This window comes from Peromyscus eremicus, chromosome 19 (assembly GCF_949786415.1).
Source record: "Peromyscus eremicus chromosome 19, PerEre_H2_v1, whole genome shotgun sequence".
NCBI classification, from domain to species: domain Eukaryota; kingdom Metazoa; phylum Chordata; class Mammalia; order Rodentia; family Cricetidae; genus Peromyscus; species Peromyscus eremicus.
Window position 1 is genome coordinate 23,258,106 of NC_081435.1, and position 141,993 is coordinate 23,400,098.

Genomic DNA, 141,993 nt, shown 5'->3' on the forward strand with positions numbered 1-141,993 from the left:
GCACCACATGTGTGCCTGGTGCTCAAGGAGTCCAGAAAAGGGTATTGGGTAGCCTAAAACTAGAGTTACAGATGGTTGTGAGCCATAGGTGGGTGCTGGGAATCAAAATCAGGTCCCCTGGAAGAGTAGCGGGTGATCTTAACTACTGATCCATCTCTCCAGCCCCAGGACCCGTGCATTTTAAAGTAATCCTTCATTGCCTGCCCCAGCATTAAGCTCATTGACGTCTGTCCTTCCTTGCAATACTAGATTGTGTAAGAATGTGTGTGCATGTGCATATGTGCACGTGTGTTAGGGGTAGACAATGGATACGGAAGAAAAGAGTTCCCTGAAAAGAGGTAGAGAATGTTCTTCAGCTTCTCTTGATACCTTTTATCCTCCCTCTAGAGAGAAAGGACCTGAAGACCTCATCCTCCTGACTTCACAGGCCCTCAGCTCCCACTTCTCTGCCATAGATAACCCTGCCGACACCATGCTATTGTGCTATTGTATCGGCAGACCAGCCTCCCCATAGTGAGTCCCGTGTCTTCATCGCACTTCCCCACTGGCTCAATGGGAAGGCCTTGGATCAAAGAAGGAGGCTTCTGGGTGGCAGCAATGTGAACTTTAACTAGCGGGAGGGGAGGGAGGGAATAGGATTGAGAAGGAAAGGCTCAGCCCCAGCGCTTCGCTCAGACAACAAGCCAATGTTTACACAGCTTCTTTTCCATCATTACAACTGTGTCCTTCCTGCTTTGATGCCACGGCGTTCACTCTCTGACTCACTCCTGCCTCCGACTTTGTACACTGTCCCTCTGCTGCCCTTTGTCATAAGGGAGAGGGAAAATCAGTCTATTATTTGAGAGGTTTGGCCTGGGTTACATATCAGAATGCTGTTTAGGGGGAGAGATTTGAGACAGGGTTTCTCTGTTGTAGCCCTGGCTGTCCTGGAACACGCTCTGTAGACCAGGCTGGCCTCGAACTCACAGAGATCCTCCTGTGCTGGGACTAAAGGTGTGTGCCACCACCACCCAACTCAAATGCTCTTATGAGGTGGCATTGTCAGTCTGCTTCTCTCCTCATTGCTGTCTGTGAGCTCCCTGAAGTAAGTACCGTTCTTCTAGCATGCGCTCTACAGACCAGCATTAGCACACCATACATGCCTGATTGTAGTAGAATAGTTTAAGGCGTGTTACTTTTGTTTATGTTGCATTTGTTTAGCTCTGTGAAGCTGTGTTACTGTGCCTCTCTAAAACACCTGATGGTCTAATAAAGAACCGAACAGCCAATAGCATGGCAGGAGAAAGGATAGGTGGGGCTGGCAGGCAGAAAGAATGTATAGGAGAAAAAAGAAAGAGGAGATCTAGGAGTCAGAGAAGGAGGAGGACTCCAGGGGCGAGCCACCCAGCTACACAGCAAGCCACAGAGTAAGAGTAAGATTTACAGAAGTAAGAGAATGAGAAAAGCCCAGAGGCAAAAAGGTAGACAGGCTAAGTTAAGAAAAGCTGGCTCAAAACTAAGCCAAGCTAAGGCTGGACATTCATAGTTAAGAATAAGCTTCCATGTGTGATTTATTTGGGAGCTGGGTGGTGGGCCCCCAAAAGAGTAAAAACCCCCAACACCACCTGATAAATGCTTCTGCCCCTTCAAGGTCATGTTAAGATGATGAATGGATGGATAAGGAGACCTAGCCTCTGAAGACGCTGCATCATCATTGAGCTATTATTGCTGGGAGAAGCTGAAAAGTGCTGCAGTCTCCACACCAGATGCCCAGAAAGGGAAATGCCCCCCAAGGTACCGAGTGTACCGAGTGTACGAGTGTGCCTCCCAGACCTACAAACACTACAGATGCTGAAGCAGTGAACTCACTCTCACCTAAGCAATGCTTCTGTTCACACCACACACAAAATCTAAGACTTCAAAGAGAGTAGATGGGCATAATGGGTTTAGAATTCACAATCTACGGCTCAAGTGGAAATAGTTTATTTCTCTATCAAGGAATTCAACTTATCTCTAAAGTCCCCATTTTCACTGATAGGAGGAAACTCAGTCTTATCACTCAAGATAACTCTGCATTTTCAAAATTTTTTATTTGCACTTTCAAAGTCAGTCTCTTGGAGTAAATATTCAGTTCAGCTAACAACTAACTTCGTCTACTTGGAGCTAAGTTCAATGTAAGCGTTGTTCAACAGCCTTAAAGAGTCTCTTCTCTCCCCCTCAGGCTATACTGGATGGAAGAGAAGAACAGAAGGGTCACATCTGCTTGTGCCCCAAATGCCTCTGTTCAGCCTAACATTTCATAACTGAATGATATGTAGCTTGTCATCTGACTTTGATAAAGGCCCACCCCACCACCCAGAGGTCAAGCGAAGCTTGGAGAGTCAATCTCATGTCCATCCTTTGGGCTGCTCACCCTAGAACCTGAGTCCTAGTCACTGTGTCCCAACACAAGACAAGCACTATAATGTCCACTGTCCCACTCTGGAAATCCGAGTCCCTCTCCCTGTGATCATCAGGCTGTGATCACCTCTAGTCTCCACACTTCTCTGTATTTAACTTTCCTTTCTACTTGGTGATTGTGACTACCACCGGGATGGGTGGCTTCTCAGGACTCCAGAGAGAAGAAACAAAAGTCCTCCTTGGACTAGCACGTCTGTGGTGTGCTCCAGAGAAGAAAGGGAGGTATCTGGAGCTACACTGGGAGATAGACCAGGGAGCAACACAAACACTCTCAGCTAAACTCCTTTGCACTTTTCCTCTTCTTGTCACCTTGCAGGTCTTCTTTGTTGTTTTGTTTTTGAGATAAGGTCTCACTATGGAGCCCTGGTTGGGCCGGCCTAGAATTCTATATATAGACGAGGCCAGCCTCAAACTCATAGAGATCTATCTATGTGCCTGTATCTGCTACCTAAGTGCTGGGATTAAGGGTGTGCACCTGACAGGTCTTTTTCCCTGCAGGGAACAGAATCCACATGAGCATCTAACCTCAACCCTGAGCATAGCACCTAGGGTTTCCTTTGGAGGGGGAACACTCACGAGGATGGGGGGAGGAGACTCATTTGTAATTCTCAGCTCCATTCACAGCTCCCCCTCTGACTCAGGGCCCGCCTCCCCTACTGTGTGGCCTGACTCCCTCATTCCTGTCTACCATGAGATGACCTTTGCTCCACCACGTCTCCCTCCATGATGTCCTACCTCACCTTGGGTCCAGAAGCCTCAGGCTGAAACTTCTAAAATCATGAGCCAAAATTGATCTTTCTTCTTTTCCATTTTGTGAATATTTTGTCACAAGACAACAGGCTAACACAGTCATGCCTGGCTACCGGGGGTGGAGACTGCTGACTTCCTTAATTCCCCTATTAGCACAGTCATCCGCTAGTCCCTGACCCAGGGGCAAGCCAGACGAGCTCCCACGTTGGGCAAGGGCTGGCTCTCCTCCTCACAGACAGCTGCCAGCAGACGGTGACCGAAGGAGGCAGGACTCAAAGCTGAACAGAATTTGATCTTCCTTTTCCTTCCTTCCTTCTGCTCTTCTTCCGCCCTCTTCGGAGACCTGTGCCCTCCACATTTTCTCTCATCTGCTGATGCTCTGCTACAAAGGGTCAGTGGCGGGAGCGTCGTCCACGACAAGCTGCATGAGCAGAAGACAGGTGCGGGAACTTCACTCCTCTGTCAATGACGTTAAGAGTGTGGATGGATCTGACAATGGTATTTGAACGCTGGAAGAGTATGTCCTCTTCCTTTGTGCCATTCATAATATAAACAAGTACAGGCAGGACAAATTTGAAGTTTAATTGACAATACTAATGTATTCGCCATCACCAGACAATTTACAAAGCAACAAATAAGCCCAGATTTGGAACGTTGTTGATACCCATAGCGCAAATGCCCCAGTTCCAAAGTACCAATGTGGCATCACTGAGCATAGTTATGGGAAGATGTGCCCTGGCACATCGGGCAGCCCTCCACCACACAGATACAGTCGCTGGAAGAGCAGCAGGAGTGTGAGAATAGAAAACGCAGTAGACTGACCTAAAAGTGACAGGCTCTAGTAATCACTAGCTTTGTTTTCAATATAATTATTGAATTATAATTTTATATCATTTAATCTTTAATAATGGCTGTCTTTAACAGCCAGCTCATAAAACCTCTAAAATTTCACAACCAGCTCTCCACTTCAGGCTAGCTCCAGCCTCCTGAAGATTCTGATGTAACTATAAGGATCCCTTCCTCATCCCAAAGTCTAGGGCAGCAGTAGCAGGGTGAAGGGAGAGAGGGTGTGTGGTTGTTTCCCCTGGACCTCAAGAATCCCAGGCTGCGGCTGGGGCTGCTTTAGTCTTAGGGCTATCCCCCGAAAGACTCAGACTGCTGTTAGAGTTGAAGTATCAATGTCATTAGTCAGACCATGAGCTATGTAGGGACATGGTTATGGGTTCCAGCGAAATCAATAGTTTCATTTTCTTTGTTAAATTTCATTCATTAAAATAGTCTAGATTCAGCCAGGCAGCGGTGGTGCACGCCTTTAATCCCAGCGCTCGGAAGACAGAGCCAGGCAGATCTCTGTGAGTTCGAGGCCAGCCTGGTCTACAGAGCGAGATCCAGGACAGGCACCAAAACTGCGTGGAGAAACCCTGTCTCAAAAAAAACAAAACAAAAAACAACAACAACAACAAAAATTCTAGATTGTCCTGGCAAGGCAGATCTAAAATGTACATTAAAAAAGTGAGCACTTAAAACAAACTTAGACACCCGCAGGGCAAAAAAAGAACTCTGTTTTGGGAGTTTGTTGTTCTTATGTTGTTTTTGATTTTTGAGACAGAGTTTTCTGTAGCTAATCCGCCTTGGAACTCGCTAAGGTTCTAAGGAACTAGCCAAGGATGACCTTGATTTCTTTTCTTAAATGAATTTTTGTATTTTTAAACATTTATTTATTTATTTTCTGTGTGTGAGGGATACGTGAGTGCATGTGTGCTGGCGTTCTCATGGAAGTCCAAGGACAGCTTGTAGCAGCTGGTTCTCTTTTTGCACCTCATGGGTCCCGAGGCTCCAACTCAGGACTTCGGACTTGGTGGCCAGTGCTTTCCCTGCTGAGCCATCTGGCCAGCCCTCCAGCTCTTCTGTTGTTGTTTTTAAACAGATTTATTGCTGATGAAGGAATCTGTTGCGGGGAGGGTGTGGCACACGCCTTTGATCCCAGCTCAGGAGGCAAAGGCAGGCAGATCTCTGTGAGTTCGAGGCCAGCCTGGTCTATAGATCGAGTTCCAGGGCAGCCAGCGCCACACAGAGAAACCCTGTCTCAAAAAAGAAAAAAAGGAAACTGTTATTCTGAGCCGTCACTTAAGTTAGAAGTAAATCTGGAAAATATTCATCAAAATGTTAACAATCATCATAGATGATGAGGCTTTTTTTTTTCCTGGTGATTTTTCTGAGCTTCTGATTTTTGTTTTCAATAAATACATTACACTGCTAATATAAAATGAGACACATTTTTAGAAACTTAATAATCAAACTGCATTGGTGTTGTCTCTTTAAATGATAGAAGGATTAAATAGCATTTTCAGTAAAAAGCCAAGGGAAATAAACATTACTGTGCTCGGTTTCATTTAAAAGCCAGATATCCAGGAATTGGATATGGCTAATTATCAATTTCTATCCAGATGGAGTGTTCTCCTTTTTTCTATCATTAGATGGAAGAGCACAGCATCTCTCGCTGCTTTATTACATTCAGCTGATGCAGTTGGAAAACATTCAGAAGTGGGTGGAGTTCTGAAGAAGGGTGGCGTATCGGATAATGAGAAATTGTTATGGACATGGTGGGCACAGCTTAGATCCATCCCTGGCAGGTTCATGTGTGAATGTGTACACACACACACACACACACACACACACACACACACACACACACACACACACACGAGGAAAAAAAGGATGATAATGAAAACATGAATGGTTTCATGATGAAAACCTGCAGGTCTGTTCTATGACAGCCCCAGCTGGAAATGGAATTCAGATCTTCCTGTACTAATGTATTGCTGTGTAACATTTTGCCAAGACATAACCGCTTACAAGAGATGTGCATTATTTTCTAGTTTCTCTAGAATGTGAGCCTGGTTTTGCTGGATGGGTCTGCCTCAAGATCTGTCATGAAGCTGCCAGCGGGAGCTGTGTAGGCATCCAAAAGGTTAACAAGGGGAAAAATACACATCCAAGCCCCTTTTGTTTAATAATAACTTTTAGAACTCAGAGCAAACTCATTAGAGAGTGTCTTAATAAAATGATGCCCCGGTTTCCTTCTCTGTTGCTGCGATAAAACACTGAACCAAAGCAACTTGGGGAAACGGGATTTATTTGGCTTGCAAGTTCTAGCACATCACTGAGTGCCAGGGCAAGGACTTGGGGGCAGGAACTGAAGCAGAGACCACTGAGGAGCACAGCTTACTGGCTCGATCCTCATGGCTTTCTCAGCTTGCTCTCTAACACAAATCAGGACCTCCTGCCCAGGGGTGGCTGGGACCTCCCACATCAATTATCGGTTTAAGAAGAAAAAAAACCCACAGACGTGCCCAACGACCAATCCAATGGAGGCAATCACTGAGTTGCGGGGGGGTGGGGGGTGGGGGGGGGTGGGGGTGTCCCCTTTCCAGGTGACTCCAGTACATGTGAACTGACAAAAACCTAAGGAGCACAGAGGGCCTGGGGGCACTGATTCATGTTAAAGATTGCTCAGGTGGGCGTGCCGGGTAATGAATCGTGTGGTAAGAAGGTGAGAAATGCTTCCCCTGGCTGAAGTGGTGGAGCAGCTATTGCAAAAATGGAGATGAGCCCAGAGGCTCAGGATGTCTGAGGCTGCTTTTCCAGACCCATCAGTCTTAGAGGAAGATCCAGGTCCTGTTCCAGAATAAAGTACTCCGACTTGGTTCCTCTATCCCTTTCTGTCTTCATTTGTCAAATTCTCTTATTAACTGATGGAACATACTCTCATTCTCAGTACTTATGGATTTATGTCCCTTTATGTACACCTAACATCCAGGAAGGAGATCCAGATTTTGTTATGAATGAATGTTGTATCTTATCAAATTTATTTTCTGCATCAATTGATGATGATGCCATGTGAATTGTCTTCTATAGCCCGTTGATATGAAATATTGATTTGTGTATAGCTAGGATAGAGAGTAGCTATTATTATTATTGTGTATTTTTTAAATGCATTTTTACTTGACATGTTAGAACTTTGTTGAGAATTTCTGCATCTAAGTTTAGGGGAAATGTTGGTTTCTAGTGTTCTTTTCTGTATTCTCTGTGGTTTTGGTATCAGAGTAACACTGGCCTCCTAAAGTGAGCAGAGAGTATTTCTTCCTTTTTAGTTTCCTGGATAAAATTGCAAAGTTAATAATAATTCTGTAAATGTTTGCTGGAGTTCTCCAGTTCAAACCAGCTGTGTCTTCTTCCAGATTATTTCAATGACAAGTTCAGTTCTTTAATGGATGTAAGATTATCCTGTTTTGTCTCCTTCGAGTCTCATTAGTTTAAGGTTTTTATAAGTTGGCTGGTTTTCTCGTAAAGTTGTGGGATTTCTAAGTATGACTATGTCCACAGTGTCCTCTGATTCTCTGTGACTATGTCCACAGTGTCCTCTGATTCTCTGTGACTTTGTGTGCAGTGTCCTCTGATTCTCTGTGACTGTGTGCAGTGTCCTCTGATTCTCTGTGACTGTGTGTGCAGTGTCCTTTGATTCTCTGTGACTGTGTGTGCAGTGTCTTCTGATTCTCTGTGACTATGTGTGCAGTGTCCTCTGATTCTCTGTGACTGTGTCCACAGTGTCCTCTGATTCTCTGTGACTGTGTGTGCAGTGTCCTCTGATTCTCTGTGACTTTGTGTGCAGTGTCCTCTGATTCTCTGTGACTGTGTGCAGTGTCCTCTGATTCTCTGTGACTGTGTGTGCAGTGTCCTTTGATTCTCTGTGACTGTGTGTGCAGTGTCCTCTGATTCTCTGTGACTATGTGTGCAGGGTCCTCTGATTCTCTGTGACTGTGTGTGCAGTGTCCTCTGATTCTCTGTGCCTGTGTCCACAGTGTCCTCTGATTCTCTGTGACTATTTGTACAGTGTCCTCTGATTCTCTGTGACTGTGTGCAGTGTCCTCTGATTCTCTGTGACTATGTGTGCAGTGTCCTCTGATCTCTGTGACTATGTGTGCAGTGTCCTCTGATTCTCTCTGACTGTATCCACAGTGTCCTCTGATTCTCTGTGACTATGTGTGCAGTGTCCTCTGATTCTCTGTGACTATGTGTGCAGTGTCATCTGATTCTCTGTGACTGTGTCCACAGTGTCCTCTGATTCTCTGTGACTGTGTGCAGTGTCCTCTGATTCTCTGTGACTGTGTCCACAGTGTCCTCTGATTCTCTGTGACTGTGTGTGCAGTGTCCTCTGATCTCTGTGACTGTGTCCACAGTGTCCTCTGATTCTCTGTGACTGTGTGTGCAGTGTCCTCTGATTCTCTGTGACTGTGTGCAGTGTCCTCTGATCTCTGTGACTATGTCCACAGTGTCCTCTGATTCTCTGTGACTGTGTCCTCAGTGTCCTCTGATTCTCTGTGACTATGTGCGCAGGGTCCTCTGATTCTCTGTGACTATGTGCGCAGGGTCCTCTCATTCCTTCAATGGCTGCAGGCACTGCAGTGGGACCCCGTGTTGTGGCTGACGTTGGTTGTTTCTGTCTTTTCTAGTTCATTAGTTTATTTTGTCAGGCCTACTTGTGGGTCCTAGCCAGGCTTTTGTGTCACTAATTTTCCCGGTAGTTTTTCCTTTCAAGTTCATTGATTGCACTTCTTTATGCTTGCTCTGGAGTTCTTTTGTTCTTTTTTGCTGTTTTGTTTTGTTTCTTCCTCTATACCCGGAAGACAGATGAGTATATATGTTTATCTTGAGACTCTAACATAATCTTTCCTGCTTCTTTTCTTTCTAAGCGTTTATATATTCACTCATTTGTGTGTAAGTGCATGCATGCCGCACAGTGGAGGGCAGAGGACAGCTTGCAGGAGTCAGTGCTCTCCTTCCTCCGTGTGGGTTCTGGGGTTCAAACTCAGACCTTCAGGCTTGGCAGCAGACCCCTTACCGGCTGAACCAGGGTGCTGGCCCTGTTTTCCTCTTTTCTGGTGTAGTCATTAGTGCTATACATTCCCCTCTAAGAGCAACCGCTTACCTTTGTTGCACACATTTTGATGCGTTCTGTTTACATTTCACTCCGTTTCTGGTTGTTGTTGTTGTTTTTAATTTCCTTTGAGACCTCCTCTTCGACAACACTTTGTTTAAAAGTGTGTTGCTTAGCTTCCACATGCTGGGGATTCTTTTATTGTTGCATTTTTCCCACCAATGACTTACTTATTCAGTTACCTCAGGTCAGAGGACATATCCTGTATCCTGTATTTAGGAGGCTTCTAGCTCCTAAAATAGTCTATCACGGTGCTTGAGAAGATAAAATGCATTCTATTTCTCATCCTATCTGGAATGCTGGGGATACAAGGTATGTGGTTTTTTTTTAAAGAGTGAGTCTGCACAGACCAGGGTCTGCCTCTTTTCATATGTTCATATTACAATGATCTCAGGCTCAGTGTCTTTGTGTTATAATGTAAGAGAGGTAGACTGTTGGAGTCTCCCTGGAAGCAGGTCCTCTGCTACAATGGTTAGCAGTAAGATACTACACATAGCAGTGATTGTGAATAAACACTTGTATCCCAAGCTCAACCTCCCCATGATGGACCTCAAATCACTGCAGCCCCTCTGAGGATACCCAACACAAAAGAAACTGTGACAGACAGTAAGTCATACTAAAAAGAGATAATGCTCTTAACAAATTGTGATTCAGATATGTTACATTTATAGACTTTTATGTGTTTCCCAAAAATTTATGAACATATAACTAAGATACCTTCCATCAACTTAGGACCTATGCAAGTGATGTTCTATGACACTTATCGTTCATTAGTTTCATCATCTGAACAGAGAGAAGGGAGGTACACATTTGTAAACGTTTGTACTTAGTTCATCATTTTGAAAAGCAGCTTCTGGGATGTCTTTAAACCTTATTGTTCAAATTCCTAGTGTATACAAAAGTAGTAAGAGCAATATGAATTGTTATCATGCTCTTCATTTTATTGCTTTTGGTTGGATGCTTTCAGTTCAATACACACACACACACACACACACACAGAGAGACAGACAGACAGACAGACAGACAGACGAGAGGGACCAAATCTTATTTATGCCCTTATGTATATGTCTAATAAAAAAGGCATAAACCTAGCAAACAACAATATTATTTTAACCAAAGGAGAATTGTAGGCTATGAAAAAAAAGATGTGGCCTTTAGACATGGATGGCCATCAATAGATTCACAGAAGAAATGAGCTACTTAAAAAAATAAACACATATTCTAACTTGTCAAAGGCTGTGACAGAATAGAGACACCTAAACTATACATTTTCTGGAGTTTTATCCTAGAGTTCCTCTTGGCTTTGGTGAAATCTTCCAGCCTCTTTTCTATTTATTGGTTCTTCTAACCATATGCTCAGATTTCTTCACATTTAGGTAACATTTTTGAATGTTTATTAAATATGATAGTTAATTTTACATAGCAACTTAACTAGGCTACAGAATGCCCACAGAGTTAGTAAACCTTTTTTTTTTTTTCTTTTTCCCGGTTTTATCTACAGTGTCTCCTGAAGAGATCCACATTTGAATTGGCAGACTGACTGAAGTTCTGCTCACTAGTGTAGATGTGGTCCTGCTCCAGTCCTTGCATATAGCTACTCCTGTTTTGAGTTTTCAGATTCAAACCAGGGCTTATACTCATGAGATATGCAACTCACAGGCCTTTGGACTCACTGAATTATATCACTGGCTTTCCTTCTGGCTTGCAGAACACAAATTATAAGATTTCCTGCGCCTCCATAGACCAACCCTATTACACACACACACACACACACACACACACACACACACACACACATACACACACCATTGCTTCTGTTTCTCTAGAGACCTTTGAATAATATACCAGGTACTAGACACTTTCACATATACTATGTCATGAAATCTTTGGACCAAGCCTGAGGTGGATGTCATCACCCCTATTTCTGAGGCTGAAAAGAGAGGTTCAGGGGGGTAACTTGGCTAGGGCTGAAGAGAGAAGGCACAGCTAGAGCTAAGGACTTCTGGCTCTAGTTCAAATATTCTCCACATCATGTACACTTGCACAGCTCTTCTAAATTTCAAAGTACTTTTCCACTTTACAAAATAGGTAAAATTAACGGTAAAAGTCCTTAATCTACAATCTACTATAGTTTTATCTTCCATCTGCAAAACTCTATCTTAATTCTCTTTCTCTGTTTAGGAAACTGTTCTCCTGAGGCAGAACCCAACTCTTGCTACTGGAACTGAAAGTCCATATCCTGGACTTATGTTCCTGGTGGACCAGCCTAGAACTGTGTTACTAAATATGGTAGCTACTCACCACACATGACCATTAAGCACTAGAATCAGGACTAGTGGCCATGCTGAAATGATATTTGGACGTATTGAGTTAAATAAAATATGTTGTTAGGTGGCTAGAGAAATATTTAGGTGGTTAAGAGCTCATCATGTTCTTGCAGAGTTCACGGCACCCACACTTGACAGCAGCCAGCCACCTGTACCTCTTCCGGCCCCACGGGATCCAGTGACCTATTCCAACCTCCAGAAGCACCTCACCTACCTGCACAGCCCCTTCCCATACACACATGATTAAAATCTTGAAATTATGTAGTTAGGATTTCATGTTATTTTTAAATATGTTTTTATTGATTCTCTGAGAATTTCATCCATGCATCCAATGTATTTTGATCATCTTCACCCCCAACTCCTCCCCCTAACTCTTCAGATCCATCCCCGATCCACTTTCAACCCCCTCCAAACTTGGTGTCTTTTTGATTTTTTTTAAAAAGAACACATCAAGTCCAATTTCTGCTGCCTTTATACTCATGGACATGGGGCCATCCGCCAGAGCCTACTTGACCCACTAGGGACCACACCCTAAGGGAAAACTGACACCCTTCTGAAGAAGCCATCAAGTGTCAAAAGACCCCACCTAGGGGGTCAGGGCTCATGAGCTCCTCCCTGCCGCAAGCTGGAATATTGACTGGATTGATCTCGTGCAGATAAACACGGCCACTGTGCACTCATGAGTCAGCAGGCCTGTTATGTCCAGGACACACTCTACCCCTCCCCAGCCTCTGGCTTTTATGATCTTACTGCCTCCTCCTCCACAGTGTTCCCTAAGCCTTCCCTTGAGGGTTCACTTGTAATTAAAAGAAAAAAACTTTCTTAATGTGGCTCTTAAAAAAAAACCTTAAACTAAATGTGTAGCTTACATTATATTTCTGTTGGACAGCATAGAACTACAGGGCTAACAGATGGCTGAATTGTGTCAATCATTTGTCCCCATTGAGGTTGAAAGCTACTGCTATGAGGCAATGTGACTTTCTATTCCATCCCCTGGGAGCAGTGACAGTGATTATTGCTGTATCATGTTTCAGGGGTATCAGAAACAACATTTAATGTTTCAGTCACGCGGTGTGACAGTCTCAGTTTAGGTTTCCACATCTAGCAGTAGCTAGAGTAGAGGTTTCATGGACCCTTCTAAGAAACTCTTTTCCTGTGAAGGCTCTTCATGAAGGTCCCTTCTCTGTCTTAGTTCACAAGATCTTTCCTCCTTTCAGCAACAACGGTAAGATGCGAACCACACGCTTGTCATCCGCTAGTGACAGTCTCACAGTGAAGTGTCACGTCTTCTCAGCCACACTGTAGAATTCCTGTGGCAGGAACCCTGGGTTTCACATAAGTGTTCTTAGTGTCTGTCGGACTCTCTTGGTGACATCACTGAACAACATACTTGTTCTCACTACAGATCTCTGAAGGAGGCAGGGAAGTAACCGCCATCCTTGTTTGTAGATAAAGAAACTTTTTTTTTTTTTTTTTTTTTTTTTTTTTTTTTTGGTTTTTCGAGACAGGGTTTCTCTGTGTAGCTTTGCGCCTTTCCTGGAACTCACTTGGTAGCCCAGACTGGCCTCGAACTCACAGAGATCCGCCTGGCTCTGCCTCCCGAGTGCTGGGATTAAAGGCGTGCGCCACCACCGCCCGGCTAAGAAACTACTGCTTAGTGACTAGCAGGAAGTTTGGGAGCCGCTGGCTTGCTGTCATGTGGGAACAGAAGCCACACTGCCCACACTGTTCTTTATTCCAGGCTCTGTCACATATATAAGATGGTGTCGTAGGATTTCTATTGCTGTGAAGAGACACCATGACCACGGCAACTCTTGTAAAGAAAACATTTCAGTGAGGTGGCTCGCTTACAGTTTCAGAGGGTCAGTCCATTGTCATCACGATGGGAGGCATGGTGGGGTGCAGACAGATGTGAGCTGAGAGTCCTACATCTTGCAGGCAACAGGAAGTCAACTGACAGTCCCACTGACCGAAGCTTGAGCAAAAGAGACCTCAAAGCCTGCCCCCACAGGGACACACTTCCTTCAACAAGGCCACACCTCCTAATAGTGCCACTCCCTTTGGGGGCCATTTTCTTTCAAACCACCACAGATGGTGTGTTCATTTCCTAGGGCTGCCATAATAAATACCACAGGTTGGCAGCATAAAACAGTGTGTGCACTCATGGTTCTGAAGGATGGACATCAAAACCTGAGGTGTCCACAGAGCATGCCGCCTCTGAAACCGAGAGGCAAGCAAAGCCTGGCTCACCTCATCTGGGGTGATGGTTTGCTGATGGCATCAGGCTTTTCTTGCCTTGTCCTCACTCGAATCTCTCCCTCTGCCTCTGTCTTCACATGAGCGTCTGCTCATACAGACAACACTCCTTATGCCACTTTTCCCACTGCGCTGCGACCCAGTTTAAACTTAGTTGTATTCCAAATGACCCTGCCTTCAATTACGATCATGCTCTGGTGGTTAGGAGCTGAACCTGTTTGGGGTGAGCACAATTCCACTCATAACAGAGGGTAAACATAAGGAAACACTGTTATGGTTCCATGATTTGCTCCCAGGATTATACTGTAGTGAGAAAGAACCTAGAGAGGGGTGAGTCCTTATTTATCTATTTATTTATTTATTTTACATCCTGGCTGCAGTTTCCCCTCCCTCCTCTCCTCCCAATCCTTCCCACCAGTGCCCTCTGTTCCCACCCCCAGTGCACTCCTCTAGAGGTGAGTCTTAAATAGTTCTATCTACTACTTGGTTTCTACATGGACTGACAGAGTTCAGCATATGTCATCATGAATTTAGGGTGTCTCTTACCTCACATAAGGACTGAATGGTCCCCACGAATAAGATTACAGCCTACCCCAACTAGCAGATCTCTCCAGTCATCTGAAACAATGATATAGAATTGTGAGAAATTATTAGAAAATGAGGTTATTGCAGTGATCCTGTAACTCCTGCTTTGGGATCTAAAAAAACTGGGAGACTAGATGGAAGAGCCAGTTGAACACACTAAAGAAGCCAAAGAAGTGTAACTCACACTTAGGATGTGTTCCAGTTTTCAGGCATTTCTTCTTTCCCTATACTGAAAATATACGTAAGTTTTTAATGAAAATACAAACATTGAAAAACGAAACTGGTAAAATGAGCCCTGCTCTAATCTAAGAGAAAAGAATGCCTGCAGTTTTCAATCAGGACCTCAGTGGGAACCCAGGCAGGAATAGCCTAGGATGGGCAGCCACTCAGCTATCTCTAATGCTAGCTCAGGACAGAGTCAAGTACCAGAGAAGTTGTCTCTAGGTCTGTCTCACCTAAAGGGGAAGAGCACACCTGGGCTTTGGGTCAGGACTGTCTCTAAAAGTTTTCTTGGTCAAGTGACTTAATCTCTTTGTATTGCGCATGTCCAAAGTGAGGATGGCTACCTAGATGGGCTGTGATAAAGACTTAGGATCTACAATACATAGACATACACTAGACATCTCATTAACTTCAATCTTTCCCTTGCCCACTCCTATAAATACATTCAATATAATTTCTGCCTACTGCTCCATCCCCCTGACAAATATAAAAAGTGATTTACATTTAATTTTAAAACCCAGTAGGTGAAAAACAATATAATACACTACTAACTACTTAGATTCAAATTTCCACATTCATTAATTCAACAGATGTTTATTGAGTAGCCATCCTTGCCAGCCATGGTGTTAAAAACAAAACATTTTTCCCTCTCTTAAGCAGTTCACTGTTTAGTGAGGAGATAGTAAGCAAACAATACATATATAATTTAAAACCATAGCCACACATAATGGCACATGTCCGTAACCCTAGCACTTGGGAGGTATAAGCAAGATGATCACAGTGCATCTGAGGATAGACTGAGATACGTGAGGCCCTTGCTCAAAAATAAAATAAAAACTGAAGGGCCAATTATATGGCACATACCTGTAATATCGAGGAAGCTAAGGCAGGATGATTACCAGTTCAAGGTCAGCCTGGGTTACAGTGATATCTTGTCTCAAAACAAACAAAAGAGATGATTTTCAAAAACATCCTTTGTGCCATGGAAGAAATGACAAGGTGCAATGATGAATCATGCATAGGGCAGGAAGGTAGATTTAGTTAGGAAAGATGACCCAGTGGCCTTTCTGAGGTAGCAATTAAACCAAAACTTGAAGGATAACTAGAAGTCAGACATGTAAAAGACACGGAAGTTCTTGTAGCTAGTCAAATCCACATGTACAAAGGCAGTCAGCGGCCAAAAGTGTCCGGAGTTGCAGATGGGAGGTTCGACAGGTTAGAGGGACCATTTGGAATTGAGTCCAGCTTCCTACCGTGGCCTGGAGGCCCTTTGAACATTGCCTCCTCACACCCTCTAGCACCGTCCATGCAGTCCACTGTTTCTGTCCCTCGTCCCTCACAAACTCATTTCTCCTGAAGCCTGTTTCTCTGCCCCGCTGGAAGGCTCTGTTCCAGGATCTGTCCCGATGCTGTCCTGCCAACGCTATGAAGACCACAGGAATCTGGGATGGATGGCTATCTGGATAATGGGTAGTCTCTGTCATTTTTTCAATAGATTTGGAAGCTGCTTGGTCTGCGCTCAGATATGATTTATCCTTCCCAGATCTCTGACAGTATTGACGACTAAGCTAGCTATAACTTTGTTAGCTTAGCAACAACAGACAACTAGCTTCTTCCACAAGATTTCAGCCACCTTGTTAGTTCATTGATCAATACATTAATTAGTTAAAACTACTAAGTCTCTTAGTAAGAAAAGGCAAACATATTTGCCTTACTCACAGGCTTCATATTAAGGGATAAACAAGTTTCAAACATAACTTAAAATGGCTGTTTTTAATGATAATTGCTTATATCTCTGATAAATAATTAAATAAAAACCATGAAAATCTATATAAATTCTGAGAGTCTAAAATATATAAAGGCCTGAGGATATGAAAATTTAAATTATGATAAAAGGATGACTTAAAATATGTCAATACAACTATTAGGGGTCTTAAGACATAAAGACTTAAATTATGAAAGTCTAAGAGGATATTTTGAGAAATATAAATATAATTTATAAAAATAAAAAATGGCTTAAGATACATGAAAAATATTACAAGATTTCTTTCCCTTGCCATCCTATCATTACATTGAAATTTCTAAAATTCAAAGTTTAACATTAATAAAATTCTGACAGACTAATAAAGCAATGACTGTTTACTATCTGGGTCACAAGCTCAAGATTTCAGATTTCCTTTGGTTGTCTTCTGAATATAGACTTACAGATGCTTTTCATCGAGCCAAAGGCATCTCAGTCCAATCTATACCTGGCTCTCTAACAGAAGAAAATGTACGTGCTTTTTAACCCAAAACTGTAGCTTTAGCTAGGACTCAAAGGTATGAATCTATTCCTGCTGTATTACAGATACCTGTTACCTGCTTTGTCTACAATATGGATTTCAATACAGATGGATAATACTAATATATCTGAAACTTTTACAGCTTTTTATGAAATGGAAATTCATATAAGCTTCAAAGAATCAAAAAAAAAAGTCATAAAACTTGGATCTACTTCTCACAGGTCAAAAGGATTTTGGTGATGTAAATGCTGTCTCTTCAGCTGGTCAATGAACCAGATGCTTCTACATTCCCTCCTTGCCTTTGACTAACATTCTGGCTTCCCAGGGCCCTGACAACAGTGTCCTAATGTCAGCAGGAAGTAATTACAGAAAAGAATATGTCATCCTTGTTCCCCTCCTGACGATGTTAGATCAAAAGAGAATTTCTTGTCATAGGGAACCTGAGATAAGATAATAATTGGTCCCCATTCTCATTTCCAAGTTCCTTCTAAATAAGGAACTCTCTCAGCCATCACAGGGCTTTTGGCCCTTCTGCTTCTGCTAATTGCTATTGTCTTTTGCATCACTGATGCCTTAACTAAATGATAATTCCTGTCTGGGTACCATTAAGCTGATGATTCTAAAATCCCAATATAAGCCTATTAAAAAAAAATCTCCAAGATTTGAGATGGTGTACTACTCAAGAGGGGAATGAGAGGACCGAGCAGATGCCATAGCACGCTGCTCAGTCTTCTCTCAGAGATCAGGCCTCAATTTCAGTTTCCTGAAACTGAACAAGCAGTTTCTGAAAGAGCCACAAACGAAGGACAATTAATCACTGGTGCCCCTGACCATAGGGACAAGGTAGATTGGATGCACCAAGTCTGGGCCACTGAGCCAGCCCCCACAGTCAGTGCATACTAGGCCAGCCAGCCAGCCTCCACAAACAGCTCAAGGACAAAGCCTGGGACTTGTCCAGGCCTGCCAAAATAAAGGGAAAACTGTAGCCCTGACCAGCCCCTGACTAGCCCTGGCCAATTAGAACATATTAATACGATTGCCACTTGCTTAAACCAATCATATCTGAAATGACCTACCTGCTCTAGGACCTCCCCTTAGCTGTGCTTAAAAGGAGCCTCTGGGCCCCTCTCAGGGTCGTTGCCATCTTGCCTTCATGTGGGATGGCAGGCCCCAGCATGCTGGAATAAAAAACGCTCTTGCTGACTGTGTATGTGGGACTTTTCCAGGACCCTAACAGTCCACTCTCCCTTAGCAAAGGGCTCCTTCATTGTTATACAATTCACACCTTTTCAATTCCATAACCAAAGCTTCTTATCTAAGCCCCCCAGAGGGTCAATGTTCTGGGTTGTTCTTAAGCTGAGTTTGCATAGGTAACAGAGGGTATGGAGACAGGAGGTAGCAATCACACAAAAGGCAGATCAAAGCTAGGTGCTAACACTCTAGAGCAAGCCAAACAAGGTGTAGCTCTGTGGGAATTCTCCCCTTAGGGTCCAGAATAAGTAGGTTTAGAATTAAATAAAACTGGAGAGGTGGCCTGGAGGGGAACCTACAGAACAAAAACTGGTTTCTGTCTTCTCCATTGGGTTAGGATCTCCCTTAGCGCTAGGATCCATTTTCAATAATTTTCCTATAATCAGTACCTAGCCCAGGACCTGGCATTTGGTGCATGCTTGATACGAACAGATGCTCATAGATAACCGTGGTGTGCGCAGGAAAAGTTTACTAATTTGGTTTAGCCTGCTCATCTGGGAAAGGTGAGCAGGTTGGAGACTGAGGATCCAAAAGAATAGAAGAGATTAACCAAATACCGCAGAGGCAGGGCATCGGCCGCTGCGCCTGCGCAGTCCAGACCCTCCTTCCCGAACAGCGGGACGCCGGCCCGCCCACCGCTCCCAACGCGCGTGCGCACTGCACGCTTCCCGCCTCCAACAAGATGGCGGCGGCCCTGTCCTGAGTGGGCGGAGTGTGGCTGCCGGAAACCCGGCTGCCGCCTTCGGGGAGCTTCGGGCGAAGGCCTGGGAGCAGCGGACCGAGGCTGGCGCGATGCTGTGCCCGGGAAGCGCAGTCGGCTACCGCTGAGGAAGGTGGAGCGAGGCGTTGCCTTTCCAGCGCCCCCTATGTACGCCTCCTCGCGCTCGGGGCCGGTCGCCGCTCTGCCCGCCTCGGTCCCACCACCGGTGACTCTCGGGGCCCGGAGCTCCAGCGGCGGCCGGGACCGAGTCCCGCGGGAGGGGAGGCGCCCGGGCGGCGCCCGTGCTTGCGGCCGCGGAGCGAGCGTCTGGCAGGTGAGTGCGGCTGCGCACGCCGGCGGCTCCCACCCCGGCGCCGGCGCCGGGACCCCGGCGGCCCGGTTCCACCGCGCTCCGCTCTGCACGTTCCCGGCCTGCCCCTCTCCGGCCTCGTGCCGGCCGCGGGCTCGCAGGGTCCCCCTTCCCACGCCGTGGGCGGGGGTCGTGACTCCCGCCGCCCTCGCGCCTCTTCCCGGCGTCGCAGGCAGCCTCGCCCCTGCTAGCAGTCTTCTTCGCTCTGGGTGCGTGGGTCGTCCAGCCCGTCTCGTTCGAGTTCAGCCTTCTCGCTGCCCTTTAAAAACTTTGGAGCGCTGGGAGGACTAGCTGAGCCTGGCTTGTGGCGTTACAGAGGAGAGCTTTCCTGGTTGTACAGAGGCCGGTGGGATCCGTTCCCCCTGGAGAAGGGAACGAGTCCCGGTTGACTGGGATGGGTGAAGGAGTCTTGACTCCTGCCTAAATGGAACCTGCGATGGCAAAATGATTATTCGCTTCTAAATCATTCATCTCTTTCGGCATAGCCAGTCTTATAGTCCCAGCTTTTGAGAAGGAGGCGTGAGTTTTGTGAAGCGTTAGGTTTTGTAGAGCCATTGAAAGAATTGGGGAGTGTTATGTTCCTTTTAAAAAAAGATCTTATAAATGTATAAAGGTAACACATAATGGGACAAAGCGTTAAGGGGTTTATACTTTTTTTTAGTTATTTGCGTAAAGTGTGCGTTGAAGCTTTAGGATCCCCAATGTGCAAGCCCTTTGTTTTTGTTTTTTAGAAAGGGCTGCTCAGATTTCTTGTATTCTCAATTGTTACTAATGCTTAACAACGCTTATAGCTCTTGATAGTCTCTATAAGGCGGGTGTGTGCCAATCTCAGCTGCCCCTCAAGGGTCATCGCGATTACTGATAACGCAAAATTGTCCTAAGTCACTTAGGGATCTTGCCAAACTTTGCAAGTGCAAACTGCCCCATCAGAGTGGCCGTGGAGGAAGTTGTCGGGCTGTCTGTCTCCTCTATCCCATTACTTAGATGTGTGTCAAGAGCCACGAAGTGGGATTAAAAATACTGACATTTTGCCCTTCGAGATTGCAAAAGAGTGGGACTTTGAAAACGAGTTTAGAAAGCTGGGGTTTAGCTTGGAGGTAGAGTGCTTGTAAAACTGACTCCATATTCCTCCAGGACTGTAAAAAAAGGTATGAATGAAAGTTTTAGAACAGGCTTGCCCACTTGAAAAGAAGAAGTCTTTTGAGTCTTCTGTCATTTGTTTGTTGGTAGGCTTCACTCTTACACCACTAAAAACTACCCGCACTCAGGTCTTGCCTGTCACTCCTACACTTTCATTTCCATTTGAAGGGATCAGAAGGAAGTTGGGGCTTCTAAACTCCAGTGGCTGAGAAAATCTCAGCTGTCTGAGGCATACTTCCTCTATTTCCCAGGTTTCCCCTCCCCCCAATATTATCTCCTTATTTGCTCATATTTCAGAGAAAGAAATGTCTGTCTTTGCAACAAGCCCCTCCAGATGAGCCCATGACCACCCCCTTCCCTTCTCTCTATTTAGAACTCTCCATTATTACTGTTTGGAGGCCTCCTTCAGCTGCTCCCTTCCTCTCCTCTACACCTTTGTGTTTTCCCCTGAGCTACCAGATACAACTCTAGGAGGCTATTCTGAAGTCAGAAATTTTTCAGACTTCAGAAAAAAAGGTCAATTCTTGGATCCAAGGACTCTGATGTAGTCAGAGAAATCTTTCAGCCTTGGTTTTGACTTGTGTTAAAACTGTTTAGTAGGTGTGGTCATATTACCACTTAGACTATTCTGTATCTATAAAGTAGGATGTAATACACCTTGCATGATGGATATACAGGGGGTTAATAGGTGTTAAATGTCCCTCTAAGGGTTTGGCACATCTTCATCTTTCATTTTCACTATGAAGTCACTATGAAATGGAAGTCCCTTACCATTTCACTCTTGCTGTGGGGCATCAAGATGGATCAGCAGGTGAAGGCACTTGCCTTGGAACCTGACAACCCAGTTAGCTCCCTAGGACCCACGTGGTTGAAGGAGATAACCAACCCTAGCACGTTATCTTCTGACCTCCATCACACACAGATGCAGAATAAACAAATGTAATTAAAAAAATTTTTTTGAAAAAAATCACCAGAGAACACTAAGCACCAAATCTGTTCTGTGTCGTCTTTGGTTTCTGTAGGCAATTGTAAGTTATATAATACTCTGTAGTAATAAATGACGTGTTCTTAGCTTTCTACACTGTACTTCCTGGTTTCCTGATCCATTGAAAGTTCCTTAGAATGTCCTACCCTCTCTCAACTTTGTGCTTCTCTTGTCACTAGGCTGCAAACAGGATATGCAGACAGAGGTGATGCATTTGCCTCTTGTAATTGGCAGCTGCACGCTTAGAAGTGGCATGAAGTATATCATATAATCAGTGGTGAAAGTCCATTTTTCTCCTCTTTTCTCAACATTGTCCTCTTTTAAGTTCTTTGCTCAGACTTGCTTCTCTCCTAATAAGAAGACAGCTATTAACAATGTTCATGTTACCGTTTTCATTTCCTGCCAAGGGAAGGTAGAAGGCTTCTCTTCTGGCCTTTTCCCAGAGTCCTCAGCACTCCTGGGATTGAACAGAACAGAAGACCATGCTGTTAGGTCTGGAGCAGTATCTTTTGTCTGGAGGTGGTAGCTGGTAGGAGTGAATCCTATCTAAAAATAAGGACTGTGGCACAGCATGGGGCTGGGGTGTGTGCGAAATGGGTCCTAGAAAGGTAACTAATGTCCTCAAGGCTCTGTATGTTCTTTGGTGTGTTTTCTTGGTGATCATGTAATTTTTTCTTTATGATATAAATCATTTTGTGTGGATATTTCTAATTTCTGGAGCTCTGCTTCCTCCTTCTACTGTTTGCCGTGTACCCCCATCTCAGCTGCCAAAAGTCACGTGACAGCAAACTAAGTCTAGCTGCACCGCCCACAGCTTGTGGTGCGTTCATGTGTGCTTGTATGTTTGTGTCCCCTTCCTCCTCATTCCCCTTGGGAACCGCTTTTCTCTCAGTCACCCACTGTAGCAGGAGTCTTAAAAGTTCTTATTAATAAAATCAAACCTGAGGCCAGTTATTGGGGTGAACACTGGATGATCAGAGAGACAGAACAAGCCACAGCTATCTCACCTTGCCAATTCCTCAGCTGGTCCTGTTTCCTCAGACTGGAAGCTTCTGTGTCCTCATCCCAATGGCTCTCAGCTGAACTGTGCTGCTAGAAGCCTGAATGCTTAACCAGCCAAAGGCTTAACCAGGCAAATGCTTCTAGTTTCTGGTCCTCACGCCTTATAAACCTTTCTGCTTTCTACCACCACTCCCTGGGATTAAAGGCTTGCTTTCTGGGATTAAAGGCGTGAGTCACCATGCCTGTCTGTATCCTTGAACACATGGATTTCTGCCTCTGGAATGCTAGGATTAAAGGCGTGTGCTACCACTGCCTAACCTCTATGTTTAATATTGTGGCTTTTCTGTTCTCTGACCCCAGATAAGTTTATTAGGATACACAATATTTTGGGGAACACAGTACCACCACAACCCACTATCGAACCTTATGGTCATATTGGTCCTTCTTCCACTGCCCGTTAGTTTTCAGATCTTAAACATGTATTAATTAGGCTCCAAGTTACAGAATAGTTAACCGACTGACTTAATCAATATCTCACATAAAAGATGATCAGAGTTAGAGGATTTCGTGGCTAGTCAGTTACACTGCACAGTGAGGTTTTCAGGGATTTTCTATAATTGACTAGTCTTAGTGTGCTGTCTCAGGGTTTCTATTGCTGTGAAGAGACGCCATGACCACAGCAGCCCTTATAAAGGAAAAACATTTAATTGGAGTGGCCTCACTTACAGTTCAGAGGTTCAGTCCATTATCATCATGGTGCTGGAGTGCTGTGGGTATCACTCTATATAAATAAAGCACTGATTGGCCAGTGACCAGGCAGGAAGTATAGGCGGGACAAGGAGAGAGGAAAAATTGAGGAAGGAGGAAGGAAGAAGAGACCGGCTGGAGCCACCGCCAAGACAAGGAAGATGTAAAGTACCAGTAAGCCAGGAGCCATGTGGCAAAGTAAAGATTAATAGAAATGGGCTGAATATAAGAGTAAGAGCTAGACAATGATAGGCCTGAGCTAATGGCCAAGCAGTTTAAATAATGTAAGAGTCTGTGTGTTTATTTTATAAGTGGGCTCCGGGACTGGTGGGACTTGGCGGTGGGAGCTGGAGAAAAATTCTCCAGCTACACTGGAGAAGTAACAGAATCCTACATCTTGCAGGCAACAGGAAGTCTTGAGTATCATACTGAATGAAGTTTGAGCAGAAGAGATGTCAAAGCCCACCCCTACAGTGATATACTTCCTCCAACAAGATCACACCTACTCCAGCAAAGCCACACCTCCTAATAGTGCCCCTCCCTTTGGGGGCCACTTTCTTTCACACCACCACATGTACTAACTTTTGAATATATGCATATCCTATCATAGTTGTGCATGGCTCCTTTTTTCTCCAAGTACCATAGCTACCAAAGATAAGTATGTCCTCTTATCTCTTAGTTAGGCAAGTAAACCTTCCACAAATTGTCTGTATCAATCAGGTGTCTACCCTAACTGTAATAATACTTGGAAAACCCATTTATGGCATTTAAGTGTAAGAAGAGCCTGGAGAGAAAGTAACATGGTGTCAGTGGCATATTTCTGCAGTGTTCTGTGGAGAAATAAGCTTTACAAAGAGAATTTGCAAATACCAGTAGCCAGCATAAAGCACTGTTTACCTATGCATTGTCATAAACCATACATGGCTTTTTGCCAAACATTTTGATAACTATAAGTAACTGTCTGAAGTGGCTTCTTATGTAAAATTTGTAAGATTTGAGTGGTAGATTAGAATACTGGATGCTTTGAAAGCTTAAATACATTTAAGCACACCTGTTGGAGCCTCTATCTGAACCATATACAAACAATTATTATGAAACAGATTTGTAGTTCCTCTTCAGGGGAAGCATTTGGAAATACAGGGGAACGTTTCTGGTTGTCATAGTAATTGTCAAGTCCCACTAGCAATCAGGGAGTAGAGGTCAGATATACTAAGTAGTCTGTGATGTTTGGATCGGTCTCACAAAACAGTCATGCCTTAAAATGCCACTGTACACACGTTGAGATTAGCAAATGCCTTGCCTTTTAGAAGAATCTCAATGATCCGTTTATAGTCTTATACTGTAAATGGCAGGACAACAAATTCAAACTGACTTGAAAAGCAATGATGAGATCTTGTGTTGAATGTTAGCTTAGGCGTCATTAATGGCTGCCGTGAAAAGAGGATTTGGCTACTTGCTCTGGTTTGTTCTGTCCTCTCATTTCCCTAATTCTGGTTTCTTTCTTAGGCCTGCCTCATGGTAGCAGATGACTGTAGCACCTTCAGACTCAATGCCCATATTCCACAGACTAAACAACATGAAGACTCCCTTTTAGATTTGATGCTGTGTGTGTTGAGTATCACCACTCCTGACCTTCTCTAAGAACCTGTTCCTACAAAGGTTATAGCTTTGGTGTCTTGGTACACCTTTGCAGACTATTTCTCCATTATGTATCATATTCTGTTTGGTTTTTTTTCTGACTCTCCCTTAATTATCTTTATGTTCTTAAATTCTAAATGTCTAGATTACTTTGTGGTTTAGTGGTTTGACCATATGTAGAATAATTTTGTACTTAGCACAGAAAGATAGGTTGTGGGAAAAGCAGAGAAATAGAAGGTCCTGCCTCTATATTCCTTCAACAGCTGTTTTTGAGCCCTGAATTATGTACATTGTACATGCCACCAAGCACGTATATGATGTTCTTCTAATTCATAAAATATGGATTTTTTTTAAAAAGCCTTTCTGAGTCCTAGTATAGTTGATTGTTTTTACTCTTTACTCATTGGGGGGGGGCGCCACACCACCCAGCTCCCAAATAAATACATGGAGGCTTATTCTTACTTATAAATGACCGGCCTTAGCATGGCTTATTTCTAGCCAGCTTTTCTTAACTTTAATTATCCCGTCTACCTTTTGCCTCTGGGTTTTTATCTTTCTCTGTTTCTGTAACCTTTTCTTTCACTCTTACTCTGTGACTGGCTGTGTGGCTGGGTGGCTGGCCCCTTCTCTTGCTCCTTGATCTTTCTTCCCGGATTTTTCCTCCTCTTTAGTCTTTCTCCCCGCCAGCCCCGCCTATCCTTCTCCAACGCCTTGCTATTGGTTGTTTAGCTCTTTATTAGACCATCAGGTGTTTTAGACAGGCACAGTAACACAGCTTCACAGAGTTAAACAAATGCAACATAAAGAGATGCAACACATCTTTGCATCATTAAACAAATGTTGCACAGCATAAACAAATGTAACAATCTTAAATAGTATTCTACAACATTCTAGTAGTGGTTTTGTCATTTCAGTCATCCCTTAGCATCCAAGGGAGATTTATGTTTGGACCTTGTGTGGATGGCCAAGACTCTTACATAAATGGACAGTATTTGCATATAGTCTCTGTACATCCTCCTAAATACTTTAAATCATCTTTAGATTACTAATAATACAGGTTTAACATCCCTAAATACAAACAGCTGAAACCTGAAAAGGTCCAAAATATTAATTTTTTTGAGCATCAATATGACACAGGTGGAAAACTCTACTTACAACCTCATCTGACAGGTCAAAGTCAAAATGTGGGCACATTAACTATATATATAAAACCTCAGGTTAGATGAATAATGCGTCTGTGTATGCAACATAAGTGAGTTTTGTGTTTAGGCTTGCATATCATCCCTAGGATAGCTCATGCATATGAAAATATCCAAAAATCTGAATATTTTTTAATCTAAAACATTTTGGATAAGAGATACTTATGTTCTTTGTGGGAAAGGGTTTACTACAGATTTTATTAATTAAATTTCTCTCGTCTCTTTCTCTTTCTTTTCCCTTCTTTCCTTTCCTTTACTGGGGATTGAACCCTGTGCTTCACACAGACTAGGTAAGCTCTCTACCACTGAGCTATACCCCATCCTTGGTTTCTCATCTGTGTGCACAGGTGAGTATGGAGGTCAGAAGCTGGCCTCTGGCATCTGTCTGGAGCCCTCTACCCTGGTAGACACTGGATGTCACTGGGACCTGAGCCCCTGGGGCCTTCCTAATGAGTCTAGGCTGGCTCCCAGTGAGCCACAGGGATCCTCCTCACCATCTTCCTGCTTGCTGGGCAACTACCTTACCAGCTCAGCCATCTCAGGGCTGTTTGTGTTTTCTTAGACCATCAGTATTGTTTAGAGGAATGCATGTATTTCCTGTTTCTTAGTTTCCTGTAAACTTCTATTTAGGATCATTTTTACTGATCTTAAAGAATCTGAAATTTAGATTTCCTCCTGTCTGCCTGAAAGGTCTTTATTTTCCCATGCTTGAAGGATGTTTTTGCTACAGAACTCTAGGTTAGCACTTATCTCTTGGAATACATTCTAGATTGTGGCTGCTTTATGTCAACTCGTTCTCCTTTTTTTTTTTCCCCAATTTTTTTATTTTTATTTTTATTTTTATTTTTTTCGAGACAGGGTTTCTCTATATAGCCCTGACTGTGCTGGAACTCGCTGTGTAGACCAGGCTGGCCTCAAACTCACAGAGATCCTCCTGCCTCTGCTTTCTGGGTGCTGGGATTAAAGGCATGCACCACCACACCTGGCTGGCACCATGGCTCTAATATTTCCTTTTAAAATAATTTTATCATATTCCTTTTAAGGAAGGAAAACTTAACTCTGTCTTCTGCTTTATTATTCTGTGATTAGGCTCTGAATGGATGGATTAGAGCTTCATGAATGGATGGATCAGTTCTTATCAGTCCCACACATTTGTCAGCCAAAGGGCCTTCAAATACCACCTTTACTGCCGTATTCTCTTGGCTCCTTAATAAGATTCAGCATTGATAGGTGAAGATCTTCCTGCCCCTTGTGTGCCCTGCCTCCTCTTACTGTGTCTTAAAGGCTTTATTCTGGACAGTTTTATCTTCAGTTACTCCTTTTTCACCAATATCTAATATCTGGTTACTTTTCCAGTAAGTGCTTAATTTAGGTTATTTTACAGTCCCAAGTTTTTTCAAATCTGTGTGATTTTTTTTTTGGTAGTTTGCAGTTCCATGCAATACACACACACACACACACACACACACACACACACACACACACACACGAGTTTGCTAACCTCTTGAGTATAGTAACTAGGAAATTATAATCTGTTAACTCCAATGTTTGTAAATCTCTGTGGATCTGTGGGAGAAATAATTGTTGTATAAGATGTTAACATTTTTGTGAAGATTTTTATTTGGTATTATCAAGCATCTAGGGTTGTAAAACTGCCTTTATCAAATGTCACATTGTTAACTCTGCTGGACTGCCTGCATGACTGACTTATGTGTGGCCAGAGTTCATGGTTTCTGTTATGATTTGAATGTGGGGAGTGTCCTCCAAAGGTCCATGTGTTAAGGGCTTGGTCCCCAAGGTGGCAGTGTTAGGAGGTCTAATGTGACATGTTTGGTATTGGTGTTGTCCCCTCTGAGGCCACTTCTTTTTGGGTCATGAGATGAGCTGCTTGCTTTGACAGTACATCCACTGTCTGTACACTCACCAGAGTCTCAAAGCGGTGGGGCCACTAGGTTATGCGGGATCTCTTTGTGTTTCAGGGTGTCTCTCAGGTGTTTGGTTGGAATGGCAAACACAGTGTGCTCTCCCAGTCCTTTACTAGTCTTCAGATGGAGGGCCCTTGAGAACCTCAGCCGAAAGCCGCCTTTGCCCGGGACTCTGCTTGGCCCCCAGTCTTGAAGGACGGACAGCATTAACTGTTTATTCTTTCCTCTATGATCTTACAGAAGCAAAAGTTGAGATCACTTTTCTGAGTTCCAATCTCTAGTGGGCTTGAACTGTTTATTTCTCATTTTGTTGATAGTTATTTAATGCTTTTAAGAACATTATTTTAATATCTCACTTTTAAAATTATTTTCACTGTGTAGTTTTGGTGCCTGTCCTGGATCTCACTCTGTAGACCAGGCTGGCCTCGAACTCACAGAGATCTCCTGGCTCTGCCTCCCGAGTGACCCTGTCTCGAAAAAACAAACAAAACAAAACAAAAAACATTGAGATGATTTTCAGAGGGATGTTGATCTGAACTGTGGGACGTACCGTTTCTACAACTAGAAGTCCAGACATTTGACAATTGTGCAAAGAAGACAAGCATTCCTGGCTTCGTGTGGTGCTAATTTCTTTATGTTAATGCCTCTTCGAGGCATAAATGAGAGACCTGAGAAACATCAAAATTAACAAGTGGTTGTTTGGTTGTTTTGTTTGTTTTCCACACCGTGTCTCTGGATAGCCCTGGCTGCCTCTCACTCACAGAGATCCACCTGCCTCTGGGATTAGAGGCCTGAGCCACACCCTCCCTGCTCTAAGATGTTATTTGCCAGGCTAGTTCCTGTGGCCTGTGCTGTGCCCCAAGGCAGGGAGGCAGGATATTGTATTTGGCTGTATGTCTTTGGAGCAGAAGTTGTCCATTTAACCTGGTGGGACATGATGTGAGCATTGTAAAGTTTGGAAAGGACACGAGCCGAGTTGACAAGGGTCTGCAAACAAATTGTCCTGTAGTATTTTAATTTTCAGTAATTAATGCGAGAACTCTTATGCTGTGTAGATGTTGTGATTTTTAAAATTACATGTATTTATCTTGGGGTGTGGGTATACATCTTACATCTTTTCACAATATTCATACGGCGGTCTAAGGACTGTTGGGGTATCAGTTCTCTCTTCCCACTGTGCATGTCCCTGGGATCGAACTCAAGTTGTCATGCTTGGATGTAAGCACCTTTGCCCACCAAGGCATCTTGGCAGCATGGGACTTGTGAATTTTTTTTTTCAGGGATAAAATAGGAATTTTAAAGTTTACACATCTATAAAAATGCATAATTTGTATTTGAATTCTGAATTTATTTAATTAAAAATGGAAGTCAAACTTCCAGTTTAGAAATTCTAGGCTTTATGTTGGTGGGCAGTCTTCCTTGTTTAAAGATTGTGTTGGAAATGTAGAATAACATCATATTTTATAGTTATTTGACTTGATAGTCATTACAACTGTTAGCGTGAGATGTCATCCATCTCTGCAGTTTAATTGATGCATCAGAAAATACAGAAACAGCCGTCTTGGAAGGAAACTTAGGATTTCTGAATTTTGCTGGATTCTGTTTCTTCTCTGCCAAATGAATATACTAACTTAAGATCTGTGTGGGTTATGGTGCCTTTGCTTCCCGCTTGCTTCTGATTTGCTCACTTGCCTTCAGAACACTGGGTGATAATGTAAGACAGAGTTTTAGAGTCAGAGGAGACTGCTGTCTTCCCCACCTAGTAAAGCCGTGTGAAATGAGAAATGCCTTTGTCACTGTTTCCTGAAGTGCTTTCCTGCCCTGTACTACTTCCTAGGCACGGCCGAGAGTGATGGTTTATCAGTGTCTTTAAGATCTGTTCAGTGGCAATGCACCTTGATGACTTACGCCTTTGTTGCCCATGCAGTTAATTTTAGACTTCATGAATTGATATGAGTGTATTTAATTTCTTTTTTTTTTCTTTTCTGTTTTTTTTTGTTGTTGTTGTTGTTGTTGTTGTTTTTGTTTTTTTGAGACAGGGTTTCCCTGTGTAGTTTTGGTGCCTGTCCTGGATCTCGCTCTGTAGACCAGGCAGGCCTTGAACTCACAGAGATCCTCCTTGCTCTGCCTCCCGAGTGCTGGGATTAAAGGCGTGCACCACCACCGCCTGGCTTGTATTTCTTAAAGCTTGCTACCTGACTGAATTCAGGTATGAATCAGTCCCAGCCTTCAGGCTTGGCAGCTGTTCATTTCCATGCCATTCCTGGGCCTGGCCTGTCACACAGGTTGAGTATTATCCAAAATGCTTGAGACTAGAAGTATTTTGGATTTTTGTCTTTCCTGGATTTTATAGTATTTGTATATGCATAGTTTGAGGATGGGATCCAAGTCAAAACATGAATTAGTGTATATTTCTCATATACCTCAAGGTGTGTATATGCACATACACATATATTCTCTTGATTGTGCTGGGACCAGACCCAGGGCCTACTGCCATGTTAAGCACACACTGAGCTATGTATTTTGTATATCAATACATCGTTTTTTTATTTTGACTGTGGACTGTTACATGAGGCTGAGTGTTAATTTCCCAAGTCATGTTGGCATTTAAAAAGTACTGATTTATAGAAAGTTGGATTTGTGGTTTTCAGATTAGGAGTGTTCAACTTCTGTATTTCCTGAAGATTTTTACTTAAGTAGTAACCTCAGCAAAGCAGCAATTATGTTAGATTAAGTACCTCAGACAAGGAGCAAATGATACTATTATGCTATCATAGCATTTAACATATTTAATTAGTGATCATATTATCTTATTTTCAAACTCTTGTCATGCTTGACTGACAAGGATAATGCTCAGTTTTCCTGCTATATTCTTTTGTATCCATTGGAGTGTGGTTTAATTAACCCTGTGACATTATTAACCCTATGACATTCTACCCACCTCATTCTTTTAATTTCTTCTGTCTTTGCTATAGTTTCATTTCAGAAAAACCCTTGATATATTTTATATTCCACTTGTCTTTCAGTAGTTTACTTCAAACACATTTCTTCTGTGTCTTCTCTAACATTAATTTACATATTGACAGCACTTAAGAATATATTACCTATCCGTTCAAACAAACTTTAAGGATTGAAAAGTGTTATAGTGGACAAAATCTTAAAAATTGTTACTATACAAATAGTTTATTCATTTAATTATATATATATGGATATGAATATATATGAACATATATATATATATATCTGAGTGTGTATAAGTTTGCAGGAGCCTGGGGTGGTCAGAAGAGGCATCAGATCCCTTGATTAGAACAGAATTAGGTCTTTGACAGAAAGTTATATCCCAATGTAGTCAACAACTTGTTCACTAAATATTATAAGGATGTTGAGGACTGAACTTGAACCATGAAAGAATAGCTTTTCACCTTCTGTAACTAGTATTCAGCATCACTTTTTCTGCTTGTTTGTTTTTTGAGACAGGGTTTCTCTGTGTTACAGCTCTGACTGTCCTGGAACTTGCTTTGTAGACCAGGCTGGCCCCCAACTTACAGAGATCCTCCTGCCTCTGCCTCCCGAGTGCTGGGATTAAAGGCATGTGCCACTACCACCCGGCATCTGTTTCACTTTTATTGAGTTGCAAGTTAAAATGTTTTGTTTGTCTTATACTGGCTGTTAAAGGCCCTATGATTCTGGTAGCAGAGGCTTCCAGTTTATTACATTGAGTATTTTATTCAATTTAATTCTAGTAGATGTATAGTCACTGTCATTTTAATTGAAATTAAGCACCCACCATTGGTATAAGAAAAATCTTTTGATGATAAATAAATATATTCTTAGATTATGAGAATTAATTGCCTTTGGTTCTCAGAAAAAGGAAACCTGAACTCAAATTTGACAGCTGTCTTACGTTATAGGAATTCTGTCACCAGTCCGCTAGCCAGTTGAATTGAAAGGAGTGGTTCAGTCTAAAGGGCAGAGTTTTATTGGGGAGTATGTGACCCAAATAAAAGGTGGGCTGCGGGATGCGCACTCTCTTGGAAGGTGGGCGAACAGGCCGTGAAACGGGAGCAAGCGCAGCTGGCGACTTGGTTCAGGTTCCCCACCCCCTTTTGGACCGAGGAAGCGATGCAGTGGCGGCATAGTGGCTGGTGTCCCGGTTCCGGTTCTCTGTTCTGTCTTGTGATTATCGTGCACGGATTGTACTGAAAATAAACTGTAGAGAAATCTTTTGACTTCCTTCTTCAGCCTTAGTCAGTGTCCTGGTGCTGTGAAGAGACACCATGACCACAGCAGCTCTTATAAAAGAAAGCATTTAATTGTGGCTTTTGTTCAGAGTCATGCAGGGAACATGGCAGCGTAAAGACATGTTGCCAGAGAGGTAGCTAAGAGTTCTGCATCTGGATCTACAGGCGGCAGGAAGAGAGAGACACTGGGCCTGACTTAGGCTTTGAAACCTCAAAGCCCACCTCCAGTGACACACTTCCTCCAACAATGTCACACCTGCTCAAACAAGGCCACACCTCCTAACCCTTCTCAAGTAGTGCCACTTCCTGGTGACTAAGCATTCAAATACATGAGCCTATGGGGGCCATTCTTATTCAGATCACCATTTGTAAGTCTGTAAGATGAGGGAATACCATATTTTATGCTTTTTAAATACATTTCCTGAAGTACTATATGGAGCACCTATTTCAGATAACTTTTCTATAAAAAGAGCTAAACATAGACATTTAAAACTCATATCACACTTAGATTAGCCAACATAGATCATTTCTTGTCATATTATCTTGGGTGTTTCCATAATTCTAACACTTGCTTATTGGCCTTAAACCTCACAGTAGTTGCCCCCACCCACCCACCAAGATGCACAGTGTGGAAAACTTGTCTAGCAGGTGCAAGGCCCTGGGTTCAATCCCTGGCACTAGGAAGGAGGGAGAAGAGAGAGGTAATGAGTATGATTTCAGACTAGAAGTAGTTAACTAAAGTAGTTCGAAGTTCCTTGCACTGTGTGTGTACACATGCTCATGTGTGGTGGTGCACATATGTGCATGTGGAGAGGACAGCCTCGATTGTCATTTCTCACACACCATCAAAGGCTTGAAGCTTGCCAGATAGGCTAAGTTGGCAGGACATGGAGTTTCAGGGATCCACTGTCCCGTCTTTCCATCAGCACACCCAGCTTTTTAGATGTGGGTTCATCCTTGTTGCGTACAAGAGGAGCACTTACCAGTTGAGCCGCCTCCCCAGTTAGCATCACTCCCATTTTCAACATAAAAGAATTCAGCTTTATCAAGAGACAGACTCTATGTTTTTCTGTTTGAATAGGTATTGCATACATGCAGTGCACATTTCAAAACAGCAAGTATGTGCATATGAAATGAAAGCAAATCTCCTGTCCTTTCCTCCTAGCTATCCACAGAAGCAGGGACAGTCAGTTCTTGTCTGCCTTTTCAGTTCTCTCCTACAGAAACACAAATTTCAAAAAACTGCTCTGGATATTCTTTTGGAGGGCAGAAATGTTTATTATTAGAACATTAGCATTCAGGAACCGATGTACTTAAGGTTTTCATTGATAACTTGTTTGCACTACAACAAACTTCAAACACCATGAAGCAGATGGTAGAAGACAGTCTCTGCTCACATAGCACTTGGTTTGGAGATCTCACTGGTATGGAGTTTCAAAGTGGCCTCATGGGTAGTGGTAACAGAACGCTCTGGCTGGGGCAGCTCTGTTGCTAGCAGTACAAGCAGGCATTATAAAGGAATTTGTGTTGGGAATTACCAGCGTAATTGCTAATTGCTTACCCATATAAGCAATTATTGTCAATGTGACTGGAGGTAGGAAATTCACTTGCAAGTTCTCTTGCTCACTCACCTGACCGGCAGGTTGGTGTTGGTCTGGGCCCCTCTTGTTGGCCTCTGCAGGGTTACCCAGGTATCCTGAGGACACTGTGACTGGTTCCAGAGTAAACAGTCAAGAGACCAGAGCAGGAGCTGTCATGTATAGACCATATATAATAGATCTTTACCGTCTACTGATTGAGATACTAGTCTCTTCTAGAAATACCTTCATTCATAGGTACACTCAGAAATAATACCAGATATTTGGGCATCCTCTAACCCAGTCAAGTTAACACACAAAATTAACCATTGTAAAGGTATGAATTTTAACTATTCTGCATAAATTTAAGATGCTGGGATATTTAATATGCTGCTAGAATACCGTGGAAGAATAAGGCTGCCACACTATAAAGTGGAATTGAGAGAAAAATTTCTCATTGTCATTCAAAGGAAGCTTTTGATGAGCTGGGGAGATAACTGTCCGTACAGAGCTTACCACATGAAACCAGGATCTGAATTGAGGTTTCCCAGCACCGGTGTGAAAAGCCAGCCATGGCAGCATGCACCTGGAATCCCCACACTGGTGAGGCAGACACGGGAGGACCTTAGGGCTTGCTGGCCCACCAGTCTGGCCAAATTGGTAAGCTCCAGGTTCAGTGAGAGACCCTGTCTCAAAAAATAAGGTGAGGAGCAATTGAAGAAGGTACTGAATATTAACTGTGGCCTTCAAATACACCTGCACACATAAACACACCCAAAGTAATTTTTAGAGAAGAACCTGACATATTCAGTTGCAAGAGGGTATGATGACAGGAAAGCCTGTGAATCACGTGGTTTTTTTTTTTTTTTTTTTAGTTCATATGTTTCATGCATCCAAGTGAAATATCAGGTGAGTAGTTGAATATTCAGGGGATAAAGTTAAGATAGAAATACAGTTTGAGATTTAGTATAATATAGTTTGGTATTTAAAGCTACTAGATGAGAAAACAATAATGTAAGTAGACAGTCCTAGAATAAACTCTGAGATACTCCTCCCTTAGATGATGAGTGACGAGGCAGGGCTATTAATAAGGAGAGATTAGAAGAAGGAGGGAGACCATCAGAACATGGTGTAATCGCCAAGACTTGCAGTATGTTTCAGGAGGAAGAGTGATCAGCTCTTATTACTAAAAAGATGGAATTTGGCCGTGTGTGAGAGAATGAGCTGGTAGAAAAGAAGAGATTGATTATGTAGGAGAAAAGACTATAAAGATGACGAGTGTTGACCTTTGATGGGGCATAGGAGCTTGAGAGGGAGTGAGGTTAGCCCACATTCACGATGATGAAGCAGAAGAGATGGTTGGGTGTGGTGGCTCATACCTGGAATCGCAGCACTTGATAGGCTGAGGCAGGGGGATTTCTGTGAGAAAAGAACTGGAACAAAAGAAAAAAAACCACAGTAGGGCAGGCAGCTGGGTCTGTCGTGATCATAAAGTCGCCTGCATGAGGTTCCAGTCACCACCCACTATTGCCCAGCTGCATATAGTCTTGGGGTGTGCTGGAGTCTGCAGGAGGTGGAAGGTTGCCTTGGAGTTGTTAGCAGTAAAAGAATTCACCAAGTCAGAGCCGAGTGGGAAGGAAGGTTTATTGAGAACACTGCAAGGGAGCTGCTCCTGCCATGGGAGGAGGCTGGCGGTTCATAGTGACCCTTTTTGTTTGTTTGCTCGTTCCTCACACAGAAATGGGTGGTCAGTGTTTGGCTCTAGTCAGGGCCAGGCTTTGTAGGGTGGCAGCTCTGTGTTGGAAGTTCATGGTATAGTTCATTTTGATTGGCTGTGTTCAGTCACCATTCTGTAGTGCCCATCAGACCCAGCGTGTTCCCCCACAGCCCTTCAGTGGTCCAGCTGCCTGAGTTACTTGTGGCTCATTCTCCTGTCAGCAGCCCAGAAAACTCCCTGGTACACCTGCTGGACTCAGGGGCAACCTTTCCTTTGGTCTTCAATGCCTCTGAATCTGGGTAAAACAGTCATTTATTTATGTCTCCTCGGAAAAAGACATGCTACAGATGTAATTACACATGTGTGTGTAATGTCTGGTGGATTATGTAAGCAGTTCTTCTCCAGTAGCTTTTTTATTGTTTAATAATTGTGTTCTTGAGAATTCCATACAGTACATTTTGAACATATTTGTTCGCTCAGCCCTCCCGTCCCTTCCCACCCAACTCTGTTATTGCTGCTGCTTTTTCTTCTCTCCGTCAAGTCCAGCTTGTGTTGTCCAGCTGGTATTAGGGTTGGGGTCTGCTCTGCTGTGTGGTCAGCCCAGTAGGTCACATTATTAAAAACCTTCTCCCAGCAGCCGTCAGAGGCTAGGAGCCCTCAGCTAGTGGTGGGATCTCACATACACACACACACACACACACACACACACTCTCTCTCTCTCTCTCTCTCTCTCTCTCTCTCTCTCTCTCTCTCTCTCTCTCTCTCTCTCTCACACACACACACACACACACACACACCCTCTGCTGGGATTTCGTCTGACTAGAGCTTGTGCAGGTTTTGCGCATGCTGGCCCAGTTGCCATGAGTATATGTGTATCTGTCCTGTTGTGCCAGGAAATCCAATTGCTTTCATATTCTCAGTGAAGTTGGTCTGTAACTGAGCACATCATAGGTAGTAAAAATAGATTTGTTACGGGTTTGAGGAGACATGAAAAGCTCAGAGTAGGAAATAGAGTAGCCCTGCTAGGCATTGTTGGCTGTCCTTTCATCTCTAGTTATAAATGTAAAGCGACATGGCCAGCTCTGCTCCTGAACAGTCAGAGTGCCGCTTAGTTCTGTTTCCCAGTGCTAATGAACCACTGCCTTTGTGCTCACAGATTTTGCAAGCACCATACTGTTCTTAGGGCCAGAATAGAGTTGTTTGTTTGTTTCGTTGATTGGTGGTTGGTTGGTTGGTTGGTGGTTGGTTGGTTGGTTGGTGGTTGGTTGGTTGGTTGGTTGGGTTCCCCTATTTTAGAAGGTAGAGGGAAAATGCCAAGCTTCCTCCTTGTAGACTGATGAGATTTTATATAGTCTGTTTCTGAGACAGTTAACCAAATTCAGCCAGGTTGTTTATCACTTCAGTGGATCTTTTTCTCTCTTTTCTTTGTAAAAAGAACTTTGTATTCTCAGTCATGGAGGAACACTTGGAAAGGTGCCCCTTTTCTGCCCCACCTGTTTTATTAACAAGTCTGTTTTTTGAATTCAATAGCAGAACTTTGAGAAAATATTAAGAAAAGACCCGTTTCATATTATGTGAGGTATAGGATGATTTAAGATCAAGAGACTTTTTGATAGTTGTTATTAGTTGAGAGAGGTATTTGAATGTGAAATGAAATTTAGTCCAATTCTTTTTTAATAATCTATTTAACTTTATGTTATGTGCATTGGTGTGAGGGTGTCAGATGCCCTAGAACTGGAGTTACAGACAGTTGTGAGCTATGTGGGTGCTGGGAATTGAACCTGAGTCCTCTGGAAGAGCAAGTGTTCTTAACCGCTAAGACATCTCTCCAGCCCTAAAAGATTTATTTGTTTATTATGAATATATAGTGTTCTGTCTGCATGTATGCCTGCACAACAGAAGAGGGCACCAGATCCCATTTTAGATGGTTGTGAACCACCATGTAGTTGCTGGGAATTGAACTCAGCACATCTGGAAGAACAACCAATGCTCTTAACCTCTGAGCCATCTCTCCAGCCCTTAGTCCAATTCTTGAATCTTATTTTTGACTTCTATAAAAGAACCTATGTGGGGCCAGGCAGTGGTGGCACACACCTTTAATCCTAGCACTCGGGAGGCAGAGGCAAGTGACTCTCTGTGAGTTAGAGGCCAGCCTGATATACAAATCGAGTTTCAAGACAGACAGGGCTGTTATACAAAGAAACCCTGTCTTGACAAACACACAAAAGAACCTATGTGGTGTTTCAATAAATTCTACCTGACTTTGGATACCTTTACAAAAGATATTTTTTAAGACTTATAAAATTAATGTTTCAGTTCTAAAAACATTATTAGTCTGGTAGAAGTCATGCTTAGCATTCAGAAGCACCCAGTTCCAAGCACCCAGAAAGGTCATCAACATTTGATGTGAAAGAGCGTTCACATGTACTAGGTGCGTTGAATTCATTCATCCTTATCTGTCTTGGAATGTAGTATTAAACATTCATTATGAACCCATTTGTTAGTGGCTCATTCTCTTACTAGAATGAAATGAAATCTGCATGTTAAGTGCTACCTGTAGTAGTCTGGAAACCCAGTGTCTCCTGCTCTGAGTGACGCGTCCTGTTACAATAGGTAAGGTTTAGCAAACTTGGATTATTTGGCCTATAACAACAAGCATTTATCCTCAGACATACAGACATTGAATGTTCAGCAGAAAGCCAGAGGAAAGAAAGATACTCAAAAGAAGGAAACGGCTTCTCACTAGGTGGTGCTGCCATCTGCAATTGATACAGGGTAGTGAAAAAGGATTTGTGTTTTCTTTGAAAGAACACGCTTAGGGACATTGCCAGGTATCAGGGAGCATGCCTGTGATCCAGCACTCAGTTCAGGGTCTCAGTCTAGGCTACATGAGATCTTGTCTCAAAAATAAAAAAACAACAGCAAACAGATAAATAGAATTGGGAGATATTGGCATGAAAATCAATCTTTTAACCCAAGAGAATTTGGTTTAAAGTTCTGATAATAGTATTTATTAGGTACTATATTGATTATTTTCTAATCTAAGTTTGGATTTAAAGTTAAATAAAAATTGAATTTTCTCTTACCAGTTCTGATATGGTTCAGGGACTAATTTGTATTATAAGCTGATAAATATTTCATCAAATAACCTAGGCATTTTATGGTAACTGAAAATATTAATGAGAAATTTTAATCCTGTTTTACTAGGATAAATAGTTTCTCAAAAACATGTCTCAGTATGCTCTTCACTCTCAAATAGCCCTCCTTTTATATTCCTGTCAGATAGATAGAAGATAAATAGATAGATGAAAGGTAGGTAGGTAGATAGATGATGTGGATGGATAGATAGATGATGGATGGATAGATGATGAATGGATGGATGGATAGATAGATGATGGATGGATGGATGGATGGGTAGATAGATGATGGATGATGGATAGATAGATGGATAGATAGATGATGGATGGATAGGTAGATGGATGGATGGATAGATAGATGATGGATGGATAGATAGATGATGGATGGATAGATAAATGGATGATGGATGGATAGATAGATGATGGATGGATAGGTAGATGGATGGATGGATAGATAGATGATGGATGGATAGATAGATGGATGGATGGATAGATAGATGATAGATGGATAGATAAATGGATGATGGATGGATAGCTAGATTGATTTTGCATGAGAGGAAAAGTTTATTTTCCCTCACTATTCTTCCATCCCAAATAATCTGCCTCTTTTCTTTTTTCAAGACAGGTTTTCTCTGTGTATCCCTGGATGTCCTGGAATTCACTCTGTAGACCAAGCTGGCCTCAAACTCAGAGATCTGCTTGCCTCTGCTTCCTGAGTGCTGGGATTAAAGGCGTGCTATAAAATGCCTTTTTATATCATCCCCCCCCCCCCCCCCCCCCCGGTCTATGTCTCTCTCTGTACTTTATGTTTGAGAGAAAAGGTTATTTGTAAGTCTGGCTTCTTTCTCTTTATGTGATGATCTTGAGTTCTACACATTTCTCTGCAGATGAAACAATTTTGGTTTTTTCTGTGGCCAAATAAAACTCCTCCATTGTATGTTCACCACATTTTTCTGTGGTGGACAGCTAGACTGATTGCGTGTCTGTTGTGACTATTGTAATAGTAAACATGAATGTTAAGTATCTTGGTGGTATGCTGACTCAGGTTGCTTTGGGTGTGTACCCAGAGTGGTATAGCTAAGTCCTGTGATGACCCTACTCTTCACTTTTTGAGAAACCTTCATGCTGGTTCCTGTGGTGACTGTACAGTCTGACCTGCAGTGTGTAAGCTTTGTGTGGTGTCCATTGCATCCCACTCTTCACTAGCATTTGTTGATTTGGTGCTGTTCTGGCTAGAGTGAGATAGAACCTTGGTTTAGTTTGTGTGTATGTGTGTGGGGAGGGTACTGTGGTGGGGTGCATGTGGAGGCCAGAGGTCAAGCCTGTCTTTCCTTCCTCCCTCCACCCCACCCACTACCTTTTTTATGTTTTTGTTTTTGACGTGGGGTCTCCCTGAACCTGGAACTGCCAAGTCAGCTAGATTGGCCCAGCCAAGCAAGCCCCGGAGCTGCGCCCGTCTCCTTCCCACACTGGGGTTTCGGGCCTGAGCTCAGCTTTCTCGTGTGGGTGTTGGCCATCCACACCAGGTCCTGGTGATTGTGCAGTGGGGTGCTCCACCTGTGGAGCCATCGCCCCAGCTCTACCTGGAGTTTTGTTGCCTTTTCCCAGGTGGCTTTGGATTTGTTTGGTTTTTGTTGTTGTTGTTTTTGAGACAGAGTTTCTCTGTGTAGCCCTCGCTGTTCTGGCTCTCTCTCTGTAGACTAGGATGGCCTCGAACTCACAGAGATCCGCCTGCCTCTGCCTCCTGAGTGCTGGGACTACAGGGGTGCATCACCACTGCCCGCTTAAAATTGTTTTGTTTTTTTAATGTTAAGAGAAAATGCAGCACCTGGGTTGTAGCTCAGTGATACATTGTATGAATACACAAGGCCTTGGTTCAGTCCCAGTTCCTGCCCCCCAAAGTTAGTTGGTATTGTGTATAAAATATATAATGTTCTGTATTTTTTTTTTTTTCCGAGACAGGGTTTCTCTGTGTAGCTTTGCACCTTTCGTGGAACTCACTTGGTAGCCCAGGCTGGCCTCGAACTCACAGAGATCCGCCTGGCTCTGCCTCCCGAGTGCTGGGATTAAAGGCGTGGTACGCCACTACCGCCCGGCCCAATGTTCTGTATTTTTATAATACCACATGAATTATGTAATTATGTTATCTTCTACAATATTCAAATCATCTTGGAGAGGTCCAGAAGTTCAGTTAACTAACCTATTGTTAGCAGTCATGAGTTTTTTTTTTTTTTTAACATTTTAGTAATATAAATAATGCTGAATACTTTTTATAATATAAATATTTTTCTTTTATTTATTTGTCTCATTCTGGTTGTGGTGAAACTAGGATTGAACCTAGGAATAAGCGCTATCATTGAACTATATCCGTTCCTCTTTTTATTTTTTTCAAAAATTTTTTATTTTATGTGCATGGGTATTTTTACCTCCTTGCATGTCTGTGTACCATGTGCATGATTGGTGCCTGCCAGAGGCTGGAAAAGGGCATTATATACCCTGGAATTGCATCTCTTTAGAGGCAGAAATGTGTTCTGTTTGAATTCTTCAGTAAGGAGACAGTTGAAGTTCACAGTAAAATTAAGAGTCAACTAAGGCTGTCAAAAGGAGCACTACTTTTAACTCACTTCACTAAACTTAAATATTTTTGTTAATATCCTTGTCAGTTCTTGAAATTTTCAGTTTTTAAAAAGATGTGTGTGTGTGTGTGTGTGTGTGTGTGTGTGTGTGTGAGATATGAATGGGTGTCTTTTGAGGCCAGAAGAGGACAAGAGATCAGAGCTGGAGTTAGAGACATTGTGAGCCTCCTTATATGGGAACTGAACTTGGGTCTTCTAGAAAAGCATTCTTTAACAACTGAGCCATCTCTCTAACCTCTAAACTGTGAGTCTTATGTTAGGTTTAATGAATATATAAAATACAGAACATACAGTTGAAGACATTAATAATCCCGTTAACCTTAATTTGGTCTTTTTTTTTTTTTTTTTTTCAAGACATGGTTTCTTTGTGTAGCCCTGGCCATCCTGGAACTAACTCTGTAGACCAGGCTGGCCTAGAACTCAGAAATCCATCTGCCTCTGCCTCTTGCCTGCTGGGATTAAAGGCATGCACCACCATTGACTGGCTTGGTCATAATATTTTTTTAAGGTTCAAATTTTTCAATGACAAATTATGCATTTCTATTTAACACAAATGAAGCTGTTTACTAAAAACAAACTGGTAAAAATGAACAGATATTTAAAATTAAAAGTATTTCTGAAAGAAGAAATCTTAAAACAGACTCAATATAAGATTTAACTGAAAATAATTTAACTGAAGTGTTATATTTTGAATCAGAGTTACCCTTATTAATTTTGTATTACCCCATGTGTTTTGTGGGAGTGCATGCACAAGTGTACGTAGGGATGTCTGTGGAACCCGGAAGGTGTCTCATTCCTTGAAACGTTGTAGTTGAAAGTGTCTATGAGCTGCCCAACAAGGGTCCCGGAAGGGAGCCCAGCCCTTAGGATAGAGCAGCGCGTGATCTTAACCGCGCACCATCTCCCTAGCCCCCAGTGCTAGCGTTAGTTCATATATATGTAATGCAGATCACAACATTGACTAGATGACAGGAGCTTTATTCCTACATGTGTGCAGCCTGGTAGTAACTCACTGATCGGCATTGTGTCCACACTTAGCAAATTGTATCATGATTGGTTAGGTTTTTAATTAGAGTTTTAAAATAGTAAAATATTTTTAGATAAAATTCAGTCTTGAGGAAGCTGGCTTAAAGGCTTTCTTTTTTGGATAATTGAGTTTTATTGAATAATCCAGTTGGCAGCATGATGTCTATAAAAAGTCTCTGGGCTTTTTATACTTGAACTATAGTGGTTCATGAACATGGAATGGTCATAGCTTTCTTTGAAACTTAGGCTGTGTGTCAGGAGGCCTTGGGGTCATTCTCTACCACCCCCTTGTCACTGAATCCCTGACTAATTTCAGTGTTAGTACATGTAGTAAAATCTTAGACAAGTTTTGACTACCAATTGGCTTCTTAAAGTGATAGCTTAAGTTACTCTTAACTCACAGCCTGAGTCCAGAGTAACAGCTTAATTGTTTCTTAAACTGTTAGGGAGGTGTTCTGAGGAGCTTTAAAAATACATTCTTTATTTTACAAAGTAATTTTTCTTTCTGGAAGGTCAATTCTGTATGAGAAATTCTGAATTTGTCATAGAGGATGACTGTATAATGAGTCCTACAGACTGAGTGATACACTTCCAGTAATAAGATCTTAAAAGGCTTTGTACAGTCAAACTGTTCATGAAAGATGTTTAGGATAGAGTCAGATTGATTCACATTTCCTTTGTTCATTATGAGGATTTTTTTCTAAATATGTTTAAGAGTTTAGTGTATAATTCTAATTACAGTTATTATGTGGTCAGTGTGGAAGACCTGACATTCATGCAACAAATATATATAGCATATTGGGTCTTTATAGAGACTAATAGAGGAAAACGACTCAAAGCAAGGAAACCAGAAATCCCTCCCATAATCTCCCCTTCAAAAGAATAACCCTGTTGTTGTGTGTTACTCTTTTTCAGACTTCACTTTTACTGTATTTGTGTGTGGTTCACGTGAGCGCATTGCTGGTTGAGAGTCAGGAGAGGGATTCCCCTGGAGCTGGAGTTCCAGGGGATGTGAACAGGCAGTTGGAGTGTGTAACAGCAGTGTCACCCCTTCCAGTGCCTGTCTTCTCTGTATAATGCTTTATAAAGTGGAATTGCCGCAAATGCCACTTCGTAGCTTCTTGTCATTCTGTTTGAAAAAAATACAAAAAGTACAATAGTAAATATAGAACTTTACATTTTAGCTTATTTTTAAAACTTAAGTAGCTAAGGGCTAGAAAGGGATGTAGCCCTGCATAAACAGTGGGAGGTGGTATAGCCTTAATTCTAACACTTGTGGAGGCAGAAGTTCAAGGTCATCCTCTGCTCTCTTATATGTGAAACCAGCCTGGGATGCATGAATCTCGTCTCAGAAATACTTTTTTGAAAAATTTTCCTCTTTTAAACCAGAGCTTAAATGAGACATTTAAACTAGAACTTAATGTTAATCTTGCCATTCTAACTCATAAATCAGTAAATGAAATGTAGACTGCAATAGGGTCAGTAGTAATTAACCACGTGTACTGTTTGCCTGGGAGTGCTTTAAACACACCCTGCATATACTAACTCCTCCTATTTTATGCTTGCTCTCGGTCTATAGAAGAAATTTAATCACTGAGAGGTCAAGTGACTAGTTAAGGAGTGGGAGGACAAAAACATTTAACCCAGGCCGGAACACTGAGGTCAGACACAAGTCACTGTGTTCTGTCATCGTGGCTTTTCTGGTAACTGTCCTAAATACAATCGTAATTAGAGTTGATTTACCAACAAGTTAATGATTTGTAATGTCAGACTATTCATCGTAAATCCCTGGCTAGAATTCTGTTTCTCTGCTGCCCCTCCCACCGTCAGCATCCCGCATCCTGTGTGGGGCTTTCCACTCTGCGGTCCTCCTGGTTTTGAGTGTCAGCTAACATCAGCTCCCCGGGTTGCCGAGGTAGGGGTGTGAGGCCGCCTAGGAGGCTTGGTGTCAGGCTAGTGGTGCGGTGCGGGGTGGTGGGGTGGGTCTCTCCCCTGCTGTGAAGCGGGTCAGAAGCGTGAAGCAGCTGTGTAATCCCCTGGATGCTGACCAGGGCGCTCCCCATTCCAGCCAGGAGCCTGCGGATTGGCTGGGCGCAGGCACACGTGACCGACATGTGGCTGTATTGGCGCAGCCTGCCGGGGTGTCACTGGAGACAGAATGGAGGTGCTGCCGGGCTCGAAAATGGGGTAGGTGCTGGAGCTGCGACGGCCGGCTTGCTGCAGGGGAGAGGGAGGAGGTGGTTTTTCCCATGGACTGCCTTAAACCGGTGACCTTTCCTTGGCACAGGGTCTGCCGCCACATGCCAAGCCTAGGAGGCAGGGGCGTCGTCCCACTCCTCTCCCCCACCCCCCACTGCAGCACAGGAGATGGATTTCCTGTGCTTCTGATCCTGGGATTTTGACAGAAGAGGAAGAAAGGGGGAGGGTAGAAGTGGTAAGGGGAGACTGGAGAAAGCGGTTTTGTTTTTTATAATGCCTGTTGACAGTGGAGTAGAATAACAGTATCTAAGGAAACGAGTAGAGGGCAACAAAGAATGGAGCATATTCATGGCGAGCAGCGAAGCCCTAGCCCTTTGAAAGGCTGCTTTTCCTCCTTGGCCACAAGGACACAGGCCGTGGTAGCCAAGAGTGGGCATACAAAGCTGCAGCTGATGGCTGATGTGGGATCTAGTGGAAAGGGCTGCCGAGGATGGGAGGAAGAAAAGACTGTAGTACTGCGAAGACCAAGTGATCTTGACTGGCGAAATACTGCTGAGTAGTAACGTGCCTGCTTTCCTACAACGTGTAGGTGAACTCGCTGAGAACGGGGTGGCAGAGAGACCAGTGTCTTTGTTAGCTGCAGAATGCAGTGGTGGTGGTTTCTGTGGTGACTGCAGCAGGGCTCTGCCGTAGACAACTGCAGAGAGTAAGCACCCTGAGCAGATGGAGAAGTGCTCACTAGCACTCCGTTACAAGACGCCAGCTCATAACGACACCCAAACAGGAGAAAATGCATAGTTCGCCTTTTTAAAGTAGGAGGACTATCAGATTATGAGTGTGTTGACAGTGGAGTGAGTCAAACACTTTGATTTTATATCACAAGAGCTGTCAGATGCTTTGATTTAACATAAGTCCTGTAGGAAATCTTCATATATTATGTATGGAACTGGATCGTCCCTTTGTCAGTCCAGCTTTTATGCCATTCATTAGATCATTCGAGAGTAAATCACTTTAGAATGTAAATTACTTTGTGAAAAATTGCAAACAATAAATTTTTTATAGGCCTGATAAGACCTATATTTTTAAGTAAATTCCTGTTTTTCTTTTGACACTTTTAAATGTAGTTTAATAAAATCTACAAATAAATATTTTAGATATATCTCTTATCTAGTGAGTATTCACAAGATAAGCTCTCATAAAAAGTGTCTTAATTGACTTAGATGTCTGAAAGTGTCCAGTCTTCAGATTGAGTCTTTCCCTTGTTCTGTGCATGTCTCTGGCAACCTCCTGCACTTCCTGGCTCTGAACTAGACTATCAGTGGCTTTGCGAAGTCCTCCAGGGTCAGTGTCCCTACAAGACAGCCCCTTTAAGTTGTTTATGTAGTTGTCTTAAGAGAATCTCCAATTTTGTCTCAGTATTTTTCAAAATAATAAAGAACTATACCCGAGTAAATAATACTATGCAAAATTTTCATTGACAAATTAGAGCGGTTTTATTCTTTTTTTGTTTTGTTTTGTTGTTGTTATTTTAAGACAGTCTCAGTGTGTAGTCCAGGCTGGCTTCCAACTTAGGATCCTCCTGCCTCAGCCTTCCAAATGCTGGGATTATAAGACTACATCAGAATGCCAGGCCTAACTTTATTCCTTAATATTTTTAATGTTTTAATTTTATGCAGTTGTGGATATCAGGATTAAAAGTGCTTGGGATAGCTTTTAAATCTGATAGAAACCATACCTAGGATTAAAGATGTCACATTGAACTGACAAGTGAAATTTAATAGCTAACATTATCTCGGTTCTCGAGTTTATAGCTTTCTCATTTTTATAGATGTGTTCTCATTTAATCAACTAGTGAATGTAGCATTATTTTCATCTTACATGTTTCACAGTTCTCTTATTCAGGTGTGTGACATTATTCAAGGTCATCTATTGTGTAAGGATAAGAGCTTGTCTTTTATTTTACTTCTTTTGTTGTTGTTGTTTTCGTTTTTTGTTTTTCAAGACAAGGTTTCTCTGTGTAGCTCTGGCTGCCCTGGAACTAGCTCTGTAGACAAGGCTGGCCTCGAACTCACAGAGATCTGCCTGCCTCTGCCTCCCCAGTGCTGGGACTAAAGGCGTGCGCCACCACTGCCTGGCCAGTTTTTAACTATAAGAATGCTTTACAAAAGATTTCATAACTTAAATACATGTATTTATTTGCTCAATGTGTGTGTGTGTGTGTGTGTGTGTGTGTGCATGCACACACTTGAGCTTGCATGCATGTTGCCAAGGAGCTCATGTGGGTTCCAGGGATCAAACTCGGCAGTCAGGCTTGATGGCAAGCGCCTTTACCCACTGAACAATCTTGGTAGTCCGGTTAATTAGTATATATTTTTATTAATGTTATAAACATTTCTACAGTATTAGATTGCAATATTTCCAAGTTAAATAAGAAATAGAAGACTAAATTAAGAAAAGATTACTCCTTTTACAGTATAACATTCAATATTTCACTGAGCTTTTGTAAAAGGTCTTTAAAATTATTTATTGTTAATTGCTATAGCCAGAATTATGTGACCTATTTAGAAATTCATAAATATTCAAAAGTATATTTTGTGAACTAAATCAAAGCTATTCATGATTTTATTTGGATGAATTACAATGTAGATTTTGTTACTGTTTTTTTTTACTGATTTCACATACTATAACTGATACTGCACTTTCACATGTCTAAACACTTTACAATTCTAATCTCACTCTCCTATTGTGAGGAGGAGTCCACGTGGAACCCGTCTACACAAGCAGAAATGTGATAGCATTGGTTTAGAAAGACAGGAACACTTGAGGAAATGGACTCAGTACATATTTGTTAAAGTACCAGCCACATGCCAAACCTCAGAAAGGTGCTGAAGAGCCAGAGAAAACCTGGGAACTGACCTTCAGGAGGCTTAGAATAAACTGTGAGATTTGATTGCTTTGGCTAGGTCTGGGCACCTTTTTAAAGGTTTATAGAATCTGAAATATTTTCTGATTTGCAGGAAAGGAATGGATTGTTCTTTGAGGTACTGTACCCTGTTTTAAGACCTGTCTGAAATCACAGATAGTTTTTGAATATCTTGAAGGTTGAGTGGAATGGTTTCTTTATCATTTAGTTCTAGCAGCCAGTTACATATTTAGTCTTGTTTTTAGACAAGGAAGAGCGCCCCCGTTGTTTGGTACAGGTAGTGTGTTATGTAGGGGGAGCTTTCTCCTCTGTTTCCACCTCCTCCTCCCTTTCTTCCTTCAGGGTGTGTGTCTTGTTTTTGCATTGCTGGAGATTGAACCTCACAGACTTCACACTACATGAGCCTCTGCTGCTGGGCCATAAACATTTTCAAGTGTACAGTTCTATGGTGTTGAATTCATTGTGAATCTATAACCACCATCATCCCCAGGACTTTTTCATCTTTCCTTGTGGAAACTTTGAGAATATAAAAGCCCCATTTCTCTTTCTCCTTGACACCTAGCAATCAGCATACTACTTTATTACGTCTATAAATTTGACTGTTGTAGGAATTTCATATAAAAAGATTCATACACTTATCCTTTTGTAACTGGCTTAATTCATTTATCATAATGGCTTCATGAATCATTTAAGTTATACCATGTATTTTAGTTTCTTTCTTTTTGAAGGCTAAGTAACTCTGTTACATGCATACTACATTTTGTTTATTCATCCATCTCTCAGAGTATGCTCCATTTTGTCTTAGTAATGCTGTGATCACATGTGTGCTGAGAACTGTTGCCGCTGTTTCGCTTCCTTTGTGTGCTGCCCAAATGTTTGAACTCACTGCTGTTTCTAAGACCTGTCCATTTGACTTTCTGTCCATTGAATTTGTGGTTCTAACAGAGCTGTTTAGTATTCCATACTATTCGTTATTACTCCCATGGAAGCTTCAGGTTTTCTTTTTCTGGATTCTACTTACCAAACTCTGCAATGATGTGTATTTGTTCATGACTGCTCACTGATTGTCTTAGTTATGTGTTACTATATAACAAATCACACCAAAACTTAATGGTTTGAAATGACATTGTGGCTTAAATTGTCAGCATTTATTGTTTCAGAGTTTCTATGAAGCAGGAATTCAAGAGCATCTTGTTTGTGTGAGAAAACTCTGTTTTCTCAGGAAGTTGCAATTAAGATTTTGGTCATCTTGAAGTTACTAGGTCTTGACTAGAACTGCTACTTCCAAGATGGCCCATTCACATAGCCTCAGTCTCCCAATGGCTACTGGCAAACAGTCTCAGTCACTTATTTTGTGGACCTCCATGGAGCTGCTTAAATGTCTTCGTGACATGGCAGCTGACTTTCCCTCAGTGAACAGTGCAGAGAAAGAGGAAACAAGGAAGCCATTTATGGCCTGGTCTCCGAACCTGTACACCATCATTTCTGTTGTCTTGGGTAGTCGGACTGTCTTGGCCCGCCAGCCTGCAGAGACTTACTAATTATGAGAACTTGGCCTTAGCTTAGGCTTTTTTCCACTAGCTCTTATTACTTAATCTGTTTATATTCATGTATGCTGTGACTCGGCTACTTCTCCTCTGTACTGCATGGCTAGCTTGTTCATCTCACTGGTGGCTCCTCACACCTAGATTCATCTCCTCTTCCTGTCTCTCCCCAGAAGTCCTGCCTATCCTCTCCTGCCCAGCTATTGGCCATTCAGCTCTTTATTAAGCCAATCAGAGGGACCTTGGCAAAGACACATCTTCACAGTGTACAAAAAGATTACCCCACAACAGTCTTACCCTTATTTAGTGAGAGCTGCTAAGTCTAACCTACAAAAAAAGATGAGTTAGGGTCAGAGAATTTGTATAAACATATGAAGGTCGTTGCACGGACCAAGAAGATGTCACTGGAACTTAGCCCTGAGAGAAGTGGTCACCATATTGGCATTACTTCCTGTTACTGTTGTAAAAAGTTAAAACAAACTTAGTGGGTGGAGTGGGTTGGTGTTGGAGAGGGTCTTGAATAGTCCAGGTTAACCTTGAACTCCATATGTAGCTGAGGATGGCCTTGAGGTACTATTACTGATCTTCTACTTCTACTGCTAGGATTATAGGTGGTGCTGGGACCAAACCCAGGGCTTTGTGCAGCACAGTGCTAGACGAGCACTCTGCCAACTGCGCTAGAGCGCCAGCCCACTTCAGGATTTCAAACACAAATTCACTGTTGCCCATTCTTGGAGGTCAGAAGTCGAAATGGTTTTCACTGGCCCGAAGTGAAGAAACACTTCAGAAACACTGCATTTCCTAAAGGCTGTCGGGAAGGGTTTGTTTCTTGGCCCTTTTTTCTAACTTCTAGTGCCCCCTTCATTCCCTTTCTTCACCGTCACTGTCAGCAGCCTAATTAATTTCCCTTGAATCTGACACTTGGCTTCTGCTGTCACGTGTCTTTTCTCATCAATCCTTTTCTTCCTCCTAAGAACATGTATGGTAGTATTGGTTCTGCCCACATCATTCAGGAAAATTTGCTTTCCAGGCTTGACAGATCACACCAGCAAAGTCCCTTTAGCCAAGTAAAGGAATGCATTTATGGGTTTGAGAGGTTGGAACACAGACAGCTTTCTGGGGCCATTATTTTGTTTGCCATAGGTATACTAACACAGTTGTTTTTTTCCCTTTCTGAAGCATTTTGAAAATAATTCTTTTGTGAATAAGTATTACTGTTGAGACGAGACTAAGATTGTCATTTAAGGTATAATTGGAAAGCATTGAAATAGGTTTTCCACTATCTATTTTTAGAATACTGGCTTTATTATCAGTTAAATGTTTATCTGTATATTAGCTACTTAGGACATAGGCTATCATGGAAACTGAGAAATGAAGTCACTCTTTATACCTTTACTTGTTGTAACACCTTTTGTGGACTCTCCAGTCAACGCCAGCCTCCTTACTCAATCTAATCACAAGCCACAGTGGTGTTTCTCTCTCTCCCTCCCCGGTCTCCTTGGTTCTTCCATACTGTATTTATCTATATTAGATAATCATGTGTTCCCCTATATATGTCTTGCTTTTTCAACTTCTGAACTTTGATCATAGTATTCCTGTTATTAAACTTGGGGGTTACAGCCTGTGTCCCAAGGCAGATCTGGTCACCCATTCTCAGTGATTAAAGCTAATTGAAAGAGCCAGATTAAAAATGGGAAGCAGAAGATTGATTCAGTGTGGCCACATTGGGAAGAGAGACAGAGATAGAGTGACACACACACACACACACACACACACACACACACACACACACTCACACGCACACGCACACACACACATAGGTGCACGTGCCCCAATCCATCTTCTCTGTCCTATAGTGAGATTAAGGTTAAAAGAGAGGACCAAGGATATGCACATCTAATCAGTCCAGATCAAGATGTGTGACCAGCACCACCAGGATGATGGGTCTTTGTCTGGACTTCAGTTTCATCCTGTGACGTAATCTGGAAGGTTCTTACAACTGTGTGAACCTCTCTCCAGGAGACAAGTTCCGCCCTGGCTGAGGCCTTTTCCTTCTCCCAGCATGAGATTCTTGGGAAATTGTCTGTTTGTTTGCGGGTCCCCTGTTTCGATAGATGGTAGTCAAATTGAAAGACACAAGTATCCCTTTGGAATATCTTCATCCCACCAGGCCTATTCCTTCCCTTCCTGTCCTAGAATTCTGTCCTCTCGTGTTTGTGTTGACGTCTGCAGTGGGCTGGTGGATGAAGCGGTGTACAGAGTTGTGAGCCAGGAGAATAGAAGATGGCCCACAGGCCCGATGGGCTGGTGTAGTGATCTTGTTTATCCTTTTCCAGGAGTAGCCGGCCCTCCTCCAGTGACTTCACAACAAGGAAGGGATTAGCTCTTCTTTACCACTTCATTGTTTTTACTGGAGCTGATGTCACAAAGTGCCACAAACTGCTGGTAGTTTAGAACAGTAGAAATCTCTGGTTTTACTATGCCGGAGGCTGGAAGCCCAGCACCGGTGTGTTGTTGGCAAGAGGACTTCTTTCTGAACTTCACGGAAGAAGCTCCTATCTCTTTCTTAGTTTTTGATGCTTGCTAGCGTTCACTGGCTTGCAGCAATCTCACTTTCCTGTATCACGTGGTAGTCCTGCTAGGTCTCTGTCTACATCTACTCACATGGCCTTGAATTCCACCAGTCGATTTAGGTCCCACCGTAATATAGTATTTTAGCTTTATTGCTGATGCAGAACCCCTGTCTGTAGGTGCCTGTGACTCAAACACACTCAAACCCATTGTTGGACATGCAGATCAGAACACTCAAACAAAGGAGGGAGAGTCTGCAGGGTGATTCCTCTTTTGGCAAAAAGGGTAGGTGCCAAAACCAAAACCCTGCTAGCCAACATACTCTAAAAATGAAAAGTGGCAGCTGTGTTTTATCCCTGATTTATGTGGAGACTGCATCTCATCGCATTGGTGGGAGCTTGGCTTTCCATTCTAACACGATTGGCACTATCAGCTCAAAGTGGAAGGGGAGAACCCTTCTAGGGCTGAGTACTTTCAATAGGAAAAAAGTTTCTTCTACCATTAATACCCCCTTATACTGGCGTGGTAGTATATGGATAAGAAATTCTCAGTATTTGTTGATCCCATTATGTAGACAGAGAGAGGAATCCATTCTCCTATTCTTTAATGGGAGGTTATCTTTCATTTTTCTCTGAATTTGTCTTGTTTTCTGTTTGTTTGTTCCTGTAATTGATAGTGTATATAGTTTCTGTTCTTTTTCTCATGCATTTATGCTGTATGTGACTATTACTGGGGACATTTTGGGGATTACAGAAACTGCACATTACATACAGACCTCTCCTAAAGATGTGTGTGCCTTAGCTGGGGAGATAAAACACATCAGAGTAAAATAGAACACAACAGGCCAAGGTATAGCATAGTTACTGCTCCTTCAGCAGGAATATGCATTGTTGATTAGAGGTGTCAGCAGGGCTTTGTGTAAAGCAACTGATCTGGACCTAAAAGAATAAAATGTCTAAACAAAGCAGAAGATAAAACAATGTGACATTCAAAAAGAAGTTAAAACACACAACACATGCCCACATGTGCACACACATGCATACACTACAAAAGTACATATGCAGCAAATATTGAAGAGACTTATATTGAGGGGGAGAGTAATGTTGGAACCTAATAGAAGGTAAGTTTGGAAGCTGTTTCCAGGTTAGAGCCTTGCTTGCTCTGTAAGAAAGTGAGTATTCAACACCAGCATGGGTCTGGCTCCTGACCTAGCCCTTTGGTCGGAGTTCTTGGAAGTTACTTGCCATTTAGACATCCCATTTTCCTTAACTCTACAAGAAGCACACTACCTACTTCATAGGTAGTTGTAAGAATCAAAGGAGATAATGGATTTAGCACATTTACAGAATATGGCTTATACTATCTGGATTTCACATATCAGACACAAAATAAAAGTTAGGGCATGTGTAGAGGAGTTAAATAATAATATGTCATAGCTAGGAAACAAAGTATAGAATTTTGAGAATTTTATATGCTCTTAAAATTGTTTTGATAAATATTTATGAAAATTAGTCATGTTCCTGAGTACCAATCAAACCTTAAAAAAATTAATCCTAGTAGTTTCCATAGTCTCCAGCCGGTCTCATAGGCAGTGTATCAGTGACAGTGCTATGAAAGGATGGAGCCCTCCCATCACACCTCACAGATGAGAAAGTCCTTTGAAATGTCACCTAGATGAGCAGTTCTCAACCTGGAGATCAAACAGCCCTTTCCCAGGGCCGCCTAAGACCATCGGAAAGCACAGGTATTCACATTACAATTCATAACAGTAGCAAAATTACAGTTAGGAAGTAGGAACAGAAATAATTTTATGGTTGGGGGTCACCACAACATGAGGAGCTGTATTAAAGGGCTGCAGTATTGAGAAGATTGAGAGCCACCAGTCTAGTGGAAGAGGGGATCATGAGTTTTCTGCAAATAAAGCGGACACTAATATACTCAGACTCATAAACCATTATCAGGGCTGTGGTCAAAGAAAAGTTGGTGCCCTTAACAGTTCTGTTAGTAAGGAAACCAATATCAGAAATATGTTAATAAAAGGAAATAAATATTCACGCCTTTAATCCCAGCACTCAGGAAGACGTCTGATTTCAAGGCCAGCCTGGTTTACATAGCTAGTGCTGGGCTGGATACAGTGTGCACGCGCGCGCACACACAGACACACACACACACACACACACACACACACACGGGGGGGGGGAGGTTTTCATTAAAAAGACACTGAAATACTGAAAAAAGAATAAAGCATGAACAAGTGGGATTTATTTCAGGAATGGAGGATGGCCCAACATTAGAAAAACATACAATTTCAGAGAGAAAAAAACATTTAGCTCCTCCTTATAAAACTTTTATGTGGAAGAAAAGTCTCTAAATATGCTTAAATATTAGGAAATCTAAGAGTAAGAAATTTAAATGCTGAATTAGTAAACCATTCCTGTTAAAATCAGGAACAAATGCCGGGCGGTAGTGGCACACGCCTTTAGTCCCAGCACTCGGGAGGCAGAGCCAGGCGGATCTCTGTGAGTTCGAGGCCAGCCTGGTCTACAAAGTGAGATCCAGGAAAGGCGCAAAGCTACACAGAGAAACCCTGTCTCGAAAAACCAAAATAATAATAATAATAATCAGGAACAAGATCATTTATACAGCATTTTGTAGTTTCAAGCTAATATAACAAAAAAGAAACGAGATGTAAATATTGGGAAACAAGACAGAATGTGTCTTTCTTTGCTCACAGTTCATACAATTGTATGTGAGTAGATCTACTAGAAGAACTTAAAATTCGTAGTATTGATAATCTGTAAAGATTAGCTGTGTAAAGGACGTGTGATTTGGTGTGAGTGGTGATATTCATAGAACCTCGAATTGGGAAAAGAAAACAAATCGCCATGAAAAGCATCTGTCCTTTCTTGGGAGGAATCTAGGAAATGTTACTTAGGGACTGAATGAAGAGTCCTGAGAGACAGTATGATTTAGTGTCATAGAAATTTAAGTCTCCCAAATTAATAGAAATAAAATACAGTTGGGTTATAACTTTACATTTCTGTTCAGTGAAAAATAAATGATTTAATATTATGAATGTAATTGATTTCCTACATAGAAAATCACTATACTCATTTGAGATACAATTCTATATGAATGAATACAAAAATGGAATTTCTGGTTCAAGCCTTCTCTGATAGTAGTTGAAGTAGTCAACTACAAGTCTCTATAATATTGACCAGTCTTTCATTCCTGAAGTAAACACCACTCATTCATGCTTTATTCCTAACTAGTATTGGGAATCTTCTGTCTCCTAGGATACCTACATGATAGTTAAGTATTTGAAAATGTGAACTTACAACCTCAAAAGCATAAGAAGCAGCTTAAACAATAAGGAAATGAAGTGATTTAAAAAAAAAAAAAATCAAGGGCCTTGAGATGAGATTTCATAGTTCACTGTTCTTTTTGGCATGATGGATTATCTCTCATTAGCTAAAAGTAAATACTAATTTTCAAATTTTCTTAATAGCCTTTGAAGTTATGTGGACCACCCTTGAATGTTTGAAAAATCAGAGTAGATGCCAGGGTTTTGCAAACTGCTACCAGTTTTTATAAATTGGCTTTATTTGAAGATAGTCATACCTTCCCATTTTTGTGTTCTGAGGATACTTTTATGCTACAAAGACCAGAAGGTGTGACAGAATCATGTTGGCCTACAAAGGCTTATAAATATTTGTTATTTTTCCTTACAGAAAATATGAGCAGCTTGGCATGGTGGTGCACGCCTTTAGTCCCAGCACCTGGGAGGCAGAGGCAGGAGGATCTCAGTGAGTGTGATGTCAGCCTGGTCTATATAGGGAGGTCTAGACCAGCCAGGCTACATAGTGGGACCCTGTCCTCCGCCTCCCCCCCCCCCCCCCCACACACACACAAAAAGGTTTGCCACCCTGCCCCTCATAATTTAACTGTAATGGCCACCTTAGAGCTAGCCACACTCTTGCATACAGCATACATGGCCATTAAGGAGGAATGTCACTGTGAGGCCTAGCGAGGAGGAGAAAGAGTGCAGAGATCTGCATTGGTCGCTAGAGAGAGCTGCAGTGAGTGAGGTATATTCTTCTGGAATTAAGTCCTTCATTCAGATTCGCATGTCAGTTTGGAATCTGACAAGGTTATATTTTCACATTTAAGTTTTTGTGGGGGAGGGGAGCTAGGCGGTGGTGGTGCACGCCTTTGATCCCAGCACTCAGGAGGCAGAGCAGGCAGATCTCTGTGAGTTCGAGGCCAGTCTGGTCTACAGAGTGAGTTCCAGGACAACCAGGGCTACACAGAGAAATCCTGTCTTGGAAAATTAAAAGAAGAGGGTTGTTTTTGTTTGTTTTATTTCTTCTCTTTCCAGTCATTATTCATCATGTCAATAAGATTTACAATGCGTATTAAGACCTCTGCGCTGTGGTAAAAACTGGCAATAATAGGTAGACACGTGTTTATTTTTATTGTAAAGAGGCTGTAATGCCTCTATGAGGCATGCGCACATGTGGGTGCAGGCCAGAAGTCAACTTCAGGTGTCATAGGCTCTCTCACTGCCCTGATTAGGCTGGATGGCTGGCCAGGTGAGTCCCAGGGATGCTCCTGTCTCGGCCTCCCCCATGCTGCGATTACAAGCAAAAGCTGCCTTTGAAACAAAACAAAACACTTGATATTGGGTGTCAGCTCAGATCCTCGTGTCTGCATTGCCAGCACTGTGCCCGCTGAGCCATCCCCAGCCTGCTCTTAGTGACGTGGGCTCGCACTGTGATTGCTGCAAGGGTTGCTGGCAGTCGAGGCCAGCCTGGGTTGCAGAGTGTGCCCTGTCTGAAGTTAGATAGGAGCTGGGATCTGGGAGGGAGAGCTCTTGTCTAACATGCACGAGGCTCTAGGTCAGTGTCCAGTGTTGAGAAGCAAGACAGGTTTATTGTAGAACTGTTACCAGACTCTACCACTGACTTGTCAAGAGGGTTTTCTTTTTCTATTTTAGTAATCACATCTTTCCAAAACCTCAATATTGTAATGGACTAAATGGTATTAGTAAACTATATTTACATTCCCAGAATAAGCTCTGTTTGGTTCTTTACTGTGCATTCTGTGTTCTGGTATTTGCTCTAGGGTTTTTGAAACAATATTTGTGAATAACAACAGCCTGTGTCGTTTTGTTCACATAATCTTTGAATTTCACACCGTGGTCATCATATTGTTCCTATAGATGTATTGAAGAATATTTACTGTTTTTCTGTTCTTGGAAGGGTTTGTGTAAGGTTGGAGTGGTTTTTCCCCCCTTTAATATGTTGGTGGAAGATGCCTGTGAACTATTTGGATTTTCTGTTTGGGTGCTGGGAGGGAGAAGAAAGTATTTAACCACTGCTTCATTTAAGACAACAGTGACCGATGCCCTTCTTTTTTGAGTTTTTGTCTTTAGTTGTTTTATTTTAATTTTTTTATTGGTAGGGATTGGCTCCAAGCCCTTGTGCGTTTTAGGCAGGTTACTTTGCCACTGAGCTAGGTCTCTACGCCAGCCTCATTATTTTTAATGCCAGTGTGGTAATGCTATTACACCGAGTAGAACTCTCCCATCTGAAGTAGCCTGAGAACTGAATCTGTTCTAAGTTAGTTAATAGACAGATACCCTCTCGTCAGGGAGCTCCAGCGGCCACCTACCACCAGCCTTTCGAGCATTTCAGTCACTGTTCCCGGGGCCGGGAGTCTAGTGGCAGAGCACACAAGGCCCAGGCTTCAGTCCCTAGCACAAACCCAGGCATTCCTTCCGCAGCTTTCCTAGTTTGTAGTTTGAGGAGCAGACCACTCCTCGGGGCTGTCCCTCTGTTTAACATTACTACACTCTTCTTTCCTGTATTGGAGATGTTACCTTTATCTTATACTCAGTCTATGTATGTTCACTTCAAGTTTTAAAAATTGTATTCTAGTGATTTATTTATATGTCAGTAATACAGCTTTTAAAAAAAAAAAACTTTGAGGCTGGTTGTGGCGGCACACAGGTTTAATCCCAGCACCGGGGAGGTACATTGAGGCTGGTTGTGGCGGCACACAGGTTTAATCCCAGCACCGGGGAGGTACATTGAGGCTGGTTGTGGCGGCACACAGGTTTAATCCCAGCACCGGGGAGGTAGAAGCACTTGGATCACTGTTGTCTATTTATTTAACTGTTGCTGCCTTTTAAGCCACGGCAACTCCGCTGCTCCCAGCAGTGGTTAGGCCTCAAGAGCCGCGCGGCCTGAGGGGATTCTGCTCTATCAGGCACTGACTTTCAAAGCTACAAAAGAACTTATCTAAATCTCCGTCCCTCTAAAGAACTCAAGATTCAAAGGTTGAGGTGAGTTCTCCTCAGAGAGGCTGAATAGCGAGTAGCTCACCTCCTCTCCTTGCTCTCCTCCTCCAAAAAGCCCCCGTGCTTCTCCTCGCCCCTCCTTAAAAACCCTTCTCCACCTGGCTCCTCCCTACCACTTCCTGTCAGCTAGTTGCTGACTCCCTCTCTTGGCCGCAGGTGAATTTTATGTAATGAAACACATCTTTGCATCATTAAACAGATGTTCTAAAGCATAAACAAAAGTAGCATACCCTAAAATAATATTCTACAACAAATGATTGTGAAATTCCAGGCCAACCAGGGCTATGTGGTGAGACCCTATCTCAAAACAACACACACACACACACACACACACACACACACACACACACACACACACCCCTGTATTTAAATAACTTTGGACTTGTAGAAGAATAGAAACTGTAAAGAGAATTAGTTTTTTACTATTTTTAACTATCAAAACTAAGAAAATTGGAAATGGACTATCCCATTGGAAGCCAGTGTGGTAGTCCCAGCCCTTTTGAGGCTAGCCTGGACTATCATGAGTTTGAGGACAGCTTGGGCCTCATGTGAATATGTGGTCCACTGTCATTTTATATTTTTGCTAGGTTTTTTTTTTTTCCCCAAATGTGTAGCTACAGAAAATAGCCAAAATAATTTTTGGAATTTTTTTGTAGAATTTTTATTGGAATTATAAAATTTATGTTAATTTAGGGAGAAATAGCATATTTATGATGCTGAATCTTTATACACAGGCATGCCAACTCATTTGTTGAAGATCTTGTGTAAGTTTACAACATCCATCTATTATATTTTTTCCCATGGATTACTTCTATAAAAATTAATCCAGGGGCTGGAGAGATAACTCAGTGGCTAAGAGCACTGGCTGCTCTTCCAGAGGACCTGAGTTCAATTCCCAGCAACCACATGGTGGCTAACAGCCATCTGTAATGAGATCTGGTGCCCTCTTCTGGCCTGCAGACATGCATGCAGGCAGAACACTGTATACATAATAAACAAATAAATCTTTAAAAAAATTTAATCCATAAATATGTGGAAGCATGAATTAGCAGTTATTGTAAATGGGGTTTGTTTCTTCTGTCTCACCTTCTGGCTGCCTTCTATTTGAACGTGTAAATACTTGTAATGTTTGTCCTATAGTATAGTCATATATTATTCTCCACTATTCCAGTTGTGTAAAACTTCATCCAGGGTTTCCTTCTAATTGCCTTTATTGATTTGTGTTAACTACTGCTGTAATCTAATGTTTCTGTGTAAGTATGACACGTCTCTTAGGGCTGATATGAATCACATTAAAGAAGTTGGAGTGTTTGGGTGGTTGGCTGGTGTTGGGGTTGAACCTGGGGCTTCATGTGAACCTGCTAAGCATGCACGCCACACTGAACTGCAGCCCTGGCCTGGAAGAGCTCTTTCTTTTTATTGTTTTCAACAAGGATGGCTATTGGAATTGAAAACACCTCTTCTCCTTAGTTCCTTTCTCCCTGCGGATCTATTCATGTCCAGTGATACACACTGGTCATAACAGCCTTGCCATTGTGAATCCTCCTGCCCGGTCTCGTCTCGCTAGTGCTAAGATTGATTGTAGGTGTACACCGTATTGTAGATCTTCGTAGAGAAGTGTCCCATCTCTCTATGGGGGTCAGTTTGGTAAGTTACATTTTCTGGTATGTTGTCTGTTTCATTGACATTCTCAGATTTGTTTAACTAATGGTCTTTTATGATCTCATGATTTTAGATGGTCTTTTATGATTTGCCCGTTTTCCATTGGTATTTATTCCATTACCATATAAAAGTATTAGCAGATGTATCTTTTTTAGAATACAATACAAGCAGTTATATTATTTAAAAAAATAGCAGTTCCAGAGTTAAATGAGTGATAATGAATTCTCCACATTTAATCCTGATCATATTTTTGCCTTTCTATTCCTTGCTTCGTTTTTTTTGCAGTGCATGTGGTTTCTGTAAGCGTTTGGATAAAGTCTGGATTATAGCCTCCTTTTGCTTGCTCTTCTTGCCCTACCTCATTTATGGTGTGAGCAGAGATCTGAGTTGGCATCTTAAATACAGGAAATTAAGTTGAGGTGTTTGCATGCTCTCACTAAAGTAAGGGGTGTTTGTTTGTTTGTTTTAGTTTCTCCATTTCACAAGGCATGGTGACATTATGTGATCACATAAGCTTCTTTGCTGTGCTTGGGTGGGTCCTGGGGATTGAACCCTGCACATTCTAGGCCAGAACTCTACCACTGAGCATCACCTCCAGTCCTTTATAAAAAAGTGTTGAATGACTTCCAGTTACACTATTTGGTGTGAAATTCTTATGATTGCATGAAAAGTATTCCCAAAGTAAATGCGTGAGTTCACAAATGTTGCATAGAGCAATTGCAGGTTAGGGAGTGACCACTTCAACCTCCTAGAAGGGTTGTAAGGTAAAGTAACCACCCCCCCCCCCCCATGAGACCTCTCATTCTTTCCTTATTACAGTGTCAGAGCAGGACTTCAATGATTGAGGCTCTTTAGGGGAGCAGAGGTCATGAAAATCTTGAAAGACCACCATTCAAAACAGATCTGGGGGTTTTAGCCATTAAGAGTGCTTGCTGCGCTTCAGGGGACCTGTGTTCTGAGCACTGGGTGGATGGCAACCACCTGTAACTCCAGCGCCTGAGGATCTGATGCCCTCTTCTGGCCTCTGTGGGCATTGCACTCTTGTCCTCAAACAATGTGCCATCAAGCCCCATCTGAACCCGCTGGGCACAGCTGCTCTTTTTGTGGTTATGTAGTTGTGACTGGTGTGCACACCCCCACATTACCTTCTCCCTTGTTTTGTTATTTTAGTGTAACATTACCTGTAATTGTATTTTAAATAAATTACTTTAAGGCTTAATTATTAGAGCTTTGTATCCCTACTTGTCAGATAATTTCAGTGTGCTGTGTATTTCTGGACCTGCTTATTATTGGCACATATAAAACAGAAAAAAGATTAATCCTGTGAATTTCTCCTTAGTCTTTAAGAGCTCTCCGTGGTCCTGTAGAAAGTGGTTTACTTCTTTATCTCTCATCCCTGGTGTAAGGGAAGGGCGGCTTCGCGAAAAGGTCTTGCTAAGAAGTTATGATACACGTGTGCTTTTATAATGTATTTACTTAGAAGTGTTGTTTTTTAGTCTATATTTTGTTACTGACTGTTGTAGAATATTATTTTAAGGTGTGTTACCTTTGTTTATGTTGCATTTGTTTAACTCTGTGAAGTTGTGTTAATGTGCCTGTCTGAAACATCTGATGGTCTAATAAAGATCTGAACAGTCAAGAGCAAGGCAGGAGAAAGGATAGGCAGGGCTGGTAGGCAGAAAGACTATATAGAAGGAGAAAGTTGGGAAGAGGGATCGAGGAATAGGAGAGAAGGAGGAGGACTCCAGGGGCTAGCCACTCAGCTACACAACAAGCCACGGAGTAAGAGTAAGAGTAAGATTTATAGAAGTAAGAGAACTGAAAAGCCCAGAGGCAAAAGACAGATGGATAATTTAAAGTTAAGGAAAGCTGGCTAGAAATAAAGACAAACTAAGACTGGGCATACATAATTAAGCATAAGCCTCCGTGTGTGTGTGTGTGTGTGTGTGTGTGTGTGTGTGTGTGTGTGTGTGTGAGAGAGAGAGAGAGAGCGCGAGCGAGCGAGCGAGCGAGCAAGCGCGAGCTGGGTGGTGGGTGCCCCAGAAGAGTAAAAACAACAACAACTGACTCCTAACAACATTCCTATAGTCATATTGAGGCAAGTGGTAAGTGCCATGTGCAAATTGAAATAACGAAGGGGCAAAAGTTAACGGATAGAGGACTGTGCCTGCGCCTGAGACCCATGCTTCCAAACGCAAGTTCTCCCTCTTTGTAACTTGGAAATCTTGCGCTGATGGTCTCCAGCCCGGGCTTCCCCTTCTCAGACATGGTTGGGTTGTCCCAGGTTCACTAGCGACTCTGGCCTTGTAGGACTGTCTAGATCCGAGTCCCTTGATTCGTTGTTAGGGTGCTCGAGTTGTACAACTCCAGTATTGTCATGAGTAGCCAATGTTGCAGGCAGCCTGCTTTGTTCTAAATAGATGTCTTTCCTTTCATAGACGCTTTTATAATAAGATCTTTAAATGTATGTAATATTTTTGAGTTAAGTAATTCGGAATTGTTTATTCTTAATTTTGATTCCAAAGTGAGTTGACATTTTCTAAAAAGAGAATGTGGGTTTCCTGAGTCTGTCTTGACTAGTCCTGCTCTCCCTTGTATCACGCTCTATCTGCTCATGCCAACAACCTCCTATGACCCAGCCGCCCTCTTTCTTCTCTCCTGTTCTCTCCTCTGTCTTTGAAGTCTTACTTCTAAGGTCATCCCCTTTCTCTTAGCCTCAATTTGAATATAGACCACTTCTGCCATAGAATGGGCTGTTCTTATCAAAAGTCTCAGTTTTATGTTTTACTTCGTGACAATTTGTGAATGGCTACTGTTCTGTGAAATCTTCAATCTTCAGAACTACTTCACCATGGATGATGGTTTAAGACAAGCCTTTTATTAAATAAATGGACTCTGGTCTCATTTATCTATTCTGGCTCTGGAAACCTATAAACCATGTACAAATCCAAGACTAAAGAACATTACTTATACAAATTCTTTATCGATGGTTGTGTTCTGTCAAGTTGGACGTACAGGACTTGAACGATTCTTGCCAGATAGAAATCTTACCTGTGGAAATAGGACCGAGGTTCTGCCTTCCGCTTTAACCCTGTTCTCTTCCCCTAAGACCCTATGTCCTCGTAGGAAACCACTGGTACTTGAGTGATGTCGTGTGGGGACCGAACCTGCACACAGGCACCGTTCCTTCCTCTGGACAGTTTGCTGCCTTGGTCTCTGTCTTCAAAACAGAACAAGCAGCTTCTCCATTTGTAGTAGTGAATTTCAAAATCCTTTTTAACCTTATAGGTCCAAGGGTAGCCAAGGATGGCTGCAGCTTCATATGATCAGTTGTTAAAGCAAGTTGAGGCCCTGAAGATGGAGAACTCAAATCTTCGACAAGAGCTAGAAGATAATTCCAATCATCTTACAAAACTGGAAACTGAGGCATCTAATATGAAGGTATCAAGACTGCAACTTTTCATTGTAGCCTGTCCACTTTCGTTCCTCTTGTGAACTTGGGATAGCTAAGATACTTTATTTACCAAAAGTAGACTTTAAGCTAAACAGTAATATAGAAACTGTTTCTTAGAAAAGTTAACATATTCTTAGTAAATGTGTTCAATTAATCTAACAAATCCTGCCAAGAAAATAAATTAACCCTGGTGACTAGTTCATTCTTAGTTTTTAAGTTTAGAAATAATACCCCCCACACACACACACACTTTATCATCATACTCAGTTTAGAGGAAAGGTTTTCTGTGTAGCTCATAGAAACCGGCTTTATTGTACAGTGTATCTCAATAGTCCATTGTCTTCTTTGGAAAATGCAGGCATCATAAGCCTAGAGGATGATTTCCATGGTACTTCCAGACCCTGAGGTTGGTTTGCCAGATAGCAAGAAAAGTTACACAGTAAAGTATTTAGTGTGTAGAAGGGAAAACATTCTGTCTTCAAAGTAATTGATGAATACCTTAGTTACTTTAATTTCCAGTTAGGCAGCTTCCCACCAAATGTAATAACTTCATAAAATCAGAGATTGTCACCAGAAATGGTTTACTTCCTTCCCTATGGGGAAATTCTATTTTGTGTTGTTTCTGTTGCTTGCCAATCTAACATCTTAATTCCTGACTTTTTCCTCATCTCTACATATTTCCTAGTCTGTCCAGTTCCTTTTCTGTCATTTCCAAGTCTCTCTTCTTTTCTAGACTGCTGTGTCTCACTGAAGACACTGTTCTTCTCTTCCTAATTTATCCTTTAGCTCCGGCGTCCTAACAGCTCAGCCCTTTGCTCTTACATACTTTCTTACCTATCTTTCTTTCTGTTATCTTTTCCCCATTCTCATTGCCATAAAACTCTGTGGCAATAACATCTCCCAAATATCCACTTCCACATCCTTATGGAAATAGGTAAACCATAAACAAACACTTGTTACCTAATAGGTAAAAAGCCGTTTGTTATCTTAACATTAGAGCCCTGTGCACTCTAAATTTGTTCAGGGCGTGTGTTTGTAAGAGTTCGGGGATACAAAGTACTGACCCATTCTGGACTCTTGACTGCATATACTTAGCAGACCTCCTCCTGGAGGGCCTGTGACACAGTACACACCTGATTTGTAGTGCAGAACCCAGATCAAGCTTGAAGTTTTCCTTTAATTGTTTAAGCAAATCCAAAACTTTTTTTTTTTTTTTTTTTGGTTTTTTGAGACAGGGTTTCTCTGTGTAGCTTTGCGCCTTTCCTGGAACTCACTTGGTAGCCCAGGTTGGCCTCGAACTCACAGAGATCCGCCTGGCTCTGCCTCCTGAGTGCTGGGATTAAAGGTGTGCGCCACCACCGCCCGGCTCCAAAACTTATTTTTAAAAAACCCTCTGGAGGAGACATTTTAATCCATCTCCATGCTGAAGTAGAGTGTCTTTGAGAGTGACCATACACGTCACCCCCCAGGCTGCTTGCTTACAGACCAGGCACAGGAGGAATAAACTGAAGGGGCACCTGAATTCAGCAATCGCTTGAAGGTGTTTCTGCACACACCCTTGCAGATCCATCCACGTATTTCATTAGGATTGGGCTTTCGGCATCACAGTAATTACAGCCTTCAATGAAGTTATTTCTGGATTGTTTCCTGACTGACTCTGTGCTGTTAAAGAGCAAGAACTGTACCCTGTTTTGTCTTCTATTGCTTGGTAAAGAGATACTTTTGAAACTGTTGGTACTTTCCATGCTGGGTTGAAGTTAATGCAGTACAGTAGTTCAGACACTCTTTGCACCACATAGACCACCACCGAAGCATGTTTCCTGAGCTTTAACCTAGTCACCACAAAGCAAGGCAAGACACATCTTCAGATTAAACCAGGGAAGCCCAAAATATAGGCAGTACTACCACCTACTGGCAAAAGAGGGTACTGTCCTGTTGTTGGTTACATGACATCACTATAAAAACATAAAAATACTGTGGGGTAACACAGGAGATGTGTATTAGGAGTGAGGGAAATATGAGCAGACCACATATTTGAGAGTGTTGAGGAAATACTTACTTTTAGGTGCAAGTGTGTACTGTGGCTGTGTTTAGAAAGAATTCCTATTTGAATATACCTACTAAACTATTGTAAGAGAAATGATATGACAAGTCCCAGCATCATGAAAAGCAAAGCAAGGCTGAGGTTACTGGTGGTGTTCCTCTCTGGGTACATTGGCTTTCTCCTGGACACGGGCAGCTTTGCCAGGGGACACACGTGAAGGCAGGTAGGAGCTGCAGACCGTGGCTGCCTTTGCTGTGGATGTGAAGTCTTGGAGGAAGGGGGCGGGGAAGGAATAAAAGGCCTAATATTAGCTTACAGGACTTGTTACAGAGAGAGAAACCTAATATATGCCAGGTTTTGAACTTTTTGGACTAGATGAAAAACCTCAACTCCAAGGGATGGATTTTTAGTGCTAAAGAGGTGAGACCCACCAGAAAATAAAGCAGAGATGGAAAACCATAGTGAGCTGTTTCAGGGATGCATCTGCTGTGTCAGTCGTGGCTCGTTCCCAAGACACAGGTCGGATTTGGAGTTGTGTAGAGTAGGAGGTTAAAGGCCGAGACTTTAACAGACTTCCATACTTTCAGTCTAAATAAAAAGGACATGCTCAAGAAACCAGATCATACTGAAATGACCTGAAAACTGAATCAGTTCAAACCACTCCTCGTATCTGGTAGGATGGGAGAGAGCAGCCCCAGCAGGGGAAGATAAGTTCTGTAAGAAGAACACACTCATCTTAAGTCCCCCTTTTTCTCATAGATACACCATTGGCATATTGTCGAGTTTTAAGAAATAAGAAAATGGTAATCAAGAAAACAGAAAGTAGGAGGTAATACAGAAGCAATCCAGGTGTTGGAGTTAAAGATTCTTGACATAAATATAATAATGTCTTGAAAATTGATAAAGTGCCAGAAATGGTATAAAATTTTGACAGGGAATTTTATCTACCATAAAAAATGTTCCAACTCTCAGGAACACTTCCCAGATTTTGCCTGCTGGGCTCTTCTTAGTCACCACTAATTTCTCAGCCTCAGCTAAACAGCATCCAGTATCCCAGCAAAGCAAAGTAGTTTCTGGTATCTTACTAACCACACACAGCTGATTCTGCAGCCCCAGCTAATGAGAGCCACAGAATTAAAAATAACAAATGGCCCTGATACAGTCTTTAAACTTCCCTCTGAAACTTCACAATGCACTGCCCTCAGCATTCTTATCTTCCAAGCTCCCACAGAACAGCTCACCAAACTGTGGACACTCAATTGCTTTTCTAGCCCAAAGTTCCAAAGTCCTTCCATGGGCCTCCCTAAAACATGGTCAGATCCGTCACAGCAATATCCCATTATCCTGGTACTAACTTGTCTTAGTTAGGTTGACTATTTCTATGATGAAACATCACAACCAAAGCAGCTTGGGGAGGAAAGGGTTCATTTGACTTATACTTCCAATCACAGTTTGTCATCAAAGGAAGGCAGGGCAGGAACCTGAAGACAGGAGCTGATGCAGAGGCCATGATGCAGAGGCTTGCTTCTCGTGGCTTGTTCATCCCATTTTCTTATAGAACCCAAGACCAGCTGCCCAGGGATGGCACCACCCACCATGGGCTTGGCCCTCCCCCATCAATCACTAATTAAGAAAATGACCTCTAGGCCTGCCTATAGCCTGATCTTATGGAGGCCTTTTCTCAGTGGAGACTCTCTCCTCTCTGATGTCTGTAGCTTGTGCAAGTTGACATAAAACTAGGCAATACAGGCTTCATCAGAGTTAAAAACTTACATCTTCCAGAAGGCTTCAGTAAGAAAATGAAAAACAGGCCATCATTGACTAAGGAAAATCATTTACTACACTGCACATATATTTGTCAAAAGAACTTGTTTCAAAATCTATAAAGGACTTCCGTTGTAAACAATAAGGTCTAACTGGGGGCTGGGGAGATGGAGTGGGTAAGTAAGCACTGGTGGAACAAACAGAAGAAAAGGCTGTAGTCCCAGCACTCCTCAGTAAGAGGAGGAGCAGAGACGGGAGAAGCATCTCCCAGAAGCCCGAGGCCCTGCTAGTCTGGACCTCCTGGCTCAGCAGCAGCAGAAAGAAGAATTACCCTTGCCTCAGCACGAAGGAAGAGAACTGATTCCCAGAATTCTCCTGGCCCCCACAAGCATACCTCTCACACACGACACACGAGTAGACAGCAAGTGGGTTTAAATAGCCAGTGTTTTGCAACATGGCCTCAAGAATTAAAAAGACAATTCAAAAAGAAAGATAAATGGCCAGGTGCGCTAATGGAAAGTAGTTCACTGTCACCTGTCATCAGGGAAATACAAAGATCATTTTACTCCTGCTCACGTGGCTATGGAATATTGAAATGCTCACACACTGCTGGTGGACCTGTTTTAAACACACACACACACACACACACACACACAAAACACTACAGCAGTTTCTTTTCAAGGTAAACCCTGTGATTCAGCATTTGAACTTGAAATCACCCCAAGAGAAATAAGTGCTTATGCCCACTAGATACTTGTACAGAATGATCATACTAGTGTTCTTCATAGTAGCCTTCAAACTGGTACCATCCAAATGTCCAGTTAGGAGAAGAAAGAATAAACCAACAGTGTGTTCATATAATAGACTTCTATACTTCACCAAATAAAAAACCTGAATGAATGCATGCAGTACCATGGAGGCATCTCACAGACGATGATGTTAAAGTAGAAATCACAGACTCAAAGGGCTGCAGACTGTCTAGTGCCAGCATGATGCTTCTTTCTGGGACTGAAGGCACACTGGCAAGAACTGAGGGATCAAAGCTGGAAAGGGTAAGCCCTCAAGGACTGAAGGTCTGTACCTGTATATACTGAGCCTCAAAGTAGAAACACAAGTGGGGTTATTTTTGTTAGGGAGTAGGCATAACTATTCATTGCAAGCCGTAAGTAACGTAATCACGCTCGATGTTGTCCTCTTAAGGCAAAGTAACTGGGTATGAGTGAGTTGGCATGTCCAGCTTGGCCCAGTGACATTAGTGAAGCCAAAGCACTTAACAAAGATAACATCACAGGTGAATTGGCACAAGCTGATACTTTTCAGAATTGCTACTCTTAAAACCCTAAAAAAACAAAAACAAAAAAACCCAAAAACCTACATCTCATTTTTTGTTTACATTGTTGCTTTTATCGGTGTGTTTCTAACAGATGTGCGGAGGCTTTGGTTTTGGCCCCGAGAATGAAGCCTATGGGGACACACATTCTCTACAAAAAGTGTTCTACCGCTACTGTGCCCAGCCACAGAGACTTTCTGTCCACAGTTATTTTCCTGTGCGTGCGTGCATGCATGCGTGTGTGTTGTACATATGGAAGTGAGAGGACAGTTTGTGAGAGTCAATTTTTTTCTACCATGTGGGTTCCATGATTCAAATTCAGATTGTAAGTCTTAAGTCTTGCCTCAAAGATTTAAAAAAAAAAACCAATTTTATTGCAAGTTGTGAATGTGAACCAGTTTTAAGATTAGAAAATGTGAGCAATATCAGAATAACTCAGTTTGTATAGGAATTTGGGGAGGGACTAATGCTCAAACCTAGGGCCTTGTGTGTCCTAAGTAAGCACGCTATCACCGAGCTTTACCTCCAGCTTGTCCAACGTATTAAAATTGTAATTCTCTCACCAGAGGTAGAGAGAAGCCTTTCTTGTCATTCTGTACTAACATGTTCAATGGTATCCTTTTTTGCATACTTTATCTGCTATGGTCGTCTTGTCATAAGATGATAAGTTTTTAAAAAGACTGTTACAAGTGATAGCCATGGATAGAAGGAGAATTAGAACCCTGGGGGAAAACATCACAGGCAGTCTACGGTGACAGTTCCAAACTCTGAAAGAGGTGAAGTGACCTGCACTTGACAGTTAACCTTGGGCATGCTCTGCACTCGCTGAGGGAGCTGTCCCCATGTGAGTATGGCCTCATGCTCACAGTGCTGACACTTTCATACCTTCACACCCAAGTCTTTCCAGTACCAACCTACTCAGACCACAGGTTGGTTGTTCTCAGTGCTCAGCAGCAGGATGAAGGCAGAGCACTGGGGCTGCCCTCCTGCACAGTCTCTTTTCGGCAGCAGATTCCTTTTCAGGGCCTCTGCAGGTGACTTTCCCTTAGAGTCACACTGCCTTTAGTTTTAAGGTTGCAGACATTCAGTGCATTTTCCAAATCAAATTTGGAAAGGCCAAGCAGGAAGCCAGAGTGGCATGCTTCAGTATATGGGAAGTATAAGTAAGTTACTAAGGAGCACGAAGAAAAGACAGGGCTTACAGGTCCCCGGACAGAAAAGTTAATTATGCAGTCATTTGTGTGAGAAAGAAGACCGTGACATCAGGGCAGGGGCAGCTAGCGTGCAGTTACGTGAGTGTCTGCCAATTGTCGGTCAGTGCTCCAGGACTGCTCAGGTGTGCTGCGGTGCTGAACAGCAGACTTGTGTCCTGGTCGTGAAGATACAGGCCCGAGAGGTGTGGATTCTAAACAGCCTTTTGTTGATGGCTCAAGCAAGTCTGTGGCTGTCAACTTTTCAAAATGATGACAATTCCACCTTTTGTAAACATTAACAGATAATGTGTTTTATTAGTCTATATTGTACAGAATAATGGGTTTGTTTCATTGTGTCTTCATGTATACATATAATGCCGTTGATCATAACACCCCCTTTACCTTCCTTTTGAGTGTGCCATGAAGTGTCTTGCATGGAGGCTCCTCATAATCACTGTTATCACAAATGCTGCTATTATTATTATCGGGATATAACATAATGAGTAATAGGTAATATATTTCATGTACATTATAGCTTATGGTATGTTGTCACCCTGAACTGGAATAACTTTCTTCCTGGTCCTATCTAAATGCCACGAAATACAAATTCATGTCTTCAGGAAGTTGCTTAGAATTTTGTGTTAACGTACTGTGCTCTTTTCAATAGGAAGTACTTAAACAGCTACAGGGAAGTATTGAAGATGAAACTATGACTTCTTCTGGACAGATTGACTTACTAGAGCGTCTTAAAGGTACAGTTTTTAAGTCTTTTGAAATACTGTTTTGGGCTCAGCTTCCTCTCCCACCTCCATGCTGGTCGTAGCTGTTGAATGCAAATAGATAAAAGGGCTGTTTACCTGTTGTTTCTGCTTCATGTCATTGGTTTTAAATGTACGAGTTTAAGTTTTCTCCTCGAAAATTCTGAGCTCTTTTTAAAAATGCATTGCATTCTACCAGTCACTAACCATGCTTCAGTATGACATGTCTTGCAAGACTCCGTGGCACGTCCATTCCAGGGGTATTGTCTTTTTGTGTTCTATCTGGGATGGAGATGCCTAGCTTTTCCTATGCCGTTTCTAACAGAATCTGTTTTCAAATGTCTTTGTTACTGTATTGCCTAAAAATTCCAGTGTCAGACAGGGACTGTGCTTAGTAATAATTGAAACTAGACTAATTACTTTTTGAGTTCCTAAGTATTGCCTACAGGGAACTGAGGATGGACATTTTGTGTCATTTCCTTTAATATGCTTCTTTTTTTCTTGCTCAAGCTGACTGGCAGGGAAATTTTTAACTTCTAAATAATTATTTATTCAGTCACGTATATTTATAGTTAAAATATGAACCTGAGACTTCACTTTTAAAATAATGTAATAGCTTTAGGAATGTTTTACATGACATAAAGCAGTTACTACATACGAATTTGTCTCTGCTTAGAATTTAACTTAGACAGCAATTTCCCTGGAGTGAAACTACACTCAAAAATGTCCCTTCGCTCCTATGGAAGTCGGGAAGGATCGGTATCAAGCCGTTCAGGAGAGTGCAGTCCTGTTCCCATGGGGTCATTCCCAAGAAGAGCATTTGTAAATGGAAGCAGAGAAAGTACTGGATATTTGGAAGAGCTTGAAAAAGAAAGGTAACATCTGTTCCTTATGTATTAAGTACTGCATGTGTATGGACGCACCTTGATGATGTTTTGTAATGTAAGATACAGAGGAGGGTTTGATGTCAGGTGATACAGCCTGCTCCTATAGAGCATTTTCTGTTTTAAATATCTTTTTATTTTCCTACTTCTCTCCACACCCCCACCCCCAGACAGAGTTTCTCTGTGCTGCCCTGGAACTCACTGTATAGACCAGGCTGTCCTCGAACTCACAGAGATCCACCTGCCTCTGCCTGCGAGTGCTGGGATTAAAGGCGTACACTACCATGCCTGGCCTGGGTATTTTAGGACTCTTAATGTCCAGATGGTGCCTTATCTTTGTCTACCTAAAAGTTAGATAGACCTTCAAATGGTAACATGTATGGTATATAATAGCTTTATGACCTTAGGCAAGTCAACAAATTTTATGTCAAGTTCTTCTGTAAAACACTGATATGATGCTTATGAAAACTGAATATTAAGATTTTATATATAGAACACAGGCCCTGGGAGAGATGGCTCAGCTGTTAAGAACACTTAGAGACTTGCAGAAGACCCAGGTCAGTTCCCAGCACTCATATGGCAGATTACACTGGCTATAACTCCAGTTCTGGGGGCTACAACTCCTCCTCTGACCTCCATAGGCTCCTGGATACATGTGGTACACACATACACTCAGGAACACGCACATAGACATAAAATAAAAACATATTGTGATAATTATATATAGGAAGGAATGCAGCATGTTTCTTTGAGAGAGGGAGAGAGGCCTGTAAAAGTCAGGCTGGCTATGTGGACGAGGAGGGTGCTTAGCTCTTTATTTCTACCCTGAACCTGGGTGACCCAAACCCTGACCTGGTCCAGAGGAGAGAACTAGGGCCACGACCTCCCACGTCTTTGTTCCTTTTCGTTACGTGTGAGCATACCGACCTTCCTAGGAACTGACTTTGGTACTAATATTATTAACAGAGTTTTAGAGAAAGCAATGTTTAAACCAGCTTTTACTGCAGGTACTTGTAAGCCTAGCAGCTGTTAGTGTGCAGGTTTGCAGTAAAAATGCTCCTTTTATCTCAGCTTCTCTGATCCTCGGGGAAAGTCTTGGCTCCTGCTTTGGCCTCGTTTGTCTCTTACCAGTTCCTACCAATTTATTTTCTTGTGATTAAGGGTGCTTATCTTTGAAATTGTTTCTCAGGAAAGGTGGTCTTAGCAAGAACAAAACCTTCTACACACATTTGTACTTGTTATGAATGTTTCTCAAGGAAACACCAAACAGAATTTTAAAATAATGTATCATCAGAGTGGGAAGCATCATTGTGTGTGGCCAAATTCCAGATCCCATAATAGAAAATATTCACAGGTCTGATTACATGAAAATCCAAATTTTCCAAATGATGAAACTATTATTATAAGATAATATAAATTGTGATAAATTGAAAAAATGCATATGCAACCTAGTGACTGAGTCCTGCATCCCATGTAGAAGTCCTCAGAGCTAGGAGCAGCCACAGAGTAGTGACTGAGTCCTGCATCCCATGTAGAAGTCCTCAGAGCTAGGAGCAGCCACAGAGTAGTGACTGAGTCCTGCATTCCATGTAGAAGTCCTCAAGATGAGGAGCAGCCATAGAGAAGGGAGGTTTGCAGACTCAGAAAAACAATTAGTCTCATGCACATCAAGAGAAATAATTAAAGTCATGGTGATATCCTGGAGGTTTGTAAATTCAGATATGTAAGACTTTAAAAGATGTGTCATAGCTAGGCGTAGTGGCGCACGCCTTTAATCCCAGCACTTGGGAGGCAGAGGCAGGTGGATCTCTGTGAGTTCGAGGCCAGCCTGGTCTACAAAGGGAGTTCCAGGACAATCTGGGTGGTTACACAGAGAAACTCGGTCTTGGGGGGAAAAAAAACCAACCCCCACACACTAAAAAGTTGTCATACACTTAAATTCATGAAAATTGTAGGTTATACAATTAGTATAACACCTTACTAGAACAGTAAGTTAAAATGCATGCGCCCTTAGAATTTATCATGTGTGCATGTTTGAACATGTATGGAGTAAAGTACACAAAAACATTCGTGTAATATTTATGTTAATAGCTGATTATTTAAAAGGCCCTAAGTGCTCCCCAGTAAAGAACTGACCATAGTTTATCTCCTTTATGGGCTCATAAGTATTGTGAGATACATGGAATATTAGGCAGCTATCAAGGAGTACGTAGTAGGTCCTTTGTTCTTATATGGAATGATCCCCAAGGTAGATTTTTTAAGTGAAAAAATGTATAGGACAACGTATATGCTAATAATAGAGTATTTATGTTTTTAAACATACATGTAATTATGCACATTATTCTGTGCATCTTTATAGAAAACCTCTGGAAACAACACAAGAATATTACAACACCATTGCTTTGGGAAAAGAGCCACACAAAACAACAAGGAGCTTGTACTTTTTAGTCCTATTGAGTTTTATCTCAGTAACAGTATTTTGTTGCATGTTTATATTTATAATGGCCAGGTGTATGGTGGAACTTGTTCTTCAGGAATTACATCAATTCATCTTCTGATTCCAAGCTAAGTCTCTCTCCTGCAGAGCAGCTTCCTCCGAGTGCAGCTGAGACGTTTACTCCTGGTGTTGTTGCTCAGCAGCTGACATCAGGTCCCAGGCTGTGGCTTCTCGCTTTTCCCAGCATCATTGCTGCTGCCTCAACCCCTGTAGTGTAGCGTTTATTCTTCTACTGGCTTTGAATTCTGTTCTGTCCACACCGTTCACTTACCTCTTGACCGAATGGAAGAAAGCCTTTGGTTGAAGCATGTTACTGGTCAGGTTGAGAACCGTCTTTTCAGGGAAGGAACATACTTGGTACTCCTGTCAGTGAATATAATACCGTAAGTCCTACCACAGAATCCACGTCAGTAAGTTTTTTACTGATGTTCACTCTGGCTCACTATGGTTTTACAGTAACAACTGGAGAGTTAGTCTTAGGAACATGCAGTAGCTTGTGTGACCTGAATTTACCTTCCTTTTAAACATAGATCATTACTCCTTGCTGACCTTGACAAAGAAGAAAAGGAAAAAGACTGGTATTATGCTCAACTTCAGAACCTCACGAAAAGAATAGATAGCCTGCCTTTAACTGAGAACGTAAGTACCTGGGCAGCACAACTTAGATTAAGGAACTTGCTCTTTAAAAGTACTCAGGTTATCTATGAGGAATTTGAGATAACTGCATCTGTAATGGTTTATAAAATGTAATGTGTTTTAATTAGCTATTAACCTAAATATATAATGGTTAATAAGCATTTCTTGTTTTTGTTTTGTTTGTCTTTGTGGGATTTTGTATCTGGTTTTGACACAGGGTCTCTTGTGGCCAAGGGATGACTTCAGACTTAATATATAGCTGAAGAGAACCTGATCCTCCCAAGTACTGGGATTACAGGCCTGCATCACCATACCAGCTTGTTAATTAGTTTTTAATAGAAGATAAAAGTTTATTGTGTACCAACAGATATTTATTTTAATCCCCCATGAGTTTGAATCCAGATTCCACTAGACAACTCTATTTTTAATTGGTAGAAACGTTATACCATCTGCTTGGGTTTTCTGTACAATGCAGGAATCATGCCAGATAGTTTTTACAATTAAATATCCTTGAAGATAATTTGAATCCTACTCTATCTAGGTATAAATGCCAAGTCATGGGTCTTCCTGTTTTTGTGTGAATCTAGAATCCTTTTAGCAAATATACTGTGTTCAGAGTTTTTTAAACGGAGACCAGTGAGATGGCGCCCCAAGTATAGGGGCTTATGCCAGGATGGCAGCCTGAGTTCAGTCCCAGGAATACATCTGGTGGGAGGAGAAAACGAAGTCCCACAAATTGTCTCCTGACTTCCACATTCGTGCTGTGCCGAGCACATGCATTAGTGCATGTGCACGTACACACAAATAAATGTTAAAAAAAAATAATAATCCTGTAGGCTTGTCCCTCACTGTGTTAACTTTTACTCGTGGGATAACCTATATTAAAGATGTTTCTCAGAGTTGGGGTACATCTCTATTTCCCAGCATGCACGTAGCTCTGGGTCAACCCCAAGCACCTCATAAACTGTATATGGTGGTACGTGCCTGTAATGGCTGTGTCCAGCACAGCTCCAGAGAGAGGCCTGACTGAGGCAGTGGGTGAATGAAGAAAAACAAACACACATGGACACACAGAAAGGGTGGGCTGGTTCTCTGATGGAGGAACAGCACCCTGGAAACTCAGCATGTTTATTATGTAATATTAAACAAGGAGGTGAAGTCAGAACATTAACAAGAAGGCACATTTAGTAGGAGCAGTTTCTGTAGGGGAGCAGTCTTCAGGCCGTAAACATCCAGAGGGAGAAAGCTGTGGTGAGCATTCACACTCAGACCAGGAGGGAAGACTTTGCCCTTTCTCGTGGCTCTGAGGCTGTGGGGCCCTTGACATAGCCGTGCCCACATTAACAACACACATCTGCTCAGGACTTCGCATACTCAGGCCTTCCTCTGTTCCCCACATGTCACCTTAACACTCAGGCATTCGAGGCGCGGGTGTCAGAAGTCCGGATCTTGGAGCTAGAGTGCAAGGCTCAACAGCTGGCAGTACTCACTGGGGGCTCTCCTGGAGGGCCTGGGTTGGCTTCCCAGCACCCGCATGGAAGTTCACAGCCTCCAGAACGCCAGTCCTCAGAGACCTGACACCCTCCTCTGGCCTTTGTGTCAGGCCGTACATATATACATGCAGGCAAAACACTCATACGTGGAAAATAAAAATAAAAAGTCTTTTTAAAAAATAAATTGAAGGTCATCTTCAGCTATATAGTAATTTGAGGCCAGTCTGGGATACATGAGGTCCTGTCTAAAAATAGAAGAAAAAGAAAGCTTCTGAAATACATTAAGAATCTCAAGGTTATATGTTTCATCAATATTTTATATGATATTTAAAAAGGGAAAATAAGACAAGGGTGTGACTCATGCTCATAACCGCAGTACTCCGGATGCTGACCCTGAGGATGGTTGTGAAACCAAGCCAGCCTGGGCCGCAGTAAGACACTGTCTCAGTATACCCTGTGTTCTTGGCTTCCACATTAACTTCCTCAGAACAGTTTTGAGAGAACACAGTAGACACAAAGTGAAAACAGAAGAGCCTTCCAGAATATAATTACCTGGGTTTCCTGAGTACAGGAGCTAGAACCCCAAGTTAAAGTGCTCGCTGTCCTAGAGCAGTCGGGGTCCTGGGAGGATGAGAAGGGCCCTCTTCCTGCAGTGCCCTTCAGACTCCCAGCCACTAAGACATCATAAACAGGGAAGGACGGCTGCTGGAGCATCTGATGAATGAAGGTGAAGGATCCAGAGGGCTTGGTGAGATTTTAAATTTCATGAGTAAAGATAGCACAGCATGGTTTTATTATTGTCGACTATGATGGAAGAATACACAAAATCCAGAGCCCTGTTGTCAGGAGCAAGAAAGGGCTTTGGTATGTTTTATATCTCAGGAGCAGTGGGTTACTATTGGAAATAAAGATCAGTTGTCAGATTCATTAAGTAATCATGTTTGATAGAATACACAGTCATTATGGACCGTTAGTAACATTAGTAAATTTCAGCTTGATTGTATTTTATAAGCATTTACTATACTTTGCTTTCTTATTGGGAAAACAAGTTAACAAGTACTTCCATGTGGAAATATTTTTCCGTTTATCAGAATATCATACCGCTTACCAACTCGAAACCATATTGTTATAACATGCTATATTACATTCAGTGTTTTTATTTTTGCATGAATGGTTGGGAAATGGAGGACAAATTAGAGAAATAACAATATAAACTCAAAGAGAGTAAGAAATGACATTCAGTGCAGCATGGTGGTGCTCGGCCCAACACTCGGAAGACAGGTAGGCAGGTTTCTGTGAGTTCAAGTCCAGCCTGGTCCTTGTAGTAGCTTCAGGCCAGCCAAGGCTGCATAGTGAGACTTGTAGATAACGTGCAGACCGGTTCATTGTGTGTGTCCTCACTTGGCTGTGCCTACGAGAATGCCTTCTGCACGAGAGTGTTTTGTTTGAGGGTAACTTCAAATGACAGCCGTTTGCAGAGCTCGGCAGACACACGGGGAGCAGGCCCTCCACACAGCATGAGGAGGGTGAACAGTCCACAGCATTTCCTCCTTCTCGCCATGGCTCCTAATGTCTCTCTGTTTGTTTGGTTTTAATCACTTCATATTCTTCCTCTTTCTTATCCTTTTGTATGCCTGACCATTATCTCAGTGAGAGGACCAGTGATGGGTTTACACCCTCTTTGTGAAGTACTTACCAAAGTCTGTGTTGATTTTGTCTGGCTGTTAATGTTTATTTTAGATATAGGCTTTTTTCTTACTCCATTTTCTTCATTCTGAAAATGGAATTTTTTCCCTCTATTTAACCTGTACACAAAGGCAATTAATCCTTACCTAAAATCAAAAGTTAAGGGTAGTGAACACCTGTCTTTGGTTCTCCCCCATGTTGTCCATGATAATATACTAGTTTGGGGTTTTGTTTTATATTTGTTTGAGACAGAGTCTCATGTAGCCCAGCTCTCTTGAGCTCCTCGTGCAGACAAGGATGACTTTGAACCTCTGATCTCTTTGCCTCGCCTTGCTGAGGGCTGGGATTACAGGTCTGTGCTGACACACCTCAGTTTATATGCACATGGTAGGTAGGTACTCTGCTAACTGAGCTACATCTGCTGTCCAGAATATTAGTTTTAATAATTGAAAGTAGTTCCTCAGGGCTGTGGGAGTGTACTTCAGTGGTACTGTGTTTGTCTAGTATGCACAAGGTTCTGGTTGACCCCCAGTACCACAAAAATCAACTAATTAGGTGCCCCTTCAGCAGATAAAAGATCCTAGGGGGACAGAAGTTAGGCCTACCTTAATTGGACCAGTTACATATTTTCAATGAAACAGTTTAAGTTAAAGCCATTTTTTTGACTTTGAGGCAGCTCTGAATCTCTTTTTTTTTTGGTTTTTCGAGACAGGGTTTCTCTGTGTAGCTTTGCGCCTTTTCCTGGAACTCACTTGGTAGCCCAGGCTGGCCTCAAACTCACAGAGATCCGCCTGGCTCTGCCTCCCGAGTGCTGGGATTAAAGGCGTGCGCCACCACCGCCCGGCCTGAATCTCATTAGGGATGCCAGCTAAGCCTAGTGCCCATACTCAGGATTCCTTGGAGAACAAAATAGATTTCCCAAGTATAGTGACTTACATAGTTACTTACTCAGTTTTTAATTGACATTTGTGTGCTTTTTGGTTTTAATAATAAACAATGAGAAATTAATATGTTATTTGTGCTTTTAGTTTTCTTTACAAACAGATATGACAAGAAGACAACTGGAATATGAAGCAAGGCAGATCAGGGCTGCAATGGAGGAGCAGCTCGGCACCTGCCAGGACATGGAGAAGCGAGCACAGGTGAATGGTGTATTCCTTTACTGCACACATCACAGCTGCTGCTGCTGCTGCTGCTTAAACTCCTTTATTACAGCATCTGTGCAGCCAGGGTGCAGTTGACTGATGGAGCACTTGCCTCACAGGTACAAGGCCATCAGCCCATCCTCCAGCATCATGAAGGAAAAACCTTCAAACCTGTCTTATGTCAGCACGCTTTCAAGATCACAGTTTCTCGTGACTGTTGGGCATGGTAACCAGTATTGACAGAACTCTGCCATATGTCATTTGGGTATTATTCTTTCTGCAGAGAATCACAGGGGAGATGCTGATTTCCTGGCAGGCAGTTACTCACTTCAGCTGCTTTGAGATTGTTATTTTTTTGTAATCTAAGTTTCTGTGGTAACATTCAGAAGTTTTTCAAAAACTCAGAATAGAGGCAGCAGCAGTCCCTGTTTGAGAACCAAAGGAGACGTGAAGAAACCCTCAGGGAAGACAACATGGGGTGAGGATGAGAATAAACCACACTCAAGTCAGAAGAACATCAACTGATCTTCCTGTTGAGCACTTCTGTGTGCACACAAATGTGTGACTGCCTAGTGGTCTAGCCCTGTAAAGGCTTTTACTACTGCCTTGTCTGCTCCAATGTGAGCAGAGGGAATTGCTCGTTTTTGCTTTTCTAAAAAACTTTTAAGACATATTGGAAGAACATCCAAAGATTGTATTTAAATAGCAACTAATAGGACAAATTAATATTTGTATGATGGTGTAAATACATACTAGTATTCTGTAAAGTTGATTTTTGCCTTTAAGTTTTTTTTATACAGTATATTTTGGTCTCCTTCAACTCCTCCAAGATCCACTTCATATTCTCTCTTTCTTAAAAATAAAACCAAAAAGGGGGGAAAAGCCATAGAGCCATTTCTTTCGGGTCTTAACTAGTTATCCCCGAGCATGTGGCCTGCCCTGGGATGTGACTGATGTACCCAGTGTCTCTCTACTGAAGGAAACTGTTCAGCCCTCTCCCAGCAGCTACAATTGCAAATAACTTCTTGGTTAGGGGTGGGATTTATGTTAGAATATGATTATATCTGAGGTAATACTTAACACCTGTAACATAACACATTTCATAGTTGATTAGTTGCGCAACTAGTTGGGGAGATAACTAAAGTTCATGTGCATATACATATGCATATATGTATTTCTGTATCTGTTAGTTATCAGGTTACAATTAGTATATGTAGTTCTTGCCTTCCTACCCACATTGCATTCAGATAGACTAGTGACTGAAATGTTAAAGATAAAACTTTCATTTTTTGGCTAAAAATATACATGAACATATCTCTGATACTGTATAAAAAAGAATTTCTTAAACAAGACAAAGTTATAAAATATAAGGCTGATGAATTTTACTGATTAAAATTAAGAATTTGTCTTCATCAGGAATCATCAGGATAATGACAAGCACATCATAAACTAGAAAAAGATAGTTACTGTCAGAACTAAGAATTAAAATCAAAAACCTATAACCAGTTTCCAAAAATGTATGCTATTTACATTTATATTTAAAGTTGAAATTTTCATAAAATTATTTTTTTGAAACAGATTTGTTTCAAAAAAAACTATGAGAAATATTCATTGGCTTTATGTAAATTTTCATTCTTAGACTGTAACTATGCATTATTTTTTTTCTCTTCCTGTTTCTAGAGATCCTTGAGAACATGACATAACAGATATGACAATTCTTGTTGTACACAGATGTAAATAGATATATCCCAGGGCTTCTGATCTATATCCCAGAAGAGAGATGAATTTGACTTCTTTTTGGCCATTTTGTTAAGCTATGTGCTGGTAGTTGTTCTTACTTTACGCTGGATCTGGCACCACATTCATTTAAGTTGTGGTCTATCATTTATTCTTAAAAATAACTTAAATATCAATTTTCATAGTACATGTACTACACAATTTGATACATAATGTATTTTTGTAGTTTTGCTAGACATACTTAGAGATTTATTACACAAAATTCAATGTATTTAAAAACCCAAACTGACCCCAATAGACATTAATGTGTGAATGTGTTACATATGTAACTGTGTACATAAAAATGTTTTGGTATAACCCTAAGCTGATAGGTGGTAGCTGTAATGATTATTTACACTAATGTTTTTCATAAAAATATTAGGGATGAGGAGATGGACTATTAGTTAAGAGCACGTACTGCTTTGCAGAGGACCCAAGTTCATTTTCCAACATCCACATCATATGGCTCACAACCACCTGTAACTCCAGTTCCAGGGGACCTAATTGCATGTGCACAGACCACACATAAATACATAATTAAATAATAAGGCAGTCTGCTCTGTCGCGGCTGTGCCCACTGCTATCCCTGCGGTTTACCAGATCCGTGTTCTTTGTACTCACCAGTGAATTCTTAGGGCCCGAGAAATGACTCTGGTTAAAAGAGCTTGCTGCTCGTCCAGAGAACCCCTGTCAGGCAGCTCCACAGGTACCCACACATGTGTGCGCACAAAGACACATGAAAAAGAAATGAGTATCTGATTTGTTCTCTTCTCTGATTTTAGCGAAGAATAGCCAGAATTCAGCAAATAGAGAAGGACATACTTCGTGTACGACAGCTTTTACAGTCCCAAGCAGCTGAAGCAGAGGTTAGTGACCTGCCCTTATGTGGTGATGTATTTAACTCTTCCTGGAAAAGAAAATGTGTGTAATTAACGTGACATGATTGGGATATGGACGTTCTAGAGAGAGACTTTTTTAAAAAAGATTTGTTTTTTAAGTGCATTGGGTTTTTGCCTGTATGTATATCTGTGTGAGGACGCCAGATACCCTTGAACTGGAGTTAAAGACAGTTGTAAGCTGCCATGTGGGTGCTGGGAATTGAACCCAGGTTCTCTGGAAGAGCAGCCAACAGTCTTAACTGCCGAGCCATCTCTCCAGCTCCCAAACATTTTATACCTTTCAGTAGTTAAAATTTAGTCACTTCAGTGTCAGCTGTCAATTTGTATAATGAAATCACCAGCTTGGGCTATCATTACCCTATAGGTGAGCTTTTCTTACATGTAATTCATAGTAAAAAAAAAAAAAAAAAAAAAAAAATTGATCAAATATCTTTACTTGTGGTTATCCCACAATCCTTACTCAGATGATAGTAAAAGCATTAAATGAGGAAGGCACAAACTCCAGGGGAAGTGACAGGAATAAAAATGGAGACTCCGGAAGCATTCACCAGACTTAACTATCATAGCATGTTATAGAGAATAAGAAAGCCATGATACAGCCAAGACACTCCACATTGTATATCATGGAGACTGGCTATTCGGGGCACCTGTGAATATAAGTGTTGAAGAGAGCTGAAACCAGGTTAGTTGAAGATCTGTTTAGAAGCAGGTTGGGGTCCTGGAGAGATGGCTCAGCAGTTAGAGCACTGGCTGCTTTTCCAGAAGAACTGGGTCAGATTTCCAGCACCTGCATGTTGGCTCACAACCACCTGTAACTCCAGTTCTAGGAGATCTGATGCTCTCTCTCTCCTGGCCTCCATTGGTAGCAGGCTTGCCCATGGTGCACATACATTCTTTTGTTATAGTTTGGTTGGTTTTTGGGTTTGTTTGGTTTTGAGTTGTTTTGTTTTGCTGGTTTTGGTTTTTAGAGACAAGGTTTCTCTGTGTAACAGTCCTGGCTGTCCTGGAACTCACTGTGTAGGCCAGGCTGGCCTCAAACTCAGAAATTCGCCTGCCTCTGCCTCCCAAATGCTGGGATTAAAGGTGTGATCCACCTCCATCCTGTGGTGCACCCATATATGAAGGCAAAACACCCGTACAACTAAAATAAAATTTTAAAAAGCAAGTGAGCCCCAAAACTGTTTCCCATTTCAATACAACTGCTTGCTGTTCCTCTTTTCAATCCTAACAGAAAATAAGTTGAGCCACTCCCCCCTCTAAGAATAAGGATCTTTGATTAGGTCACAGTAGACCTAGTGTAATTAAAGCTGGAAATACTCCATAAAAAGCTGAATTAGGGCTGAAGAGATGGCTCAGTGTTTAAGAGCACGGACTGCTCTTCCAGAGGTCCTGAGTTCAGTTCCCAGCAACCACATGGTGGCTCACAACTACCTGTAATGAGATCTGGTGCCCTCTTCTGGCCTGCAAGGACACATGCAGACAGAACACTGTATGTATAATAAATAAATAAATCTTTAAAAAAAAAAAAAAAGAGCTGAATTAGTTGAAAATGTGCTTAGTGGTGAAACTCCTGCCATCCTCCAACCTTGTCTTCTCTGGCAAGCTTCTGGAAGCAACACAAGCTTCTCTAAAAAACACAGCTAGCCCATTCTTGGTCACTGTAGAGGGCAAACTTCATTGAACTTTTTCGTAGCTAGTCAGCTCTTCAGTATGCATGGACACTAATAACTACTAGACATTTAAGAAGGTTCTGGTAAGAAAGATCATAGAACTAGAGGTCTTCCCAACTCAGTTAATTTGATAAATAAAATCCTTCACAGGCGTTCCCAGAGGCCTGTCTCCCAGGTGATTCCAGATCTCAAATTGACAAATGAGATTCACTGTCACACCGGTCATTTGGGGTCTAAAACCATCCACACTTACAGTTGAGCAGTTTAGAATTTCAGGCCTTTGCAGACCTCCAGAGTACTCAGGATTCACTAACAGTTCTATACGTAAATGATTCTCTATTCTACTTTTATTGTAAGGGACACAAGAGCCAAATGGAAGACACATTGCAGAGTCCAGAGATGAAGTGAGGTGGTGGGAGGTGAAAATATCTGTCATATACTCTCTTGGGATCGGCCTGTAACCCCTCATTTCCAACTCTGTTGCAAGTTTATTTGTGGGTTTTGATTTGTATTTGAAGATGTAAAATGAGCACCTGAAAATACTGGCAGTTCCTCCAGATGTAAAATTGCCATCTAACCCAACAATCCCATTCCCGGGTGTCTAAAAGAAATGTGGTCATATTACCTACCCCATGGTTTTTAAGTTAGTCTAGCAACTTTATTTGTTGTATCCTTAAAGGAGAGACAGTACAAACGTGATACTGTACTTAAAATTGGCTACTGTAAGTATAAAGTGGATGACTTTTGAAAACTTATTAAATAATAAAACTTAATAAATAAACCACATAAATCCATTTATAAAATTCCCAGAAGACCGGGGAAATGGTTCAGTGGATAAAGCACTTTCCATGCAAGTGTGAGGACCAGGGTTAGGACAGCCAGAGCCCACATAAAAGCCATAGATCTGTGGGTTCACCAGAGCAAGCTGGCTAGCCACACCAGCTCGAATTGGTGAGCTGTGGAATCAGGGAGAGACCCTGCCTCAGTATATAGAGTGGGGGGTGACCTCACGGAAGACAACCAGCGTCAGCTTTGGGCCTCCACAACTGCGCGCACACACAAAGCACACACTTTTTTTAATTAAATGCCCAGAAACAACAATTTATAAAGATATAACTTAGGCAAGGTAGCACAGGCCTCTGTCATCTCAGCACTTGTGGGGCAGAGGCAGGGGAATTGAGTTTCATGACCAGCCTGGGCAACATAGTGAGACCCTCTCTCCCAAACAACTCAGAACAGAACAAAGTAGATCAGCTGCTGCCTGGTGCTGTGAGTGGTAATATGGATTGACTAGGTGGGAGAGAACTTACTGTAATGATTAAAGTGTTCTAAAACTGGATTATGGTGGTGCTAGGTAAATTTATTGAAAATCATTTTAATTGAACACTTAATGGGTATATTTTGTGGCACTCGACTGCTTTTATCTACCTCCCTATCATCTCTGTCTGTCTACCTACCTATCTTACCTATATCTGTCTACCTACTTACATATCTATCTATCTGTCTATCTACCTACCTCTCTCCCTATCTACCTCCCTCCCTATCTATCTATCTACCTACCTACCTACCTACCTACCTATCTTATCTATATCTATCTACCTCCCTGTCTGTCTGTCTATCTATCTATCTATCTATCTATCTATCTATCTATCTATATCTGTCTACCTACCTATCATCTACCTACCTACCTATCTATTTGCCAGGCCAGCAATGCACTTCTATTACCCAGCGTTCAGAAGGCAAAGGCAGGGGGATCAGTAGTTCAAGGCCAAGCCTCAGCTATGTAGCAAGTTCAAGACCACCCTAAACTACATGAGCCCCTGCCTCAAGAAACAGTCTTTTTCTCAGTCCTGTCACCTAGGGTAGGAAACTGTTTCCATTATACAGGGGTATAGGACTATAGACACTTGGTGTTTCCTAGAAGTCAGCAGCAGCCTCTCTTGTGTCTAGAACAGTGATGGAGGACAGTGGTCCAAGAGTACAGATGTGCTTCAGTCCGGGATCAGTGAGGAAGAAAAGGGACGGGCAGAAAGAAAGGGGCCCAGGCAGCCCTTACGTCTACTCTACTCAGACAGCTCACTTGCTGTTGGAAGGCTTTAGGTGCTGTCTTTATGCTGTCCAGTGTACTTTTCTAGTCCTGAGCTCCAGATTCTTAATTCATGTTCCTGCCGTGTATCACCACTTAGGATTTGTCAAAGATTTTAAATCCAGCATATCAAAAACCCAGTGAACAGTTGAGTGTGGTGGTGCACACCTTTGATCCCAGCGCTCAGGAGGCAGGGTGGGGCAAATCTGAGTTGGAGGCCAGCCTGGTCTACAGTGAGTTCCAGGCCAGCCAGGGCTGCACTGAGACCTGGGTCCCAAAACAAAGCAACAAAAGCCCGCCTACCCCCTTAGCGGCCACCTTCTCTGCTTCAGTTTCCAGCCGCCTTTTCATTTGTCTGTAGGAATTGTGTGATCTAGGGATCATTAGAATAATGCTTCATCCCCTGTAGCAGAATATCAGACACAAATTAAGAAAGCAGCTTGGGAAGATACAGCCTGTCTTGCTGGGTATACCCGGGCATGGCAGCAAGGGCGAGAAGTAACTGGTCTGGCCACATCAGCAGTCAGGATAAGGAGAGAGGAATGCTGGTGCTCTGTGCTTTCTCCTTTCTCCCCTTTGTGTCCACTCCCAAACCCCAACTCCTCGGTGGTACTGTCACACTCCTAGGTGATTCCATCCTGACCCTCAGAGAGTCATGGCCACCTCGTAACACAAAGTGCATTTAGTCCATCTCTAAAGACATTCCGTAGTCTTATCAGTTCTAACACTGTTCAAAAATCCACTCTCTTTTGAGACTTAGGGTACTTCCATAACTGCATACAACAAAATACCAACTGTAACATTTTTAAAATGTTACATGCAGTGGAACGGTAGTACTGATTGATGGACTGGAGAAAGCTTATTGTAATGATAAAACTATTCTAAAACTGGGTTGTAATGATGGTTGGTAAGTTCATTGGAAGTCATTTCATTGAACACTTAATGGGTACATTTTTGGGGCACTTGACTGCTTAAGCAGAATTGCTTTTAATTATTTATTTATTTATTTTTTAGCCCAGCCAGTAATGCATTCCTGTTACCCAGCACTCAGAAGGCAGAGGCAGGGGGATCAGTAGTTCAAGGCCCAACCTCAGCTACATAGCAAACATTCCCATTCCAACACGAAGGACTGGGAGGATAGCAAGGGAAGATCAGACCAAAGTAAGTGGGAAACCCAGCATGGCAGACTCCAGACGCTGCCCTTGCTCGCCAGTTCTGCCTCCTGCGGTGCATGCAGCCTCTGTTGGCTGTTTCTCTTCTATGTGTGCAGCTCTCTTGAGGACACGTCACAGTCCTGCCACCTCTGATACACCGAGCTCTTCATTGTAGTTTAAGCTTTGCCTTCCCAGCCTCATGAGTGGCCTCTCGGGCCTCCTCGCAGGGACTTTACCTCTGCCACATGTCCCCAGTGGCTTCCTGGACTCTTAGTGCAAGTTTTCATGAGCTATAAATCTTGAAGTTGCATGCCTGCAGAACCACATGGGCAGCCCCGTCCAGTTGTACTGCCAGTATGAGGGGTGGGTAGCCTGACCAGTTCTTACCCTATCTGTGTACCACGGCAGCAGAACCTGGGAAACACTTTCCATGGCAATTCTCAAGCAAGGTGACAATCTCATTTGCCAGCCTCTAACTTTTCAGACATTTGCCTGCACTGACCCTTAATCTAAGTGTGAGGCCAGCCTGGGGTACATGAGACTGTCTGTAAGTAAAGAAAGTGAAGACAATGGTGTGGTAGCCTCAGAATAACTTGGAAAAGACAAACCCAACAAAATCAGTACACTTTAAAAACCACCTTTTTTTTTTTTTTTTTTTTTTTTTGAGACAGGGCTTCTCTATGTAGCTCTGGCTATCCTAGAACTCGCTCTGTAGACCAGGCTGCCCTTGAATTCACAGAGATCCACCTGCCTCTGCCTCCCAAGTGCTGGGATTAAAGGTGTGCACCACCACTGCCCAGCTTAAATTATTTTATGTGTATGAGTGTCTTTGCCTGCTTGTGTGTCAGTGGAAGCCAGAAGAGATCACCAGATCCCCTAGGACTGGAGTCGTAGACAGTTGTAAGCCACCTTGTGGGTGCCAGAGCTCTTAACCACTGAGCCATCTGTCCAGTCCCCTTAACCACTTTAATTCTGCTCACCATTTTACTTGTGCACTTCAGCAATATTGTGACCTTTTGATAAATTACAAGAAGTCACACTTGCTCCTGCTCCAGCTCCTTTGCATGTGGTTCCTGGTTTTCCTAGAATATTCTTTGTCCTAGTCATCCGCCTTCATTCCAGCGGCACTTCTAAAAGCACTCACTGCTGCGCTGTCCTTCATACGCCTCAGTTTTCCTTGGTAGCACTGTCAGGCTTTGACTTCGTGTTACTGCTTTCCTTATTTGACAGCGTCCCACTAGACTGAACTGAGAAAGAAGATTGACTAGTGGCTGGGTTTAGTAGCACCGTGTTCCCTGGCGCTTAGGACAGACGGGTAGTGATGTGTTTGTCTGCAAACACATTGACATCTCCACTTGCACTACTGCCGTGTCTTTGTGGTCTTCATAATCTTGGACTCGTTTTTTGTCATAGAGAGACTGTGTATTTCTACTTTAGTTGATTTGGGTCTTCTGCTTCTGAATTACCAAATCACTTCCCTTTTGCGTAGCTACAGCTATTACTAGTTTATGGTGAAAATGGTACACGTAAAGTTATTTTTTAAGTCATATTTTTAAATGGTCTAGGAAGGCTTAAGGGTTAAAATTCTAGGGAAAGCATTTTTAAATATAATGATACACCTTTATGTCAGATTTCTAAAGCATAATCTTTATATTAATAGAGTAGCATTTTCCTAAAGCAAGAAAATAAGAGTTTCTATAAAAGATGGTGGTAGATTATTTTATTTCTTATGTCCTGTGATGCTATTTTACAAAGTGGTCACTTTGTATTACCTATTTTGAAATGACTACATTTACTGGGTATAATATGTCACTTTTATTTCATATAACAGATGGTGACTACATTAGCAGAGTTTTCTCTTTTGTTTATCAGTTTCAAAGAGCTTATCATTTGGTTTCATATGACATTAGCAGATGTGCACATATTCTCTGTAAAAGTATGCCTACATGGGAGCTATTTGTAAGCTTAGGTGCTAGTTTAACTGCTGTATTTGCAGCTCCATTAAATGCCACAGTCATGTGACCTTGCGGAAAAGGATTGTATTCCTGATAGTGAGAGGAGCACATCTGGTGGAGGATGTGTTGATGTGACCCTCAGAAAACCCTTTGTCTTAAGCAGCTCAAACGCTCAAGGGAAGACTTCTCTTCCCTCTTACCAGGATAGTCGACTGCAAGCTGTGCTGGAAGTTGGCAGTGTAGCGTGCACTTCTGTGTCTTTGTCAGCCTGTATAATTGATTCATTAAGAGCTTGGAAGTAAAGTTAAGCTGTGAGCTGTAAAAGCATCCACCATTTTGTACGTAATGATGCTAACTCCATGTTAACAGAGGTCATCTCAGAGCAAGCATGAAGCTGCCTCCCATGAAGCTGAACGGCAGCATGAAGGTCAAGGAGTGGCCGAAAGCAACATGGCAACTTCTGGTAGTGGCCAGGTATGAACCATTATGTCATTTTTCAGGTTGACTCAGAATTTAAAAAGGAGTGTTGGGTGGATGATCCACAAATCCTGTTTGCTTAGAATGTGTGTCTTTGGAAACATTCAGGATCAGAGTACTATCCCTTTCTCCTTGTTTCATTGAAATACACTTTCTGAGTTTGCTGGACTGTTTTTGTGCTCCGATCATGTTTCTGGGGTGGTCGCCATGCCCGGTGTGTGTAGTTTTGGAGAGCGGTTAGTTCCGAGCGGTTGACCCTGTTGCTGCTGCGTTGGCAGAGTTCTGCTTTCCTCCAAGGCTCTCGGTACAGAGACATTGTCCCGGGTTTGTAATGATCACAAAGGCTCTTACAGTTTTTACTTTCTGATGTACTTCAAGATTACACAAATCTAGAAATAAATCTTAACTGGAAAATAACTGGTTATTCTGGTGCTCATAAATAATAAGCTATATACTTTATCATATTTAGCTTTTATTTTTTACCGTTTGTACAAATTGCCACCAATTTTCAATTGGTGGTTTATCGAAATAATGTGACAGCTTTTCATTGGTGTGTCCTATATTTCTCAAATTTCCTTCAGCAGACACTTTATGTTGTAAATGAATGATATTTAAAAAATAGAATTTCACTAAATTGACTATAAGGTAATTTTTCTACTATTAACAAAAAGATTAGTCTTTCTTGGTTACTTTTGATAACTCTGTTTATACCAAAAAAGAGACTGTTTTATTAATTCATTAATATATAAAGCTTAAAATATTTCCTGTTTAAAGATTTCCTTTTACTGAGCTAAAGCAGGTACTTCATTCTGCATCATTAGTTAGCACTATACAGGAAGATTATTTAGTGGTGAAGTAGGATAAAATAATGAGAGTTAAGTAGAAGGTTTGAGGGTTTTTTGTTTTGTTTTGTTGGGTTTTTTTTGTTTGTTTGGTTGGTTGGTTTTTTTTTTGTTTTTTTTTTTTGAAGACTAGGTATTCCTACAGTGTAGAAGGAAGAAGAGTTCAGTTTCATTTGACAATTACTTGTTCAGGGTTCAGGCCATATTCTAATTACTGTGTACTTTAAAAGTATTACTCATCTGGTAGAAGCTGTCTATATTGGTTAGAACAACTCTTTAAGTTAATTATACTAAATATCAGAAATGGAGACTTGCAAATATAAAAAGAGTAGAAGGAAATCTTTATGATGAAGTGGGTGGAAAAACCACAAAAGAAGGATCATTAGGTTTCAGAAGAATGTGAATACTTTAGTATCTGAGGACATCGAAACAAAATTGTTAGACAACAGAAGTCACAAATCAGGTGCTGGAGAGACAGGACAGCAGTTAACAGCACTGACCCATTCTTCCACAGAACCCAGGTTCAAGTCCCAGCAGCCCTATGAGGGCTCACTTCAGTCCCAGGGGATCCAATGTCCTTTTCTGGCTTTCAAGGGCACCAAGCACTCATGTAAAACACAGACATACATGCAGACAAAACACCCATGTAGTTGTTTTTGTTTGTTTGTTTTAATTTTACTCTTTGGGGGCCCCACAACCTAGTTCCCAAATAAATAAATACTTATGAATGCCTGGCCTTAGCTTGGCTTGTTTCTAACCGGCTTTCTAACTTAAATTATCCTGTTTCTCTTTAACGACGTTTTGCCTCTGGGCTTTTTACCTTTCTTTATTCTATATATCTTTCTTTCCTTCTTACTCTGTGGCTGGCCGAGTGGTTGGGTGGATGGCCCCTGGTGTCCACCTTTCCTCCTTTTCTCACTCCTCAATCTCTTCCCTAGATTTCTCCTTCTATTTATTCTATCTATCTGCCAGCTCTACCTAGTTCTCTGTCCTGCATAGTTATTGGCCATTCAGCTCTTTAGTAGACCAATCAGGTGTTTTAGGCAGGCAAAGTAACGCAGCTTCACAGAGTTAAACAAATACAACACCTCTTTGCATCATTAAACAAATATTCCACAGCATAAATGAATGTAACACATCTTAAACTAGTATTCCACAACACACTCATAAATGTAAAATGAATTATTTAATTAAAATTTTTGCAGGTGGAATTATTTTTTTACTTTTACCCTTTTAAAAATATAATTACATCATTTTCCCCCTTCCCTTTCTGCCCTTCAGTCCCTCCAGTGTTCATCTATCTGCCCTTCCCTCAAATTCATGACCTCTTTTTCTTTGTTATTACTACATATATATGCATATATATAACACATACATATATAAACAGAACCTGCTCCTTCTGTGTAGCGTTGCTTGAATGTTCATGATTGCAGGGCTGACCACTTGGTATTGGATAACCAGTTATGGGACTCATCCTGAAGAAGACTAATTCTTCCACTCTCCGAATTTTTAGTTGCCTATAGTTCTTTTGTCTAGGCATGCCTCCATCCCACCCCACCCACTACATGCCCCCTTCCACATTAGCCTGGCTATTCATGTTGTCCTTGTTCAGATCTTGTTTAAGCAACCACATTGTGTGCATCATGACTGAAGCTTCCTAGTTTTTTCTAAGAGACACAATCTCACAGCAGATTTCCTGGTCTCTTCCGAGATGTTCCCTGTGCTTTAGGGTCAAGAGTTGTGTTGTAGATGTGTTCATGGGTGGTAGGCACCACACAGTCAGTTTTTCTGCATTTTGACTTTTTATAATAGTCTCCATCTATTTCAAAGAGAAGCTTCTTTGATGAAGGATGAGAGTGACACTGATCTGCAGGTATAAAGATAAGTATCTAAATAAGTGCAGTTAGGAAGTTTGCTGGTTTATATAAACTATTTATTGGTAATAGTCTCCTCTAAGATCCATTATCTCACTTACCCTGGGTACCTGGCTAGGTTTCCAGTTCCAGGCATGATTTCATTTCCCTCCTGTTTAGCTGGCCTTAAGTCCAGTTAGGCAACTGTTGGTTACGCCAAGCTGTGAGCGCCACTGTGCACCCTCAGGAGTTCTTTTTTGTGTTTTGTTTTGTTGTTTTCAGACAGGGTTTCTCCATGGAGCCCTGGCTGTCCTGAAACTCGCTGTGTAGACCAGGCTGGCCTCAAACTCAGAGATTCACCTCCCTCTGCCTCCTGAGTGCTGGGATTAAAGATGTTCACTACACCTCCCAGCTCCCTTACCATGCTGGTTTTTGTTATGTTCATAGGTGTCACAGCTGGGTAGGATTGTTGGTTGCTTCCATCACTTATCAACTTGAATAACATCTTCTCTGAAAGCTAGTCCTCAAGGAGGAGCTTGACCTTTAAAAGTCAAGATCAACTGGGCAGTGGTGAGTTCCAGGATAACTAGGGCAACACAGAAAGAACCCTGTCTCGAAAAACCAAAAAATAAACAAACAAACAAATAAATAAATAAAATAAAAAGTCAAAATCAAAGTTGGGCATAGTGGCACATGTCTATAATCCTAGAACTTGGGAGGTAGAAACAGTAAATTCAGGAGTTCAGGCTACTTTTGGCTACAAAGACAGTTAGAGGCCTGCCTATGTTACAAAAGACCTTGTCTCAGAACCACAGCAAAAAGTCAAGATTATACTATTTTCAAACATTTATAGAAAGCAAAAAAATTTAAAAGATATATACAAGTCAGCTATTTAAAGATGCTTCAAAATGGGCACAAGAAGGCTAGTGAGATAATTCACTGTACATATGTTTATGTGCATCTGTATAGAGAAATGAAATGTCTAGGTCAGTGTCACAGGTAGCTATCATCATGTGTTGAGACTGTTGGAGCTTTTGTTTTACTGTTTATACATTTGTTAACTTTTTAAGAAGTGTCAGGTCTTTACAGTATATGACAACTATAAAGCGTTTTTATTTTGGGAAAATAGAAGAAAATACTGTGCTGATTTCCATTTCTGTCCTGTAAGGTTTCCCCAGAGTCCTGTTTGAAGCCTCGTGTTATTCATTTAGTGTGAGAATGGCCGAGGAGGGATCTACTGAAAGGGGTAAATGAGTCATGGTGGCATGTACCCGTAATCCCCGCACTATGAAAGCTGAGCTAGGATGCAAGTGAAAAGTCCAACCGGCTTCATAGTGAGTTCCAGGCCAGCCTGAACTACACAGCGAGACACTGTCTCAAGAAAAAAAGAAAGCAGTGATTCAGGACCCAGTATTTAGTCCTCCGTCAAATAATGAATTCTTTTGTTTTGTTTGACATTAATCCCACCAACACTATATATTTAGTTACTATTATCAGCCACTGCTTTCAAATCCTAATGTGGACAAGTGGTCTTCATGTTATTTATTTTGCCAAGTTTCTTGAATCACTAGTCCCAGCCGTTTGAAAGGCTGATGCATGCACCACCAGACCTGGCCTTCCAGCCTACCTTGATAGAATCTGTATACATCACAGCATCGTGAGGCTTATTAATTTACTTTAGTATTTGTCCCAGAAACAAAAAACACTGGCATTCATTAAGAATGAGAACTCATCGATGTCCTCAGCATCACAGATTTGTCACCAAGCGCCAGCCTTGATACGTTACTTGTACCACCTACGACATGCCCTTTCTTTTACTCCTTCTCTCACCCTGACTTGCCTTCCACTTACTCTGTGAGAATGATCTTTACAAATACTCTACTCTTTGTGAATTGCTTTTTCCAACGCTATCTTAGTTCTTAGACTAAAGATAGTTCTTGACCATCTTTCCCTTGACCATATGTACAATCAGCTGCAGGGCAGAGCCAGCTCTCACCGCTTGAGCCACGATGCCCTCTGGATTCCTCATATTTCCTGGGCTTCCTTTTTCTGCGGTAAATACCCTTCTGTCTGTTCCAGGTAGTGCTGTTCTCATCTCCTATTGCTCCATTAACCCCTGTTCCTGTGTGTCTCAGACAAACGAGATCAACACTCAGTTAGAGGCAGGCTGTCATAGCATGCTCCTTCCTTGGAAGACTCCCACACTTTCAGGTTTACATTTATTTGTCTGATTATTTGGTTGATAGGTTTATTTCCCCCATTAGACTACAAGCTCCAGAAATGCAAAAATTCTGTCATGCCAAGAGTGCTGGTGGACACCTGTAATCACAGCCTGGGAAGATTGAGTCAGGAAGACTGAGTTTGAGGATAGCCTGGATCACATAACAAGACCCTGTCTCAAATATAAAGAATTTATGCCGGGCATAGTGGCGCATACCTTTAATCCCAGCACTCAAGAGGCAGAGGCAAGCCGAGTATGAGGCCAGCCAGAGCTACATATTGAGAACTTGTCTAAAAAAAAAAAAAAAAAAAAAAAAATCCTGTCTAGTTTGTGTTTATATACCACAGTCCCTGATAAATAATTGATGGTTAAATAATTGAGTGTATGACTAGTGGTTATAAAGGAGAACTGCTATCCTTGCTAGGAAGAGGATTTCTTGATCTGTGTTTATTTCCTCAGAAAGTTAAATGGTAGGAAAGGCTATAAGTAAATGACTCAGGCTATCCCTGCTTGTTTATATAGAGTCCATTCCTTAATGGGGTCTCAGCTTGTCTGTTCGAAGATCTTTGGTAACGTCTGTAGGTAGTAATGAAGTTCAAGCACGAGTCCAGGAAGATGGACCAGGGCGAGAAGCCATGCACAGGCGATTCCAAATGGCACAAAGGCAAAGTAATAGTGATCCGTATAGGTCACATCCACTTTGACTGCCTGTAGCTGGAGTTTTTTCCAGTCCTGCCTGGCCCACAGTCAGGAAAAATCTCTCTCACCCGCCAGTCCCTCAGCCGCTCAGACCCAACCGAGTAAATACCCAGAGACTTATATTATTTATAAACTGTATGGCCATGGCAGGCTTCTTGCTAACTATTCTTATATCTTAAATTAACCTATTTCTATTCACTTATAAGTTGCCATGTGACTCGTGGCTTACCGGTATCTTAATATCTCATGGCGGCGGCTGGCAGCGGCTCTCTGCCTCAGCCTTCCACTTCCCAGAATTCTCTTCCCTGCTTGTCCGGCCTGTACTTCCTGCCTGGCTACTGGCCAATCAGCACTTTATTTATACAGAGCGATATCCACAGCAACTACCCGTTTTGATTCTGAAGAATATTCCATCATTTGCTTCATAAATATTTTACTGTGCGTTTCCAAGCTAAGAACGCTTTTCAAAATATATACCTGATGTCATTATTATATCCCCAAAGAAACCAGTGGTTCCTTCATAGCATTGGATAGCCTGTCATGATTCATTTGCTATTGTTTCACAAATGTGTTTATCGTGTTTTATTTGACTTTGAGCCTAGATAAAGGCCATGAATTTGTTGGTTTATATCTAAAATCTTTTCTAATCTCTTGGCTTTTCCATCCTGTCCTTTGTTCTTTTTAAAATATAATTACGATTATGTTGGTCTGCCCCCTAAAGTTCAGTGACTCCACAGCTTGAATATAACATCTTTTAAAGCCCCCCCCATAATTATTTAATCCACTCCGCTCTCCATGTTTGTCTTCCGCGCTACCCTCGTTGTTATAAATGCAGCTCTCATCATCCACAGCCATCATCACCGCCTCCTGCTTCCCTCCGGGATTTTGTGCAGTCTTCTGCTGGGGTGCTGGGTTAGGTTGTACTGCAGTTATTTATTTTTCCTCTTTCCCTCATAGAATTTCAGTGAGCCCTTCTAGACTGGGAGAGCTTAGGAGTCGCCTGTATTTGTATCTAAATTACCCTGTTTGGAATCTGCTTCATTTCTAGAGTTCAGCCACACGAGTGGATCATGAAACAGCCAGTGTTCTGAGTTCTGGAAGCACACACTCTGCTCCTCGAAGGCTGACAAGTCATCTGGGGACCAAGGTAATGGCAGATTGCAAATCCTCTTGCCATGGCTAGGAATGCTTTGCTAAGGTGGTCTTTATGGACATTCTCTAAAGATGCTGACTCAGTCTCCTGGGGGGGGAAGTGACGTTTTTATACAAAGAAACATAAATAAGAGAAAATGAGACTTACAAAAACTCCCAAATTAGGTGCCTGTTAATTTCTCTTTCAGCTCATTATTCATTTACCTGCTAGCATCCCAAGCTCCAGCCAGACTGACTTCTTCAACCCCCACCCACACAGCCTGTCACTCCTGTGCTGTGCCTGTCGCTGACTTTGCACAGCTCAGGACTCTGAGCATGCGTCTCCAGAAGACGTTTTCTTAGTTCCTCAAGTCCCCTTAGCCATTTGCCTCCTTTGTCCCTGTCGTTAACAGTTGGCATGAAACTCTCTCTTAGAAAACAGATTGTTTTTCTCTGTCTTCAGCATCGATAGTATCTGCAAATGATTGTTAATGGATATTTATTGAAATGGATGGAAAAAATCATTGAAATTGAACATTGGCAGTGCAACCAATATTTTAAGATTAGGGGAAATGTGTGAGAAGTAAATCACTTTAGTATTTTACTAAGATGGAATTCTGAGCGATATGCTTTCAGTCAGAACAGAAGAATTACATTGTCTTCCTAGCATACTCTGTGTTCTCTTCAAATAATATGGCAGTGCTTAGGGAACACTGAGATAACTAATATTAATTTAAGAAATGAATTTTAGGGCTAGGGATATAAATCATTGGTAGAATGCTTGCCTAGCATGCCCAAGGCTCTGGACTCGATTCATTAAGAAGAAGAAACATTAAAAATTAAAGAAATGAACTTGAGTAATCAGTGTTAATTCATGATAGTTTCTATTTGGGACTGCTCCGAGGTATGCCAGTAAGGAGTTGCCTCTACATTCTCCCCAATTCTCTCAAACACTTGTATTCTTATCCCTCTGAGGGAGAAATTGAAAAGGAAGAAGCTGCCTGGGACATTAGCATCTACAGCTGACCGGATTGGTTCAGCATCAACACAGTATTGACTGTTGGCAAATGGACACTGGCAGTCAAGGTGCATTTCCTTTAGAAGTGATTGGTGCATAAGAATAGCAAGGCTTTGCTATACAATTTGAATGCCAGACTGTTATTTTATATAGTTTTCTGTGTAATGTAAGTCCCTCCACTTTGCAGCTCAGAAAACTGATGCTCAAGAGACATCAAGTAAACTAACCAGTATCACAAAGCTTGCTTAAAAGAGATGGAGCCAAACTTTGAACCTAGATCTGATGAGAACACATTATCCCTAGTCCCATCACTGCCATAATAGAACCAGCACCACTGGAAAGTGTGCTTACACATTCAGAGCAGCATTTTGCAACCTCAGCAACATGGGCTAGGTCATTCTTTGTTACACTGTAGGGTGTTAAGCAACACTCCTGGCCTCTACAAGATGCCCCTAACACTAATATACCACTGTTATTAAGACCAAAAATATGTCTGATATTAAAGATACAGTCAGATGTGTCCTTGTGGATCTCTGACTTAAACAGATGATGCATTCTTCATGTAATACTCTCCTTTTTTATGGAATATCCTCTAACTTTGAAGGGAAGCTGATAACAATCCATGCTAACTGGATGCTGTTTTTCTATTTCTAATTTGCTTCTAAGTTAATCCTTCCAATTTATTGCTAAAGCTACTAATGCTTACCAATTTCTTTAAAAAAAAAAAAAAAGAAAGAAAGAAAGAAAGAAAAGAATAACAATTCTTAGCTTTACCACTCTCTATGTGATTGTGGCATTTTTCTTTTTATGACAAAATAATTTTATATGATAACAGATCATATAAATTTAAATGTTATAATTATCCTAATGAAATGTAATGATTGCAAAGAATTAGCATTTAGTAGATTATAATTGTTGCAAAGCATTTTCTATTGCTTAGAAGTAAAATGAAGTTTTAAATTATATAGAGAATTTAAATTAAAACACATTCCAGAGAAAGAGAGAGAATGTGAATGAGTGGGTATGTGAGAGAAAGGAAAAATTAATTATTTTCATTCATAGTAATCAGTTAGCATTAGCTGATGCAGGCAAATAGCAATTTCAATCCTGTAAGAACCTACTTTTTTTTCCAACAGTTTGCAATATTATTATTTATTACATAAATCAACTGTGGATGTTATTTTGAAATAGCACTCATCACTTCATCCAGAAAAGTTTTTTTTTCTATTTTGTTTTGTTTTAATTTTTAATGGATTTAGTAAATAATCCCATTCATCACTTCATTAATCTGGCTTTTGGGTATTAAAGTCATAATGTGTTTCTAAACTCATTTGGCCCACAGGTGGAAATGGTGTACTCATTGTTGTCAATGCTTGGTACTCATGATAAGGACGATATGTCGCGAACTTTGCTAGCTATGTCTAGCTCCCAAGACAGCTGTATATCCATGCGACAGTCTGGATGTCTTCCTCTCCTCATCCAGCTTTTACATGGCAATGACAAAGACTCGGTATTGTTGGGAAATTCCCGGGGCAGTAAAGAGGCTCGGGCCAGGGCCAGTGCAGCACTCCACAACATCATTCACTCACAGCCTGATGACAAGAGAGGCAGGCGTGAAATCCGAGTCCTTCATCTTTTGGAACAGATACGCGCTTACTGTGAAACCTGTTGGGAGTGGCAGGAAGCCCATGAACAAGGCATGGACCAGGACAAAAATCCAAGTATGTTCTCGGTAGTATACATCAATCCCATTGCATGTTTCAAAGCATACGTATGTAAGCTGTAGCTTAGAAACTCTTTTTAGTTAGGATGCTGTCTTTATGAATAGAAGGAATTTGTATTAGCTAGCTAATGCTGCTAACACATTAAAGGCTTAAATCTGCATTTCCCTAAAAATTTTTAGCAAAGGAAAATGTTATGTGTACTACTGTGCAATCAAAACAGAACAAGCAAATCAGATGTGAGGGTGATATGGCTGGGCAAGTGTTCCTTTCCTCCCACACTGCTTTATTGCTTCCCCCAAAACTGAGTACGCAGTTGAAGAGGACGACCTTCTCTAGAAGAGGAGGACCATCACTCAGTCAGGGATATATGAGTAGCAGCAATCACTCAGTCAGGGATATATGAGTAGCAGCAGTCCCTGCTAGAACCCCCAGGCAAGCTTTCCAGAAGAACAAGCCAAAAGAAATTTGTAGTGAAAACTTAAAGCTAGCTGTTTTGATGGCTCGTGTGTGTAATCTTTGCATTTGGGAGATGGAGACAAGAGGATTAGGAGTTCAAGGTCATCTTGGACTCTACAGAATTCAGAGTCAGCCTGTCATGAGACCCTGTTGCAAAGCACCACAAAAAGAAAAAGTTACTTAGTAGAGCTAAAATCAACGTGAGCAGTTAAGTTGCCTTTTGAGTGGAAGGTGATTTTACATAAGTTCCTTCAGCTGTTGGCAACGAAGCCGTAACCTTTACATTTCCTTATTGGCATTCCCTGGGCACACACTACCTGTTGTTTCTTGGTCCTCCCAGTAGCCTTGATGTAGTACAAGGAAAGGAAAGGCGTTATTGTCTCCAGTGAGCAATGAAACTGAGGCTTAGCTAAAAACATTTGCATATGTCCTTGAGCCTATATAGCAGAGTTTTTCTAAGCTTAACGTAAAGATTATTTCAAATCTTAAAAATGTATAAGAAAAAGAGCAGGGATGATAGTTTTTAATCCACTTAGGGAGCCTTGGAGTGAGAGCTAATAGATACTTTGTTTGGAGAACATTTCTTTCTTGATGGTGGGGTACCCACAATTATTTAATAAGTCATATTATTGCTCCTGAAAAAACTACTTTAAAAATACTTTGTGTCAAATAGTGACTTGATACTAAAGATGTAAGTGCATTTTCTTGGATATCCTTTTCTTTAAATTTTTACTATCTATCTGTCTGTATAGGAAACTTTCTGCTAGGTATCCCATTTGTATGCAACCATAGCTTTTAATCCATAACCATCATGGTGGCTTACACTTACATTAGAAACAAAATCCAAGAGTGTTATACCAAAGTGTGCTTTTTCTTTCATGGAGTCCTCATTTAAAATGATTACACACATGAGCTAGAGCAAAACCTGTGGGAGAGTAGTCTGGCAGGCTTGCTCAAGGCTGCCAAGTGCTGAGCATGCTGGGGCGCAGGAGCCCTTGACACAGTTGCTGTTCCGCAGCTGTGGTGTGTATTCGTCATTCAGCAAAGACTTGTCAATCTGCTACCCTTCTATACATTCGGGACACAGTACTAACACTGCACATCTGAGAAGTGTAATAGCATCCTTCTAAGCTAACAGAGGTCACGGCTTAGGTGATTTTATTTTTCAGTGCCCGCTCCTGTTGAACATCAGATCTGTCCTGCTGTGTGTGTTCTAATGAAACTTTCATTTGATGAAGAGCATAGACATGCAATGAATGAACTTGGTAAGATAAAAAGGTTTCTTAATGCCATATAGATAAATACTGCTGAATTTTTAAAACAACAAAAGAAAATTGTCATTATTCTAAATGTAGACAGATAAGTCGAGATAATGTAAGGCTACTAACTTTGATCGACTGCTTCCATCCGTATAGGAAAAAAGAAAAATAGCACTGGACCCTGGTCTCCAGGGAGAAAGGGTCCTGTACCCTGGTCTCCAGGGAGAAGGGGTCCTGTACCCTGGTCTCCATAGGAGAAAGGGTCCTGAATCACAGAAATGTCTGCCCTCCTACAAACCAACTTCAATTTTTAAAATCTTAACCAGAGACTGGAAAAACTTTCAAGTGGACCACCCCTGTCCCTGTTGCCCAGGTAGATCCTGTGTTACCTCTGATGAAGAGGACAGTTTGAATTATTTGTTAAAACATCATTGTTCTTGGCCAGGCAGTGGTGGTGCACGCCTTTAATCCCAGCACTTGGGAGGCAGAGGCAGGTGGATCTCTGAGTTCAAGGCCAGCCTGGTCTACATAGCAAGTTCCAGGACAGCCAGGGCTACACAGAGAAACCCTGGGGGGCAGGGGGGAATTATTGTTCTTACCATCTGTCGGTCACTTTAGATAAAGAGTTATTAACATTTTAATTTCCCTTAATGACTACCAGTATTTTACTGGATTTTCACCATGGTTGAAACTAGTATATGTAGAAAGACATATTCTAATTGGTTAGAAGTACTTCATTAATTTTGGAGAAAGTACTCCTTTTTAGGTACATATTATCATACCCTCTAAACCCTGTGTAGCCATTGAACACCCATTTTTTTTTTCATGTAATGGTTTTTCTTTCATCTCTAGATTGATTTTACACATATGTTTACCAGTTGTGTCCCACTGAGCCATCTCAGCTGGATTCTCTAGTCACCCACACCCAGGAAGCACACACTGAGTTTCTGTCTTGGTAGCGCTGTGCCCATGCTTTTGTGCTGTTCATGTTCCATTACGTCCCAGCCCTGCGTTGTGTTCTTCCACCCTCGTCGTCGTCATTATTCATCGTGTACTGTGGAGTCCAGACTGCACTGCAGGAAGTGTCGCTGTGCAGAACTCTGTTCTCTGTGGTTGAGGCCTGCCTGCCCTCCAGCCGTGCTTTTCTTCCCGAAGGCCCACCTGATCCTCTCTCTGTGAAACCTTATTTAATCTTAGGGGTTTTCCCCAGTTCAGTACAATCTCAGCATTTGTGAATTTTTTTCCTAATGCCAATAATTATGGAAAGGGGTAAAACTAACAACAGGAAAAGTACTCCGTTTTAAGATATTGCAAAGATTTCTCTGTAAGTGTTCGTATGTTCCAATGGACTGGAGACTAGGACTGACACATTAACTATCTGAATTTCAGAATAAAACTAGACTCAGTGTTTGTTCCTCTTCTTCTTCAGGTAGGAAGGCTACCCGGGGCATTTCATCACAGGAGCTAGGTCAGGGGCTTTCAGGTGAGGAGCAGGATGGGGCCTCTGGGGGTGTGACTGTGGGGACATAGCCACAGGGTTACCTTCCTCTCACTCCTGGCCTTCAAATTTTCACTGGGACAAAAGAAGAGTAAGGTTTGTGAGTCACGGGAGAGTATGCGAGCACAGGGATCGGCAGTGAAGAGGAAGGAAGGAAGGTGTCAGTCCCAGTTAGAGGAGGAGAGTTCTGAAACCTAGTCCGTGAGCGCTGTCACCTGTCCATGTCGGGGCCGTTCAATACCAGACGTTCAGATTGTGCTATCAGTGACCGATAGTGTTAGTTCCCAAGCCTGTCCCAGAAAGTGTGCTAGACCCTGGAGTTGTCAAATGATTAAGACATTCCCTGGCTTCCAGTGAAAACATAATTTATTACATTAATATTTCACAACATTGCTAGATCATAACAGTCAGCAGAAGCACTTGCCAGGCCAGATAGATTTTCCAGCCTTGTAGCACACAGACTCCCCAGAGTAGGACCCTAGGAATCCCATTCAATAAACAGTCTATGTGATGCTTATGATTGTGAAACTGGAATATCAGTCTACAAATATTGATGTGGACCCCTAATACTCATTTTAGAATAGGACATTTCCTGCTAATGATGGCTAGCTAAGCCATGTGATTAAAAAAAAAAAAAACCTATACTTTTAAAAATTAAATATCTTACTATCTTGTTTTAGTTTGACTAAGAGTCTAAAGTATGGGTTCTGTTTAATATCATTTGAAGCAACTGAATCTTCCTTGTCTGTAAGGTAATGAAACATATCAATAGTAAGCCCATCTGGACCACTATTTCCTAACAGATACCAAAGATACAGGAGGATAGACTCACCTTTGCATTGAAACATACTTATTTTTTCGTAGGGCAATCCATTTTTTTATTCTGCCAGCTGTGAATCTGCATCATATTTCAGTGAATCCTTTTATAGTCTTAACTGTGAATTATAGTCTTTGCCTCGGAATTCACTGAATTTTTTTCTTTTTACTTGCCTAAAATTATAAAGGGATCTCTTTTATCTAATATTCCAAGTTTTACTAATTTTTTCATTAGTCATAGTCTTCATAGAATACAGCATATCTTGCTTTAATCTTTATTTAAAATCAAATCCTAAAACTGGTATTTTTGGATACAAGAGTTCTCTGACAATTGAATGCCTTCTTAGCACTTTCTTTAGACCATTTTATCTTTCTTAGGAAGTAATCTAGATACTACACTAGGCAAGATTGTATGCAAAAACAGAGCAGTGTGTTTTACCTTGGTAGTGAGACCTGCTTCACAGCTCTCCACATCTGGAACATCAGTGTCCGGGCCACAGTCTCAGGTCTCAGTGAACTCCCTAGTCAGTGCCTTGCGCCAAAGCATCGGTTATGTTGCTGAATCCTCCTCCTTTACTCTGGCTGTACTTCTCCTTACAAAATACTGACGTTCATTGAAACCAGGCCTTAAGCTCCCAATCTCTGTCCCTCTGCTGTATCGTCTGTTCCTAGGGCTCCACTTACTGTATTAACCGCTGTTCAGCCAGTGTTTTTCTGATTCACATCTCAATCTAACTTTTCCCTCCTAAGTTTTATGTGTGCTAGGCAAACACTCTACCACCAAACCCTTGATATGTTTTCATACTACTTATCTGTCATCTTCCTTTTTTATATAGTATTCTAGACACTTCTAACTGAACTCTCACAAATGGAATTTGTCACCTCCATCCCCAAATCTGTCTGTCCCAGGTTTCCTTTTAGCATTCTAATAACCCAGTTGCTCAAATCAAAATCTTAGAAAAATCATCCATGACTGCATTGGCATCTCCTACATTTAATAACTAGCACTTTAATCCTGTTTCTTGAGTATATCTCAAGTCAGGCATGGTGCCACATACTTGGAATCCTAGTGCTTGGGAGGCAGATGGGGTTGATCTCTCTGAGTTCAAGGCCGGTCTGGTCTACATAGGGAGTTCCAAGTCTGTCGGGGATGCATAGTGAGACCCTGTCTCAAAAATAACAACACGTGTGTGTGTGTGTGTGTGTGTGTGTGTGTGTGTGTGTGTGTGTATGTGTGAACATATATAATTGCTGTCGCTCATCGTGACACAAGACACCATTGTCTCTCTGGTTCTACATACTTTGTAGTACTTCCAGTCCTCAGCCATTCTTCACACTGCACTCATCATACTCTACTTATAATGTGCCTCTAATTATACTCCTTTTCCTAACGTCCTTATCTGCTCATTTTTGTAGGTTCAATTAGTGGCCTCTCCTTCTTGGGCCCTTACACATACTGTTCTCCTGCCCAGAGGACTTCTTTGTCTTCCTTGCCCTTACTTTGTTAGATACTCAGTCATCCATTAAGCTTCACCTTAAACTTGATGACTGTACTTACTCATAAATGCAAATAGATGGAGGAAAATCTTCATAAATATGGATTTTCTTTATACAAATTAATTTGCTTGCCAGTGTTCAAAGAATTGCCTGTCATCTCTTCTTGTCATAAAGGTCTGCATGAATCCTCTATACTCTAGATATAGTTCTGAACTCAACATAGAACTTAGCTTCCTAAGTTTGCAAATTCTTCTGATCTTTTCGTGTTCTTCATAAAACGTTAGTGCGCTGGGCTTTCAGGCTTGCAACCTGCTGAGACTTACAAGCACATTTTTTTTTAAATGCTTGAGCAACCTCTCTCTAACAAAACAACATCCCAAGTCCCATGGTGATTGATGTTGATGATGAGTAATCCTCTAACCGTTCGTGTACATTTTTATCTTTCTTTTATCCTCATCCTCACCATTTGCTTCACTTTGTTTTACAGCCCCTTCCTTTATTGTCTTTCGTTTTCCTCCCCTTATATTTTCTCCCTTCCTTTCTTCCTAGTGTTGACCGCTGTGAGCATTGTCAAGCACACCTGCTAGTTAGGTATTAGAAGAAAAACACTGAAGCCTGGGATGGTTAATACGTTGTAGTATCCAAGGGAATTAAGAGTAATTTTTTTGTTTAAAGAAACTTTGTAGAACTTTGTAGTTGGTTGAATAGACCGTTCTTTTCATGAAGTAAGTCTTGCTTCAAGCACAATTTCATTTAAAAGTTTCATTATCCCTAAAGATACTTACTTGACACATTAAAAAAGTATCAGGCCACAGTATATGACAATGGAAAGTAATTTTAAAGCCCTTATAATAGCAGTAAGTTAATTTTTCTGTTTAGGTTTAGGAAGACCAGTGTTAACAAAATAGCTTTTACTGTTGGCAAGTCACAGTGTGTGTCAGTGAATAGAAAATAATGTTTATTTCATTCAGTAAAGCTAGAGGCTGGAGGGTGGAGACACTGGCAGAGAGTGTAATCATTGTCAGTTGTACTTTATATTACACAAAAATTGTTTACAACAGTTCTGTGGCTTTTAATTCTAAAAGCGAATTTAAATCATGTATTCTCATTCTTTGAGATTTTTTCCCCTGGTTTTTAAGTTGCCAGTTTATTTGATTGTAGATTATTATATTTTTCCTTTTACCCTTGTTAAATTAGGGGGACTGCAGGCCATTGCAGAATTATTACAGGTGGACTGTGAGATGTATGGGCTCACTAATGACCACTACAGTATTACTTTGAGACGGTATGCTGGGATGGCTTTGACAAACTTGACCTTTGGAGATGTTGCCAACAAGGTATGTCTTTTATAAGATTTACTTTTTTTTTTTTTTGGTTTTTTTTTTTTTTTGGTTTTTTTTTCGAGACAGGGTTTCTCTGTGTAGCTTTGCGCCTTTCCTGGGACTCACTTGGTAGCCCAGGCTGGCCTCGAACTCACAGAGATCCGCCTGGCTCTGCCTCCCGAGTGCTGGGATTAAAGGCGTGCGCCACCACCGCCCGGCAAGATTTACTTCTTAAGGTAGCTCAGTTAGGAGTTAATTTATTTTCATAAAAACAACTTTTCGAACTAAGGAAACAAAGAATTACTTCTGATTTTTTTTGGTGTCTCCCACCCCACCCCAGTTGAACAATGACTAATAAAAAAAAAAAGAGCACCGTTTCCCCACTGCGTGTCCCTACTTAGTAGGTTGTCTCTTGTCTAAGCAAAGCAAATGTGCACCTGAGGAGGGCACTCTACTCACTACAGACGCCTGGTGTACCTGAGGAGGACACTCTACTCACTACAGACACCTGGTGCACCTGAAGAGGACACTCTACTCACTACAGACAGCTGGTGTACCTGAGGAGGACACTCTACTCACTACAGCTGCACCAACAGCATTGCTCCTCAGACTGGGGATGTAGCAGAAATGGCAGTTCACTCACCCAGAAAGTGCAGCTCGCCAGCACTATAGAAAATAACAGTTAATAAAACCCTGTCCCAGGAGAGAGAGTAAAGTGCCGTGACAACAGTTCACATATGATGAGTCCATCAGACAGAGCACCATGCTCTACCCTTTGCTTACCGTTCTCGGGATTTTGTTTGGTTTTTCCAGTGAGGTAGAGGAAATAGACAACAGAAACAGGAGACGTCTGTCTTTCATTTAGGTAATCTTGTTCTGGGTCTCGTACAGGTAAAATAACATTTAGGATTGAAGTAAAAAGCCCAGGTTTGAAATTGAGTAGCTAGGAAGCAGCCATCTCAGGCTGGCCGGCTGATGTTGCTGCCCCGTCTACCGTTACAGGCTACGCTGTGTTCAATGAAAGGCTGCATGAGAGCGCTCGTGGCCCAGTTAAAATCGGAAAGTGAAGACTTACAGCAGGTACTGCTTAGAATTGCTAATGGTTTTCCTGGGTGGTAAGTAACGGGCTAATGTGCTGGTTGATATTAAGCTTTATGTTAAAGTATGGTTCCATTAACACTAAAGTAAAGGAAAATAATTATATTGAAATAATTTCTTTTGGAACCCTAGTAACATGTATGAGAAATTTACTATGGGCATAAAATTCCTGTTTTTATTATTATAATCAATCATATTCATTGTGCAAATCAGGGGGTTTCACCTGTGACCTTTCAATACATACAAATACCATACTTTGATCATGTAGCTGAAACATTCCTAATCCAGAATCTGAAACTATGCTGCTGTGGAAAATCCGTGTTCTGAAACTGTTCTATGCACTAAGTTATTAAAATACTCTAAAAAGTTACCGTTGGGTTATACATGTAAGATTCATACATATGGAACATAATGTCATACCCAGGGAATCTCACACATATACAAATATTCAAAAAGCCAGTTTTAAAATCAAAACACTTACGATGCCAAGCATTTAGATAAGATGTATTTAACTTGTAATAGATACCTACTCTTACCTCTAGCATTAGAAACCAAAAGGTCACTAGTATGAATCATTTTATATGCAAATTATTCTAAACTTGATTATTTGCAGGTTATTGCAAGTGTTTTGAGGAATTTGTCTTGGCGAGCAGATGTAAATAGCAAAAAGACATTGCGAGAAGTTGGAAGTGTGAAAGCATTGATGGAATGTGCTTTGGAAGTTAAAAAGGTAACTTTTATAATGTCTGGTACTGTAATAGGCAATCCACCTGCCTCTGCCTCCCTAGTGCTGGGATTAAAGGTGTGCACCACCCAAGAGACACTGTCTAAAGCAAGGTGGGAGACAAGAACCAGCACCAGAGGCTGTCCTCCGTGACTGGCACGTGGTGGCCTGCACCAGAGGCTGTCCTCCGTGACTGGCACATGGTGGCATGCACCAGAGGCTGTCCTCTGTGACTGGCACGTGGTGGCCTGCACCAGAGGCTGTCCTCCGTGACTGGCACGTGGTGGCATGCACCAGAGGCTGTCCTCCGTGACTGGCACGTGGTGGCATGCACCAGAGGCTGTCCTCCGTGACTGGCACGTGGTGGCCTGCACCAGAGGCTGTCCTCCGTGACTGGCACGTGGTGGCCTGCACACACCTATGTAGCTTGAGTTTTCCTGCCTCGCCCACAGTCAGGACAAATCTCTCTCACCTGCCAGTCCCACAGCCTCTCAGACCCGACCAAGTAAACACAGAGACTTATATTGCTTTCAAACTGTATGGCCGTGGCAGGCGTCTTGCTAACTGTTCTTATAGCTTAAATTAATCCATTTCTATAAATCTATACCTTGCCATGTGGCTCGTGGCTTACCAGCATCTTCACATGCTGGTTGTCTTGGTGGCGGCTGACAGTGTCTCTCTGACTCAGCCTTTCACTTCCCAGCTTTATTCTCCTCCTTGCCCCGCCTATACTTCCTGCCTAGCCAACGGCCAATCAGTGTTTTATTGATTGACTAATTAGCAACACATTTGCCATACAGAACATCCCATAGCACACCTATACTCACACAACTCTCGCAAACACTTGCATACTCATCGTACTCATCGTACACATGGACACATGAGTACACAGAGCCATGTTTATGTGTACATAGGTTCTGTATAAAGATACCTTTGAAACTGCTAAATAAGTGACCAGGACTGATTCTTCAGGAAAGATCTGAATGCTGAAAAGGGTACAGGGTATCATTTGTTATTAAAACTACAGTGCGATGCTGTAATACATACCATACTGACTTAAAGATAAAAAATAAACCACACATCAAGGTTGTTGACCAGCTGGAGGCATTCCGTACTGTTGTTGGGAATGTGAAATTATGTAAGACTTAGGAAAACATTTGGACGGGATTAAACATTTACTTAAGTTAAACATACACCTTCCAAACTACCCAGCCAGTCCATTCTTAAGAATTTACTCACAGGAACAAAAACTAATGTTCTCACACAGATTTAAACATGGATGTTCTTCATAATTTTTTAATGGCCAAAAGTCAGAAGTAACTGTAATGACCGTTATTAGGTAAACGGTTAGCAAGCTGTGAAGTATATGCATAATGAAATTCTTCACAGCTATTAAAAGAATGAACTGGTTAAACAAAGTATTACATTCCTGTAGCCCCAGCCTATCCAGCAGGGTATGGTGGGAGGATTATTCAAGCCCAAGAGTTCAAGACCATCCCAGGCAACATAGTGGAATACTGACTTAAAAAATGAGAAATGGGGGCTGGAGAGATGACTCAGCGGTTAAGAGTACCGGTTGTTCTTCCAGAGGTCCTGAGTTCAATTCCCAGCAACCACATGGTGGCTCTCAACCATCTGTAATGAGATCTGATGCCTTCTTCTGGCATGCAGGCAGAACATTGTATACATAATAAATAAATCTTAAAAAAATAAATAAATAAATGAGAAATGGTATGTGCGTGTTTATGTCTCTGTGTGTGTGTGTGTGTGTGTGTGTGTGTGTGAGTGTGTGTGTTCATGAGTGCATGTGCAGACTACAGTAAGTGTACGATGTCTTCCTCATCCCCTTCACCTGGTTTTTTGTTTGTTTCTTTTCAAGACTAGGTCTCATGTAGCACGGGCTGGAACTCACCGTGCAGCCAAGGATGACCTAGAACTTGGGATCCTCATGCCTCCACCTCCCAACAGCTAGGATTACAGGCGTGTGCCCCACCCCTTGTTTTACATGGTCCCAGGATCAAACCCAGGGTTTTGTGCATGCTAAGCAGGCACTCTTATCTGCTGAACCATATCTGTAGCCCTCCACCTTATTTTTATATGTATGTCTGTGTATCACATGCGTGCCTGGTGCCCTCAGAGCCCAGAAAGAGGGTGTTGGGTCCTATGGAAGAGCAGCCAGTGCTCTTAACTGCTGAGCCCTCTCTCCAGCCCCTGTTTTTGGTAAAGTCCTCTCAGTGAACCTGGAGCTCATCTATTCAGCTAGACTGGCTAGACATCTTCCTGTCTTCACCTTCCCAGGACACACTGCCACAACCAGCCTTACATGGGTCTTCACCTTCCCAGGACACACTGCCACAGCCAGCTTTATGTGGGTCTTCACCTTCCCAGGACACACTGCCACAGCCAGCTTTATGTGGGTCTTCACCTTCCCAGGACACACTGCCACAACCAGCTTTATGTGGGTCTTCACCTTCCCAGGACACACTGCCACAACCAGCTTTATGTGGGTCTTCACCTTCCCAGGACACACTGCCACAGCCAGCTTTATGTGGGTCTTCACCTTCCCAGGACACACTGCCACAGCCAGCCTTACTCAAACTCAGGTGCTCATGGTTGTGTGGCAGGCATTTTACCAGAGGAACCGTCTCCCAGCCCAAAGCAAATTATTGAAAAATAACAAGATTATTTTAAAAGACTTCTCCAATTAACTTTGTTTTTGTTTGTGTGCATGCACGTTTGTGTGTGCTTTTGTGCATGCCTATGTGGACATATGTGGAGGTCAGAGAATCTCAAGAGTTGATTCTCTCTTCCCACTGTGGGCTCCAGGAATTGAACTCAGGTCATCAGGCTTATGTGCTTTCTTGTTGAACTATCCTGCCAGCCCACCGGTTACCATTTGAGTGGGCTCGACAATCATCTGCGTGTGGTTTCTTTTGTTTCTGGAGTTCTCTTTAGCTTGTACTTACTGCCATGTGTGTAGTAGACATGGGACAGGATGAGAGAAGAGCAGATAAAAGTCCGCAGAGGGAGAGCACTAGCTGGCTTCTTGAGGAGGAGGCTAGTGTCAAAAGCAAGGCAGTAGCTGTCCAGGGCCTGGGGTGGAAGGAAAAGAGAGGTTGAGAGGCATCTGAAGGAACCTTGGGAGATGCTAAGGTTTGTTCCTTGATTGGAGTCTGTATTTACGTCCAATGATAAAAATAGGTGAAAGATGTAGTTTATTTGCTTCGGTAATAACTCGTACAATTTCAAGGGAGGTTAGTGCTCTGTGCCGCGTACTCTGCTCTGCTCTTAGAACTGTTGCTCCTTTCCCCTGCTGTCTTCGTCTCTAGACCTTTCTTATGTTCCAGCTGTCCACAAAAATCCACATACTTTAAAGATAAAAAATTCCCTATGGCTTGTAATTACTGGAGTATTTCTTTTCCTATAACAGCCAAAGTCCTGAATGGGTCACTGCGTCAGTCCCCTCTAATTTACTCCTGATACCTTTTCCTTTGTCTCAAAGTCGGCTTCGGTTTATTTAATCAGGTTTTCTCCCCTTCCCCGTCAGTCACTGTTCTGAAGCTCCGTTCCTTATTTCTACCCTCTGATCATTTCTTCTCCTTCTCAAGCCCTTCCCTGCATCTTCTCTCATCCTGTCCCATGTCTACTACACACATGGCAGTCCGCCCCGCTTACCTGCAGCCGGTAATCATTCATGCCTGCCGGAATTTCTGCTGGAAAGCTTGTTTGATGCCGACCGGTGGCCCGTGGCCTGTGGTCACGGGAGCATCTGTGGAGCATCTGTGTTCTGTCCCTTGGTCTCCCACTGTTGAGTCAGTTGCAGTTTTGCTCACGCGAAGTTTCTGACACTTTTCCCGTTGATCATCCCACCTTTACTTTTACTTTCACACTGTAACTAGAACTGGACTCAGGACCTCCTCACTGGTGTGTGCGTGCGTGCGTGCGTGCGTGCATGCATTGGGGTTTTGTTGCTGTCCTTTTTTTGTCCTTTTTTTTGTTCTTTTGTTCTTTTGACTCTGGCTCTCATTAGAGAGGCTGGCTTTGATTTTGTAACAATCCCTGTCGTAGCCTCCCAAGTGCTGGGATTCGCAGGCATGAGCCACGACACCTGGCTAGTGAGTTCCATGACACTGGCCGTTTAGGTAAGGCTCTGTATGTCTGCACAAGACACTAGGGTTCAGACTCCAAGTAAAGTAATTAAGACCCTGTTGGGAATTTCACTTGATTCTGGTGTTCCCTCTCTACACCGTCTGCCTTATCTGCCTACAGTGTTGTCCCTTTGTGCGGGATTTATATGAAATTCGGGCTGCATAGCCTTCTGTTTAGAGTGCTGTATCACATCTGTCTTGTCTGGAGTGTTTCTTGCAGTGATAGGAACAAATACATTTCTAGTGAAGATTCCTTGATGGTATCACAGAAAGAAACATGCGTTTGGAATGTGACAAATTATGACCGGATATCATTAATTGTGTATCAGAGTGTTTCTGTGGCATTTATAATTTTTTTTATATTAGGGGACTTGTGCCTTTTCATAGTTACTTTGTTTCTTTAGGAATTTTAAGAATTTGTACATATTCTAGTACTTTTCAGAAGTTACATTTTTTTAATCAACAGCACATGAATACATATATTTGTTTTTAATCATATAACCTGCTCTGCAGTGTGTTGTCATTTAGTACTTAAATATCCTTCTATATCCTCGTGTAGTATATGAAGGTGTTTGAATTGAGTTTCTGTTATCCTGACAATATTATCTTGTGTTAGTGAATATCAATTCTGCTTTATACTCTGGTTCATTAAAGATATATGTCTAACATCTAAACACTTAGAATGAAGGTCATTAGTATAATACTGTGTTGTATAGTAACAGCACTGACCTAATTTTATTTGACATTGCATGAAAGTGTAACTGAAAAATTCCTGATTTCCTAGTGAGGAATGTGAAGAAGGGAGACAAAAAGAAAAAAGAGTCTAACTAAATGATACATCCTCTGTTCATCATTAATAGGAATCGACCCTGAAAAGTGTCTTGAGTGCCTTATGGAACCTGTCTGCTCACTGTACCGAGAATAAAGCTGACATCTGTGCTGTGGATGGAGCACTTGCGTTTTTGGTCGGCACGCTCACTTACCGAAGCCAGACAAATACTCTAGCCATTATCGAAAGTGGAGGTGGAATATTACGAAATGTGTCCAGCTTGATAGCTACAAATGAAGACCACAGGTACATACAAGTTTTATATTCCTTTTAAATGGATTATTATTACTATTACTATTATTATTTCTCTAGAAAGACCTGATTGTAAAATGTTTTATGTCATTATGAAAGCTTTAAGCAAAATGTCCTTACTGCAGTGCAGTTACAACTCCTAGTGTAACTCATTTGCATGGTTTTTCTAGTAAAGTCTGAAGTGTCTTAATAGAAACCTACAAATAAAGCAATAAATGGTAGTTAGGCTGTACCTCTCATCTGTAGGAAAAAACGAATAAAAGTCAAAATACTTTCAATTTTCCCTACCTATTTAAATTACATAAAGGAATATAAAATTAATTTTTAAGCAAAGAAAAAACTCCTGAGTATGACCTAGGAAGCATAAAGGCTCAACATTCATTTTTCTAATGACACTAAGGTGTCTTAACCTCAGTCATTAGATTACTTAATCATCAGCTATTATTTATCCAGTCTACTGAACTGTGAGGCTTCAGAAGTCAGAGTAGGGCACACGTTGTTCTCCTGTAAATGTTACATTTTCATAGTGCATATCAATTTTGATTGATATTCTTCTCATCTTTAAACATGTATCTTTTATGACAACAAAATATAGGTATCTTTCACAACTTACTAAGTTTTTGATGCATAGACTGGAAGTTTCACGTCACTTTGTGCTGTGCAGAGAATACTTCAGTTCAGTAAGTCCTCAGTTGATACTGAACTAAGGAATATCCACCATGGCTCTTTGCTTTTTTTTCCATTCATTTTTTTTCTTTTTAGTATATATTATTGTACAAAACATTGCGTTTTGTATTTTGATCATATTTACCTTCTCTTGTCTCTCTCTTTCTCCCACTGGAGAAGACAGTATTGATACTTATTGTATACCCTGGACAAAGAATTTTAAAGTCTACCAAAGTAGAATATCCTATCACTAGATTTTAGTTTTCCTTATATTTAAAAGGCTGTAGGTCTCTCCAAGACCCAGAGTTTATTCTGTTGACTGTTAGCCTTTTTGTATTTTAAAATACATACTTCATGTTATTTTTTAAATAATGAGTATACACAGTCTGCCAAAGGGCACTTGCCGAGGACATGGCGCTATCACAGAGACAGACTCCTTGCTGGTCTAGAAGCATAGCGTGCTCCCTGACTACAGAAAGATCACTTGTCTTCTGCTTCCAAGATATCTCAGTATTCAACGTGGTTGCCTATATTAAATTGCCACAGTCCCTGTTTAATTTAAGATTTCATTATGTGTTTGTAGGTCTTAAGTTAGAGAACTATTACTGTGTGAGTGGAGAAAATGTATCTGTTCAAAAACAGTTCTTTTTTCTTCTAGTGGATCAGAATAGGACACAGAATAAATGAAACCTAACACTCACTTTTACTCCTTTTGGGCTGACAGATGGATACCTTGAACCAGTAAACATTAAATGAACCCAGAGAACAAAAGGAGAGGTGACATGGAGTTCACCAGATAGTTGATGTACTCATGTCGTGCCCACTGTATTTAGTCATCATCTTTGTGTGCCAGCCTGTTTGCTGTCCCTTATTTGTTGTCACTAATCACATTTCCCTTCGTCTTGTGTTCTCTTGTTTTAATTCAGGCAAATCCTAAGAGAGAACAATTGCCTGCAGACTTTACTGCAGCACTTGAAATCTCACAGCTTGACAATAGTCAGTAATGCGTGTGGAACTCTGTGGAATCTCTCAGCAAGAAACCCTAAAGACCAGGAAGCTTTGTGGGACATGGGGGCAGTGAGCATGCTCAAGAACCTCATTCATTCAAAGCACAAAATGATCGCCATGGGAAGTGCTGCAGCTTTAAGGAACCTCATGGCAAACAGACCTGCAAAGTACAAGGACGCCAATATCATGTCTCCTGGTTCGAGTCTGCCATCTCTTCATGTTAGGAAACAAAAGGCCCTGGAAGCAGAGTTAGATGCTCAGCATTTATCAGAAACCTTTGACAACATTGACAATTTAAGTCCCAAGGCATCTCATCGTAATAAGCAGAGACACAAGCCAAATCTTTATGGTGACTATGTTTTTGACACCAGTCGACATGATGAGAATAGGTCAGACAGTTTTAATACTGGAAACATGACTGTTCTTTCACCATATTTAAACACTACAGTATTGCCCAGCTCTTCGTCATCGAGGGGAAGTTTAGACAGTTCTCGTTCTGAAAAAGACAGAAGTTTAGAGAGAGAACGAGGTATTGGCCTCAGCACTTACCATTCAGCAACAGAAAATCCAGGAACCTCTTCCAAACGAGGCTTGCAGATCTCTGGCAGTGTAGCCCAGATCGCCAAAGTTATGGAAGAAGTGTCAGCCATTCATGCCTCCCAGGAAGACAGAAGCCCTGCTTCTGCCACTGAGTTCCACTGTGTGACGGAGGAGAGGAATGCAGCGCGAAGAAGCTCTGCCCCCCATACACATCCAAACACATACAACTTTACAAAATCGGAAAATTCTAATAGGACATGCTCTATGCCTTATGCCAAAGTGGAATATAAGAGATCTTCCAATGACAGTTTAAATAGTGTCAACAGTAGCGATGGGTATGGTAAAAGAGGTCAGATGAAACCCTCGGTCGAATCCTATTCTGAGGATGATGAAAGTAAGTTTTGCAGCTATGGTCAATATCCAGCTGACCTAGCCCATAAGATACATAGTGCAAACCATATGGATGATAATGACGGAGAACTGGATACCCCAATAAATTACAGTCTGAAATACTCAGATGAGCAGTTGAACTCTGGAAGGCAGAGTCCCTCACAGAATGAAAGATGGGCAAGACCGAAGCATGTAATAGAAGATGAAATAAAGCAAAATGAGCAAAGACAGTCAAGGAGCCAGAACACCAGTTACCCTGTCTACTCCGAGAACGCTGATGACAAACACCTCAAGTTCCAGCCACATTTTGGACAACAGGAGTGTGTTTCCCCGTACAGGTCTAGGGGAACCAGTGGTTCAGAGACCAGTCGCATGGGTTCTAGTCATGCAGTCAATCAGAATGTAAGCCAGTCTTTGTATCAGGGAGACGGCTATGAAGATGACAAGCCTACGAACTACAGCGAGCGCTATTCTGAGGAAGAGCAACACGAAGAAGAGGAGGAGAGACCGACGGACTATAGTATAAAATACAACGAAGAAAAGCACCATGTGGACCAGCCTATTGATTATAGCTTAAAATATGCCACCGACATTTCTTCCTCACAGAAGCCATCGTTTCCATTCTCAAAGAACTCAACAGCACAAAGCACTAAAACTGAACATCTCTCTCCAAGCAGCGAGAATACATCCACACCTTCATCTAACACCAAAAGGCAGAATCAGCTGCATCCAAGTTCAGCACAGAGAAATGGTCAGACTCAGAAAGGGACCACTTGCAAAGTCCCCTCCATCAACCAAGAAACAATACAGACTTACTGTGTAGAAGACACCCCCATATGTTTCTCCAGGTGCAGTTCATTATCGTCTCTGTCATCGGCTGAAGATGAAATAGGATGTGATCAGACACCACAGGAGGCAGATTCTGCTAATACTCTGCAGATAGCAGAAATCAAAGAGAATGATGGAACTCGATCCACTGAAGATCCTGCAAGTGAAGTTCCAGCTGTGTCTCAGAATGCTAGAACGAAACCCAGCAGACTCCAGGCTTCTGGCTTACCTTCAGAATCAACCAGGCATAAGGCTGTTGAATTTTCTTCAGGGGCCAAGTCACCCTCCAAAAGTGGTGCTCAGACACCCAAAAGTCCCCCAGAACACTATGTCCAGGAGACGCCCCTGGTGTTCAGCAGATGTACTTCCGTCAGCTCCCTTGACAGTTTTGAGAGCCGTTCCATTGCTAGCTCTGTTCAGAGTGAGCCATGCAGTGGAATGGTGAGTGGCATTATAAGCCCCAGTGACCTTCCAGATAGCCCTGGGCAGACCATGCCACCAAGTAGAAGCAAAACCCCTCCGCCTCCTCCACAGACAGTCCAGACCAAGAGGGAGGCACCAAAAACGAAGGTGCCCGCTGCTGACAAGAGAGAGAGCGGCCCTAAGCAGACGGCTGTCAACGCTGCAGTCCAGAGGGTCCAGGTCCTTCCAGACGCCGATACTCTACTGCACTTTGCCACAGAAAGTACTCCAGATGGCTTTTCTTGTTCATCTAGCCTGAGCGCTCTGAGCCTCGATGAACCATTTATACAGAAAGATGTGGGGTTAAGAATAATGCCTCCAGTTCAGGAGAATGACAATGGGAATGAGACTGAACCAGAGCAGCCTGAAGACTCAAATGAAAACCAGGACAAAGAGGTAGAAAAACCTGACTCTGAAAAAGACTTATTAGATGACTCAGATGATGATGATATTGAAATATTAGAAGAATGTATTATTTCAGCCATGCCAACCAAGTCATCACGCAAAGCCAAAAAGCTAGCCCAGACTGCTTCAAAATTACCTCCCCCTGTGGCAAGGAAACCAAGTCAGCTGCCTGTGTACAAACTTCTGCCATCCCAGAACAGGCTGCAGGCACAAAAGCATGTTAGCTTTACACCAGGAGATGATATGCCCCGCGTGTACTGTGTAGAAGGGACACCTATCAACTTTTCCACAGCGACATCTCTAAGCGACCTGACCATAGAATCCCCTCCAAATGAGTTGGCTGCTGGAGATGGGGTTAGAGCAGGTCCACAGTCAGGCGAATTTGAAAAGCGAGATACCATTCCTACAGAGGGCAGAAGTACAGATGAAGCCCAGAGGGGGAAAGTCTCATCTGTAGTGACGCCAGACCTGGACGACGGCAAAGCGGAGGAGGGGGATATTCTTGCAGAATGCATCAACTCTGCTATGCCCAAGGGAAAAAGCCACAAGCCTTTCCGAGTAAAGAAGATAATGGACCAGGTCCAACAAGCATCAGTGACTTCATCTGGAACTAACAAAAATCAAGTAGACACTAAGAAAAAGAAGCCCACTTCACCAGTAAAACCCATGCCACAAAATACTGAATACAGAACACGTGTGAGGAAGAATACAGACTCAAAAGGTAACGTAAATGTTGAAGAAACTTTCTCAGACAACAAAGACTCAAAGAAACAGAACTTGAAAAACAACCCCAAGGACTTCAATGATAAGGTACCAAACAATGAAGACCGAGTCCGAGGAAGCTTTACCTTCGACTCACCGCATCACTACACTCCTATTGAAGGAACTCCGTACTGTTTCTCACGAAATGATTCTTTAAGTTCTCTAGATTTTGATGATGACGATGTTGACCTTTCCCGGGAAAAGGCCGAGTTAAGAAAGGGGAAAGAAAGTAAGGATTCAGAAGCCAAAGCTACCTGCCACACAGAACCAACCTCAAGTCAGCAGTCAGCTGGTAAGTCACAAGCTAGTGCAAAACATCCAATAAACCGGGCACAGTCTAAACCAATGCTTCAGAAACAACCCACCTTCCCCCAGTCCTCCAAAGACTTGCCAGACAGGGGGGCAGCCACAGACGAGAAACTGCAGAGTTTTGCTATTGAAAATACTCCAGTTTGCTTTTCTCGAAATTCCTCTCTGAGTTCCCTCAGTGACATCGACCAGGAAAACAACAATAACAAAGAAAATGAACCAATTAAAGAAGCTGAACCTACTAATGCACAAGGAGAACCGAGTAAGCCTCAGGCATCTGGGTACGCGCCCAAGTCTTTTCATGTTGAAGACACTCCTGTCTGCTTCTCAAGAAACAGCTCTCTGAGCTCTCTCAGCATTGACTCTGAAGATGACCTGTTGCAGGAGTGTATAAGTTCTGCAATGCCAAAAAAGAAAAGGCCTTCAAGACTCAAGGGTGATAGTGAAAAGCACAGTCCCAGAAACATGGGTGGCATTCTAGCTGAAGATCTGTCCCTTGACTTGAAAGATAGCCAGAGGCCAGACTCAGAACATGGTTTATCTCCTGATTCAGAAAACTTTGACTGGAAAGCCATTCAAGAAGGTGCAAACTCCATAGTAAGTAGTTTGCACCAGGCTGCTGCTGCCGCTGCATGTTTATCTAGACAGGCTTCCTCTGATTCAGATTCCATTCTGTCACTGAAGTCAGGCATTTCCCTGGGGTCACCTTTTCATCTTACCCCTGATCAAGAGGACAAACCCTTCACAAGTAATAAAGGCCCGAGAATTCTCAAACCTGGGGAGAAAAGCACATTAGAAGCAAAAAAGATAGAATCTGAAAATAAAGGAATCAAAGGTGGGAAAAAGGTCTATAAAAGTTTGATTACTGGAAAGATTCGATCTAATTCAGAAATTTCCAGCCAAATGAAACAGCCCCTCCAGGCAAACATGCCTTCAATCTCGAGAGGCAGGACCATGATTCACATCCCAGGGGTTCGGAATAGCTCCTCCAGTACAAGTCCTGTTTCTAAAAAAGGCCCACCCCTCAAGACTCCAGCCTCCAAAAGCCCCAGTGAGGCCCCGGCAGCCACCACTTCCCCTAGAGGAAACAAGCCGTCAGTGAAATCAGAGCTGAGCCCTATTACCAGGCAAACTTCCCAAATCAGTGGGTCAAACAAGGGGCCTTCAAGATCAGGGTCTAGAGACTCCACCCCCTCAAGACCTGCACAGCAGCCATTAAGTAGGCCAATGCAGTCCCCGGGGCGGAACTCCATCTCCCCTGGTAGAAATGGAGTAAGCCCTCCTAACAAACTGTCTCAGCTGCCCAGAACATCATCTCCGAGCACTGCTTCAACTAAGTCCTCGAGTTCTGGGAAAATGCCCTATACATCCCCAGGCAGGCAGATGAGCCAACAAAACCTTACCAAACAAACAGGCTTATCCAAGAATGCCAGTAGTATCCCAAGAAGCGAGTCCGCGTCTAAAGGACTGAATCAGATGAGTAACGGCAATGGAGCTAATAAAAAGGTAGAACTTTCTAGAATGTCTTCAACTAAGTCAAGTGGAAGTGAATCAGATAGATCAGAAAGACCTGCATTAGTACGCCAGTCTACTTTCATCAAAGAAGCCCCAAGCCCGACCCTAAGGAGGAAACTGGAGGAATCGGCCTCATTTGAGTCCCTCTCTCCGTCTTCTAGACCAGATTCTCCCACCAGGTCCCAGGCGCCAACCCCGGTCTTAAGTCCTTCTCTTCCTGACATGTCTCTGTCCACACATCCGTCTGTTCAGGCTGGTGGATGGCGGAAGCTCCCACCCAATCTCAGCCCCACCATCGAGTATAACGACGGGAGAGCAGCAAAGAGGCACGACATCGCCCGCTCCCATTCGGAGAGCCCTTCCCGACTGCCCATCAACCGGGCGGGGACCTGGAAGCGGGAACACAGCAAGCACTCCTCGTCCCTTCCCCGAGTGAGCACCTGGAGAAGGACCGGAAGCTCCTCCTCGATTCTTTCCGCCTCGTCCGAGTCCAGTGAAAAAGCCAAAAGTGAGGATGAAAAGCACGTGAGCTCCGTGCCAGGACCCAGACAGGTGAAGGAAACCCAGGTGCCCACAAAGGGGACGTGGAGGAAAATAAAAGAGAGTGAAATTTCCCCCACCAACATGGTTTCTCAGACCGCTTCCTCAGGTGCTGCCAATGGTGCTGAATCAAAGACTCTGATTTATCAGATGGCACCTGCTGTTTCTAAAACAGAGGACGTTTGGGTGAGAATTGAGGACTGCCCCATTAACAACCCTAGATCTGGAAGATCTCCCACAGGGAACACTCCCCCAGTGATTGACAGTCTTTCAGAAAAGGGAAATCCAAGCATCAAAGAGTCGAAAGATACCCAGGGAAAACAGAGCGTGGGCGGTGGCAGTCCTGTGCACACTGCGGGTCTGGAAAACCGTCTGAACTCCTTCATTCAGGTAGACGCCCCAGAACAGAAAGGAGCTGAGACAAAGGCAGGACAGAGTAACCCTGCCGCCGCCGCCGCCGCCGCCGCCGCCGCAGCGGAGACCAGCGAGACCTGTGTAGTGGAGCGCACCCCCTTCAGTTCCAGTAGCTCCAGCAAACACAGCTCGCCCAGCGGGACTGTGGCTGCCAGAGTGACGCCTTTTAATTACAACCCGAGCCCGAGGAAGAGCAGTGCCGACAGCACTTCGGCCCGGCCGTCTCAGATCCCAACACCAGTGAGCAGCAGCACCAAGAAGCGAGACTCCAAGACCGACAGCTCGGAGCCCAGCGGGGCCCAGAGCCCTAAGCGCCATTCTGGGTCTTACCTTGTGACGTCCGTCTAGAAGTGCAAGGTCGACCATCGGGAAAGCCGGCCTTCACCACAACTGCTGTATAGAGACTATTTCAAAGAAGACTAAAGGCGGAAAAGTTTTGTAAATAGGTTTGCTGCTTCTTAGAGGGGTTTTGTTCCGGAAATCATATTTGATAGTCCACTTTGTCCTCACTGGTCATTTTGGAAGGCACTCTTGTTAGGTAGGAAGAAGAAAACAAAAAACGGTAAAGCAAGTATATTTGTACAGTACGTTTTACATGTATTTAAGAAGCATCCATTCCATGTCCTTTAATTATCGCTTGTCTTAACACTACAGATAGAAACTATATGATATATTGCTGTTATCAACCATTTCTAGATTATAAAATAAACTTACATCAGGGAGAAATTGGTATTTATGCAAAAAATAGTCCTTGTGAATCCATCTAATGTCATAATTAATCATGTGGCTGTGAAATTCACAGTAATATGGTTCCCAGTGAATATGTTTACCCAGCCTGCTTTGCTTTAGTGCATGAATGAAACTGACGGTTCAATTTCAGAAGTAATGATTCATGATTCTGTGATCACATGGTGTGCATAGGATAGCTACAGTGTAACGATTCACACGATTTTTGTGCTCAACTCTGTGTAACTGTAAAACATGAATGGAACTATTTTAACGGAACTAGATTTTATCGAAAGTAGGTAGAATTTTTGCTATGCTGTAACTGTTGTATATTCTGGTATTTGAGGTGAGATGGCTGCTCTTTTATTAATGAGACATGAATTGTGTCTCAAACTAAATGAACATTTCAGAATAAATTATTGCTGTATGTAAACTATTACTGAAATTGGTATTTGTTTGGAGGGTCTTATTTCACATTTGTATTAATAATTGTCAAAAGGGCCTCTTTTAAAAGCTAAATGTAAATTTTTTTCTTCAGATTCTATGCATTAAGAGTAAAATTTCCTCTTACTGTAATAAAGACAATTGAAGAAGATTGTTGGCACTTAACCATTCCTAGAATTTATTTTTATGTAATTAGCACCTCTCAATGTTTGGTATTGCTCCACTTTTTTTTTACTCCTTTGGAGTTTGATTAAAACAAATGCCTATAATAGCACAAGACTAGGCACCGGACACATAGGCCCACATAGAATATCTCCTTTTCCTTAATAAGATTCATACTTGAAACATTGACTTTTGACAGGTACCAGTCGTGTCTTTCAGGCTTCACAGTGCAACTGTCTTTCCCTGTCATCTTCTCCACGGTGACACTGGGTCTGAGATTAATGCCTATTACCACCCTGTATGTTAAAGCAGATTTTTTGCAGCCAGGTATAATCAGTATTTTCTCGTACTCAAAAAAGTCAACGAAATGTCAAAAAGATAAATTTAATGCTGTAATGATAATTTTTGAAGAAAGATGTTCAAAAGGGGCCAGTGACATGGCTCAGTGGCTAAGGGTGATTGCCACCAAGGCTGAAGACCCAGTGCAGTTCACAGGACCCACCCACAAGGTCAAAGAAAAGAACCAACTCTCTGAAGTTATCCTGCCTGCCACACACCTGCCATGCCACATGTGCGTGTGTGCACACAATTTCATAAGCTCTTCAAAAGGATATCTAGGGGTAACAAGATGGCACAGCAGGTAAAGCCTGGTGACCTGAGGCCTGTCCCCAGAAACCAAGTAAAAGTGGAAGCCGCCCTCTAACCTCCACACGTGTGCCATAATTAATAAATGGAAAGTCAAAAGGTTTCCTTAATTCCTACCCTCTAAGGACAACTCTATTTTTAATGGGTACAGTGGTGGGATGTTTTAAGTGCCCACTTCCCATATGGCAGAGAGAGTCCGTCATGAATGAGAACACACTGATACACTTCATTAGCCAAGAGTTTGAATTTTTGTCAAGCTTTATCTGAAGTTTGTTTGTTTTTTTAAACAATATTCCATCACGTTCTCCAAGGCTGCCATAAGCAATGGGAGATGGGAATATAGGGCAGACCCATCTTTCTTTCATTCCTAGTTTTCCGTTAGAATTACTGCACGCCAGTTTTTAATACGCCACTTCAAGTAGTCCTGTGGAAAGAGATGAAGTATTAGTTAGAATAAATTGCTTTTTAGTACATGTCTTTAAAAATCAATGTTGGAAGTAAAAAGAGTTCACTCCACCCGTTGGAGACTAAAATCCCATGGCAGCCCCACTGGGAAGGGTCCGTGTTGTCACTTGAGGATGAAGTTGTTGCATGAGACCCTGTGGCAATAGAGGTTTGCCTCAGTTCTGCTTTGAGAAGCTCACTGGGTGATGTCCTAACTGGTAGAAGCCAAGTACTCCAACTTCTGCTTCTGTGACGGCACGCTAAGCCCAGGGTTGAGGACTGGTTACTAGTTAGGATGCAGGTGAGAGGGCAGGAGCCTATTCAGCTTTGGACCACAGCAAAGAAAACGTAAGGTAGCAGTTTTCAAACAGGCGTGTTTGGATCACCAGACATGCTTGTTAAATCACAGCTGAGCCACATACCCCAGTTTGATAGAGTTGATCTGGAGAGGGCTATTAAGAATTTGCATCTCTGATGAGTGTAGGGTGATATCGGGCTTACGGTATGGGGACCATACTTGGAGAATTACTGTCCTTCATAGCCACGGCACAGCTCTTAACGCCCAAACAGCTGGACTTTTTAATCTGCCGAGTTAACTTTCCTTGGCATGAATACTGAATTGTCCAATTTCATAGCCTGTGTCAACTCACGGTAGGGAGTAAACTTGCCGCACTAACGCACATGCAGTTCTCAACACACCCACTGCATCTGAGGATCAGCTCGTGTCCCCTTTGAAACAGCGCCTGTAAAATGAGCCTTGACAATATGTAATTTGGATATGCAGTAAGAGACTATGAAAAGGGAAATTCGAGATGAGGGAAGATTGTAGGTGAAGGGAAAATAATCGGTGTGTTGGTGCACAGTAAAAGTGATATTAAAGTTATTGATAATAAACTTTACAGGTTACCAGGGCACTAGTGAGGTAAATAATGAAATAAAAGATGGGCCCTGTGGGTACCAACCAGCACTGTGAGTACGGTCAGAATTTTCTTTATTGTGTAGAATGGATCGTCTTACCACAGTTAATTGAAAAATGAGTTTGTTGCTGAAAACAGGAGACAGTTGCCAGGGTTTCTTTGCAGCTAAGAAAAGAATAGAGTCCCAGAAATGCAAAGATTAACCTGCCTAAAGCTGAAGATGGGTTTGCATGGTCAGATAATTAAATCTACCAAACAACTTTTCAAGAGTCGAGGAGGCTAAAATAGAGTGTGTGTTCTTTCTCACTTTCTAGTGAGCCTGTTCCCCACCCATGCCGACTTAGAATACTGCTTTGTAATGTGAACATCTGAACTGTGACTTCTGTAAACCCAGGTCATTTTCCTGCTGTTCTCCTAACTCTGGTCTATAGAAATACGGTCTGCTTTCTGTTAGGTCATGGATGCATCTTTCAAACTGTGTTCTGTATGTGTAATACTGTTCTTGGTGCTAAATATACTCTTTCCTCTGATATTCAGGATGATTTTCTCTATATTTCTGTTCTTGAAGTTACCTGATTGTTATTTTTAATTAAAAATACTTAATGTACACTAGTAAAGGTTGCCGTTGAATATAAGCAACACTAGTAACAGACATCTGTTGAAAGAAACACCAGCATTACCTGCCTGTTTACACATTCGTTTGGGACCTAAACACTTTATCCCACTGATGAACCATTGAACCGTCGACCCAGTTTTTTCTCTGACCCTGATTGTACCTGAAGACCTATATAGCCTGGCTTAGATCAAAACTAAATTGACTAGGCTCGTCAATTTCAGATAAAAGTCACATATTTTCTGACCTGGTGTGGTAACACACACTTCTAGCATTTTGGGGGGTGGAAGTAAGAGGGTCAGGAGTTCAAGGTCATCTTTAGTTGTGGGGTGGAGGCCAACCTGGGATACATGCTGGCTCCCAGCCTACCTCCAGGTTCAGGGAGAGACCCTGTCTCAAGGGATTAATGCAGAGTGGTAGAGTGGGACTCCGACCTCTTCCTCTGGCCCCCATGTGTGCAGAGGCCTGACCACCCATGTGCATCTACACCACACACACAAGTTTTGGCTAGTGGGAGCTGTCACGGAGTGTCTGCAGACCAAATGCTGACTGCTGTGACTGGCTTGGGGCAGTGTAAGAAGCCAGGGAAGAAGAAGGGAGCCGAGTCAGGAAAGAGCAATTAGGAGACGATCACTGGCTGCTAGTTACTCCTGCTTCTCTTTTCCTGACTTGGCGTTTGTGAACCAGCCCCCATTCCTGAAGTAACTGGAAGCCAGCAAAGCCACACTCAAACACATCATAGTGGGGCTTTGGTAGTGGTGGAGAATCAAGTGTGCAAAGCAAGTGCTTCTACCAGGGATCCACACTCAGCCTGAATTCTTTTTTTCACCTCGAGACAGTTTCTCTGTGTAACAGCCCCAGTTGTCCTAGAACTTGCTCTGTAGACCAGGCTGGCCTCGAACTCACAGAGATCCGCCTGCCTCTGCCTCCGAGTGCTGGGATTAAAGGCAAGCGCCACCACCACCTGGCCTCAGCCTGAATTTCAAAACTAGAGGGAAGAAGAGGAGTCCTAGCCTAAAGAAGTGGAATGACGTCACATTTCCACAATACTGATAAGGATTACCACAGATAAGATTACCACAGAGAGTGAAGCAATATTTGAGGCCCTGGGAAGAAAATAACACATTCCATTTGTCTAAGTACTTTTATCATTTGAGAGTCTTTAGAGTTTTTCTTAACTCCTCTAAATGATAAGCTGTCTTTAGGTAGGGTGACTATTGCTGTGATGAAACACCATGACCAAAAGCACTTGGGCTGGATGTCGGTGGTGGCGCACGCCTTTAATCCCAGCACTGGGAAGGTAAAGCCAGGCAGATCTCTGTGAGTTCAAGGCCAGCCTGGTCTACAGAGCGAGATCCAGGACAGGCACCAAAACTATACAGAGAAACCCTGTCTTGAAAAAAAAAAAAAAAAAAAAAAAAAAAAGCAACATGGGAAGGAAAGGGTTATTTCACTCACAGTTCTATATAATAGTGTAATCATCCAAAGCAGTGAGGGCAGGAATCTGAAGACGCTGATGCAGAGGCTATGAAGGGGTACTGTTTATTGGCTTGCTCAGCCTAATTTCTTATAGAATCCAGAACCACCAACCCAGGGATGGCCCCACCCATAATGGGCTGGGCCCTCCCCTATCAATCATTAATTAAGAAAATGCCCTACAGGCTTACCTATAGCCCAATATTATGGAGGCATTTTCTCAGTTGAGGTTCTCTCCTCTTAGATGACTTTAGCTGTGTCAAACTGACATAAAATGATCCAGCATACAAGGTGTATGTTTAGAATATCAGATAGCTCACAGAACCTGAGGGCTAGAAAAAGAAGTCTTGAGAACTACAATAGAAATTGTCTCCAGAACAGACATACTACAGTGAGGACCTAGCTGCTGCTCCTGAACACTGGGCTCCTGACACCAACATAAAATGGGGTGTGGCACTCATTTCACGCTGCAAATGGGGTGTGGCACTCATTTCACGCTGCTTGCTCCCCACTGAAGTCTTGTTTCAGTGAGAGTGAATGGCAGATGATAGTTTACACACTTAGGATGTCTCTATGAAGGAGGCTAGATTTGTAAGACACGGATTGTCTGGATCTCCTTGGGGGGCATTTAAAAGCACTGGGAAACCAGAGACCATGACACAGCCACATCATAGCATCAGTTAAAAGAAATAGAAAGATAACAGTTGGAACAATCAGAACTCTTAAGAGTGAATAAATAGGTAAATAATTGTGAATCTCAATCCAAATACTTCCGTCTTAGTTAGGGTTTCTATTGCTGTGAAGAGAACCATGACCACAGCAACTCTTAGGAAAGAAAACATTAAATTGGATGGCTTAAGGGTTCAGAGGTTCAGTCCATTATCATCACGGTGGGCAACATGGCAGTGTGCAGGCAGACATCCTGCTGGAGAAGGAGCTGAGAGTTTTTGCATCTTGATCTGCAGGCAATAGGAAGTGAACTGAAACACTGGGCATGTCTTGAGCACAGGAGACCTCAAAGACCACCCCTACAGTGACACTCTTCCTCCAACAAGGGCACACCTACTCCAACAAAGCCACACCTCCTAATAGTGCCACTCCCAGTGAGTTTATGGAGGCCAGTGACATTCAAACTACCACAAACTCAAAACAGGAAAAATGAAATGCTCAGTAATTTTAATCTTACACTAAAAATTAGATTATTCCAACCCAAACTGGAAAACAAGGGTTAGAAGTGAAGTGTCGAAGCTTATAAATCCGAAGGGTTTCTCCACAGGTAACAGTTGACTGGGGGAGGAAAACACTGGTGAGTCACACATGCCCCTGTACACAACCCAAGTGAAACTCATTGGGTCATCAAAGCAGAAGCGGGGCTAGTTGGGAAGAGGAAGGACATTAAGGCATGGGAGGGGGACCAGAAGGTACTGGAGAGTTAACATCTCAATACATTATGTATGTGTATGAAATTGTCAGTAAAAAAACATTGTTTTGTGTAACTAATACAGAGATATGCTAATAAAACATTTAAAAATAATTATTTCATCTTTTAAATAGTAAATCACTAAAACAAAGACATGATAACTAAGAGCAGATGAGGGAAGGAGGATTAGTTATAATGCATAAAATGGTAGAGTAATAACATATAAGTGTATTAGGCATATGATTAAACGCTATCAAACCAGATAAAGTAAAAATCCTCCATTAACAGACATTGAATGACCCAGAGTAAAAACAAGACGGCAGTACCTACCTCTCAAGTGCAGAGGAAGCAGCAATGGCCAATGTATACAGAACTGTGTATGGTTCTGGAGGAAAGGCATTTAACATGGCACCCAAGGCGTGACCGAAGCTCTCCTTACGTGCCAAATGGCACACAGAGAAACCGATTTGGACAGGATTGTATGCACTAGAGAGCCCTAGCAAGGCAGGAGAGTCCCAAGTTCACAGCCAGTCTGGCCCGGATAGTGGAGCCCTTCCTTGTCTTAAAATAATAATAATAATAATAATAATAATAATAATAATAATAATAATAATAATAATAATGGCTCAGGAGGCAGGGGCAGGCAGCTTCATCTACACAATGAGTTCCCTGCCAGCCAGGGCTACATAGTGAGACCCTGTCTCAAAAAGAAAAAAAGGCATTGAGCTTGCCTGAGAAAGGACTTAAGTCTATGAGAGAAGAAAAAGTTGCCTAAAACTTGGTTTTGAAAGAACGGGTCCCGTTCAATGAAACTTCCTCAGAGGGTTCTTTCGTGAAGACCTTGACAGGTGTGAGGTCCGCACAGCTAGCCCTGGAGTTTGGATTGGGGAAAATCTACTAGTTTTGCTTATGATAAACAGAATTTGGAATTCTTAGCGCAGTCCAGGAATGAGAGAAATGGGAGAAAGTGAAAGGAAACGGGAAGCGTCACATTTGTGATGGTCCAGGGGGCGGGGCGGAGCGGGAGGCGGGGCGGGGCGGGAGGCGGGGCGGGAGGCGGGGCGGGCGGGCGGGAGGCGGGACGGGCGGGGCGGGCGGCGGGAGGCGGGGCGGGAGGCGGGGGAGGCGGGGCGGGGCAGTAGGCGGGGCGGGGCGGGGGGCGGGGCGGGGAGGCTAAAGTTGTTGGAAACGGACGGACGCTGTCACTCAGAACCGCAGATTTGTTTTTTTTTTTAATCTGTCCCTGACTTAATTTACCACTTGTGGGGTTTGTCGCTGTCGCTTGTTTGTGTTGTTTTCAGTGAATTTATTTTGTGGAGGTTTTTTGTTGCTGTTGTTGAAACAAGTTAGCACAGGCTGGCCATGAACTCCCGATTCTCCTGCCTCAGTCTCCCCATGCAGGGATTGAAGGTGTACACCGCTCCCACCTTGTTCTCTTGTTCTTAGTTTTCAGGCTATGTCCTTAACTAGTAACACTAGCTTCTCGTATTGCCAACAAGTTATTAACTGTAAGCATACGTTAGATTTCAGTATTCACCACTGTTTTGTCTTCAGCATATGCCCTTGCTTTTCTTTGTTTCCATTAATTTGCCATGGTTGGGAAATTTCCTCAAGTAATTGCTTTTTCAGAAAAGCTAAATTATGAATAACCTTTCTAAATCTACACTTGGTTTAGAATTGTCCTCACACAGTAATAATTTGGATCACAATTTTGGTCATATTTCTTCTTCCTCCTCAGAGCTCTCATTTCTGCCATTTATGAGTTCAAATCTCATAGTGGTTTTTTTCATACCTGCACTTTATAGTAGTTATATGTTATTGTTTTATTATGGATGTATATATGCATGTGTGTGTACGTGTGCCACTGCATGTGTGTGTGTACGTGTGCCACTGCATGTGTGGGGGTGTACGTGTGCCACTGCATGTGTGTGTGTGTGCACGTGTGCCACTGCATGTGTGTGTGTGTGTGCACGTGTGCCACTGCATGTGTGTGTGTGTGTACGTGTGCCACTGCATGTGTGTGTGTGCACGTGTGCCACTGCATGTGTGTGTGTGTGCACGTGTGCCACTGCATGTGTGTGGAGGTCAGGACTATTTGTGGGAGCCAGTTCTCTCCTTCCACTGTGTGGCAGGTCCCAGGGATTGAACTCGGGTTGTCAGCCTTGGTGGCAAGCCCCGTTGGCCACTGAGCCGTCTCACTGGTCCATGGGTTTTAGTTTTCAGTTTTCCCGGCACATGCATAGCTGTTTAGTTTTCCTCACAAGCCTGTCTTTTCACACTGAGTCTTTCCACCAGTTTGCAGCAAGTGTTCTTATAGAACTGGTTAACCCTGCCCCGCCCCTCCCCCCTCCCCCACCCCCCCCACCTCCCCACCCCCGTTGCCCTTCTCTCACTTTGCAGTATCGGCTCTTTGTGGGAGGAAGGATACTGGGCAAGGATATTGAACAGCCCAGCTGGCCTCAAACTTGAGTTCCTGGTCCTCCTCCCTCCACCTCCCGAGTGCTGGAGGCATGCGCCACCACAGCAGCAGCAGTACCAGAAATCGGGCCTGTCTCCCTCCCGAAGTATTTCAGCAGTGATGTAGAGCTGGGTGAGAGTATGGGTCTGGCTGAGGAAGGCCCTCAGCTTAGCTCCCCCATCCCTGTCATTAGTTCCCTACGCACTCGAAAATGTAGTCACCGTACTGGCCTCCTTGTCTCCATCCGCGTACATGGTGCTAAGAAAGCCATGGTGACTGGGCTATTAGGTTTCTGACTGTCTTGCTCATTTTCCACATTTTCATAAACATATACAAATAAACCCTAAAATAGGTAAAATATTTGGAAAGTAGAATTATTTTTAAAGTTTGGATTAATTTCACCCCTCAAAGTATTCCTCTGTTTTCAGTCTTTGTATAACTTTTTTTCATTGTGTATAGTCATTGTACAGGTACTGCGTTACATACAACTTCATGCACCTGTCCTTGCATGTCAGGCATATTCCCCCACACCTCTTTAACGGCCCCTTTGTTGCCCCTTCCCACCTCCATTAGGGGGTTGAATATTAGATGTTTACATTACGATTCATAACAGTTGCAAAATTACAGTTATGAAGTAGCAATGAAAATAATGTTATGGTGGGAGGTCCCCACACTATGAGGAGCTGTATTAAAGGGCCGCAGCATTGGGAGGTAGAGAATCACTGCTCTAGATAGTACTGCTCCCCTCCCATGTCATGTATACGTCTGTGATTTTATGCATCTATACAAAAATGTAAGAATCACAAGAGCAATCATTGTTTTTCTGAAACTGCTTTAATTTGCCTAATATGATCATCTCCAGTTGCATCCATTTTCTTGCAAATGACCACGTAATTCTTTTTTTATAGCTGAAAAAAAAATCCACTGTGTGGGTAAGTAAATTTGTTGCAACTCTGTGGGCTTGGTCCTGGATTTTGGCACCAAAACATGAGTTTTGCGACTCTGGGAAGGGGTATCCTCACCACTTGGGAGTCAGGCAACGGCCGGAGCTGAGATGAGACAGCAGTCCTGGAGAGCGAGGTGGCTGCTTAGAACAGCTGACAGCTGGAGGGCGAGGTATCCCGGATACCTCAAGCCACATAGAGCAGCTCTGCCCTGGAGGGGAAGTTTTTCTGACTGTTGGGGACAGGAGTCAGGCCTGGGACTGCTTCAGCAGGGAAGGGTATCCTGACAGCTCAGGAGAGTCAGGCCTGGGACTGCTTCAGCAGGGAAGGGTATCCTGACTGTTAGGGAGAGCCAGGCTATACCTGGTGTGATGGGGATGGTTTCCCGCAGGATATAGCAATCCTGCTCCTCTCCTGGAGAGCCGCTGCAGCTGAGCTTTGCTCAGCCCCCACTTAAGGGAGCTTCCTAGCAGAGCTCTGCTTCTCTGGCCTAAGATGTTGCTTCTTTTGCTTCACTCTGCAAAAGGGGAAACCCCTGCAGAAATGTAGCAGTCTACCCCGGTTCCAGAGAAAAGTGTTACTTTTTCAGCTCTTTTAGCTTTCCCTTGCTCTGTTCACTAAGGGACATCTTAGCAAGGATCTTCTCTAAGCCAGTGAACAAAGATCTTCAAACCCAAAACTCTTTTGAAAAAAGGATTTATTTGGGAAGGAGGAGTCCAGGAGAGTAGCTGCCTCTACCATTGTGGAGAGAACAGCCTATGATGGATCAGGCAGGGTAGTTTATATAGGATGTCTTGGGGGCGCAGTCAACCAGTGATTGGTTAGTTTTTTTCTGCCCAGGGACTGGCCAGTTTTGTGAGCTATGGACAGAGATAGCCCTGATTTCAGAGACAAATTGTGTTTCTTTCACTGGCCTTTCTTGGCTTTTTGACACTAATTCTAAGGCCAGGGCATATTTCTTTCACTGACTCTGATTCTAGGGACCAAGAGTGTTTCTTTGGTACTGGTTTCAGAATCAGGGCATGTTTCCTTGGTTCTGGGTTTGGAGATAAAGTGTTCATTTCTGTGGCTCAGGTCCCAAACCTAGGCTGTGTTGCTTTCCCTGGTTCTGGGCTCCAGGGACAGGGTTCTACTGTCCTGCTCTGTGATTGGTTGGTTTCATAAATCAGTTGACCAGGGGCAGAGATGGCTCTGATTTGAGCCAAACTGTGTTTCTCTCACTGGCCTTATCTGAGCCATCTTTCCCTAGTTCTGGGCTCCATGGTCAGGGTGGGTTTCTTCAGCCAGCCTCTTTTCCCTACAGTGTGTACATTTTCTTTATCCAATGTCCTGTCAATGGACACTACATTTGTCCATAACTTAGTTATTTTGACTAGTGCTGCAATAATCACTGATGTGCAAGGATCTCCAATACAGTGACTTACAGTCCTCTGGGTAAATAAACTCCAAGAGTGGTTTACCTGGGTCAGATCTACCTTTTTCCCAGTCACCATAGTGGCTGGACTGGGTTACATCCCCACCAGGAGTGTGCAGGGTTCTCTTTTGCCCATATTCTTGCCACATTCGTTTTTTGTTGTGTGTTCATTCTCTTAACAGTGCTAGAGATTGAACCCAGGACCTAATGTGTGAGGGGCAGGTGCTCTACACTGAGCGACAGCCTCAGCCATGTCCATTTTTCTTTAACGAATGCAGTTCTGAGGTGAGATGGCATCTTATTCTCTTTTAATACCCTCCCATACAGTTCTTCATGCATCTATATTTTTGAGATGCAATCTTGACAGTTTCAGTTTATAACCCTCTGGTTGCTTGTGGGGTTGAATCCGTATTCATGTATGTATTGCCATTTGCATTCCATCTGAGAACTATCCATTTCATTAGCCTATTTACTGGGTTGTTTTCTTGTTTAGTTTTTGAGTTGTGTATTCTAGATATTAATCCTGTCAAGGTATACAACTAGCAAGGATTTCTCTCTCATTCTATAAGCTGGCTCTTCATTTGATCAACTGTTTCCTTTGCTACACAAAAGCTTTTAGTTTCCTGAGGTCCCATTTGTCAGTTGTTGACGTTACTTTCTGGATGGCCAAAATCCTACTTAGAAAATTCTTACCTATGCCTATATTTTTCTTCAAGTTTCAGATTTCAGACCTATGGTACTTGGTCCATTTGGAGTTGATTTTTGAAGAGGGAGAGAGAGAGGTCTAGATTATTTCTTTTCCTACCATTTTTTAAAGAAGCTGTCTTTTTTCTAAGGTAGGTTTTTGGCATTAGGATTTTTTATGAACTTGGATGCACCAGTGTTCAGTGTATACATGTTAAAATTCTCATCCTCTCACCTGAAGGGTCGCATCTGCCCTTGGTGATGGGGCCTGTGTCATGGAGAAAACAACAGATGGATCCTGTTCATTCATTTTTTTACATTTACTGTGTGTGCATGTGTTTGGATGCACGTGGCCATAGCACACGTGTGCCTGAGGACAAGGAGGTTCTTTTCCTTCTACCATGTAGGTTTCAGAGCCTAGACTCAGCAGGAGAGAGCTGGTGTGCTCAAATGACCCTGGGCATCAGACAAAGGAAGAACAGGTGCCAGATGGGGAGAATCAGCCTTCTTGCCAGTTCCAGGCTCCCAAGTGCCTGGAATGCCACTCTTTTCCAGGAATCGTGTATGCTTTAAAAAGAAATAAGAAACAGAGCATGGTTGCACATATTTATAATCCTAGATTTGTGGGCAGGACACTGAGGCAGGAGGATGTTGAGCCTAACACCAACGTGAAACAAGAGAAAGAGAAAAAGGGGGGTTGGGGGAAGAAAGGAGAGAAGGGAGAGGAGGGAGGGAGGGAGAGAGAATTTTTATTTGTATCAGAACCAAATCTCATGTACTAAGGAAATAAAATGGTGGAGACAAGTTCAGGGCTAGCTGAGCATCTGCACTCACTCATCTGTACTCGGTGTAAGGGGACAAATTACCCGACCTTATTGCAGCTTACACTTTTGGAGGGTTTTTCTTTTTAGTTGGTTTTTCATCTGTAAAAGTGAACATCAAAACCCAGGCATAATGGCCCACAATGCCTATGTAATCCAGCACTTGGGAGGTAGAGACAGGAGGTCACTAGTTAAGTGTCGAACATTTATATTTATACAGCGCTGTGCCAAAAATACTGCTAAGTGCACCGCTCTGAAAATTTACCTTGACCGAGTCGAAAGCAAGCTGCGGGAACCAGGAGTACACACATGAGCACAGAGGCACCGGATCTGACCAGCACATCGCTCCAAACTACCCCGACTCCCCTGGATGAACGGCCCCGCCGCACCAGGTGAGCACACAGCCGGCAGGGAAGCGGTAACTCCCCACAGCTCCACGGGACCGGTCTCGCGAGAACACAGCTTTCCAAGCCACGTCACTCCGTGCCGGAACCAAGTTGTGAAGGAAAGCCCGCAGCCGGCCGCTTTGGGGATAGGACTTCCGCCGGAAGGGCGGTCGTTCTCCTAACTCCGAGTCAACTTCCGGCTGGTGTTGGGCCTGGAGCGCTGGCGGGGCTGTGGGGACTCCCGCCGAGATGGCTTGCGCAGCCGCGCGGTCCCCGGCCGACCAGGACAGGTGGGTCCTCGGCAAGGCCGGCGGGGCCGCCGCTGGGCTCGGGGCTCCCTCTCCACCGGAACCCCGCCGTTCCGCAGCTTCCGAGCCCCGGGAGCACCAGGTGCCCCGTGGCCGTGGCGGGATGTGCGGTGCCGTAAGGATCTGGCGTTAGGGAACCGGCGCGCCGCGAGAAACGCCTCGGCATTAGTGTTGCTCTCAGAGAGGCTCGCCTGCCGCCCTCTGGGTTTTCCCTTTCCGTGTAAGAGCGCGTCCCAGCCTTAGCAACTCCTGACGGGCTGTTGTGTCAGAGTACCAGTGGCCGCGCTGTTGGCTTCAGTCCCTGTGTGTGTGTGTGTGTGTGTACATATATATATATAATAATGGTATAAGTAAGATGTCTCTGCAATGACAATGAAATTGCCCCTTTGAAATTACCACTTGAGTTACCTGGCTGCGCTTTTTCGTGTTTTTGTGGCAGGTTTATTTGTATCTACCCCGCTTACTTAAATAATAAGAAGACCATAGCGGAGGGGAGGCGGATTCCCATAAGTAAGGTGAGTAAAGGCCCAGGAAGGCTTGGGGGAGGCTGCCTTGTTCTGGTCACGACTGTTTCTTTTTTACCGCCCTTCTTGATTGACGAGCCACAGTAGCCTAGGTTTGCAGTGTTTCCCTTAACGTTCGGTGGAACCGGAAAGGCACCAAAGACGCTTGCAGAAGAAAGAGGGTTCTTAATGACCTGTTGGTAAATAAAAGGTGTATAAATAAGTGTAGAGTTCTCACGTTTTAAAATCGAGATTATGACAGTCTTAATAAAAGCACAGTGATGGCATTGTAAAGCACAATGTGCTGGATGCAGACCCGCTTTTTTAACGTGTAGGACTAAAGGTTTGTACAAACTGCAGCTTTGTTGGGTTTTGTCTTTATTACTTTTTTTTTCTTGTTGTTGTTGTTTTTTGTTTTTCGAGACAGGGTTTCTCCGTGTAGTTTTGATGCCTGTCCTGGATCTCCCTCTGTAGACCAGGCTGGCCTCGAACTCACAGAAATCCACCTGCCTCTGCCTCCCAAGTGCTGGGATTACAGGAGTGTGCCACCGCCCCCCGACTTTATTACTTTTTTTAAGGAGTATAAAATCACTTCAAAGTAGTACTTTTGGAAAGTAGAATTAGGGGGTGGGGTGTAGCTCCATGGTAGGGCTCTTAGCACAACGTGAGGAAGGCCCTAACTTTGAAGCCCCGGTCTAGGAGAGCACAATTAGGCAGGTTGTTGGATTTACGGTTCTAAAAGATGTGATCTTTGGGTAGGAAAACCCTAATTTGGGGCTGAGCTGGTGACTAAAACTTAGAAAATGCCCAGTGCTAAATGAGAGACCTCATGGAATTTTTATGTAATATTCTGGTTTTAGAGTCATCAAGTTTATCATGAAACGAGGTCAAAGCAAAGCGTTAGCTGTTTTTATATGAGCATCTCTCATTTGGCTATTATTACCAAGAGTAAAATCCACCTTGCCTCTTCCCAGGCACTGTTGAGGATAAGGCCCAGCATCAAAGCACAGTGACAGGGTTTTGACAGCCACTCCCAGATGCTCTCTGAAAATTTTTTTTTTAAGAAAATTCACTGATGTGTAGCTAACAAACTTAACAAAAGTCTTTAAGTGCATACATTGAATAATTTTCATACAGGGAGTAGAGCTAGCTGGTTATAGCACCCAAATTTAAGAAACAGCATGCTGGAAGTGTCCGTCTGTCTCCATCTCTCTCTTTCCTGTGCTCACTCATGTAAGGGAACATTGTTCTGATTTCCAGCACCATATGTTACCTTGGGCTGGTTCTTATTTTATATGTATGGAGTTATTCATTATGTACCTTTCTGTCTTTCTCACATCTTTATAAAGTTAGGAGATTTATTCATACTCTTACTGGAATTTTTTTGCATGTTCTGTTGCTTGGGAACGAATGCACGGCCTCAAATAGGCCAAGCAAGTGCTCTGTTGCTAAGCAACACCCCAGTGTAGTTTAACTCTACTTGCTCCAAGCAAGAGTTTCTTAGCAGCAGCACTATTGACCGTTTTTGTGTGTTTTAAAGATTTATTCTGTTTTTATTGTTGTGATTATGTAAGTATCTGTGTGTGGAATGGGCACATATGATGCAGTGAATACAGGTACTCTGGAGGCCAGAGGAGGACACTTCCTGATAGGGGTGCTAGGAACTGAACTTGGGTCCCCTGCAAGAGCAGTACAAGCTGCTGAGCAGTCTCTCCAACCCCCTTTGACATTCCCAAGTCAGATAATTGTTTGTCGTAGGCGACTGTGCATTGTAAGGTGCATGATAACATCCCTGGTCTCTACCTGCTAGATCACAGTCCCCTTTCTTGGGTTATCTTGAAACAGAACTGTCTCCCAACGTAACCAAACGTTCCTGGAGTACAGGGAGTGTAAACTTCTCTGCTACAAAGTACTGCTGTGCAGAGCTGCATTGTGTGAACCCCACATTGCTTTCTTCTGTTTCTAGTTTGAGGCTTACAAGTAGTGCCGTGGGACTAGAGAGATGGCTCAGCAGTTAAGAATACTTACTGCTTTTGCAAAAGACCTGTTCCCAGCACGCACATGGTGGCTCACAACCATCTATAACTCCAGTTCCAGGGGATCCATGGCCTCTTCTGGCCTCTGTGGGCACTGCACAAATGTGGTGCACAGACATACACATAAAATAAATAAATGCTAAAAATAAGTAAGACAGATATATAGTGCTGCTGTGAACATGCTTGAGTTTGTCTTTTGTACTTCTGTTGAATATATACCTGGACTGCAGGGCCATAGGGAACCATGTTCAGCTGGAGGAGAAACAGTCAGTGTTCTAGAATGGTTGTGTATGTAATCTTTTAACCTGTCAGTTTGCATTCAGTTTCTCCTGTGTTCGGAATGTCATGCTAGGTGCTAGGCTGTACTGATGAAGTCCTTTCTCTCACACAGTTATGCTGAAAGAGAGAGAAAAACACACAACTTATGTTATTCCCAAGGGTTTTTAAAATTACAGTAGAAATAAGTGGACTTAGTAAAAAAGGACAGTAGGGTTTAGTCTTTGTTTTGGTCATAATATTAGAAATGATTTACACAACCGTATAGTAATACTCACTTAAAACTGAGCTGCTAAGTATTTTTGTTTTTAATTGTCAGGCTGTAGAAAACCCTACCGCTACTGAGATTCAGGATGTATGCTCAGCAGTTGGACTGAATGCATTTCTGGAGGTATGATGCCACTCTCTTGTTGATTTTTTTTTTTTTTTTTTTTTTTTTTTTTTTTTTTTTTTTTTTTTTCGTTTTCCAAGATGGGGTTTCTCTGTGTAGCTTTGCGCCTTTCCTGGAACTCACTCTGTAGCCCAGGCTGGCCTTGAACTCACAGAGATCCACCTGCCTCTACTTCCCGAGTGCTGGGATTAAAGGCGTGCGCCGCCGCCGCCACCGCCACCACCACCACCACCACCACCACCCGGCCCTCATCACTGTTTTATACTCACCTCATTGATGTAATAACTCTCTGAAAGCCTATTTTTGTTTTATTTGTGTTAGAAAAACAAAATGTACTCCAGAGAGTGGAACCGTGATGTGCAGTACAGAGGCAGAGTCCGGGTACAGCTCAAACAGGAAGATGGCAGCCTCTGTCTTGTGCAGTTCCCATCACGTAAGCTTTTAAAACAAATGCATAGGGCTCTGGGGTAGTTTATCTTGTATGAAGGGTGCAAATACCACACATCTGTAGCCCTAGCACTCAGGAAGCTGAGGCAGAAGGATTGCTGCAAGTTCAGTACCTGTGTGGGCTATAAAATGAGTTCAAGACCAACCTGAGCAACTTTGTAAGACCATGTCTCAGAATAGAAAACTTCAGAAATCTAGAGATTAGCTAAGTGGTAGTCTGCCCAGCATGCACAGGGTCCTGGGTCCAAGCCCCAGGACAGCGAAAGAAATGAGGAAATGCAATCTAAGGAGCAATAAGGAACAGAGAAAGCAGACATGCCCACGGTGTGGTACCACTCGTGCGAACTTAAATATTAGTACTGCTGTTTGTGGATGATACCTGTACTAATGCTGCTTTAAGTGGACCAGAAGCTAGAGTACCCACTTTTAAGACAGTAGTTAACTCATGGTGAGTGTAAAGGAGGGGAAGGAGTAGAGATCAAGGGACTAATGGTCAGAGAACACTGAGGGCTGGAAATGGCTTAGCGGATAAAGGCGCTTGGTGACCATTGTTCAGTCCCTGTAGCCATGTACAGGTGAAAAGAACAGACAGACTCCACAGAGCTCTCCCTCTGACCTGCACATGTGCACCCTGGCATGCATGCCTGCACACACATCATGTGCATGAATACACACACAGGATGGTGGTTTTAGTTCAAACACATTTAGTGCCGAGGCCGTGAGAGGACACAGTAGGTGACGGTAGTGTTTGTTTGACAGGTCGACCCACCAGACATGTCACTCCCTGATGGGGAGCCCCACCTGGCAAAGCTGAGGGGTCACTGGCTGTGGAAACCGGTGGTTTTCTGTCTGTAGCTTTCTCGGGCGCCACTGCTTTCCTCCCTGTAAGAACAGCTCTGGGGTTCTTTCTGCAGCCCTTCGTCAGTGTGTTTTACGTCTCTGGGCACACAGTTAGCTGTGGATTTCTGTTTAAGCTGTATAATTCTGAGGAACAGAAATATTACCAGAATATTCTTCTTTACTGACACAGGGAAGTCACGGTACTCTCAGTCTCAAAGACAGCCTTTTATACATTTTGCAAAGACCTTAGAACAAATTCAATACAGACTAGCTGCCCCTGCAGAAAATACACAGAGATTAATTCCCAGGTGTTGTTTACTGCTAAATCAAGGCCAGGCTGTTTACATCAAGACATAGTCCTTGCAGTAGCTCCCTTTCTGCACGTACCCTGACTGCTCAAGGTTCAGCCAGCTGTTTAATGTCTGGGCTCCCTCACCAACTTAGAGCTACGTGCATGGGTCAGTGTGTCATTACTAGCCTGAGAGAAACTACGTGACTTACCTTGTGTTGTGGGAATGGGTAGGGCCCTGAAAAGGTAACCTATAATCGTCAAGAGTTTGGCTGTGGAGCGGCAGCAGCAGTGGTGTGGAGAGAGACAGCTGTGTAGAGCTGGGTGAGAGCTGCTGCAGAATGTGAGTGAAGTGTGTGTGTGTGTGTGTGTGTGTGTGTGTGTGTGTGTGTTCTGGGCCTAGGAATGAGACCCACTGTTAGTTACTTAGTGCCGTTTGGGTTTCCAGGCAAGGAGCCCTGTGTTCCAGGGAAGGTGCAGTGACGCTCCATTTCTGATTCGCTGTGTTTGGTCTCCACTGAGGTTCAGGCCAGTTGCTGGGACCAAGACAGGAACTCTTGGTTCAGACTTAGTGGTTTATATTTCCATCTTGCTCACTGAGGCAGTTCAGTGCTGTTCCTGCTCCCACACCCTGTTCAGGAGGTACCCCTTGAGCAGATCACAGTCCTCAGCCATTGGATTTTTAAAATCACTGTCCAGTTCCTTACCCAGTGATGTTCAAGTCAGTGACGTGTTGTGTCTTGTTTCTAAGACTGTTACACTAAACCTGGCTTCTGGTTTCTAGGGAAGTCAGTGATGCTGTATGTAGCAGAAATGATTCCCAAGCTAAAAACAAGGACACAAAAAACCGGCGGTGCTGACCCCAGTCTTCAGCAAGGAGAGGGGAGTAAAAAGGGGAAGGGGAAGAAGAAGAAATGATGTGGTGTGAACGGGACGCACACAGTCCTGCTGCGAGAGACCTGGGCATCTTTGTGTCGGAGGGAGCAGCTTTCTGTGTCTGTCATTTAACTGAACCGTGAACAGTGTGTCTCCCATCTCCATCAGCAGTTGACAGTGAGACAAGTTTACATCCAGAGTCTGCATCCAGCTTTTATACTGTAAAAAGGAAAGGTGTGTGTGCGGAAGAAAGAAGACTATTTTTAACAGATAATGACTGTCCCGTAACTTACTTGAAATCCTGTGTCTGTTTGTCTTCTATATAAACATATATTTCAGGTAAATAAGTTTAATAAAATTTGAAATACACATTTTGTTCACCTTTTAAGTTAATGAAATAAACAATTTAAGCTGACTTCTGCGGCTTTCACTTATGAAGCAGTTAACACCAGTAGAGGAGATGAACGGAATAAAACCAGTTGAAGTGTGGGCAGTGTACGTGACGCAGAAGACTGTTGAGAGGGCAGTGGGAGCTGTGCACCCTTTAACCCGCCGTGACGTCAGCAGTTCCGTTTGAAGCTTTACACGTGCTTATGTTAGTCTTCTGACCGTCGGTCTGGGCTGTGGAGAGGTCAGTGCGTAAAGCGCTTGCTATACAAGCACGAAGACCCGGGCTTGGACCCTAGTACCCACGCAAAAGCCAGGTGCGGTGTTGGGAGACAGGCGGACCCCAGGGGGGAGCTCCAGGTTCAGTGAGACACCCTGCCTCATAAAATAATGTGCGGAGTCCTAGAGGAAGACATTTGATGTCAACCGCTGGCCACCACACACGTGCATGAACACACGTCACATACAAAACATTTCAAAGCCAATGTGCTGTCACTCGCTATAATCTAACATCCTGGAGGTGGAGGCAGGAGGACCAGAAATTCAAAGCTGGCCTCAGCTACATACATACCGAGTTCCAGGTCAGCCTAGACTACATGAGAAATGGTCTCAAAACAAACCGGACATTGTTTCCACCAGAATTGTAGAAATGGCCTGTGCTCGAACACCTGAAGTCCACTGGAAGAAACTAACGAGAAAGGTTCTTCTGAGTACATTTCAAAGTACTCCCTGGGGTGGTGGCTTCGTGCTGTTGGGGCACCTGTCCCCTGGCACAGCATAACTGCTGTGCTGCCCTCCAGAACTCTTAGCTACAATGGGTAGCCAGCAGGAGGCCCTCGTTGGAAGTATCAGCTTTGTCAAGGTGGCCCCACCCTAAAGACAGAGGGAGTTAACGGGCAGCGGGGCTCATGGGTCCCACCCATCCCAGGGTGCTGCAGTGGTGGTGGTAATGTCTTCTTACAGCCAATCACAAGTCACCCATGCTCCTGTAGGGAACCTAACTCTGATGGTTTGACTAAGGATGCCCATATAGACTCATATTTGAATGCTTAGTCGTCGGGGAGTGGCAGGCACCACTTGAGAAGGACTAGAAGATGTCTTGTTGGAGGAAGTATGTCACCGAGGGCTTCAGAAGCCCAGACTGTGGGAGCCCATTTTCAGGTTCCTCATGGCTTTACCCAGCAGGTCCGCATAGAGAGGATGATTGGACCACGGGCCTGAGTGCAGGTGTCTGAGATGGTCTGCACTTGGCTGTTCTGCGGGGAGGTCTTTTGCTCACCCCCTTGGCGTTTCTATAAATACCCTGGGCCAGAGACAGGGCCCATTGGAATAGGTTCCAGGCCCTCTTGAGGCTATCCTGTATTTTCTGTTTATTTCCACACTCTAAATCCTTCTATCTAATATTTCCTGCTGCTGTTACTCAAGAAAACTCTGGGGAACTGTGGGGTTGGTGGGTAGCCGCCCCACACCAAACCAGGCCCAGTGTCTCTCTCTCTTCCTGCTGCCTGTGGATCCAGATGGAGAACTCTCAGCTACTTCTCCAACACCATGTCTGCCTGGGTGCCAACATGCTCCCCACCATGATGACAACGGACTGAACCTCTAAAACTGTAACCAGCCCCAATTCAGTGCTTCCTCTTATAACATTGCCTTGGTCATGATGTCTCCTCACAGCCACAGAACACTGGCTAAGACACTAACTCATTAGTTCACCAAACAAGACCTGAGTGAAATCATCGCTTTGGTCTGTTAGAGTTTTGTCAATAACAGATGTGTGTTCATCTCCCCGAGAAAAATTCACATAACACAACACTTGCTGCCTGAATGTGGGGCACAGCAGAGCTAAGGATGGGTCTGGGAGTTGCCTTGTCTCTACTGTCAGTGAAGAGCCAAGCAGCTGAGGTTCCCTGAAGGTGGAGTGCTCACAGGGTCAGTCCCAATACTGTCACCCTTTCAGCATTGTGTGCCACTGCCCCTGCCATGAGTGAAAGGCATGCAACTCAACAACTCTGAAGGTGGAGTGTCCCTGCGAAGAATCCCGGGGCAGCAAAAGAAGAACACCTCCCTGATGAATGGGGTCCACCTGGTGAGCCCAGGGACGCCCCCAAGTGGCTGATGGGCTAAAGAGTATATTACAGGGGCTGGAGAGATGGCTCAGCAGTTAAGGATACTTGCTACCTTTGCAGAAGACCCAGGTTCCGATCCCAGCACCCAGGTGACAGCTCACAACCATCTTAACTCAGTGCCATGGCATCCAGCACCCTCTTCTGGCCTCCTTGAGTGTCAAGCACACGTGGTACATAGACATACATGCAGGCATTCACACGAATTTTTAAAGAAAAAAATGCCTATATTACAGTCCTTGAAAGCAGTGTGTATGAGACAGGCTCTTAAGCAGGCTGTGGTGTCCGTCAGTGCTGTGGCCTTTGCTCTGGGCAATAAGACGTGCAACCGAGGCTGAGGTAGTCCTAGAAAAATTTGCCTGTGTACAGGAGGAACTGCGGCAAGACAGACATGTAGATGTTGGCGTCCACACTGGCCTCTGAGTT

At 42.7% G+C, this 141,993-nt stretch overlaps 2 protein-coding genes across 3 annotated transcripts; both read left to right on the forward strand.

Annotated features, from left to right (window-relative positions):
• Positions 1-19,030: 19,030 nt before the first annotated feature.
• Positions 19,031-120,872, forward strand: Apc (APC regulator of WNT signaling pathway). 2 transcript variants are annotated; one of them, XM_059246524.1, is made up of 17 exons: positions 19,031-19,144; positions 62,699-62,851; positions 69,863-69,947; positions 70,630-70,828; positions 73,865-73,973; positions 78,178-78,291; positions 80,853-80,936; positions 88,204-88,308; positions 94,975-95,073; positions 97,418-97,796; positions 99,425-99,520; positions 100,944-100,997; positions 104,523-104,662; positions 105,650-105,727; positions 106,359-106,475; positions 111,478-111,692; positions 113,291-120,872. In XM_059246524.1, the coding sequence occupies exons 2-17, from the start codon at positions 62,717-62,719 to the stop codon at positions 119,883-119,885; spliced, it is 8,604 nt and encodes a 2,867-aa protein (XP_059102507.1). In that variant the 5' UTR covers positions 19,031-19,144; positions 62,699-62,716; the 3' UTR covers positions 119,886-120,872. The 2 variants fall into 2 exon arrangements, with proteins under 2 accessions (XP_059102507.1, XP_059102508.1); XM_059246525.1 differs by lacking the exon at positions 100,944-100,997.
• A 12,378-nt stretch (positions 120,873-133,250) lies between these two features.
• Srp19 (signal recognition particle 19) lies at positions 133,251-139,348 on the forward strand. Its single transcript, XM_059246072.1, has 5 exons — positions 133,251-133,381; positions 133,839-133,914; positions 136,534-136,605; positions 136,927-137,038; positions 138,966-139,348. The coding sequence occupies exons 1-5, from the start codon at positions 133,341-133,343 to the stop codon at positions 139,097-139,099; spliced, it is 435 nt and encodes a 144-aa protein (XP_059102055.1). The 5' UTR covers positions 133,251-133,340; the 3' UTR covers positions 139,100-139,348.
• Positions 139,349-141,993: the final 2,645 nt, after the last annotated feature.

Coding starts and splice junctions, on each gene's coding strand:
- Apc (XM_059246524.1), top strand. CDS start 62,717: ATGGCTGCAGCTTCATATGATCAGTTGTTAAAGCAAGTTGAGGCCCTG. Junction 97,797..99,424: donor GGACCAGGACAAAAATCCAA/GTATGTTCTCGG, acceptor TTTATTTTTCAG/TGCCCGCTCCTGTTGAACAT. Junction 99,521..100,943: donor ACATGCAATGAATGAACTTG/GTAAGATAAAAA, acceptor CTTCTTCTTCAG/GTAGGAAGGCTACCCGGGGC.
- Srp19 (XM_059246072.1), top strand. CDS start 133,341: ATGGCTTGCGCAGCCGCGCGGTCCCCGGCCGACCAGGACAG. Junction 133,915..136,533: donor GGCGGATTCCCATAAGTAAG/GTGAGTAAAGGC, acceptor TTTAATTGTCAG/GCTGTAGAAAACCCTACCGC. Junction 137,039..138,965: donor TCTTGTGCAGTTCCCATCAC/GTAAGCTTTTAA, acceptor TCTGGTTTCTAG/GGAAGTCAGTGATGCTGTAT.